Source organism: Canis lupus, chromosome 1, assembly GCF_011100685.1.
Source record: "Canis lupus familiaris isolate Mischka breed German Shepherd chromosome 1, alternate assembly UU_Cfam_GSD_1.0, whole genome shotgun sequence".
NCBI lineage: Eukaryota > Metazoa > Chordata > Mammalia > Carnivora > Canidae > Canis > Canis lupus.
Window position 1 is genome coordinate 99,284,684 of NC_049222.1, and position 101,196 is coordinate 99,385,879.

General features: G+C 59.6%; 4 protein-coding genes, 2 long non-coding RNA genes and 1 other non-coding gene across 11 annotated transcripts; 3 read left to right on the forward strand and 4 right to left on the reverse strand.

Moving 5' to 3' along the window:
- Positions 1-3,324: 3,324 nt before the first annotated feature.
- On the forward strand, positions 3,325-13,131 carry NINJ1 (ninjurin 1). Of its 4 annotated transcripts, none has more exons than XM_038527383.1 (4): positions 3,348-3,656; positions 10,629-10,854; positions 11,422-11,584; positions 12,595-13,131. In XM_038527383.1, the coding sequence occupies exons 1-3, from the start codon at positions 3,363-3,365 to the stop codon at positions 11,574-11,576; spliced, it is 675 nt and encodes a 224-aa protein (XP_038383311.1). In that variant the 5' UTR covers positions 3,348-3,362; the 3' UTR covers positions 11,577-11,584; positions 12,595-13,131. The 4 variants fall into 4 exon arrangements, with proteins under 4 accessions (XP_038383312.1, XP_038383313.1, XP_038383311.1 ...); XM_038527386.1 differs by lacking the exon at positions 3,348-3,656 and adding an exon at positions 4,124-4,270; XM_038527384.1 differs by lacking the exons at positions 11,422-11,584; positions 12,595-13,131 and adding an exon at positions 10,964-11,415 and having other exon boundaries at positions 3,325-3,656; positions 10,629-10,856.
- Positions 13,132-18,815: 5,684 nt separating this feature from the next.
- CARD19 (caspase recruitment domain family member 19) lies at positions 18,816-31,544 on the reverse strand. Its single transcript, XM_038527387.1, has 6 exons — positions 31,411-31,544; positions 21,655-21,797; positions 20,218-20,371; positions 19,576-19,635; positions 19,351-19,422; positions 18,816-19,073 (listed from the first exon to the last, which is right to left on the reverse strand). The coding sequence occupies exons 1-6, from the start codon at positions 31,415-31,417 to the stop codon at positions 18,958-18,960; spliced, it is 552 nt and encodes a 183-aa protein (XP_038383315.1). The 5' UTR covers positions 31,418-31,544; the 3' UTR covers positions 18,816-18,957.
- A 4,812-nt stretch (positions 31,545-36,356) lies between these two features.
- Positions 36,357-50,726, reverse strand: SUSD3 (sushi domain containing 3). 2 transcript variants are annotated; one of them, XM_038527388.1, is made up of 5 exons: positions 50,622-50,726; positions 41,513-41,701; positions 40,066-40,210; positions 39,615-39,773; positions 36,357-36,967 (listed from the first exon to the last, which is right to left on the reverse strand). In XM_038527388.1, the coding sequence occupies exons 1-5, from the start codon at positions 50,707-50,709 to the stop codon at positions 36,772-36,774; spliced, it is 777 nt and encodes a 258-aa protein (XP_038383316.1). In that variant the 5' UTR covers positions 50,710-50,726; the 3' UTR covers positions 36,357-36,771. The 2 variants fall into 2 exon arrangements, with proteins under 2 accessions (XP_038383316.1, XP_038383318.1); XM_038527390.1 differs by lacking the exon at positions 50,622-50,726 and adding an exon at positions 49,708-49,791.
- On the forward strand, positions 40,384-40,500 carry MIR8893 (microRNA mir-8893). The gene is given in 1 exon segment (NR_128859.1): positions 40,384-40,500. It is a non-coding gene; the product is annotated as a microRNA mir-8893 (primary transcript).
- A 461-nt stretch (positions 50,727-51,187) lies between the features above and the next one.
- LOC111090795 lies at positions 51,188-52,720 on the reverse strand. Its single transcript, XR_005354388.1, has 3 exons — positions 52,474-52,720; positions 52,017-52,185; positions 51,188-51,450 (listed from the first exon to the last, which is right to left on the reverse strand). It is a non-coding gene; the product is annotated as an uncharacterized LOC111090795 (long non-coding RNA).
- A 68-nt stretch (positions 52,721-52,788) lies between these two features.
- Positions 52,789-53,749, forward strand: LOC111097157. The gene is made up of 2 exons (XR_005354389.1): positions 52,789-53,175; positions 53,605-53,749. It is a non-coding gene; the product is annotated as an uncharacterized LOC111097157 (long non-coding RNA).
- Positions 53,750-60,895: 7,146 nt separating this feature from the next.
- Positions 60,896-91,306, reverse strand: FGD3 (FYVE, RhoGEF and PH domain containing 3). The gene is made up of 18 exons (XM_038527391.1): positions 91,168-91,306; positions 85,040-85,191; positions 83,845-84,382; positions 79,706-79,795; positions 79,072-79,208; positions 77,407-77,563; positions 75,389-75,527; positions 74,843-74,901; positions 72,897-73,043; positions 72,650-72,742; positions 71,267-71,346; positions 70,088-70,118; positions 69,133-69,240; positions 68,253-68,315; positions 63,857-63,979; positions 62,575-62,718; positions 61,956-62,102; positions 60,896-61,714 (listed from the first exon to the last, which is right to left on the reverse strand). Exons 3-18 carry the CDS (start codon positions 84,322-84,324, stop codon positions 61,505-61,507), a joined length of 2,208 nt encoding a protein of 735 aa, XP_038383319.1. The 5' UTR covers positions 84,325-84,382; positions 85,040-85,191; positions 91,168-91,306; the 3' UTR covers positions 60,896-61,504.
- Between the last annotated feature and the right edge of the window lie 9,890 nt (positions 91,307-101,196).

Here is a 101,196-nt window from a genome sequence, read left to right on the forward strand (position 1 = left end):
AGTCAGTGAGTGACGTCAGGGCCCGGACCGCAGAGCCCACCACCCGTCATTAGTGGTCTGCGGAGCACCTGCAGGATGAGACGCAGCCAGTGGGGCTGAGGGGTGCCTGGAGGCTGCACAAAGCAGACCGGGCTAGGGCATGCCCCGGCAGCACAGGGCGTAGGCTGAGGGTCAGCAGGGACGGGGTCTTGTGTTTGTGAGGGAGGGGCCCACGAGGACACACGCATATGTAAACACGGTGCTTTCAGGAGCTGCCCAGGGCGTGGGGTGGGGTGAGAGGGGCCCAGGTCCACTGCAGAAGTCTGTGATGGAAGGAGCCACCACGTGGAGGCCTGGGGGCAGGATCTTCAGATGGGGTAAGCTGGGAGTGCAAAGGCCCTGAGGTATAGAGTCCATGGAATGGGAAGGGCAGAGGGGTGGCTGAAGGGAGGGGAGGGTTCAGGGTCTCAGGTGTTCAGGGTCCAGGAGCAAGGATTTTTTTTCAGGAAGACTTCAGAGGGATTTAAACTGGCCAATGACATAATCTGATACACATTTCCAAACTAAGATGGGAGGGAGAAGTGATTCAATCTGTTACATGGTTTATGTTTAAAGAAGAAAATCCATTTATTAATGAAAAACATAACACATTAAAAAATAATAATAATCAAAATCAGCTGTATCATAGACCCCCCAAAATTATGGAATCCTCAAAACAAGATAAGATTTTTTTTTCTTATTTGCACTCAAGACTTCTTGAGCGCAGGGAAGGCCTGGGGCCAGGCACTGAGGATGCCAGCTGCTTCTGTCTTAGGTCTGCTGCGTGAGACTCCCAGGCCCAAGTTCCCCTCATGGGCCAGGGTGGCTGCTGGCGCCCCAGCTATTACATCTGTGTTCCATCCCCCAGACCATGGGGGGAGGGGGAAGTAATAAAAAACCGCACCCCCTCTGTGTTTAGGTCCCCTCCCAGACATTGCACACCCCCTCCCATTGCCAGAATAAAGCCACACGGGCCTCTCATGGCAGGAGAGCCAGGGACACGCAGCTTCTCTTCTGGGAAGCCATGTGCTAAGCTGAAAATGGACAGGGGAGAAGGGAAGAACTCACAGTGGGGTGACCGCTGACCCTGCCACCTTTGCCCTGGCTGCCCCTGCTCCAGGGAGGAAGCCACTTGTCACACTGTCTGGGCCAGCTTTGCGCCATGACTCAGTGTCTCCGCTTCTGGGGCTTGCTGCCTCTCACCGCCTGGGCCTGGCAGGTCACATCTCGCTGGTGCACCGTGGGAGATGGTGCAGACCCGTGCATGGGTGCCCACTTCACACCCCCTGACCCGGGAGCACCCTTGACCCAGCCATGCCCGTGTGACCCAGGCTCACGTCCCCTGTCTCTAAGGTGGAGGGCAGCTCCACACCTGCTCCTAGCCTGGCCTCCTTCCTCTGACCTTAGGGACATGCAGCAGAGTGTGGGGCCTGGCATGCCACCTTCCCATGGTGGCCCCTTCCTCCACCTGTTGGGGTCCACGCCGCACAGACTGAGGGCCAGAGACCCCGACACTTCCTAAGACCCTGTTCAGGAAACACGGCCTATCTGTGCACATGTGGGCCTGGGCCTGAGGTGACACGTCGTGCTCTCCCCGTGGTAACGCGGGTGGGTCGTGTCTGGGTTTATGCCCACCTAGGGCATGGTGCTGATCCCTCCCGGGGGAGTTGCCACCTCCGGGGCCTGCTCCAGGCACGGAGGCCCACAAAGCTCTGCAGCCCTCATGTGCTGGACGCGGGCCTTGTGCTAAATTCCCACAGCGTCCCCACTTGTCAGACAGGAAGGGTGTCCCTGGTCACGCAGCTCTCGGGAGACAGGTGAACTCCGTCATGCCGGTGCAGGTGTGTCTGCACGTGTGAGGCACCAACCTGTGTCTGCATTGGAGCACAGCTAGCCCTTCCCGCCCCCTCTCTGGGGACACTCCCCATCATCACTTGTCCACTGACCCTCACAGCAGCGCTGCATCCTGAACTCACCTTGGATGCCCATGTCCATCTCTGCAGAGGATTTGGAACCAGGTAGGGGCAGGCGGGGGTTGGGGGGGTTTTGGGGGGAGACAGGCAGGAGGCCTCACCCTTCTTGGCTGCACTGGGAAGTCAGGGAACACACACTTCCCGGGCAAATGAGGATGATACAAGGAGCCCAGGAGTCCCTCCCTGAGGACTTGCGGGTGGGGGTGGGGGCAGGCAGACCAGAGGGCAGCCCCTGCTGCAAGGGCTGCCTGTGACCTTGATCCCTGGAAGGTGAAAGGTGAGGGGGGGCAGTGATACTCACAAACCCAAGTGTAAAGGCTGAATCGTTATAGCAGCATCTTTCCTGCCCTCCTCCTGGATGGAGCAAGGAACGTGGGCTTTGAGGCCCAGGGCTCCCCAGCTGTCACGCCGCCGCAGCCCCACTGGCCCCCCAAGGCCTTCTCACCTGCTCTCCTCACCACCTCCCAGCCTCCAGCCTCCCCTGCCCCCTCAGAACCCTCCCTCCAGGAGCCAGCACAACCCTGGGGCAGGAGGGGGAGTGCTCTGCAGGAAAGAAAAATCTGGGTTTCCAGCTGCTCTCGGCAGTCAGGTGTGGGCTCTGAGAGAACAGAGGGGTGCCTGCCGGGCGCCACACCCACACCTGCCCAGACCCAGGGCACTACGGCTCCTGCCCACACTCCCCAGCTCTCGGGCCCCTGAAGCCGGACAGAGGCACTGACCACTTCTCTGAGTTTTTGTGCCCTCAGCCTCCAACTGGGTGGGAGCCCGCTCCAGGGACTGGCACGCCCCGGGACAGCTGCCCTGCAGCGCCGCCCCCCTGCAGTGCCAACCCCCTAGCGGGCCCTGGTGCTCCCCCCCAGAGAGGAGAAAAGAGTCAGCAGGAAGGCCCAGACCCTGTTTAGTGGAAGATCCCTTTTTCTGATAAATCCCCTGGGTGACTTGCATTTTCCAGGCTTTTGGTTTCACTTGTAATGGGGCTCTCCCAGCAGGGGTGAGGCAGGGGAGGGGGGAGTCAGGGGAGGTCTCAGCCTGGAGTGGGGCCAGGACCCTGGGCAGGGCAGGCGCTGGGCTTGTCACGGGGCTCCGGTGCAGGCCCTACAGACCCGGGGAGCATTCAGCCGGGTGCTCGGTTGGCCCTCCTGGGCCTGGCTGTGCTGAGGGGCGGAGGCCCCTTCCCCAGGGCCTCAGGCAGCCTCTCCTCCAGCTGAGGCTGCAGCCGCCCCCCACGCCCTCCACCTCCTCCCCATGTCCAGAACACCACCTGGCACACTGGATCCCATGATGCTCAGGGCCAATGAACAAGCCTCCAGCTCAGTGACCTAACTTGCTGCTTTCTGGCCCCGGGGGTGGGGGCGCCACTTACCTTCTTGGATGTCAGATCAGCCCCCAGGGCCTGAGAGGACCACCGCCCCTCACAGATGGAAGCTGACACAGAGAGGCCTGGCCGCCTGCCCCAGCCCACGCAGCTGCCGGGTCCAGGGTTACCGAGCCACAGCCGGGCCCTACCGGCGGCGGGAGGAGCCTTGGCTGCCCCGGCCGCTAGTGGCTGTGCTCCCTGCACACGAGGGGCGCTTCGGTGTGGAGGTCGGTGCACACGATGCACGCGGTGCGAGAAGCGGGAAGGCCGCGGGCTCAGGGTCAGGACCGGAGGACGCTAGCCCGGGGGTAAGGCCCTGCCCCTCCTGCCCCCGCGGCCCCTCCACAGCCGCCCGGCCCCCGCCCGGGCAAGGGGCGCCATCCGGGCACCGGGCCCCCGGGGGCCCTCTGCCTCCCAAACAGGAGGCCCGGGGACAGGGGGCGCAGGGGCGGGCCGGGCCGGGCGTGGCGGCGCCTCGCCGTCCTGGCGCGCTCAGCAGTTAGCCAAGTGGCCCCGGAAACGCTGGCTCTTGGCCTCTTGTCAGGGCTAAAAGTGTCCACGACGGGGGCAGAGCCGGACGTGCAGCCGCCCGCGCGAGGCCGAGGCCTGGGGGAACCGGGCCGTCCTCGCGGGACAGGAAGGAGCCCTCCCGGCCCCGCGGGCCCGCCAGGCCGGGGACGGAGTCGGGGCGGGACCGGGGGCGGAGTCGGGGCGGGGCGGGGGCGGAGTCGGGGCGGGGTGGGGGCGGGGTGGGGGCGGGGGCGGGGGCGGGCGCGCAGCGGGGTGCCCCCGGCCCAGGCGCGAGCGGCGCTCTGGCCCCGAGCGAGGCGGCTCCGCCGGCCGCACCATGGAGTCGCGCCCCGAGGAATACGAGCTCAACGGCGACCTGCGCCCGGGCTCGCCCGGCTCCCCGGAGGCCTCGGTAAGCGCGCGCCGCTGTGCGATCCGGGCCGGCGCCTGCCCTCTCTGGGCGCCGCGCGCTGCTCCCCGGGCACCGGGGGCGCCGGCCGACCGGGAGCGCGCCGCTTCCGCACTGCGAGGTGCCGGGGTCGCTGCTCCCCGTGCGCCCTGTGCGCCCCGCGCCGCGGGGCCCGACCGGTGGCCCCGGGGCAGCGGCCTCGGGTGCAGGGCCGAGGGGCGGGCCGGGAGGTGCCCACGCCGAGCCGCGCGGCCCAGGGGCGCTGGCGCCGCCTTCCCGCGCCTCCCGCGCGGCCTCTAACTTGGGCCCCCGCGTCTCCTCCCGCTCCTGCCCCGGCGCGCAGGATCCCAGCCTCTGGGCCCCGGGCCAGCCCCGGGCAGACGCTTACGTCACCCGCCGTGTCCACCGCCGCCGCACTATGGGGTGCGTGCCCCCAGGGCCCCCCCTGAAGCCTGTGCACAGACCCTGCTGGCCCAGGAGGGCCGTGGGCCTGAGGCGGGCCCACCCCCACCTTGGAGGGGCCTCGCCCCCTCGCCCCGGGGTCCATCGGGGCTCCCGGTGCCGTCTTCCCTGGGCCCAGCGCGGTAACTTGTTGACTTTGAACATTCTTTCACTTTCTGACCTGGGGATGGGGGCAGGGGTGGCAGTCTCCGGGGCCTGAGCAGGGGCGGGCAGCGCTGCCCTGCGGTGGCTGAGGTCCGTGGGGTGCGCCCAGCCCGGGTCAGGGGCAGGCCCTCCTCCCTGCTGCTGTCCAGCCTTGCCTGTCCCTGGCAGAAGCTTCCTGGGGCTCAGCCTCCCTGTCCACCGTTCAGTAAATCCTGATTACCCTGGGATGGCACAGGACGTTTGTCCTGGGGTTGGTGGTGGGTAAGGAAACCAAAGACGGAGGCGGCCCTGGCGCGGCGCTGCCCTGGCATGTAAGCAGTTTGGCACAGTGGGCTGTGTGTGCTTGGGGAGCCTGCCTCACCTCTCTGGGCCTCCTGCACGTGGTCTGAAAAATGAGTTTTCCGTGCCTTTGGGGAAGTCAGGCAACAAACAGGGCGGGTGGGTTGGAAGGGAGGGACCCTGCACCTTCTGCCCCAAGCTGTTCTGCTCTCCTGGGCCTTGGCAGATAGGACGGACAGCCTTGCCGCCTGCGGGGTCCCTTGCATCTGGAGCCCAGTGAAGTCAGGTAGGCATTGCTCAGGGGTTGGCTCTGGGACCAGTATGGGAAGATGTGACCCCATTATCTCTGAGCGGCTGTCTCAGAGTGGAGACCAGCCCAGATGGAGAAGCCAAGACCTAAGTGCAAAACCCCACCTATGGGCAGGTGGGAGTGGAGCCAGCTCCCTGCACAGTGGGGACAGCGGGTGGTGCTGGGTGCTGCAGGACCTGGGGGGGAGGGGGGGCATGGCCCTCTGTGGTGTGGGGAAGGACATCCCAGCAGAGAGGACAGAGAGCGAAAGGCCCAAGGCTGGCCCACCGAGCGGTCAGGGCTGGGGAGGAGGCAGGTGATGTAAGGCCAGGCCCCTCCGTAGCTCCCGAGAGCCAATGTGAGGGGAGGGGTCTCCGTTCACCGGCAGGGAGGCTTCTGGAAGGGTGGGCAGCCTCAAGGCTGGTGCTCGCCCTGCCTAGGGCCTGCACCCCAGCCCCCCGACACCACTCTCCAGCCTCCTCCTTGCCCTTCCCACCTTTAGGACCTGCCTCGTGTGTTCGTCTGTGACTCTGGGCTTCAGTTTCTCATCTGTGACATGGGAGATTAGCAGGGCCTTTCTCAGAGAGCATGATGAGGACCCAGCGGGCTACTGTGTGCTGGACACTCAGTATTCACATCCTTGCCCACCGCACAGGACCCTCTCCCGGAGGAAACCCTGAGGACAGGCACAGCCCTCCCTTCCAGCGGAACTTGGCTGCTGTTTGAATCTGAGCCCCAGCCCCAGGCATCTGTGTGAGGGTCGGGGCAGGAGGACAGTCTCACTGGGGTGAGGGGCAAGCCGCTGGGTCTTCAGATCCACCAACCAGAGTGGGAACCTTGGATGGCAGGGTGGGTGGGCTCTGTTGGGCCCCTGGCGGTGGGGGGACTGACTGGGAGGCCTGGGCCAAAAGCCCCTGTCTGCCTCAGGAGACCCATGGCAGGCCACAGTGTCCTCTTGTGGGAAGTGGGGTGGGATTGCTCACCTTCCAGAAGAGCCCTACATGTGACCCCTGAGCAGGTGAACCCTGCAGCCCCCCCGCCACACACACACCTGTGCCCTCATGACCTCGCATAGGCCAGGCTGGCCGGGTTCCCTGCGGGAGGAAGCGGGTGTCTCACTTGTGGCTGGAGGCAGGAGGACTAGTAAACATCAATTTTACTGTGGAAACAGCCCTTGGCTGTGTCATGCCCTGGTGCGTCTTGGCTTGGAGACAACTGCCTCGGCCACTGCAGGAGACAGGGGTCACAGTGGGTGGAGGGCACGGCAGGGGGCAGCAGGACCAGGTGGGCTATGGCTCTGGGGGTCACATCTGGGCCATGCAGAGCTCAGCTGCCGAAGGAAGTTTGATCTTTTCCTAACTTCTGCTTTCCTGGCAGATCTTGAGACTGGCAGGGTCTTGGCCAAGTTCTAAAAGGTGACCCTGATGTGGCCTCGGGGTCACTGCCGGCCAGTGTTGAACCCACAGGAAGCAGGCCTGCCCAGCCCCGTGGCCCAGCTGCTGCGGACACCCCCCACCCCCGCCCCAGCAGGACTTCCTGCCGGACGCTGACATGGAATGGGAGACCTCCCAGGGCTGGCCTCTGTGCCATGTCTGAGCAGTGGGCTCGTGCCCACTCTGGGGGGTCAGATGAGAGACACCCCAGGCCCTGCCAGACCCTCCTAGGTTCTCAGGTCCTTCCCCAGAGGGAAGGTCTTTGAGGCCCCCACTCCTGGTGGTACTCACTGCGCACACGCAGAGGTGCCGGGGTGGGTTAGGATCTGGAGCCGCAGGGTCCCTGGGTCTGCTTGGCTCACACGGTCATGTCCTAGGCTTGGCCTTTTTCTTTCTTCTTTCTCTTTCTTTCTTTCTTTCTTTCTTTCTTTCTTTCTTTCTTTCTTTCTTTCTTTCTTTCTTTCTTCTTCTTCTTCTTCTTCTTCTTTTTCTTCTTCTTCTTCTTCTTCTTCTTCTTCTTCTTCCTTCCTTCCTTCCTTCCTTCCTTCCTTCCTTCCTTCCTTCCTTCTTCTTTCTTTCTTTTCTTTCTTTCTTTCTTTCTTTCTTTCTTTCTTTCTTTCTTTCTTTCTTTCTTCTTTCCTTTTTTTTTTTTTTTTTTTTTTTAAAGATTCTACTTATTTGAGAGCAAGTCACCCAGGGGCCCCTGAACTTGTCCTTTCTCTTGTTACAGACTTTTTGTTGTTGTGAATCCGTGCAGCTCGATTGGGAGGCTGTGTGCCGGGTGTGCTCCGGCAGACCCAGGGGCCTCTGTGCCTGCATTCAGGCCCATGTGCCCGTTTTGCAGATGAGGGAACTGAGGCACAGACCCTGGTGTGGCATTCAGGGATGCTAGAGAGGCCAGTGGAAGTGCCACCCTAGCTCCTATCAGGGTGGCAGATGGACATCACGGATGTGGTGGGGGACTGGTCTCTCGTTCTGAAAACGGGAAGCTGCCTCTGGGCAGGGGTTCCATTCCATACTTTTATGTGGGGTTTGGGGTCAGTGGCAGGCAGGGCAGGCGGGTGAGAGGGCATCAGGAACCAAAAGCTCTGGGTCCTGCAGGGGAGCAGGGGGCTCTGGTGGGCACCCCATCTCTGCCCACCCACACCTGGCCTGGACTGGAGCATCCATTCAGCTGTGGCCAGAACCAGGTGCGTAGGTGCAGCAGAGCCGGGGCACGTTTGTCCCAACAACGTCCCCACCCAAGCTGAGGACACCCAGCCTTGTGGCCTGAGGCCCTCTGCGTGTGGGCATGGAAGGTGGGCCTCCCTGCTCTCTTCCAGCCCCTGCCCAGGCCCCTTCCTGGCTTTTAGGGGGAAACGCTGAGCTCACTGGCCACCTACCCTGCTCCTGGACCACCACTGGGCCCTGGGAACACATTAACTGGCTGTTGGTTCCCTGCACTACTCGGGTCTGGGGTCGCGGGTGGAGGCGATGTGGGCAGGTCCCAGCCCGGCTCTCCGCAGGCAGGCAATGGCACCAGGCTCCCAGGCCTTCCCCATGGGGCGGCTGCCAGGCTGTGCTGGCCCCTGACAGCTCCCCTGGGCTATGGGTTCCCTCCCCATTAGTGGGGACCCCCGTGGGTGTGGGGCTTCCCGGAGTGTGGCCTGCCACATAGATGGGGCCCCGGAGGCCCGTGGTGGGCAGTGCATTGTCAAGGCCACGTGGCGGGCCTCAGGGCTCCCACTGGTACCCCCCCTCACTGCACAGCTGGAATAGGAAGCAGATGGCCGCGTGGGCAGGAAGTGCCCTGCACCGGGAGGTGCGTGTAGCCAGGGCCCTGGCTGGTCCTTTGGGGCCAAGGCGTCCCCAGAAGCTCCTGGGCTGCTGCTCTGGCCCTGCCGCGCACACCGGGAGACTGAGGCTGGAGGGTGCTGACTCTCCTGGGGGCGCACGGCGGAAGACTGGTGCCTCCCGGCGCATAGTGCCCTCTGCAGGGGGCTCTTGATCCCAGGGCCTGAGTTCACAATACAGCCTGTGCTTGGCTTCAGACCAGGCGCTTCCTGTGCCAGCCTCAGTTTACCCATAGTGGGTGTGTGTGAGGACGCGGCTGGGGTGCACCCAGAGGAGGGCACCCAGCCAAAGGATGAGCAAGAAGGATACTGTGCCTGGGGCACAGGGAATGGGGACCCCCATTCCTGTCCCTGTCCTGTCCTGTATGTGACTGCATGGCTGCCCCACTCCCGCAGTCCAGGAGGACTCAGAAGGGGAGCGCAGTGAGCCTAGGCGTGCGTGCTTGTACTGTGCACGTACGTGTGTGCGTGCACATGCTTGTGTGCGTGCATGTGCTTGTGTGTGTGCTGTGTGTGTGCACATAATTGGGTATGTGCTGTGTGTGCACGTGCACTTGGCACCCCTGCCCCTGGAAGGTGGGAGCTCCTGCTACATGTGCACTCGGCTCTCTGGGACGTGGATGGGGGAAGCACCGTGTGGCCCCCCGGGGAAGGCACTTTGCACTTGTGGTTTGCAGCCCAGCGCCTCCGGGATGCCTGTCCCCGGGAGTGCACGTGACAGGGTGCGGCCAGCCAGGCAGCTCTGGAGAGCGAGCTGGGGCCCAGCCTGGTGCCATGGGGTGCCCGCCCCTAGGCGGTGGGAGCCCACGCCCAGACCCCAGGGCGAGCGCCTGGGCCCTGGCGGGGGTGGCCTAGCTAGCAGGGGGTGCAGCTGGAGGCGCTGCCAAGAGGTGGAGCAGAGACCTAGGGTTTGGCTGTGGGTGGAACATCCCAGAAGCCGTGCCAGGCTGGGGCCGAGGGTCTGGGAGTTTAAACCCAGTGGCTTTGCTACTTGGCCTCAGGCGGTGGGGCAGGCGGGGCGGTCCGCTGGCTGGTTGCCTCCCTCCTGGGCATGTTACTCTGGGTCACAGAGCCAGCCCCCGCCCGCCCCCGCTCCCCCTGCGTTCCGCTCTCCACGTTCCGGGGGAGATTTCCCTCAGTGGCAGGAGAGGAGGAGGCTTCTCACTTGCCGCCCCCCGCCCCCACAGCCACCTCCCTGGCCTGCATCTTTCATGATTTAGAAACATGAGCTACCAAGTGCCCCCAGAGGCCCCAGCGATGGGCTGACAACTCTGGGTCACCTGCGGACAAGGGGACAGGGCTGGGGGCTGAGGGAGGCCTTGTGAGGGAGGAGAGCATCTCCTACTTCCCTGCACTTGCGCCTCAGCAGGGAGGGCTTCCTGAAGGCCGTGACCCCCTGCATAGGGCGTGAAGGGCACAGGAGCAGCCATGCCCCTGCGGCACTGTGGGGCTGCACCTCCTGAGAAACCGGAATACTGACCGAAGCAGGAGGATGGTGTCGCGTCTGCACCTGGGCTCCCGAGGCCCCGAGTTGCTGAGTTAATTGTATAGCCTTTTCTGTGGCGATCACGGCTCCATAAAATGCTTGAAAATTGTTTTTCAAAATAAAAATTAAAGCAGCAGTTAAGCTCAGCTGTAGCCCTGCGATCGCACAGGGCTCCGGTGGCACTTCCTGCCCTGGCCAGCAGCCACTGGCCTGGAGGGGGAGGGCAGGGGGCGGCGGGGGGCGGGCGGCGCTGGCCCAACTGGAGCACGTGCAGGGACCGTGCTCTGTGTCCTCCAGGACCGGGGCTCCCAGGGCCGGTCCTGAGGGGCCACGCGGCCTCGTCAGGGCCTCTCATCTGCCCTTCACCCCGGCCCTCGTGTGCAGCCCCCCACTCCCACCCCTGCCCCCGCCCAGGCTGACTGCTCCGTCCCCACAGCCACCCCGCTGGGGCAGGAACCGGCCCATCAATGTGAACCATTACGCCAACAAGAAGAGCGCGGCCGAGAGCATGCTGGACATCGCGCTGCTGATGGCCAACGCCTCCCAGCTGAAGGCCGTCATAGAGCAGGGCCCAAGCTTCACCTTCTTCGTGCCCCTGGTGGTCCTCATCACCATCTCCCTTGCACTGCAGATTGGTGTGGGCGTGCTGCTCATCTTCCTTGGTGTGAGCCTGGGCTGGGCCTGGTGGGGGGGAGGGCCTGGGATGCTCCCACCCTTGATCTGCTGCTCCTGCTTGCATCCCCCCTGGAACAGGCTGCTCACTACCAACAGGCCCCACTCAGCCTTGCGGTCAGGGCTGGCTCCCCGATGCAGCCCTCTGAGCCCCCCCTGCCGGGTCTCTGTCCTTCCTTCTGCCCAAGCTGAGGGTATAGGAACACGTGACCATCCAGTGGTCTGCAGGGACCAGATGGTCCTGCCCCCGAGGTGAGTGAGGTCAGGGCGCCCCTCATTGCTGGCTGTGTGACCTCGGGCAGGTGCTTGACCTCCCAGGCTGCGGTTCCCTCACCTGTAGAGTGGGCGTAAGGACAGGCCCTTGGGTCAGCATGAGCACCATGGGTGTTCAGGGAGGTGCTGCCTGTGTGCACTTGGTGCTTCATGTCGGCTCTGTCCTGAGATGGCATCTGGGCTCTGGTTTGTGGGGGACACAGGGCTGCTGCTCCGCGGCCACTGCACAGTCCCCACCCTGCACACGGTGGCCCTGGTGCAGTGCCTGTTCCCTGTGCCCGCAGTCAGGTACGACCTCAACAATCCCGCCAAGCACGCCAAGCTGGACTTCCTTAACAATCTGGCCACCGGCCTGATTTTCATCATCGTCGTGGTCAACATCTTCATCACTGCCTTTGGTGTCCAGAAGCCGGTGATGGACGTGGCCCCCCGGCAGTAGGGGCTCAGGTGAGCCAGAAGGGCACACGCCACCTCTGTCCCCTGGCCAGCCCTGTCAGGCCCCTACTCCACCACCAGCAGACCCTTGTGCCCTGTGTCGGTCCTGTCCGGGCCTCACAGGGTGGGCACCCCTGGCCGTGTGCCCCCCCCACACTCACCCCCTGTCCTTGCTCAAAGAGGTGAGCACCCACCAAGGTCACCCCACTCGGAAGCAGGAGCCACAGGGAGACTGGGTGACCCCCATTACATGTTCAACAAAGAAGCCCCTATGCTGTTTGGGGCCCAAGGGGGTGCCAGACACAGGATCCCAGGTGCCTCAAGGGCAAATGTAGAAGGTCAGCAGGCCCAGCGTGTGTCACGTCCTCCATCTGAGGCCCTGGTACAGGCTGCACACCACAGGGGTGTATGGCCTCGGGCCCCCTGGTCACTCCTGGGGCCCCGTGGACACTCCTCGGGCCCCATGGTCACACCTTGAGCCCCCTGGTCACTCCTCGGGCCTGACCCAGGGAGAACATGGGCACTGGTAACAGTCGTCTGACCCCCAATACCCCCCTGGCAGAGTGGACAGGAGCTCCCTGAACACCTGCCTATTGGGAGCGGCCAGCAGACGAGGAGGTGGGACCCCAGGAGGAGGGCCGACACGAGTGCCCGTTCTGTGCCACTCACACCATGGCTGTCGGCCCCACCTGGGGTCCGGCTCTAAGCCTGGCTGGCCCTGGTTTATTCAAGCTGTCCCCAGTGGAACCCCCTGGATGCCAGCCTGCTCCCTTGGTCATGGCCTGGTGACCAAGACATTTATTAATTGCTTGCTGTGTGCCCCGGACACTGTCCTGAGCCTCTCGGAGCATTAGCCCAGCGAGGGTCACATGAGTCAGCCCACAGGCCTCTGCTCTCCCTTCAAACCCTGAGGGGAAACTGAGGCTTACCCAGGTCGGAATTAGGCCCTGATGGCTCTGGAGCTCTCATGGCCCAATGTTCGTGTCTGGAGACCCTCACCCCGTCCTCCCCCTTGTCGGCAGATGCCCCCAGATGGAACCCGGCCACAGCCACCCAGATCCTGGAGCCGCCTCGCCCTGAGGCCCACCCCCCTGTGGGAGTTGGTCCTGGAAACTGCAGGAACCCAGGCGGGCCCCGCCGGGCCGTATCCCAGGACAGGCTGCCCGTGGTGAGGCCACCCAGGCCAACACGGAGCCTGCTCCCCTTGAGATTGGCTCAGGACACACAACTGGGGCAGGGTCGTGGCCACCACGGACACACAGCAGCCCAAGGATGGTGAGGCGCCCAGTCGGCCTTGGTCTCAGGATGTTTCCAGAGGGACAAGGAGACCCCCCACCCTCTGCCAGTGCAAGGACCGTCTGGGCCTCGGGGCCCCACCCTGGTGCCCCAGGACACAGGCCTGCCAGCCCCCTGGCCACGGGCCCTGAACACACCTGCCACCAGCAGTGAGGGGGCAGCGCCCCCACCCTCCTCAGGGGCCCGAGCCCCCGCATATCTAAGCCACCAACAACCAATAAAGCTGACGCACCTCCTGCCTCGGGCCTGGGTGGTCAATGGGTTGAGCAGACGTCCAGCTCTTGATCTTGGTTCAGGTCATGGTCTCGGTCAGGCTCCTTGCGAGGTGCCTCGTTGGCTTGGGATTCTCTCCGCCCCTCCCCCCGATCAGCCACATCGTCCAGGGAAGAATGGGGAAACGGAGGAGAGGAGGTGGAGACGAACTGGGCAGCGGGGAGCTGGGGCCCCGGGCAGCCACCTGCAGAGGCGAGCATCTCTGCATCCTGCATGGAGGGGGGAAAGGTGGTGATCCACGTGTAGGCGAGGCCCGGGGGGGAAGACGAGCAGGTGGGCAGAGGGAGGGCAGGTATTCCCGCCAGTGTGGGGGCAGATAGCCCTGTGTGGGGGCGCCCGGGGCTGGTGGCAGAGGTCACAGACTGGGGAATAGCCCCAGGGTGGGGCTCAGCCTCCCCTTCACTGACGTGGCTCTCACCCTGACCTGTCCCCACAACCTGGGCCTCCTGCCAGCCCACCCGGGGCACCCCATCCTGTCTCCCTTCCCTGCTCCTGTCCTGGGTGGCCTGTTCCCTGGCCCTGTCCTGCCCAGGGCCTGGCACAGGTGGACCGGGGGATCCGCGGGGATCTGTGGCCCATGATGTGGGCTGGGTGGTCATCACCTGGGGCAGCGCCATGGACATGGCCAACAGGTCATCTAGCTCCTCCTTTGGCCAGGACAGGAAGCTTGTTAGCACCTGCCAGAGAGCTGAAGCCCAGGGGCCTGGACCATGCCCCAGTGGCCAGGCCGGCTGCCTCCACGGGCGCTGGGGACACTGGGGACATTGGGGGGCAGTGGGCGGGCCTGCATCCTGGGCCCCACTGCCCCTGCTCTCAGTGTGCCCCCCCAGCTCCCAGGCCTGAGCCTTGGTGGCCACTCTGACCCCTGACCCTCATTCCACATGTTTCCATTGAGGCCTTGATGTGCTCTCAGAGGCCAATGTTTCCATTGAGGCCTTGAGAGCTCTTGGTGGCTCTCAGGCCCCCCTGTGGGTCCTTCCCACGCTCCCAGTCACCATGGGCCATTTGGGTTTGCTTTGCTTCTGGCTCCATGGGCCAGCGTCAGCATCCACAGGGCCACTTGGCCCACGTCTGCTCCTACCTGCTCCTGCCCTGCCTGCCCCAGGACAGGGCTGCCCCCAGACAGAGCCGGTCCTACCTGCCAGTCTCTCTGAGGCCAATGCCACCACCTCTGCCCTGTGTCCGTGGCACCATGTTTGGCATACAGTTGGTGCTCAGTAAATGTCTGCTGCAGACCACATGAACTAGGCCCGGTGGGTACTTCAGAACCGGGGCCCACAGAGCCCTGGGGAACAGTAAGACCCTGCGAAGGAGGGAGGAGGGTGAGGAGCCAGGAGATGTGAGAAGGATGTGAGATAGACATGCCTTAGGGAGACCAGTGGCCTGGGTGCTGTGGGTGGGGGGCCAGGTGGGGGGCTGAGGGGGCCTGGAGGTGGTCGGGGCTGAGGGGGCCTGGGGGTGGTCAGGCCTGAGGGGGCCCAGGAGGGTCAGGCCTGAGGGGGGCTGAAGGGGCCTGGGGGGATCAGGCCTGAGGGGGCCTGGGCAGGGGACTGAGGGAGCCCAGGGGGTGTCAGGCCTGAAGGGGGCTGAAGGGGCCTGCCGCACAAGAGCCCGAGGCCACATGGACCAGGAGCAGATGTGTCCTGAGAGGATGGCGGATGGGCTAGGATGATGACTGGTAGCAGTGGACGGGTCATCGCTGCCTGGGCCTGTCCACACATGAGGAAGTAGCTCTGCGCTGTAGAAGGAAAGCCAACCCTGGCCACCCTCTCTCCCAGGTCTACTTACCACCAGTTCCCACCCCTGGCCTTCCTCCCCACTGTCCTCCCATCCAGGCCTCCATGCCCTGACCTGATAAGAGGAAGGACCCGGACATGTGTGGGGCGTGAGGAACGTGCCCCAGGGCAGCAGTACCCCCGCACCCCACAGCACCCAGCCCACACTCTCAGCAGGGGGATGGGTCCTGGCCTTCCAGATGGGTAAGAACCAGGGTCCCAGCTGCTGCCTGGCTGGTGCTGAGGGGCCCTCATCCCGTCTGTGGGACTGTAGGCCTGGGGCCCGTCCAGCAGGAGGCCACCCAGGGGCCTGGTCAGGCCTGGCGTTGAGCAGAGGTTTGGGGGGCAACAGGGAAAACGGGACTTTCTGAGCCTGCTGAAGAACACTGACCCAGGAAAACCGGAAATAACCACCCTGGATCCAGCAGTGTCAGCACCTTCACCCAGACACTCTGCACCTGCAGTCAACGCCACCCTCTCCCTAGAGGGAGCGCTGTGTTGTGCAAGATGCAGCTGCATTTCCTGCTTCACAAACACCAGGCTGTGTCCTTACCCGGCCCTAACCACATCCGCCCAAGGGAAGCGCATCTAGAGCCCAAACTCCTGCCACAGGAGACCCCTTCTTCACCAACACCCTCCATCACACCCTCCTCATACCTCCTCATATACTCCTCACACCTCCCACCACCTCCTCACACCCTCCTTACACCTCACATGCTGCTCACACCTTCCTTACACTTCCTCACACCCTTTTCAAATCCTCTTCATACCTCCACACACTTCCTCACATCCTCACACCTTCCTCATACACACCACATACCTCCTCACATCCTTTTACACCCTCCTCACACCGCCACACCCTCCTCACACCTCCATAACCTCCTCACCCATCCTCACACCTCATATCATTCTCACACCTCTTCCCACCCTCCTCATACACTCCACACACCTCCATACACCTCCTCACATCCCCCTCATACCCTCCTTACACCCTCCACACACATCCTCACACTTCCTCACACCCCCCTCACATCCTCCTCACACCTCACATCTTCCTCACACCTTCACACCTCCTCAATCTCACTTCTCACCTCCTTATACCCTCCTCACACCCCACACACACCTCCTTATACCTCCATACACCCTTCCCATACCTCCTCACACCTCATTTCACTCTCTCATTAACCCTCCTCACGCCCGTCACATATGTAATCCTGGGAACTGTTCTCTACCCCGGGCAGCCTCTCCCTGCCTCTGCACTCTTCTGAAGGTGGAAAAGGCATCCCAGGACGAGGATGAGGACCTACTCTTGTTACTGTAGTATTTGGAAGGGCTTCCTGGAGGAGGTAACATTTTACCAAAGTCTGAAGGTTAAATCCATGGAGAGAGTGTTCCAGCTGTGGGCACAGCATGTGAAATGTGCTCAGGCAAGGATCGCGGGTGTTCCAGCTATAGACGTGTGGAGGTGAGGATATAGGACAGTGAGGGCCTGAGGCTGATGGGGCAAGGGGGCAGGGGAGTTTGTGACCTATGGTGCCTTTCCTGCCCTGATGCACCACTGAACGTGGGACAGGCAGTGACTACCCCGTTTGGGAAGTAGTGGCCTCATGGGTCTCAGGTGGCAGACAGCAGTAGGACCTTCCCCGCCACAGGCCTGCTGGGCCCACCTGTCTCTGGGATGTTTCTTCAAGGGTGCTGTCTTGGTTTGGGTGCTTAGATGTACACATTTACTTCAAGAGGTTGGAAGTTAGATCAAGGCATCGGCAGATTCGGTGTCTGGTGAGAACCGCTCCTCCTTGCTGGGTCCTCACATGGCAGAGTGAGACACTTGAGAGTCTCTTTTCTGAGCTCACTAATCCCATCCTGGGCTCTACCCTCATGATCCAATTACCCCCCAAAGCCCTCACCCCTACCATCATCCCCTTGGAAGTTAGGTTTCGATATTGTGGGTTTTGGAGCGACACAAACGTTCAGAGCACAGGGTCACCAGCTGAATTTAGAATACGCTGGAAACCTCTCTTCCCCTCCTGGGGGCAGCCGTGTCTGCACCGACACGGAGCGGCCTCATTTTTCTTTCCCGGGGTGTCTTCACCTGGGAGCATCCACCACCATTACCCAGGCGTCTGTCCCCTTCACCAGGGTGTGCCCATCACCTCTTCCCAGCTGTGTCTGAGAGTGGGCCTGACATGGAGAGCACCCCAGGGTGCCTGCCCAGGAGGAAACTGACTCCAGGAATGGGCATCTTGCCCCCTCACGATGGGCGGGGGCTGCAGACCACACACAGCAGCCTGAGCCTCAGGGGTGGGCTGCGCTCGAGGCCAGGGCGAAGCAGGGAACGCCCCACTGGCAGGCAGCCTTGGTGGTGCTGGGAGCAGGGGCACAGCCCGGGGGCCTAGTTCTGGAAGGACGCACGTCCCCAGCCCTGCCTGGCCTGCGGAGGGACTCTGGGGAACCAGCAGGCTCGCAACTCCCCACCCGGCCATGCGGGCTCACCGTGGAGCACAGGCAGCCCTATCTGCGTCCCCGCAGGTGTCCCAGACACCCCGTCCCCCGCTCCCTGCCACCATCGGGCAAGCTCGAAGAGAAGCGGTGGCGAGCATGTGACCAGGCGGCGCTGTCCGGGGAGCTCCCAGGGGCTCCCAGCGCACAAGCGCACAGGCCAGCCAAGGCTGAGCTTGCAGGCACAGCAAGGCCCGTGGCATGGAGGCAGGAGGGGGTGGGGGGTGGGGGAGGTGGGCCCTGAGCTAAGGGTGGGGCACCACGCCCAGAGCAGCTCCCCCTGCTCCAGGCCGTTTGCCTCCACGGGACCTGCCCAAGTCTCCATAAACATCCTGGGGGAACCTGGGCTGACAGATGTGTTTCTGTTTCCCCAGGATGCTGTGGGGGAGGCGCTGATGGGGAAGCATTCGTTAGCGCATGTGATGTGCGGGGAGGGCGGGTGCAAGCCCCACCTTGGCGGCAGTAACAGGTGGTGACAAGACGCCGGAGGGGGTGCAATGCTATGAGGGCGGCTGGCAGGAAGGCACGGCCCAGTGCTGGGGTCTCTGGGGGCTCGCAGGGCCCTCAGGGCTAATGCCCGATGCCAAGGGACTTGCACATTTGCCTTCCCGTGTCCACAAGGGAAGTTTCCATGTTGGGATCCTGAACCTGAGGCTGACAGGTGAGACAGGGATGTAGACACCCTGGTTGAGGGGCCAGGCCTGTGTCCCCACACTGAGGATGAGGTGTCTGGTGCCATCAAACCCCAGGCTGCAGGGGTGTGGGGGTTGTGGGGGTGTTGGGGGTGTGTGTGGGGGGGTGAGGAGCCAGGGGCCAGGACCTCAGATGGCACAATGACGGTTTCATCTCTAAAGGTTCTGTGGACTGTTCTCCTCCAAGACCCTGCCTAGAATCTGGGACAGGATCTAATGCTCATTTCCAGCTTGTGGTCATAGATGGGCCCAGTGGACCCCACAAGGCCAGGTCCTCGCCTCCCGGTGGGGACGGCCTCCCCTCCCAACACAGGGCTGGCAAGGCCAGGTGTGGCCAGGACCTTGATGGGGACACACCACGGAGGGGCAGAGGGCTGCAGGAAAGCCTGGTGCCCTCACAGGCTGGGCCCCCTTCCTGTTTCCTCTTCAGGAGGTGTGGGTGCAGCCCCACCCGCGGGGACACACGAGGACACTGGTGGGGTGGAACGGTGGGAATGGAAAGGATGGGGCACCGTGGCAGCCACGGTGGCAGGGATGGGTGCACACCATGGGGGTGGGGGCTGGAAGTGGGAAGGGCGGCCTGGAGAGGACCTGTGGGGGGACAAGGAACGTGGTGGGCGGGGGGTGCCCAGGCGCCCCCAGGCTCCACCACCCTCGCCGGAGGGGCCACGGGGTCTTGGTGGGAATCATCTAGAAAACATTCCTGAGAGAAGTGACAAGGCTCCAACATTTAATGTCGAGCACCTTTGTCAGGTGAAGATAACTTTCTTTAAAAAGTATAAATAGTGAAAAACAAGCATTTAGAAAAGAAGTGGCGGCCTGCGGGGGCATCTCCCGCGTGGAGGGGGAGTCAGAGCGCCCCCGGGGTGTCCGTGAGGAAGGCCAGCAGGAAGCGGCTGACGTGCCTGTCCACGATGACGGGCGAGAAGCCCAGGACGCGCCGGGCCCCCGGCAGCACCTTGGGGTCTGGGAGGCAAGGCGGCCTCAGAAACCGGCCCAGGCCTCCCCAGGCCCAATAGCCCAGCGACGCGAGGGCCCTGCCTGGTGGCCCCCCACGCTCAGCTGAGAAAGGCCGTGCATGGGGCGGTGAGGTAGGGGCCACAGGCAGGGGTCCTGCTCCAGTCCCCCTGCGCCCGCCTCCTCCGAGGCCCGCCCCTCCCCGCCCACGGCTGCCCCCCCCCGGCCCCGCCCTGTACTGCGCAGGCAAGGAAACTGAGGCACGCAGAGGCCAGGCGGCACCCACCTGCAGGGCAGCAGTAGACGAGGAGCGCCAGCCCCGCAGCCAGGCCGAGGCAGGCCAGGAAGGCCACGGGTCCTGGGGAGACAGGCGGCTTGTGGACCTGGGGGCACCCAGCAAGCACCCCGGGGCCCATGCAGAGGGAGCGAAGGAGCAGCCCCGAGCCGGAGCAGGAGCGGGAGCTGGGGGGGGAGGGTGAGGGGGTGAGAGAGAACAGGAGGAGGCGGTTACCCCTGTCACTGAGCTCGTGGCCCATGGCGCCTGAGTCTAGGTCTGTGCAATCGGAATGCTCTGGAAACAAGACGATGGGGCAGGTTAGCGGGGCAGGGCAAGCATTCGTCCCGCCCACAGGGGGCCCATCCCCAACCGTGGGTGTGGGGGCGAGACCCGGATGTGAGCACCGGGCAGTGAGTACCCAGCCTTCCGGGCCGGGCTTCAGGGGTAGGCACCGCAGAGGGGACCTTGACTTTCGCGTCTTCTGTCCACTTCCTGAGACCCGGGGGGCCGCGGGCGGGGCCATCGTTCCCGGGGGCAGGCACCTGTCCCCCTGGGACTGCTGTCCACCCCACCCCCCGCCCCCGCCCGGGGCTGGGAGCGCCCTCTCCCCATGGCCCAGGAGGACGCCTGGGTGCGTGACCCACACCCAGCGGTGGGGCCCCTCCGTCCCTCTGGCTGCACATCAGACAACGGCGGACAGCAGCCCCTCCTGCAGGGGACCAGGGGGACCTCAGGACTAAGCCGCCACCTGGGCGCTCCGGCGGGGACAGTCCCTCCAGGCTAGCACCAGCCTGAGGCCCTGGGTGCGCCGCCGGACGGTGCGGAGCGGTGGCGGGACCCACGGAGACACAGGCACGAGGGCGGTGGTGCACGTACGCGGGGCGAGGCGGCTGGGCAGCAGGCCGTGCAGGGGCTGCGCGTGGATGTACAGGGCCCGGTAGAACTCCTGGCAGTCCCGCTCGCCGCTCCGCTGCAGATGGCCCAGGAGGTCGCAGAGCCGCACGCGCACCGACGCCTTGGGGTTCCGGAACTGAGGGCGGGAAGGATGCAGGGGAGGTCAGTGGGGGACAGGGCCTGGGGGGCCTCAGGCAGGGCTGCGGTCACAGCATAGCCAGGGTCCCGCACTCCCTCCCTGTGGAGGCCGGGACACAGCAAGGACAGTGGGGATTTATTCCAACTGTTAGGATCTAATGGCTCGCAGTGTGACTCTGGCAAGTCACTTCACCCCACGATTGTTTCCTCACCTGTAAAAAGGATATAATAAAACCCAAATGGTAGGGTCCTTATGAGGAACCAGTGAGGTGACAGCACAAGGGACGAGTGATCGCATAAGGAAATAACTTGTACAGTCTACAGGAATGTGATCCAAGCTTTTAACACCCAAGGGTTGGGCAGAAAAAACCAAGTTCTTTTGATGTGTTCCATGGAGAAACGTGTGGTTCTAAAGGTCAGCGCACCAGGCACTTGGATCCCCAGAACCTAGAAGCTGTGGCCTGGTGCTGCCACCTGGTGGCAGTGGATCATCCCCCTCGGAACCAGAGTTGAACCAGAAATCCAAGGCCACAGGAAGCACATGGCAGGAGCCATGGAAACTATGAGGAACGGAACAGCGTGGGTGTGTACACGCAAGAGTCTCCCTTTTCTTGTATAAACATCTCAAACTTTTCAATTTTTTTATACAACAAATGTATCTTAGACTTTTAAGTACAATAAAAGGCATACATTTGACCCATACTTTTAACTTACTGCCCCTCTCATAACTGAAGTTCTGAGCCGGCGCAGGGCCCATGGAAATGCTGGCTGTGCTGGGATCAAGCTCGCTGTGCCCAGGAGAGGCCCCAACCCTGCGGACAGCCCCACACACAAACCCCATCACCCTGCACCAGGGCAGGAGCTGCAGCTCCAAGAGCAGGGCTTACTCAGTCCCTCCTCTGCTGGAGGGCCCTGCACCCTAAGGCCCTGGCCCTGTGGGGAATTCAGAGAACGGGTGGCACAGGCAGCGGCACCCAGCCTCCCTCGGTGTCCCCAAAAGTCTGTCCATCCTTGAACCTCTGCAGGAGGCAGGGTGCAGACCCTGCGGCAGTGGGGTAGAGCCTGGCTGGCCCCAGGCCCGCTGGGTGCATTGGCTGCCCCATGGCCTGCAGTGCCCCTGGCATCTCTGGAGGGCCACCCGCAGGTCCCCATGACAGGAGACATAGAGGCTGGCAGAGCTGATGCTCTGGGCCCAAGGCAACCGCGAGAGCCAGGCTTCCACCTCCTGTCTTCTCCCAGCCCAGGGGGGGTGGAATGGGACGTGCCAGCCCCCACCACTACCTTCTGTGCATCCTTGTTGCTGAGGATCTGGGGGTAGTAGCGATTTAGCTGCAGGATGATCCTGTCCACCTGCTGTTCACTGAGGCGTCCCCGGCCCAGGAGGAAAGGCGTGTCCTGGACCAGGCGGTCACAGTAGGTCTGCTCTGAAACGGCAGAGGGCAGAGGGCATGACCAGCAGGGCTGGGGGGTGGGCAGCAGGCCCCCACACCACACACACTGTGGCCCCCAGAGGCACATCAGCCATAAGCAGCCTGACAACTGCTGACCTCCCGCCCGAGTGCAAGATGCACAGCCCGGAACCCCCGTCCTGCCCTTCCCGCACTAGAGATGGTGGGCGCCAGTGCACTGGAATGACCCCCTGGGCTCAGAGGCAGAGTGGAGGCTCCAGCCGCTCTCGATGCCACAGAGCTCACTGGAGAAGACAGGGCAGCCTGTGTCGGCGTGGCCATGGGACAGCGTTGCTCGCAAGGCCCTGAGAAGCCGCTGCAGCACAGCAGGGTGCCCACCTGGGGGCCGGGGGTGCTCTCCCCACTGTTCTTCTTCCAGGACCATCACTAAAGCATCACAGTGCACTTTCTTCCTTGTTAAGAATGTTCTTCAGAACAACGGGCCTTTAACAACCAGGGGTGGGTTTGTGGTGTTTGTGGCTGGTGGGGACATAGGATCCCCCAGGGGGAGTGTGAATCCACAGCATCAACTACCTTCACCCCCACCCTCACCTCCACCCCGTGGCAGCCTGGCGTACGTGTCCGCGGACAGGGGCCGGGCGCCTGTGTGTGACCGGAATTAACTCGGCATCAAGTCAATTCGATGGTTATATTGTGCGCAATACTCAGGATAACCACAAAGAAAATATCCACGGGATACAGACAAAAGGGAATCAGAATGTGCTACTAGAAAAAGTCGACTAACCACAAAAGACAAAAATGCTACAGACATCAGAAAACAAATAGCAAAAAGGCAGAAACAAGTTATTATCAGTCATTACAGTATGTATTTAGATGTAAACAGATTAAAGACACAGATCGGCAAAATGGATTTGTGATGTTGTGATTTAAAGTAGGGACTACACTCTTGATCTTCATCCCAATTCCTGGTCCAGAGCTCCCACGAGCCTGGGGATGTCCTAAGTGAGGAGATATGAAGGGGAAGGTGGCTTTTTTCTAACAAGCCCCTTTCAGCCTGTGACTTCATGGCAATGGGCGGAGACTCCCGAAGTCCCTGAAGAACCACAGGATAGGAGCTGCTATCTGGTGAAGCTAAGCACATGGTTAGAGGCCTGGAGCTTTTCTGTCCTCTGGACCCGGCCTCCAGGAGGGGAGCGGGGCTGAGACTGAATCAGTCACCAAGGGCAGTGGTTTCATCGATTGTGCCTAAAACAACCCGTGTACCAAGCCACAGGAAGGAGCCTGAAGAGCTTGGTTGCTGAGTGCATGAGGCGCTGGGAAGGTGGTCTGCCTGGCCCTGTGGAAGGAGCATGGAAGCTCTGCGCCCCTCCTATGGCCTGTGCCCTAAGCTCCTCTTCCATGTGGATGTTCACTTGTGTCCTTTGAAATACCCTCTGTCATACTGGCAATAGTATGTGGAGCCAGCTCCCAGGTTCTGTGAGCTGAATAAATGACTGCACCAGAAATGGGGTCATGGGACCCTCAATTTACAGCCACTCAGTCAGAAGCAGCAGCACTGAGCCCTCAACAGGTGGGACTTGATGCATCAGAAGTGAGTTGAACCATGAGACTCACAGTGGGTGTCAGAGAACTAACTACCCTATGGGAGGCAGAACCACATATCTGGTGAGCACAAGCATCAGGGGGCCTCGGGAGGGTGAGTGCTGGGGGCAGGAATAGAGGGAAGTAGAGCTTTTTTCCTCTGGATTAAAATAAGTATGATTCAACTATATGCTGTCCCCAAAAGACTCTAGCCCAAAGATGCCCAGGGGCTGAGAGTGAGAAGAGGGGAACAGGGGCTGGGCAAATAGCAGCCCAAGGAGCAGGGGCGGCTGCACAAATAGGACAAGAGAGACTCTGTCCCAAAGATGAGAGACAGGAAGTACATCACGTGTCAATATAAGGGTCAATTCAAGATCTAAAACAGGCGCCAGCTATCAGAGCCCCCAAATAATAGTAAAAGTTTAGTAATAATGAATAATAACAGCAGAGCCGTCAGTACCCCACTTCCAGGAACAGCCAGAACAGCAAGGGAACTGCGGGTATGGGCTGTGCTGTAAACACTCACACTCACACATGCACACATATACGCACACACATGCACGCAGACGGTCCACCTAACAGCACAAGCACATCCCATCTAACTGGGCTTCGCACACACTGTGTTCCTACAAACTGAAGGTCTGTGCCAACCCTGCGTGGAGCGAGTCCACAGGCGCCACTTTTCCAACGTCACCTGTTTGTCATGTCTTTGTGTCACATTCTGATAATTCTTACAATTCAAACTTTTCATTCTTCAAACCTTACTTCAAACCTTTTCATTATCATTATAAGTGTTAATGGTGATCTGCAATCAGTGATTATGACTCACTGGAAACTCAGATGATTGGTAGCATTTTTTAGCAATAAAATATTTTTAATTAGGGTACGTACATTGTTTGCCAGACATGCTACTGTGCCCTTGAGAGATCACAATATAGTGTAAATGCAACTTTTATACGCACTGGGAAACCAAGAAATTCACTAGACTCGCGTGATTGCAATATTTGCTTTATTATTTACTGTCTGGAACCAAACCCACAAGAACTCCAAGGTGGGCCTAAATGCCCTCTCCTCAAGCACACACAGAACACTCCAGGAAAGACCACAAAACAAGTTTGGCTACAAAAGAAGTCATATTTTAAAAGACTGAAATCATACAAAGGGTGTTTTCTGATCACATGGAATAAAGCCAGAAATCAGTAACAGAAGGAAAACTAGAAAATGCACAATTATGTGAAAATGAAACAATGAATGGATCAAAGAAGAAATCCCAAGGGAAATTAGAAAATACCCTGAGACAAATGAAAATATAAATACAAAACACCAAAACTTACAAGATGCCATGAAAGCAGTTCAGAGGAAGACATTTACGCTGTATACACTTTACAACAGAAGAGAGATCTCAGATCAACAATCTACCTGTTACACCTGAAGGAAGCAGGAAGGGAAGAGCAAACTAGACCCAAAATACCAGAAGGGAAGAAACAATAAAGATTAGAGCAAAGATAAATGCAATGGAAAATAGAAAAACAAAATCAAAAGTTGGTTCTTTGGAAAGATCAACAAACTCACAAACCGTGAGCTAGACTCAAGTTACTAATATAAGAAATAAGAGTATGGACAGGACTACCAATTTTATAGAAATAAAAAGGATTACAATAGAATACTATGAAAATTTGTAACCCAACAAATTTGACAAATGAGATGAAGTGGACAAATTCCTAAAAACACACAATGTACCAAAAGCAAAACACAAATATAGACAAATCTGAATGGACCTCTAACTAGCGAGGAAATTAAATTATTAATCAACATTATCCTAACAAATAAAAGCCCAGCAACAGATGGCTCCACTGGTGAATTCTACCAAACATTTAAATACTAATAGTTAAATTCTTCCGAAAAACAGAAAGAATACTTCCTAACTCATCCCATGAGGACAGCATCACCCTAATACAAGACAAGTATACTACAACCAATATCTCCTATAAACACTGATGTCAAAATCCTCAACAAAACACTAGTAACCTGAATTCAACAGCATACTAAAAGGATCATACCCCAGAATACCAGGATGTTTCAACATGTGATAATCCATTCATATTACGTTAATAGAATGAAGTAAAACACACACACATCACAATCATCTCAAGCTTTGCAGAAAGGGCATCTAGGGATCTCCCTAGATTTACCCTTTCTTGATTAAAGAAAAAACGTTAGGGATGCCTGGGTGGCTCAGCTGAGCGTCTGCCTCCAACTCAGGTCGTGATGCCGGGGTCCTGGGATCGAGTCCCACATCTGGCTCCCCGCATGGAGCCTGCTTCTCCCTCTGCCTGTGTCTCTGCCTCTCTCTCTGTGTCTCTCCTGAATAAATAAACAAAATCTTAAAAAAGAAAAGAAAAGAAAAAAAAAAAGAAAAGAAAAAAAAAAGAAAAGAAAAAAAAAAGAAAAGAAAAAACCTTTCAGGAAACCTAGGTGGCTCAGCCAGTTAAGCATTTGCCTTCGGCTCAGATCATGATCTTGGGGTCCCGGGGTTGAGCTCCAGGTCGGGCTCCCTGCTAAATGGGAAGTCTGCCTCTCCCTCTGCCTGTGCCCCTCCCCTTGCTTGTGTGTTCTCTGTCAAATAAATAAAAGTCTTTTAAAAAATAAAGAAAATAAAGAAAAAAAATTTTCCAAAAATTAAGACTAGAAGAAAATTTCCTCAACATGAAGAAGGTCATATATGACAAGCCCACAGCAAAGATCATACTCAGTGTGGGAAGACTGAAGGACTTCCCCTATGACCAGGGAATCCTGCCAAGCAAGATGCCCACCCTCGTCATTCCTATTCAAAGTTGCACTGGAAGTTCCAGCCAGCGCAATCAAACAAAAAAGGGAAATAAAATGTATTCAAATGAAAAGTAAGAAGTAATATTATCTCTTTTTGCAGATGACATGATTTTATATATAGAAAATCTTAAAGGTCAAAATCAATCAACAAATTCAGCAAAGCTATAAGATACAAAATCAATACATGAAAATCAGTTCTATCTCTATACGTTGACAATGAACAATCCAAAAAGAAAGGTAAGAAAACAATTCTATTTACAATGGTATCAAAAAGAACACAATACTTAGGAATAAATTTAACCAAGGAGGTTAAAGACTTGTACACTGAAAACTCAAAACATCACTGAAAGAAATTTAAAAAGATACAAAAATAAATGGAAATATACCCTCTGTTCACGGATCTGGAAGATTTAATGGTGTGAAGATGACAATACTCCCAAAGTGATCTACAGAGTCAATGTAATTCCTATCCAAACTCCAATGATGTTTCTTGGTTTTCATCCTAAAAGGAACCTTTATAGCCAAAACCATCCTGAAAAAAAAGAACAAAGTTGGAAGACTCACACTGGTTTTAAAACTTACAACAAAGCTACAACTATCAAAACACTGTGACACTGGCATAAGGACAGACATACAGACCAACAGAATAAAATAGAGTCCAGAAGGAAACCCTATTCTGAGTGGGTAGGCCTGTGTGTGGAGAACGGCAACACACAGGATGGGAGAAAATATTTGCAAAGCATACATCAGATAAGGGCAATACCCAGAATGTAAAAAGAACTCCTATCATTCCATAACAACAAAAACCCATATGTGACACAATTCAAAAATGGGCAAAGGACTTGACAAGGCACTTCTGTGAAGAAGACATACAGGACTCTGGAGAGCATGCCAAGATGCTCACAGCTACTCGTCACGAGGGAAACGCAGAGAAAACTACAATGAGAAAACACTTCACACTCGGGAGCGGATGCTCACATGTAGTCACATACAAACAGGAACGCAGAGAGTGGGACACACATGGGGACAACTTGAACCCTAAGCAAGCGCTGGGGGACTAACGGTGCCATCCCTGCAGAGAACAGGAAAGTCAAACGCGGACTTACCCCTGGACCCAGCAAGCCCCTCCTGGCACACACTCATCGCAGGACTGAGAGCAGGGACTCGCTGACCTGCCTGACATTCAGGGTGGCTTTACTCACAGCAGCCAACAAGCAGAGACAACCCCGGAGTCCTCGTACAGACGGATGCATAAACGCACCCTGTAGAACATTCCACAGGCACAGAGGGAGGAAACTTGGCACAGATGTTACAACATGGTGACCCCTGAAAACGTGCTATGTGAAACAAGGACCCAAAAGGACAAATATTACATGATTTCCACTTATATGAAATATACAGAACGTCAAATTAAAGAGAGAGCCAGAGGCTGGGGGCGGGGGAGGAAGGGAGTTGCTGGGTACAGGGACAGCTTTCCCCAGGTGATGACCAAGTTCTGGAAGCAGACAGTACTGATGGTTTCACAACGCGGTGCATGTATGTCATGCCACTGAAATGGTTAACACGGTAAACTATGTACGTTTTAGCACACACACAGGTAAATGCATAATTGTGCAGTGGCTCTGTTTAATCAGTTTTACAAGGAAATAAAATTCAGAGATAAAAGAAAAGATCTTTGGAGTCACAAAAAGGCAAGGAGGAAACTTTTTTTTTTTTAGGCAGGGAGGAAACTTGAATGCATATTATTAAGGGAAAGAAGCCAGTCTGCAAAGTTAACATACTAACTATACGATATTCCAGAAAATGTGAAACTATGGAGATCGTAGAAAGATCTGCCAGGGCTGAGGCGAGAACAGGTGATGAAGGGGCAGAGCCCAGGGGAATTTTAGGGCAGTGGAACCACTCTGTTTGACACTGTAATGGGGGGGTCTACAGGACACTATGCCCTTTTCAAAAGTCATAGAATGCACAACACAGAAGTGAACTATAATGTAAACTATGGGCTTTAGTTAGTAATAATGTATTGACAGTGGTTCATTGCCTGTAACAGATATATCACATCAATGCAAGATATTATTAATAAAGGAAAGTGGGTTTGGGGAGGAGTATGGGACCCTCTATACCAACTGCTCAATTTTCTGTATACTAAAATAACTCTAAAAATAAAACATATTAATTAAAGAGAAATCCTACTTTGAAAATCCATAGCTAAATTTTAAAGAAAAAAAAAAAAGGAAAGGACAGATAGCAAATGAATCCTTGGGTCCAGTGGCATTGCCTGGGAAGGAGCATGAAGGAACTTTCTGGAGTGATAGAAATGTTTGACTTCATTGGGTCTGGGTTGGTATTTCCATGGATGTATAAATTTGTCAAAAAATTTAAAATTATTAATTTAAAATAAGTGTACCTGTTGTCAGTAAATAATCTCAGTAAAGTTGATTTTTTAAAATAGGGTGACACCGGGGTACCCGGGTGGCTCAATGGTTGAACGCCTGCCTTTGGCTCAAGTTGTGATCCCAGGTCCCGGGATCAAGTCCCACGCTGAGCTCACCGCAAGGGGCCTGCTTCTCTCTGCCTGTGTCTCTGCCTCTCTGTGCGTGTCTCTTTTAAAATAAATAAAATTTAAAAAAATTTTTAAATGGGGTCACATCATGGGGCCGACTCATCTCTCTCTCTCTCCTACTGCCACCTCCTCCTGGCTGGTCTTTCTCCCCCCAAAATATGCATTTCGAACCTCTGAATCTTTCCAGGCCCTGAAAGTCTACCTGGAAGACAGACTCATCAGCAGCCCCACCGTGCTGAGGAAGCTACCCGCAGGGCCACCAGAAGACCCGCATGGCCACATGGGAAGGACCACCCTGGTCATCTGGCTTCACCACTTGCAGCCTCTCTGACTCAAGAGGCAAGAACAGTGGCCACAGTTCATGGCACATGCCCCAGGACCAGCCATTCTGTAGGCTCTATGCGTACAGATCATCTCCATCTTTCCAGTAGCTCTGCAACTCCTGCAAGACCACCTCCCCTGTTTGTGAATGGGGACACTAAAACAGGGCAAAGAGATACAGTACCTGCCTAAGACCTCAGCCAGTGAGGGAGTGAAGATGGATGGAGGCTGGACCCATGCACAGCTTTGTGGCAACCTCTTGACATCCAGACTCCCCACTTGTGTAATTAACATAGTAGTTAACTGTACAGTTAGCTGCATCAAGTCTGCTCCTGGCCTGGCTGCAGGTTCTTCTGCCCAGGGCTGTCTCTGCAGTGTGTGCACACGGCAGGCACACAGCAGGAGCTCACTAAAGAGTGCTGGAATGAATGGCCCAGGGCTATGGGTGGACTAAGGGGTAGATGCTGTGGCGGCTCCTCATGCTGCAGCCCGAGCAAAGAGAAGTCTATTGCGGAAAGTGTGAGTCACCTGACATGGTGGCACAGCCTGGGGCTGAAGCTTTCTGTGGTGGTTAGAAGCTGTGCGTGTGAACCACACCCGGAGGGCCACACCCAGGAACGAAAAAGCACAGGAAAATGAAATGGCTCTGGTCCCAGGCACTGATCAACAGTCCCAGACAGTGTTCAAGGATAGAGGGGAATGCTCTGGCACAAAACCCAGCAGGACTTTGCTAGCTTCTTTGGCCAAGCCCCACCTCCCCTACCTTCTTACCCAGTTGGTGCTAAGACCACAGACCCCAACCCCTTACCCCTGCCTGGCACTCAAGGTCCTGTGGGAGCTGCCTTACCCCAGGCCACTGAGCCATCCTGCAGAGCAGCCCCCATTGGCACCATCCTGCCTGGGACCCTATGCAAGGATGGGAACACCTGTCCTGTGGTTTCTCCCTGCACCATGTCATGCTCAGCTCACTGTCTTCCCCTGCAGAGCCCTTGCTGGGCTCCACTGGCTCCTGTCCCTCTCAGAATCCCCTCCTGTTTCAGGGCTGGACCTGGCCTCAGGTGTGGAGCTGAGAGGGCTCAGTCCCCAGCACCCCACAAGGCAGGGCCTGGTTCCACAGCAACAGGAACAGCTGTAGTGACAGCTGGCTAGCACTGGCCTGGGCAAACTCATCAGGTCCAAATGCTCATCCTGCAACCTGTCATGGAGGCCCCAGGACCGGCACAAGGCAGGTGCCCCGACAGTGCACAGGGTCAGTGAGCCAGGGACTTCATCCCTGCAGCCCCGCAAGCACAGTCCATCTGACTACACTGGGTCTGCACTTTCGGGGCCTCAGTTCCCCATTTCAGAAGCGACAGGCTGTGACAGGAGGGATCTCTAGAGGCTCGGCACTCAGACTTGGCTGTGAGAAAGGGGCAGGAGGGGAGTCCCCCACAGGACCTTGAGGGGCCCTGGGCAGGACACAGGTCTTGTTCTGCCTCTGCCACTGACTACCCCGGCAGCCTGGGGCTTGGCACTCATCTAACCTGAGGTTTTATTTCCTTCTCCACATAGAGGACACCCTATATGTCCCTCTACAGCAACTCTGGATGGGAGGCACTTAGCCACAAATATAAAGGATTAGGGGAGATGACAGGGGAATGGGAAGCAGCTAGGGTCTCTTCTGACCTAGGTGGGACACTGTGGTCCCAAAAAACATCAGGTCCCAGCCCATGACATCCTACTGGAGGGACTCCAGTGAGCAACCCGGGGGAGCAACCACATTCCCTGATCGCGCTGTCCAAGGTCCCTCGCCAACCCATCACCATTACGGGTGTCTCCCCCACTGAAGTTCCCCTGCTCAGCTGGGACCAGGAGGGGGGTGGGCTCTCCAATCCAAACAGGCCTGGGCGGGGTGGGGGGGCGGGGATGGCTGGGCTGGGCACCCGTCCCAGGGAAGGAAGCTGCAGTGGGGGGGCACTCTGCAGTGGGATCAGGCTGTGTGTGTTGGGGGGGGGAATGGCTGGGCCCCGGGAAGGAAGCTGCAAGGGGGGCAGGCTCTCCAGTGGGATCAGGCTCCGGGAGGATGGCTGGGCTGGGCCCCAGTCCCCGGGGAAGGAAGCTGCAGGGGTGAGGGTCCCCGGCGCAGCACAAAGCCTCGGGGGGTTGAGCCTGTATCCTCGGTTCCCCGGGGACGTCCCGGGACACAGCACCGTCCCAGCGGTACGCGCCCCTCTGGGAGCCCTGGGCTGAGGCTGGAGGGGCTGCAGGGGGACCCCGGAGAACCGCCGCCCCCGCCCTCAGGCCGCCGCGCCCGTCCCGGGAGGGCATCCCGGACCCCCGCCCGCCCGCGCTCACCTGTCATGGCGGCGGCACGGCCCGTCCCGCTGTCGCGGTCCGCGGGTCGGGTTGTCAGCCGGCCGGCCGCCCGGCTCCTCTCGGTTCCCCCGCCCCTTCCCGGCAGGCCCCGCCCCCGCCGGCAGGCCCAGTCCCGCGTCGCCGCCGCCGCAGCCCCAACCCGCCCGCACTGAGCCCGCCCTTTCCCGTTACGCTCCGCCCCCAGCGGCGGCGGCGTCAACTCGAGGACCCTAAGCCCCGCCCCCCAGTGGAGCCCCGCCTCCTCCGGCGACAGGTACGCCGCCGTCCGGAGGCCTTGGCCCCGCCCCTCACGGAGCCCCACCCTCGCTAACGTCACAGCTCCGCCCCCGCCCGCTTCGAGGCCTTCCGAAGTCTCGATCCTTGCTCGCCCGGCGTAGGGTACGGAGTACCCCGAAGCCCTTAGCTCCGCCCCTCGCTGAGTCCCGCCCGCCGTTCTTTTCCAAGACCCTAAACCCCGCCCCAACTGTAGCCCCGCCCCTTCCGGCGACGGCGAGGTCGCAGCCACAGCCCTGAGCCCCGCCCCTCATTGGAGTCCGCCCCAACCCCGGCGCACCCTCCGCCTATTGGCCCCGCCCCGCGGTGGCTCCACCCACTCCGCCCTCGCCCCTGCGTCGGCCTCTCGGGAGTAGGCGTTCAGCGCCGGGGGCCCAGTCGGCTGCCCCGCCCCGCCGTGGCTCCGCCCGCTCCGCCCCCACCCAGGCCACGCCCCACGCCGGCCCCGCCCGGGAGTAGGCGTTCAGCGCCGGGGGCACAGTCCGCTGCCGCGCCCCGCCTCGCCTGGCGCCTCGCTGCGCCCCTCGCCCGGAATGAGGAACCTGAGAGAGAGGGACTTACCTCAGGTCACACGGGTCAGGCTGTAGGAGACAGAGAGGAGAAGCCAGACCTAGCTGTGTGGCCTGAGTGGAGCCGGCCTCTCCTGAGCGCCCTGCCGGTAGCGGAGGACGCCAGCCCGGCAGCGACCCCGACGAGGAGCCTTTGCCTTGCCTGAGCCTCAGTTTCCCTCTCTGTGAGCTCGGGCAGCTCTCCCCCGGCTCAGGAAGCCGCAGCCACACAGGTGCGGCTCCCAACTACAAGGTGGAGATGGAGATGGAGTTGGAGAGCCCGCAGCAAGGAGCGAGGGGCCACTCTGGCCACTGCGGACAGGGCTTGGCCTTCCCACGTTTGCGGCCCTAAGGTGCGGCCCCGACCCGGCGTTCACCCCAAGGCCGCACTCCCCCGTGTGTGCGTCAGCTGTCCGGGTAGAGCAGGTCCGGGACTGCCCGGCACTGCTGGGTGCGCGGGGGTCTCCGGGAACAGGTGCACTTGTCTGGAAATCCCAACTCTTGAGGCTGGGCTTGGCGGTCACTGCATGGGAGCTGCCCTCTCCCCAAAAGCGGGGAGTGGATGTGCTCGGCTTCCCTGGGAGACCCAGGCCAAGGGACCGCAGGGGCAGGAGGTCAGGGCGCTGCCTGGGGTTCCTGCTGGCCAGGGCGCCTGCCACCAGCTGCCGCCGGGTGCTCCCTCCACAGGAGCATCCCCATTGCTCCGCGTTCCGCGCACGGTCACCCCCGCCTCTCGGGTGTTTCTCAGTCTAGGAGCGAGGTCAAGCGCTGTGAGGGCGGGGTCTGCATGGGACTGGGGGTTTCCCAAGTGCTCCCCTCCTGCAGCGAGCGCCACCAACATTCCACCTCCACGGCCACTCCCGTGCGTGGTGGGTGGGACACAAGCACAAAGCGTTGGAGTCCCTCACGAGGACAGGCCTCCCAGGGACAGGAGTCTCTCCAAGGGTCCCCACCCAGTGCACACGAACTGCTCCTCTGCGCCCTCCCACTGTGTCCTCTGGGGAGCTGGGGGAACTGTGCGGTGGGGCAGGGGTCTAGTAGCCCGGCCCCCACCCTGGGAGCGGCAGGTGGTCCTCCTCTCCAGCCCTAGAATGGTGTTCTCCCCACCACGGTGGCCCCGCAGGGCAGGGGTCCTGGGATCCCTCACCCCCCTGCTGAGCACTGAGGGTATCACATGGGGAGGGATCGCCCTGTAGGGCTTTGTGGGGACCCCTGAAGTTGCTACCCCTGCCCTGGACCTCCTGACTCACTGGCCCTGACCCTTACACCTCAGACTTCCCGTTCTTTTGAGTTGTCACTATAGCATGATTTATGGGAAAATAAACTATTTTAAAAGGTCATGGAAGCACACCCCAGGTGGTGTCTGCACCTGCACCTGCCCCCCCCCCTCGCCGCCCTGACCCTCCCAGGGTGCCCCTTTCTTATTCAGGCCTCTTCTTGGTCCCTGCCTCAGCCAGGTCCAAAGGTAAGACCCAGGAATGCTGGCAGCTCACCACACAAGGGGCTCATCTCCCTAATAAAGACATCCTGTAGGTCAGAAAGGGGTCAACACCCCTGTATTCAGTGAAGGGGGGGCAGGCTCATGGGCCCTCCATTCTGACCATGATGAGAATCTCATGTTTCATGGATCTGAGATCCTGGTCAAGCCCTGCATGTGCCAGCGGCGGGGAGTGCGCACCACAGGGCACCTCCCAGGCTCTGGGTCCTGCCCCTCAGCACGGCCTGCCATCTCCCCACGAGGACGTTGGCTCCCGAGGACGGGGCCACATCTGCCTTGGTCGCGGTGCAGGCATCCAGCAGGTGCTCCACAAGTGAGCCGAGGAAGGAGGGGCTGCAGGCAGTGGGGCTGTGGGGTGCCACGGGCTGGGGCTGGCCTGTGTGGCCGAGCTGACCGTGCAGAGGGCCAGTGCTGGGTGATGAGGGGCCCGCGTGGGGAGGAGGAGCCAGCATGTCCTCCTCCCACATTCTCACGCTGCCCAGGGCCCACCGTTTGATCCTTTGCTTTTTCATTCCACACATGCTTCCTCGACACCTGTCACGTGCCCAGCTCAGGGTTAATTGTCACAGGGAAAGTAGAGGGGACCCCCATCCCAACAGAGGTTCCCGTGATCCTACCAAGTGACGGGGTGTGGGCGCTGGCGACAGCAAGAGGCTAGAGGCCTGCTGAGGGGCTACCGGCCCCCAAGATGGCCCCACCACCCTCACACCCCTGGTCTCACCCTTTGGCAGTGCCCTCCAATGGCCAATCGGCCTGGCCTGTGCATCTGGTGACCTGGGGCAGAGCAAGCCAGTGCCCTCTGAGGCCAGGTCATCCAGTGCACTGGGGCTCTGCCCTTTCCCTCCCGGGCTGCCTGCTCCGGGGGCACCACGTGCTAGGGTCACTCAGGCCACTCCTGTGACCCCTGGCTGTGGCACCCCCAGCTCTCCTGGGCAATGGCTCTGCCATCCAGGCTGCACCTGCCCCAGTGGGCACCACATCCTCTCCCTCCCTCCTGCTCCCCTGCCCCTGCAGCCCCTCATGGAGCCTGGACTCCTCTCTGTAACCCTAGCTGTTGGGAACCAAGCAGAATGGGGCCACCCTCCATGCCCCTCTCCATCCCGGTCTTCCTGCCCTCACACCAGCAGCCCAGGGTCACATACCTGCCTCCCCTCACGGGTACCCCCAGACCCTGACAGCAGGCTTGCCACCGCCTCATCCTGACAAGGGCTAGGGCATGAAGAGGGCCAGGTGACCCAGGACTTGAGACAGAAGAGCTCAGAGCCTCGGCAGGATGTGCAGAAACCCCATAAGGAGCAGAGCCGCTTCTGACAGCATCCTCATCACCCTGGAGGGGATCAAGGGCACAGGGCAGCCTGTTGGCCCAGCTTGGGCCCCTGCAGCTGAGTCTGCAGCACCATCAGAGGTGTGTATGTGGCCAGGAACCCCCATTGTGTGGACACTGCACTGCTCTGGTTGAGGGCTGGGTAGGACCCTGCCCACCCAATGTCCCCCATGTCCCCCACAGGAGCCTGATGTGGAAACTGCCACGTGTCCAAGCGAGTGCTGCATATACTGTCTGCCCTCAGGACCCCACTCTGAGACCCACCCTATGGAACAGCACCCCAGAACAGGAAGGATGTTGGTACCAAACGTAACAGCTGAAAACCACCCAAGGGTCCCTCAGCAGGTGGCTTCCCACAAGAACCAAGGGACAGACGGCCCCCTCCACATAGCCCACATCAGGATGTATTTGTAAGTGATGGGAAACGACAAACATGGCTTCAGAGGCAGCACGGACTCCTTAGGACCATCTGCGGAACTCCTCATGGCCCTAGCGTGGCTGTAGGAGCTCTAGGTAGGATGCAGGGAAGGTTATAGGACAAACTAGGGACTTTTCCCAATGGCCACACTGGTCCTACCCAAAGTGCAGGAGACTAGAGTTGGATCTTAACTGGCCCAGGACAGACGTAAGCTCCACAGCACTACTGGTGAGGGAGACACAGAGGGCGGGACCAAGGGGTCGCCAGGAGCCCGGCAGAGGCATGGCCAAGCCGTCATGGAGGTCATCTTGGATGGAGCAGACAAGATGCACGCCACAGGTGCACCATCTAGGGCTATGCGTGGTGGGTGTGGACACACTGGGACTGTACGTCCATTACCTCGGGGACAGGGCTGGGGCAAGACATGGAAAGCTGCTCACTACACTGCCAACAAGTTGGGGGCTGCGGGCTGGGGGTCCTGCCCGGTCCTCTGACCCCCAGCGTGGAGTCCAGCTGCCCTCTGCCTCAGGTAGAATGCAGCAGCCACAGCCTGGAATGATGTCCCAGGCCTCCGAAAGGGGAGGCTTGCCCTCAGGACTCTTGTCATGGACTCGGGCCACCAGGGTGCAGGGAGACCCAGGCCACCTGACGTGGCCACTGCCGGCGAGGTCTGTTCCCACAGCTGCAGCGGCCGGATGCCTGAGCCGCTGGCCTCCTCATGGCCCAGCCAGCCACCAGCTGACCCACTGCCCAGTGGAGGTGCCACAAGCCCGGTGCCTGGAGCGGGAACGACAGCAGCTCTTCTGCACCTCGAGTCAACCTGCTCGATGTTTTGTTACAGAGATTGAAAGTTCAGACAGTGAGTCTTACCTTCCCTTTTCCAGGATCAGAACTGTTTATTACACACCCCCGTCCCCTCGTGACTACTTGGCCGAGAGCAGAGGCGGCACCCAGCTGGGTCCCTGTTCACAGGCCAGGCGCCGAGACAAGGTAGCCCACAGAGCTGTGCCAGCACTCCCTGCTCCTGGCGCAAAACACCCCCACTGTCTTCAAAGGAGTCAGGTCTTAGGGCTCACCTGGGGGTACCTCTATGGAAGCTGCCCAGCTGGGCTCCCCTGCACAGGACACCCTGCCGGAGCCCCTAGCTCGGCTCCCTGAGGGCTCCCAAAACCTGGAGGCTGACCAATCTCAAGCTGGACACGCAGGTCGAGGTGGGTGGCTGGGCAGTGGGGTTGGCGGGTCCCCCCGCATGGCAGGCAGGCTCTGGACTCTGCCCCAGTCACCCCGGGACGTAGGCCATGTGCTGTCGGGACGTTCCTGCGGGGGCCCAGGAGGCCGGCGGTGTGCGCCCCAGGTCTGCTGTGTGTACCATCGCCTGGGCCCAGGGGCAGCCGGCAGGACAACCAGAGGTCCAGGGGTCCTTGTCCACGCCATGGGCCGTACCAGCCAGCTCTTGGGTACCCTCACCCAGGTCTCTGCAGGAAGAAGATGGCAAGACTTGGGGGCGGAGCAGGGACCCCATGTAACTGCGGTGCATTCCATGCTGACCTTCAGTGGGCTCAGGGCAGCTCGGACCTGGCACCCCTGCCTGGCCTCCGACCCCTCCCCTGTCCAGGCAGGGGGCCCAAGAAGCAGTGTGGAAGGGGCTCATTCAGGGTGTGCATAAACCCCAGGGGCCAGACTTTCTCATGGCCAGAGGGCCCCAGGCAGAGAAGGGACCAAGGGGTTGCAGGCACATCCAGGGGGACCCTGCTCCTGTCACGCTGTCCTGAGGTCATCTGCATCTTCCGTTCCCTTATGCACTTCACCCTCAACCCACAACACAGGCTCTCCCCCTCTGTGCACCTCAGGTGGCCCCTCCAGAAAGCTCCCCCTAGATCTCTGCTCCCACCCACATCTAATTCTCAGAAGAGCTTTAGGAAATAGTAGGAATTGAGAAGCTATCTGTTAGTTCGGTAAATGAATGAATCAATTACTTAGCGGAGAGAAAAGGCTGCTTAGCAGGCGAGTCTATGGACCTCGGAGCCAGATAGGCTTCACTCAAACCGGCCTCATGCTCAGTAGTTGCGTGTGATGCTGGACATGCCTCTCAAAGGGGGATGAAAAGTGCCCCCACCTCCAGTTAGAACAGTGTCTGGCACAGGGGGCGGGAGCGGGAGCCAGGAAGCACCCGGGAGGCAGAGTCAAGGGCAAGGGCGCACCTCGCCTCCCAGAGACGGGCTGGCTGCTGTGGTGCGGCTGCTGGGTGACTGGGCCCTGCTGAGGAGGGCACGTCCCAGCTAGACACGAGACAGTCTGTCACAGGTCAGTAACGGGGTAGACGCTGCTGGGTGGGGTGACCCCAAACCTCTGCACCTGTCTAGGATCTGCTGTCTGAGGTGGGGCTACATTGGCAAGACCCTGCCCACGGCTGGAGCCGGAGGAAGGTATCTGAGCGGGCCCGTAGGGTCGTGCTCCGTAGGCACGCTGCACCCAGAACTGACCCGTCACTGCCGTGGCTCAGCACACAAACCCACTAAAGCCAGCGATGTGGGCAGCACCGAAGGCGTGGGAGACGCGTGTCCTCAGTGTGCATGGGGGAGGCACCCATGCGTGGGACACTGACACCTGCTGCGTTAGCAAGCAGACAACAACTCACAACCCAAGGTGATTGGGCAGCGGCCGGGGGATGGCCGGACTTGTGCTCCCAGGGACAGAATGGGGAACGAAAACATCCAGACCACTTGGCCCAACGGTCCAGCGCTTGGGGCACACCACCAGGGTGGCGGGAGGCAGGAGGCGGTGGTGGAAAGGGCACAGGGCAGCATCTCTGCCACTGCACCACCACAGATGCTGGTGCCTGTGGGGTCCAGGGAGGGAGATGGGACATGGGTTCCTTTCTGCTGGCCCAGCCTGGGGCACCAGACAGCCACCCCATGTCCACGCGGACGCTACCCCCTGAGCCTCAGGGACAAGAGCAGGATGAGCGGTGATGGTCACACTCACTGATCTGGCCCCGGCCTGACCGAGACCCTGGCTGCTCCAGGGAGGACACAGGGGCGAGCGGCCACCACGTGGCATGGCCATCGGGTTGGGGACAGGTGGAGGGAGGGGGCAGCTGGCCCAATTCTGAGTGCTGCCCTCTCCCCACCTCCTCAAAGGGCAGGGGGCTCCAGGCCATGGCAGGAGGGGCACAGGGTGGCCCAGAGCACCTCGTGGGAGTGGAAGTGGGTGCGGTTCCCACCAGGGAAGGACTGGGGTCGGCAGACAGAGACCGTGAGCCTGGACCCATCACACTGGTCCCTCTGCTTCTGGGTATTCATGACATTTCTCCAAAACAAAGTTTTAGGAAGGAGTTCCGAGTGACGTGCAAACAACACAAACAGAAAAGGAGTAAAATCCGCAGAGCCCACCCTTGCTCCTCATGGGGGGCAGTGACTGACCTGCACGCAGCACAACCTGACATCAGGTTCTGTGACCCACAGGGCATGGCGGGGTGACCCCCAGACCCTGAGGCCTGGGTGGTGGGGCAGCAGAGTGTTCCCTCCCTCACAGGATCCCTTTTTCGTCACCTGACCTGGACCTGCCTCACGGAGACCCTACCCCCACCCCAGTCTGTGACCTACACCCACGTCCCCACAGGCACCTCATGGGGACAGTCTCTGTGGGTCCACAGGCCCAGACCAACAGGCCCTGCTGCCAGATTACAGCACTTGGAGACCCAGCGGCTGCTGCCATTCGTCATCAGGGTCAGAGGGCACATGCTCAAAGCTGGTGACACCAAGCCACGCGCCGCCCGGACCAGACTCCTTGAGTCAGAGGAACATACGAGGACGTCCTTGTAACAGTTTGGGAAGCTTGTGCGTGCGGGAATCATGCGAGGACAGGAGGCAGCGACAGGGAGCGTGCTGTGTCCTGGAGAAGGGAGCTCGCTTCCCCTCGGGTCTGACTTCCCCAGATAAACGCATGCGGTGGCAGTGGCCCGGCGCTCAGCTGCAGGGTCTGGACCCTGGACCCAAGGACCGCCCGCCACCAGCCCAGAGAGTGGGAGTTGAGGCCCAGGTGAGCCTGGGGTGGTGGTGTTCTGACCGATCTGGGCCCCCTGCCCCTGCCCGACACCCCCCATGCCGCGCCCATGCCCACGTGGTAAAACTGTAGTTGTCGTGCGCCTGGCCAGGCCAGCCCCTGGGCTCCCCGCCACTGCCGCTGCCGCCGCCGCTGTTCAGACCCCTGAGGTCGAGGTAGGCAGCGGGCACTGTCTCCAGGTCCCCGGCCCTCAGCTGGAGCCACAGCTGGGTTGCCCTGGGGAGAGACGGGGAAGGACGCTCAGGATGCCAACATGTCTGCGAGGCGGGAAGCTGTAGGATGGGTCGGGTTAGCAGGGCAGCTCGGACACTGTGAATGTTCTGCAGTGAAAACACGCAGGAAAAGCTACGTTTATGGTGAAGACGGTGAAAGCGCAGCACCGCTGGGCAGTCCGGCTCACCCGGCATGGCAGGGCGCAGGCCGAGTCCTGGGCTCCTGAGGGGCCAGGGCAGCCCCCGACCCCATACGCCCGGAGGAGGCCCCAGCTCGGACAGTGGGACCAGCGTACCTGTCAGGCGGTGACTCATTCCTCTTCATGCATCGCAGGAGGCAGCAGGTGAGGAAGGCCATGGACATGAGCAGGATGATGGCGCAGCTGACAATGGAGGCGATCACGGCCACCTTGAAGCCGAAGGTCTCGTAGGGCGGCACGGCTGCAAGGGACACCAGGCCATCTCCTGCGTGGGGTTTGTCTGGGCCCTGGGCGAGCCCGTTCCCTCAGGGAGGGTGGGGAGGGCAACATTCTGTGCTAACTGCTGTGTGGGGGTGCTATCAGGGATCCCTGCCTGTAAGATCAGGGTGCCAGGCAGGGTTCTGGAGGGTATGTAGGAGCTTGCAGCGGCACACTGGGAACGGCTCTAATGGAGAGGGGAGTGCGGTGCTCTGGTCCCCACACTGCAGCCTGGGCTCTGGTGCTGGCACACAGCCCCCGCCAACGCTTCAGGGCCCCGGGCGCTTTCTCAGGTCATTCAACAAGAAAAACACCTGTGTTTGGGGTCAAAGGACCTTTGCCACTTCCTGGGTCCTAAGGGCGTTCTGGGAAGACTAGGCCTAGGTACGCTCGCAACACTGCACACCGTGCCCATGGGGGACACCACTCGCACCCAGCCTGGTCCTGCCTGAACACGGCCACCCAGGCCGGGGGCCTCCCTGGGCTCCCTGCAGCTGCACGTCCATGTTCTGGCCAGAGGAGGGCGTGGACACCTCTGAGGGCTGTCCTTGCCAGGCCTGGCCCAACCAGGTGCCGTCATCCAGGGCCGTGCCCCAGAGCCATCATGGGGGTACCCTACGAGATGCCCTTGCTGAGGGCCATGGGCACGAGAACATGCCATCTCAGTGAACCCCAATATCCTGTCTCCTAGAGCCTGGTCCTAACCGGTACCCTTCTTCTGAGGTTCCCCCGGCCCACGATCACGTTAAAGGCTCTGAGAAGTACCACAGCCTGTCAGCCCAGCATGATCGCGGCTGTGTTGGCTATGGAGCCTCTTCTGGGCACACGTGTCAACACAACACTGACTGCCTGTGGAGGATCTGTACTGCATGTTATCCTCTAATGCCCCATGTGACACACAACTGGAAGCCAGAAAGCCATCTCTTCCCCCCGATGGGGAGCATCCTGGCCCTCAGCAGCCCCAGGTCTAGGATGGGTGGCACATGCTGGGCCCTATCTGGGGCTGCCACGTGCATGCATGAGAGAATGACCAAATGAACAAATGCAGCTGCCTGCTTCGAGGGTGACACAGTGCTAGTCCAGAGGACCCAGGTAACCAAGCTGCAGGTGCTGGGCCTGGGGGGCACATGCACACACGGCAGGAGGCTGTCCAACTGCCAGCACCAGGGTGGGGACCCTGCATGAGGCCCAACGGTCACCACACCCACTGTACCCTCTCCATGGATCAGTCCCCCCCAACCCCACAGGTGCTGAGCCAGGGGTGGTTCGGGGGACCGGACCTCACATTTGCACACGGGGGTCACTGAAGACCACTCGGCGATGCTTCCCTTCCAGGCACAGGTGAGGAGGCCAGACCCGACCATCTGGTGGCCTGAGGGGCAGTGGAACACGATCACAGTCCCCACAGAGGTGCCGTTGCCACGGACGACCTGGAGGGTGCCCCGCGGGGGTGGCTGCATGTGCGTGCATGTTCCTGTGGAAGAAGAGGGCAGAGGTGGCGTGGCATGAGGACCCCACCCCGGAGGCCGGATGGTTGGCAGGGCCCTGCCTAGAATAGGCACCGCTGCCCCAGCAGCCACAGGACTCTGGACAAGTTGCTAGCCCATCAGGCGTGACAGTCATCCAGCCAGGCCCAGGGTGAACATGGAGTGGATGGCCAGTTGAGCCTGGGGGTGAACACAGAGTGGATGCCCCCGTGGGCGTGGGCCCGGGGGTGAACACAGAGGGGATGGTCAGGTAAGCCCGGGGTGAACATGAAGCGGACGGTCCTGTGAGCAAACTCCGCAGTTTCGGAGAACAACAGGAGATTCAGGTGACCCTGAGCAAAATGGGTTTGAACGGCTCAGGTGCGCATACCCTGGACCTTTCACAGGACGACTGCCGGCGTGTTTTCTCTTACTCGCGACGTTCTCAATGACACTTGCTTTCCTCTGGGTCCGCCTGCCCACTGACCGTCCATGTGGTAAAGCCTCAGGGGAGTCTAGGTGACACCTGAATGCCAGCTGCAGAGGTCCACACCCAGTGCCTTTGAGGCTCGAGGGCCCGCTGTACATAACGAGCATCCAAGTATAGCTCCAAAGAAAAAATCGAGGGTAAAAGAAGGGACACGTGAAGCGTGAACTGGAGAACTTCCCTTGTTCTCAGTAACGGAGATGCAATTAGGAAAAGGTGCTTGGAGAACACGGGACGAAGGTTCAGTCCCATCACCTCTCGAGACCCAACACATCATCCTATGGGAAGGAGCCGATGGGGATCCAGCGCTTCGCAGATGAAATGCAACGAGCCGAGAGGCAGGAAAGGACACCTGTCCTGACAGCGTTGGGGGAGCTGGTCCTTAGGCCTCACGCACCAAAAGTAAGAGGAAAGGACCCCGAGTGAAGGTCACGAGGCTGTGAACGCCGCCCGGCAAATCTGCTGGAGGCACGCGTATCCCAACCTCTCCCAGATCACCCGGAAATTTAGGCAAAGGAAATGATTGGGCATCTGAAGTTGGGATTCGTACAGCAGGATGTGCTCCCGAGTGCATGGAAGGGCACAGGCTGGAACTGGCGAGCATGCCCAGCTGTGGAGGTAGGGGCATCAGGCACATCCCGACAACCAAGCTCAGCTGTGCCATCTTGACATGAGGGTGCAAAGAGACAGCCTGAGCAAAGTGGCAATGCATAATGACACGGCTGGCACTCGCATGGAACTTGCTGCGCGCCGGATGCAGAATGCATGTCGTACACGCATTAACCTGCACAGTGCCTGCCTGGGGGCCGCCGTTCTCGCCCCCACAGGTCAGCACCCTGAGGTGCAGGGAGGCCGACCCACATCCCGAAATCATGGAGCAGGGATATGGCCCCAGGCAGGGCGGCCCTGGCCTGCTTCTCAACACATGCGTGTGCACACAGACACACACACGGCCATGTGCCCCCGAGGGCAGCTTCTCTGTTCAGGATAAGGCCCGGGAGCCGCTAGGCATGCGGTTCTGCTGCCCCCATGGCCGACGGGACCCGGCCACGTGCCCCCACGCCCCGCTTGCAGTTCTGGCCTTCCTCGTGGGCGTATGGACATCCATACTAGGCCTCCCTCCGCCACCTGCTCCAGCCCCAAAACTGGAGCTCCCCCAACTTTCTCAACCCACGGCCAATTCACCAGCAAACCCCATGGGCTCTGCTTCTAAAATCTACCCCCAGGCCATATGCACGCACGTGGCACTGGGCTTCCCACATCCGCGCATGGCCAGCCCGGGCTTCCCACATCCCTAGCCTTGCCATGCCCGTGTAGCCGTCAGAGTGAGCTTGTGGAGGGGCCAGGGCCCTGAAGTTGGCCCTGAGGGGCACAGCCAGGCCCGCACCAGGAAGCAGCGGGAGCCGTGGACCTGACACCCACCATGCACAGTGACTGCCTACACCTACCCCATCCCTGGCTCTGCCCCACGAGAGCCCGGATAGGGCCTCACAGGCTGAAATGTGGGGAGAGCGTGAGCCGGGCGCCCTCAGGCTCTGTGCACTTAACTGGGGGCTGACCCTGGGTCACCTCGGGTGATGCTGGGCACCTTCCGGTGCTTTGCTGGGGGACCACCCCCTGAGCAGGTGTCTGCCACTTTCTCACAGGTGGAGACACGAAGGCACAGCAGGGCCAATGCCACACCGCAGGTACCAGTGAGGGTGGACAGTGCTAGGCTTCCCTGTGAGCAGGCATCCATCACCAGTGTCACCACCACCAACAGCACGGCAGCTCCGATAGAAGGTTCTGGTCAAGAAGGACCCTCAGTCCTAGCCTCAGGCCATGCTCACAAGCACCCCAGGGATGGCCCAGAGGAAAGTAAGGTAGTAGACGAGCAGAGGCATCTCCCCTGTAGACGGCACTCACATATTAACAAGATGGTGTCAGAATCACAACAGAAAAGTTACAAGTAAATCAGAAAAAAAAAAAACACAAATATCTCAGAATCCAGGGGCAGGGCAACCAGTTAAGAAAATGAAAAGGTGGGATGCCTGGGTGGCTTAGCGGTTGGGCATCTGTCTTTGGCTCAGGGCGTGATCCCGGGGTTCCAGGATCGAGTCCCACATCGGGCTCCCTGTGAAGAGCCTGCTTCTCCCTCTGCCTGTGTCTCTGCTTCTCTCTCTCTGTCTCCCATGAGTGAATAAATAAAATCTTTATTAAAAAAAAAAAGAAAGAAAGAAAATGAAAAGGTGTTGAAGTCATCAAGGAAGAAGACTTCTCCATCCAATGACCTGAGCTCGGATCTAGAAAATACCCAGGAATTCAGAAAAAACCTGCGGAAACTAATAAGAAGTCCAGCCAGGCCGCCAGAGGCAGGATAGACACACAGAAATCCGTCCTGTTTCAGCAGGGCAGCCGCCAGTACTCCGGAGGCGAAGTGATCACAAACCCCGGCCGGGGGCATCCAGGGGACACTTACAGAGGAGAAATGGAATGAAAGGCCGGGCAAAAGTTAAACCCTGAGAACACTAAGACACTGGCAGCAGAGGTCAAAGTCCTGAATTGAGGCACAGCCGTGGCGCCCCCAGCACCACAGCGCATGTGAAGAAGCCACAGGCCTGGAGCAAAATCCACCAAAGTCCTGGAAGAAAGCAGAGTGGAGGCCTCTTTCACCCTCGGATTAGACAACGGTGTCTCAGATGTGACCCCAGAAGACGCACAAGGAAAGGAAAACATAGGTAAACGGGACTTGGTTAAAACTAAAAACACTTGTGTTTCAAAGGACATGATCAAGAAAGTGAAGAGGCGAGCTACAGGTGTGAGAGAACACCTGCCAGTCACACTGCCGGTCAGGGACTCGGGTTTAAAATGCATGAATTATAGACTGAATTATAGAATTTAAGAATGGGCCAAGGATCCGGAGGGATGTTTCTCTAGAGATAAACCAATGGCTGCCAATAAGCGCATGAAAAGATGCGCAATAAAAAAAAAAAAAAAAAGATGCGCAATATCTGTTGCCTTCAGGAAAACGCTACTCAGATCGTCAGGTTGGTGCAGCTTCCCATCCAGCAGCGCCGGACGTGAGACAGTCAGAAGGTGACAGGTGTCCCGGGCTGGGGTGGGGGTGGGGACCCACAGCCCCATGCTGCCCACGGGAACGCAGCTATGGGACCCGCATCCACAGCCGCGTTATTCACAGCTGCTGAAAAGTAGGAGCCACCATGCTGCCTGCTGATGGAGGGATGGGGACGTGGCCGTGTTCGGAGCCATGCACAGATCTCAGGGGACAGAAGCAGTGGAATGGCCAGCGGTGTGGCTGAGCCTGGTGAGGACCAATGCTCAAGGTCCGGAGCCCATACACAACCTCACGGTGTCTGACTGCATTTGTCTGAAATGCCCAAAGAGGCAAGTCCTCACCCACGGGGGCAAAGGGGCTGCTAAGTGCACGGCTTCTTCTGGGGGTGATGAAAATGTGCGAAGCGGCTGTGGTGGCAGCTGCACGATCCGCATGCGTTAACTGTACTCTTAAAGGCGGTGAATCGTACGGTCTATGAATCACATCTCAATAAAGCTCCTAACACATTTCAGGACAACACTCTGTCAATCAAAGAAATGCAAATTTTAAACATGAGGTGTAGTCTCTGGCTTGTTCCCTTGGTCACGTTAAAAAGACTACCCGCGGCGGGGAGAGGGGGAGGCATGAGGGGAATGGGCGCAGGGTGTTGGCGCGTGCCCCGACCTGGACGCCTCTGCTTGGGCAGCAGGCCTGGCCTTCCCCGTGGACGTGGACACTGACCCCAGGCTCTGGGCGGTAACTAAGCAGGCTCTGCTTCTGCAGGCGCCCAAGGAGTTTAATGTACATGATGGATGGAAGGGTGCCCTGGACAGACCAGAGCTGGGATCAGCGCCCCCACCAGGACCCGTCGGCCCAGACTCGTGCTGTCCTGTCAGCCAGGAGGTAGGCAGGAGACTGGAGCCAGGTAGATGGCCATGGCGGCCACAGGCTGGCCACGCGGCCCTTTCCCAGGGTCACTGGGCAGCCAACACTTCCTGGTCCTGATTTAGAGCTGCTACTTCTGCATTCTGCTGAGGCTAAGCAGCTTCTCTCAGCCCTGCCTGGGACAGGGGGTGGGGAAGGAGAGGGAGGACATGAGGGGAGGGGAGATCGCCCATGGAGAGGCTGAATCCAGGATGAGGTGTGCTCACCACACTCTCCTCAGCCCCACACCAGCCCTGGGCTGGGTCTGCACAAATAGAACCTTCTAGAACCTCCTAGGAGGCTCCAGTGCCCCAGGGATGGAGCAGGTGCTCAGAGGACAGGGAATGGGGCCAAGCTGGGAGGCCAGCGCTCAGTCCCTCTGCTCTGCGGGTTTATCCCAAGGAACTAAAGAGTCAGGGAGCGAGCCCCCTGTAGGCGCCTCGGCTGCATGGAGTGGGGGGTGTACTCTGCCCCCCCCCCCGAGCCCAGCCCAACTCCTGGTGCTCTGCCCACCGGCTCTGCAGCCCCCCCAGCTGGGGGACCATCACCCCATGGCTCTGGGCCTGAGGCCTGCCTGTGGGTGTGGCGGGGGCTGGGTGAGGGTCTACCCCAGATTGTAGCCTCGGGGGAGTTGGGGGGCACACCCCTGCCACGTCAGACAGCACTCCAGCCTGTGCCTTGGGTGGGGAGAGGCCCCGCTGTCAACAGTCACATTCTGTACGGCCACCACTTCTGGTGGCCAGGGCACCCCTCCTGGGTTTCACCACCCTGGGGGGGGAGGGCGTGCTCCTCCCCAAGTGCTCAGAGCCCTACAGTTGTGCAAGTAGGGGGCGGAGACGGGGCTGCGCTGCCCCCAGGCCCTCCTCCACAGTGCATGCACCCCCTTCACAGGACAAGGAAGAGATGTGGAGCTCACCCAGTGGACACATGGGGCGGGGGCTGCAGGGTTCCCAAGAGACTCAGCTGGGGGCAATGCAGCCCTGTAGAGGCACCTGAAGACACAGGCCTGAGGAACAAACCCCTGAAGAGGCTGGGGGCTCAGGCCCCTCCTCCCAGGGCCCATGAACTGACACGGAAGGTCATACTTGCTCTTCGGGGATAGCCCCCCAGGCCCTGCCCACTGGGTCCCCAGACACTGGTACCCCCTTTGCGCAGACTCCACGTCCCCATCTGTGAGGTGTGACTGGCCCCCAGGGTCACAAGAAGGGAGGACCACCCCATGGAGACCTGAGAGCCGTGCTTGCAGCTCAGCAGCAGCCCCTTCTGGCAGCACTTCCCAGCCTCCAGTCCAGGGCCCCCAACCCCTCCACCCGCACCTCCCACTCCGGGGCTGATAGGGTCTCCTGCACCCCTTGCCTGGGCCTGCAGGCCGGCGAACACCTCTCTGGGCTGAGCCCGTTTTCCAGATACATGTCCACCCAAGACCTTTCCACAGGATTTGAGGCACAGCCAGGACCGGGCAGGGAGGCAGTACGGTGCCAAAGGGCTGCTGGGGCAGATTCCTGAGGGGTCACCCCGAGCCCTTCCTCGGGCTGGCCCAACGCACCCCTCAGCCTTGGCTGCATCTTCCTCAGGCCCTTCATGACACCTGTCCTTGTCTCTTTCTTGCCCAAATATACCTTAGAGGAGGAAAAACAACAGGAAAAACGCAGCAAGTGGATTTGACACAAAGACGACACCAACCCCAACCCAACCCTGTGGGCTCCCTGGACGGTGATGGGCAGAGGCACTCTCCAAAGCCCATACCCTGACCCCCCATCCATGCAGGGACCCACCAGGTGCTTGCCCAGCCCAGCCCGCATGGTTCGTGGTGTGAAGATCAGGCCTCACTTGTTAATCTTTTATCTGGAACCTTGGACCACAGGCTGGCCCCTCCCACCCTCCTCCCTGAAGCCCACGCTGACCTCAATCCCTGACCTCAGCCCCAGGACCCAGGTAAATAAGTTATCTTCCCCTTCTGGCAAAGGAATTCGGGAGATGGGGGAGGCAGCCCACCTGAGCCACAGGGGACCCGCTTCTTGCTCAGGGCTTGTTTCCCCTAATGGCAAGGGAAACCAAAGAGAGAATTTAAAAGGGTAACCTGTACATGTGCAGGTGTTCCATGGAGGGTGAGACTCCAAGACCCAGCACGGGGGAGCAGCCACGTGTGGGAGGCCCACAGCCTGGCTGTGTGTCTCTAGGCAAGACACCAGCCCCCTGGCAGTGTCTCCCGTCCCTGTGGAGGGCAGGCCTGGACCTGGGTCACTGGGACGCTGCCCTGGCAGCTGGCAGGTCGGCTCCCCGCCCCCCGCTCCGTGGACCACACGGTGCCATCCAGAGCACAGCCCAGGAGAGCACGCCCCCTCCCAGGGGAGAACACTGAGGCTCTGTCCGCACCTGGCAGTAGGCCCCGCTGGCCTCGGGGGAACACAGCCACGTGGATTCCCACGGCTCGCCTGAGCCTGGTCTCCCTCCACGAAGGGCTGTAGGAGTGATGCCCGGGCCTGCCCTTGCCGGCAGCCCTCCACCCCCTGTGGCAGCCCTCTCCCCAGGCCCCTCCGTCAGGCCATCCAGAACCGCGTGGGGGGGTCACCTCCGGCTGCTGGAACCCTGTGTCCCTCCTGCAGGGCCACGTTCCCACACAATCTGCCCCATCAGGGAGTTGCTGCAGCTGCCCTGGGACGGGGGCCAGAGCCAACGGGGCCCTGTAGGCGGTGGAAGGGGGCCTCCCTGGCTGGCCGGACACCCAGCAGCCACTCAACAAACATTCAAACCCCTGCTCTGAGCCAGCCCCCCGCCCCTGCCCCTCCACCAGCCACACACAGGCAATAAGGGAGCACCGTGGGTCACAGGATGCCGTGTCCTCACAGCTGGACTGTCACACCCACTCTCAGAAGAGCAGAGCAACGTGTCCATTTTACGGCTGCAGGACATTCCCCCTCCTCCCTGCCCCTCCCCCATGTGTGAAGGAGTGCCAGGTGCCTGCACAGGACCCCACACTTCACAGCCCCACAGGGACGAGCAGGCACCCACTTCACGGCTCAAGAGATGGTGCCAGGGGAAGGGTGGAGGCTGGATGACTGTGTGACCCTGGGGCTGAACGCCATGGCAGGGTCACCGCACACGCCCCCCGGGCTCCAGCGCCTGTCCCCAAACCTGGGGGCAGGTATACATAGCCCAGCGCCCAGCATGTGGCGATACTGGGGCCAGAGACAGACACATCCCAGGTCAGGGGGCTTCCAACCCCAAGCGCTGGGGCAGAGCTTGCGGGCTGGGAAAAGGCTGAGCTGTGGCGGATCAGAAGCAGGGGTGTAACCCACGGGACTGGCCTCTGCGGCCCCTCCCCACCCCGAGGTCTCAGCAAAGTCTTGCATACAGGTACTTGAGGGCCTTTCCCCTTCCCATCCCCGGCCCTATGGTGCAAGTCCAGTCGGTCCTCTTGGTCAACACCCAGCTCCCCAGGCAGTGCTGCAACCAAGCCACAGGGTCTTCAAGAACAAAGGCCAAGCACCAAATTCGGGAGGGGTGGGTAAGGGAGGGCTGGGCTGGGGTGGGGTAGGAGGGGGTCAAAGGAAACAAGCCCACCTCACCTGGCCTGCTTCCCGGGGCTGAGTCCTCTGCTGTGCTGACAACTTACTCCTTGCCTCAGTTACTCACGGGAGAAGGAGCTGCCACCAGTAACCCCTGGGGTGGCAGCCTCAGTGAGCCTGAGCCGGGTGTGACCAGGACCAGCTGCTCCTGCAGGCCCAGCCCCCACGGTGCGGGGAGCCAGTCTTGCACCTGTCCTGGGGCACAGGTATGCAGAGACCCTGTGGCTCAGGAGGAGGGGCGGCGCCCCCAAAGGTGAGGCCCTGGAGCACCCGGTTCTACCGCTCCAGGGTTGGACCTCGCCGGCACTCAGGCAGCAAGGCCGGCCTTCAAACCCGGGTGCGGGAGGGGTTTCCTTCACCCTCCCCGCTCCCCCCCCCCCCCCCCGCCCCCAGAACACCACCGCCAGCCCTCAGAACACTCTTGAAATCAATCACCACGTCTGCTAACGCCAGCCCTCCCTCCCTGCGGGGACCTCGGACTTCACCCCGCCCCGCGACCCCGGGACCTGGGCGGTCACTCCGCTACAGGCTCAGTTTCCCCACCTGGGAAGTGGGGGTGGGAGGCCGGCTTCCCGCGGCCGCCGCACCGACCTCCCTGCACCGAGCGGGGCGGCCGGCAGAGCCGGGTGAGGGCGCGCACCTGGGCGGCTGCACGCCGCCGCCTGGTTTCGAGCCGCCTGCAGCCCGGCTTCGGCCTCGCTGGGGCGGTGGAAGGGTCGGGGAGCCTCGTCCTCAGGGGGTGTCGGGCGGTCCCGGACTTGGTCGTGCGCCCCTGCCCCCACGCCGTGCCCTCCCGGGCCACCTCCAGCCGAGCGCCCCCGCTCCCCGCCCGCGCAGGGCCGCCCGCCTCTGAGCCTCCCCGTCCGTGAAATGGGTGCAGAGCCCTGCTGGCGGCCCGCAGCCCCGGCGCTCACCTGTGCGGTTCCCTGGGGCGGGCTCGGCGTCCCCCGAGCGGTCCCCGGGCCTCGCCCTGCGGCGAGGGGTCGCGGCCGCCCCGGGCATCCCGGCGCTGGGCGGCCTCGGCGGGGACTGTGGGGCAGGAGCCCGAGGGGCGGGGCAGGAGCCCGGGGGCGGGGGCGGGGCAGCCCTGGACACGCCCTCCTGCGGCCCCGCCCCGTGGGTCTGGAGGCGGGGCCGGCCCCTCGGGAGCCCCAAGGCCGGGGGCCCAGCTGGCGGCGCGGGAAGTCTCGGTCCAGCGCCCCACACGGGCTGTGCCTCTGGCTCCCGCACCCCGACACCCTGGTTCCCGGGGCAGGTGTCCCCCGTGAGCGGCACAGGGGCGCATCTGTGTCACCTGGGCCCCCCCCAGCTGGGGGCCATGTTGTGCGTCTTCACCGAGGACCCCCGGGAGCTGGGGGCGCACGCAGACCTCTGGGCTCTGGCGGGCCCCCGCCTACGCATCCGGGGGACCTGCCCTCCCCGGCTCGCCCGTGCAGCCCAACTCCCATGGGTCGTGGCACCTGGCTGCGGTGCGCCCCTTCCTCTCGCTCCGACCCCGCTCACCCCGGCGCAGCGCCCTGCCCTGGTAACCGCCCAGGGGCTCTCCTACCATTGACACCAGAGCTGAGCCGGCTCTGGGTGGCTCAGGGCCGCTCCTGAGCAGGGAGAAGCATCCTTAGCAAGAACAGCAGATGCAAAGGTCCTGAGGTTGGACTATTTTTGGAAGGTTGAGGGACTGCCAGAAGTCGGGTGGCTCAGGAAGTCTGGGAAAGGGGCCCAGGTGGACACAACCGGCTCTGCTGCCTGGCAGGGGGCGCAAAGAGGTGAGTGTTCTGGGACCCCCGAGTGCTGTTCCAGCAGAGCAGCCCTCCCCAGTAGAACACGTGGGAGAGAGTTGCTTTCACCCCATGAGCTCTGATCCTCCTCAGCTCCACGGACCACACATGGTGGGTTTCTTGGAGCCACTGGGCCATACAGGTGTCCCCTATCAGCCGCACTGAGAGGGCCGGGTGAACCCACACCCTCCACACCATGCTGGGGGCCTGCGGCCCACTCCCCTGCAGGACTTGCACCCTGAGCTAGGAGGGGAGGGGGACTGAGGCTCAGGCCATGGGGAGCCTGCAGTGCTGGTGGGAGCCTGGCCACCTAGAGGGCCGCTGGAGGCAGGCATGACATCCGAGCATAGGTGTCTGCAGAGCCACCTTCCATTCTGCAGGGAAGGTGCCCGGGCTGTCCAATCGCCCCATTGCAGACTTCTTACCCTGCCTGTTCCCGCACACTGTCTCTGTGCCCACATTTACCCGCTTTACAAGGACACAGGTCTCACTGGGTCAGCATCAGCCTGCTGGACCTCACCATGACTAGGTTACCTCTGAAGGATGCTGTCTCCCAAAATGGTGTGTTCTAGGGGCTCCTGGGGCTCCATCGTGAAGCGTCTGCCTCAGGCTCAGATCATGATCTCAGGGTCCTGGGATCAAGTCCCACATGGAGCTCCCGCTCCTCCCTCTCCCTTTGCTTGTGCTCTCTCTCTCGCTCTCTCTGTCAAATAAATAAATAAAATCTTTACACAACCAACAACCCCCTGTGTGCCGTGAGGTATGGGGTCAGGGTGTCATGGCTTGGATTTGGGGTGGGGGCAGGGTGGGCACGGCCGGCTGGTGATGCCGTGTCAAGGTTGGCAGCATGTGCTCGCGTCTGGCCCGCGAGCTGTGGGTGTTGAGGCGCGGGGCGCTGGCCTGTCGCGACCGGGAGGCAGCAGGGCCGGCCCCAGGTCCCAGCCACATCCCGGGGGAAGCCCTGTCCCTTGTTGTGGCTCCGAAGGCCCACCTGCTGCAAAGCCCAGCCTAGGGCCGCCAGATGGGCTGGGGTCGGTTCTCAGGTGCTTCCACCTCCGCTGGGCTGCCCCGCCTGGAGTCTCTGGGCCAGCCCAGCAGCACTGCCTGGGGCAGGGGCGACACTGAGGCCCCAAGGGGGAGCCACTTGGCCCACCAGAGACCACCAACTGCCTGGACTACCCCTGCCTGACAGCTGGACCCCATCCACGGCAGGAACCATGGCCCTGACAGCCCCTGCCCCCCAGCCCAGGGCCTCAATGTTCTAATCTCTCATAGAGAAGGTTCTGGCAATCCTCCTGACATCACAGAGACTGGGACACCATCAGTGTGGATCTGACCACCGAGGAGGGCCCCACAGTCCCCATAGGCCCCAGCAGCCTGCCCTGGCTCTCCATGTCCTGGCCCAGATTGGAAGTAGTGCCCAGACTATGCCCAGCTGCTGTCTCTCTGCCCTCAGGCCTTAGCCACCTCCTCCAGGAAGCCCTCCTTGTTTACCTGCCCCTACAAAGCTGTGCTCAGCATGTGTGTGTGACCTCACAGCCCATGTGTGTCTGCCACTGAGAGGACTATGCCTCCACTTTGCAAGGGGAAGAGGCCAGGAAGGAGGCCCGGAAGGAAGTCGTGGGAGAGGCAAGGGGAGCCCAGCACGGATGTGTGAGGAACCGACTGAAGCCTTGGCCTCCCTGCATCAGAGGTCTGGCCCCTCACCTGCTCCTCGGCTCAGCCTGAGGCTGGATGCAGGTGGCATGCTGCAACGCCTGGGGGAGGAAGGAACCGGGGAGGGCGGGGGTCCAGGGCCCGAGTCTCAGTGTTCTTCTCTGGAAGATGGGCCAACGTGTCCTGCAGAGATATGGACGGGGGTGAAGGGCCACCTCAGGCGTCCCCTCCTCCCAAAGGGCTGCCCCAGGAAGCCTCCTCAGGCTGGGCAGTGACCAGTGTGTTGTTCTCGGGGGCAGGAGGTCGTGGGGGCTGGAGGGGGCTGTGCCTGGGCTGCAGCAGGAGGGCCTCATGCTGTGTTTCTCTCAGATCCAATAGTAACTGCCCAAGTATAAACTGCTTTTTGTTTTTCTTTAAATATTCCTGACTTTTTTTTTTTTTTTTTTTTTTTGCTTCTACTCAATAGAAACATGAATTTTCATCCTAAAATCCTCTCACAATGAACCAAGCCTGGGAAGTTCCATTGAACATGGTGAGAGTCAGGGAAGCCGTGTGGCCTTATGGGCTTGGCTTCTTCTTCTTTTAATTAAAAGCAATTTTCAGTAAAGTAACCTGAGCTTGTAGCTCCGTGAGCTGAGTGCGTGGGGAGAAAGGAACTGACCCCCCACGATGCTTTCTGCCAGGCCATTCAGTGCCGCCCACGCACTGGCCCCCAGCAACCCCAAGGGACGGTCACACCTGTACCCTTCTGCAGGTGAGCCCGTGCCAGGGCCCAGCTCTGACCCCGTGTTGTCCTCCCGGGCCAGCAGCCTGCACACGCGGGCTTGCCTGGGCTCTCAGGAGGGAGATGGCTGTGTCACCCCAGGTGACATCCGGCTGCCGCCCAAGGTCGCAGAGACAGTGCGAGGACATGGCCCCAGCGTCCCTGTGTCACTGCAGGGCCAGGGCAGGTGGTGGATTCCTGATGGGATCCCGCACAGGAGGGCGGGGGCCTGACCGGCTGCTCCATCCCTGCTTCTGGGTTGCAGGTCCTGGGTTCCTGCCTCCCAACCTCTCTGGGTGCTGTGTGGGGTCACTACGCTAAGCAGGGATCCATTCTCTAATCAGGAAACAGGAAACTAGGACAAGTTTCCAGGGTCGGGCACCTGTAAACCACTACACACGCTCCCAGGCCCGCCGGGATTCCACTGTGAAAAGATGTGTGAAAACCCTGGTTTATAGTGGGGAGACTGAGGCCTGGGAAGGGGCCTGTCCTGGTGCAGGCCACCAACCACATGGGTGCTCCAGGCAGGCACACAGTAACCAGGGCACTGGAGGGTCAAGGGCGATCCCGGGGCTTAGGGCTCCTGAGCCACTTAAGCTTCTTTCAGGCCTGCACCTGCCCGGGGTGTCTGCAGTCATCAGAGAAGTGTGAAAGCCTGTCCCCACCACTCCCCGCCCTGTCACCCAGTGGGTGCCCCCCCAAACCTCACAGCCTGGGGAGGCATTTCTGGGGCCCCTGTAGGGCGGCCCCTCAGGAGGCCTGGGAGCAGGTGGAGGCCATCCCCATGGACACAGCTCCACAGCCCAGGGGCGGGGGCTGACCGGCCTGCTCTCTCTGCCTTCGTTTCCCCACCCATAAGCTGGGTGTCCTTGCTCTCATCCCTCCCTGGCTGGAGGGTAGGCAGGTGCCTAGGGGGTCAGGCCCACAGTCAGGGTGGGACGAGGGGGAGGAGGGGCTCCAGTGGCCTCAGGGAGGCAGGGAAGAGGCTGCTAGAGTGCCTGGGCCGCACACCTGCCTCGTCCCCTCCTGTCCAAGCTGACAGCCGTTTTCCAGGAACCAGCTTGAGCAACGGCACCTCTAGGTTACGGCCGAGAAACTGAGGCTCAGGCCTGGGAGCCGCACAGTTTGCCAAGTGGCTGCCATAGTGGCTACAAGAGGCAGAAACACCACGTCAGCACCCAGGCGACGCTGAGTGCATTCGGGAAGGGCCCAGGGTTCTGGGTCCCAGGACGGGGTCCTGCCATTCCAGCATCGGACGCCACTGCTCACGGACGCTCTGGACCGTGGGCAACCTTGTCCTGGCACCCGAGGTGCTCGGGGGACCTGGGCTCCTGGATCCCGCTGCTCCAACATGGGTGCTGCTCCAGACCACAAAGGCGACAAGGGCCAGGCCTCCCGGGAGCCCTCCTGCCCTGCGCCCCAACCCCTCATCCTGCGCCCCGACCCCTCTCCCCAGTCTGCAGGCTCTCATCCCTCCCAGGTCCGGCAGAGGACAGCCAGCACCCCTGTGAACCTGACCTAAGGGCGTTCAGCCCTTCCTTGTCACCCACGTCCCGCTGCCAGGGCCTCAGTGATCTCTGGATCTGCAGGGTCTGGACGGAAGCTCTCCATGAAACTCCTTTCCTCCCATTCTGCCCAGCGCCGGGGCTCGGCTGGTGCTGCCATGCTCGGCGCGGGGGCTGCCACCTGCAGGCAGGCCTCCCTGCTGACCTGGGTTGGGCTGGGGAGACCAGGAGCTGACCCTGGGGCACACGTCTATCCTGCGCCCTGATCCCTGCACCGGCCGGCATAGGGCGGCCGTCACCCACCCTGTGCAGAGTCCACAGACGGTGGCTGGTCCAGGTCATGTTGGCGACACCTCAGCACCCCCCATTCTGTCCACTCACCCCGGGAGCTCAGGCCTAGGTCATCAGTGACCTTGACCTCAATGCGTGGCACCCCGGGGGTCCTCAGGGGTGTCATCTTCCCCCCATGCCCCCTCAGCCAAGCCCCTCGGCCCAAGACTTCCCCTGAGGCCCCTGAGGTTTGTGCTCCGAGGCAAAATGGTTTCGAGGGGCCACGTGGACCCGGAGGGACCACCCCTCCCCCCCCTCCGCTGCTGGGCGTGCCACTGCCTGAGACGGACACCCCGGGGCTGCCTTCACCTGCAGACCAGCCCATGCCCTCGGGCGCCCAACCTGCCCTAGGCACCCCAGGCCCCAGAACCTAGGGCCTGCTCACTGTGCTCGGCCCCTGCCGGGGGAAGCCACAGGGATGGCTCTCGCAGTCCCTGCTCCCTCTGCCTCCACCAACCCCTCCCACACCCCCAGGGGCCCCTCGGGCTGGATGGCTCCCAGGCAGCGGCCCCTCTGTGGTGGGAGCTGGCCTGCCACAGGGTCGGCCGCATGGTGCAAGCATCATATGGGGTCACCCAAGAAAGGATGGGGGTTCCCCAACCCTGCGTGCGGGGTCCCTGGGCCAGTGGAGAGGATGTTCTCCGTCCTGGGAATGAGTGACCGTGCTTAGTCCCCACCACTGCGCCTTGTCCCCGCCTCGCCGCCCCTGCCCAGAGTCCCCTCCAGCCAGCCCGGCCCCCAGACCCGCAAGCTCCCCCGCCCCCCCGCCCCTGCACATCCCCCGGGACCAGAGGAAGGTCACTCCAGGTGCCTCCAGCCACAAAGTGCGTCAGGTCTCGAGGCCCCGCCGCAAAGAGCCATAGCAGTGAAGAGCCATAGCACAGGGGCCTTGGAGCTGTGGGAGGGTCCTCGTGGCTCCTCCCTGTGAGCCCTGGCGGCAGCTGCCTCTTCTTGCAGGGACACCCGCCTCCCGTTTGGGGACCACCCAGGCGCACTGTGACCTCACCCAAACTAACGACTTTGGCAAAGATCTCGTTTACAAATTATGTCGCATTCTGAGGTTTCAGGTGGACATGGGTTTGGGGGGACACTGTTCGGCCCCACCCCTTCCAACCCACTTGAGTCTCACGTTCAGGGTACGCCCTCCGGTCCCCACAGCTCCCAGAATCCTCACCCAACCCTGAGTGACATGCAGAGAGGACAGAGCGAGGGACTTGCAGGGCCAAAGGTGGCTGCCGCCCACAGGGCCACGGGGACTTGAGGGTGGGTGAGTCACTGTTTGTGGCCGATGCTCTGACCTCCAGGGTTGGCCACCCTGCTCTCGTGGCCCCGGCACCTTGCAGGTTGTCGCCATCAGACCACAGGCCCCACAGCCCTGGCCCAGGACCCATGGGCACCTGGGTGGCTCAGTGTCACCCCGCCCTGGCGCTCTTCCAGCAGGAGCCCTCGTTGTCCCTCGTGCAGCTCTTCCGGGACATGGAGGCCAACTTCCCCTCACGCCCCGAGCTCTCCCAACCTGACTCCACTGCCACCCGCCCAGTGTGGGGTGAACTGCTGTGCAAATTGCCACAACGTCCACAATAGCACACATTACGGTCATTAAACCAGCAGAAACATCTTCTGTCTTGGTTCTGGAGGCTGGGGCCCTGAGGTCCAGTGTGGGGAGGGTGCCTGGCCTCTGCAGACATGGGGACGGTGGTCCCAGGGCCTCCCCGGCACATCCTCTCCTCTCCTGATGGAATGCGTCACTGGAGTTAGGGCCCCTCTGTCCTTGTCTGAACCAGTGACATGTGCAAAGGCCTTGTTGCAAATAATGTCATGTTTTCAGGTTCCAGGTGGACATGAGTTTGAGGGGAAACCATCCAACCCAAGATGTCTGCGTGGGCTTGTTTCCAACTATCTTGTTCTCCACCCACTGTGGCCTCCAAAGGAACTGCTTGCATCCAGCCTACATAACAGGAGCTGCTCCTGAGAGGACCTTACCTGACATGGCCCCCGCCCTGATCCCCGGGGACCCACCCAGCTCCTGGACACCTGCTCTGGGGCCCCTGGGAGACAAGCCCTCCATGCTAGCTGTCGTGTACCCCTCCATGGGTGGGCGAGGATGACAGCCCTTCCCTCCTCGGCTTTGGGAAGACACAGGCTCCAGCTGCCCTGGAGGGGGGCCCTTGGCAAGGACCCCAGTATCCTTCCTGAGGTGGATGGGACACCCAAGTGTTAGTTTCCTGGTGCTCCTTTGAGGACAGATGTAGTGTTTCCAGGTGTAACCTGCTTCTCTGGGTGTGGATAAGGCACAGGGAGGAGAGCCCTCTGCAGGGTGGAGCCACGTGTCATGGCAGTAAAGGGAACCACTTGTTCTTTTTGGGGACACTGCCAGCCGCACCCAGGAGGAAGACAGGGCCAAGGTGGGACCACAGACAGCGGCCATGGGTACAAAGGCAGCGGGGAGAGCAGGAACAGGAGCCCCGCGGCGGGGGGAGGGCTGGTGTGGGGTGCTCCCAGCAGGCCCCCCCAGCAGGCCCTGCACCCACAAGCAGCACCGAGCCCAGGAAGCCCCAGAGCCAGTGGGGTGGAGGCTAGTTTTCCAGGACAGAGTGTGCAGAATGTGGGGAGGGCACCTGGCTCCGCACCCTGGGCCCTCATCTTCCCTCATAAATCGGGAGCAGAGGTGGACCTGAGGCTGTCAGACCAGGGTGGCGGCCCAGGCTCTGATCATGCTGGCTGCTTCGGGGACATGCACAGCCCTGGGGTGACCTGGAGCCCCTGGGACAATCTGGAGCCCTTTGGGGATGCCCTGGAGCCCCTGGGATGACCCACAGCCCCTTGGGGACACCCTGGAGCCCCTTAGGTTCTCTGGGGGACCATGTGGGGTCCCTTGGGATCATGGCTGCATCATCTGGGGAAAGATGGACATGCTGATGGGAGAGGAGGACAGGCCAGGACTGAATGTCCCCCCAGCACCAGGCGCTGCCCACATGCACCTGCACCTGGACACAGACCTTCGCTACACACCCAGTGGGATCCTGGAGGCAAGGCTGGGATCCCATGGGGGGAGGCCTGGGGGTCTGGGTGCAGGTCTGGAAGGCTTCATGGTGCTTTCCTCCATGTCTGATACCTGAGGGGAGCACTGGCTGCCCTGCCCACCAGAAGCCCTGTGAGGGTGGGGGCATCCAGAGGGTTGGGGCTTGGGGGTCCCCAATATGGCCACCCCCAGTTGCCAGCTGGGCCCTGGGATGGATCTGCCATAGGGAGCTCACCTGCAGACACCCGGAGATGCTGTGCAGCTGCAGCTGGAGCTCCCCCAGTCCTGAGCCCTGGGGCCTGACCCTGCCACCCCCGTGTGCCCACTGCCATGTTCTGGGCATGGCAGTCCCTAGGTCTCCGTCCCAGGAGGAACAGGCTCCGTTCCCAAGACCCAGAGACCAGAGGGGCTGGGCCCTAACTGCTAGGCAGCCCCCCATCTCTCTGATCCTCCATTTCCCCTTCTGTAAAACGAAGACTCCCAACCCACAGTGCTCAGGGGTTGCATGCCAACAGCGTCCTCGACGTCGCCAAGGCTGCTGGCAGATACCGAGCTCCTGCTGAGCCAGGTGCTGTGGTGGGTGCTGCGTCCTGCCCTGGGGGAGGCTCAACAATAGAGACCCCCATGCAGGCTGTGGGGGCAAAATGAGGCTGGATGTGTGCAAGGACCAGAGTCCAACCCTTGGCCCCAGCAATCTAAGCGGCGGCACCCCAGAGGCACACCAGCAATGCCCGCTGCACCAATAGGTGAACTGAATGACTGAATGACCCCACTGTGTGACCTGGGGCAAGTGTATGTCCCTCTCTGGACTCATTTCACTACAGCCAGGATGCCTCTGAGCGTCCTCCTTCTCAGCAAGTGGCTGGCTCCTTTCACCTTCCAGTACCCGCTAGGGCCTAGTGAGGACACGTGTTGAGGTGCTGCGGTGTAGCACGGGCCCCAAGCAACATGCAGAACCTCCGTGGAGAGGGCCCTAGGCCGGGGACACCACTCGGTAGACCCCTCGCTCCACACTCGGCCCCTGGGCCTGGCATCAGGCTGGGTAGGTGAGCTCTGTAGACCACCCCCTGCCCCCCATACGGTAAGTTCAGGATGGCAGGGACCTCTTCCTGCTCCCAGGGCAGTAACTACTCATAGGGGGTGTGGGGATGCAGGTGGAGAGGCTGAGAGCCTCCGCCCTCCATGGGTGGGCAGAGGCGTGCCTGCTGGCCCCTAGACATCGCACTCCACGGCAGTGACTTCCCAGGAACACTTGAATTTCCTCTCTTGAACAGCTAGAGGCTGCAGCCCCGAACTGACCATCACGGGGCTCTTCCTGGAGGCCCTCTGGGGCCCCAGGGCCCTATCCCTACATGCACCCACAGACCCCCCTGCAGCCAGCCCACTCCGTGGCCCCCACCTCTTAGACCACTGCCGAGGGAGACCCTGCCCCAGGCCTGGACACTCTTCCTGTGATACCTGCCCTGGGTGTCCTCAGGAAGGCAGTGGCCCTGGGACCCCGTCCAACTGCTTCCCCCTCCCCACAGAAGGGACTTCTTCCCCGCAGCCTCAGGCCAGGTCCACAAGGGCAGGGGGTTGTGCCTCCAGCCCTGCTGCAGCTACACAGCCTGTGGACCCGCGGCTGCCCGACGCTCTCCCAAGGATGGCAGGGGACTCTGCTGGGGGCAGCAGTTCACCATGGAAACCTGTGTGCAGGGACGCCAGGCTGCAGGGCCCAGAGAACTCCTGAGGGCCAGCTGGGAAGATCAAGTGGGCACCTGCTGGAGGGCCTAGTTTCACCCCCTGCTCCACCAGAGCACCACCACACACCAGCCAGTCAGTCCCAGCTGTTCCCTCAGTCTGGAGTTATGGGACCCGAGGGACCTCCTGTGACTCAGTTTCCTTAGCTATCAAGTAGGAACATCCCAGACAGGGTGCCCTGAGAAGAGTCCCCTAGGCCTGCGGAGGCAGTGGGTGCTCAGTGAGCGCAGAAGGAGCAGAGGTCGTCGGAGAAGCAACTGGACCAGGGGGTGGGGGGTCTGGGTGCTTCACAGCCTGCCCACCCTTGGGCAGGGACCTGCTCCCCGCAGGCCTCGCTGTGCCTTCGCCGTCTCCCCCAGACCACCCTAACCCCAACCCCGAGGCTGTGCCCAGCTGCTGGCTGCCAGCATTTATTTCCACAGACAAGCACTGCCTCCCGCCAGCGGGGGGAGACAGACACAGATGTCGGGCCCCACGTGAGGCAGGGGCAGGCCCAAGGGCCTCCCCTGGGCTTCTCAGGTACACCCCACAGGGATGCCCCATGTGACCAATGGCCCCCCCAAATGGGGAGGCGGGTTTCAGGGCCAGGAGTGGGCAGGAGGGAGGTGGAGTCCGGGGTCAGTCAGTCCAGCTCGCACAGTACAGATGGTATGGGGGGGCAGGCATGACCGCAGACCTCTACCTCAAAGGGGGTCCCCAGGCACCCCCAGGATGCTCCTTCTGCCTCTGGAGCTGGGTGCCCCACACCTGACAGGCCATACCCTGGCCAGGCCACACTGCTGGGGCTTGGGGCAGAGCCGGACACATGCTGGGTGGCTGGGCCCATTTCCTCCTCTTCAGAGAGGTCCCTCCAGGGTCAAGTGCCCTGTGGCCTGTCCGCCCCCAGGGGGCCGGGAGCCCCCCACACCTGCACAAAGCCTGTACGTAGTCTTGGACACCACCTCCCAGGTGAGCACAGGCCCTGCTGGGGTGGCTTCAGAATTGGGACACCTGCCGGAGGCTCAGCTCACAGGGCCGCCAGGCCTGGGTCCCCGCGGGCAGCTGCACTCAGGGCCTCCAGCCACCGCTTCTGCAGGTCCACTGACGGGGTGCTCAGGTACAAGGACTGCTGGCCCCGCTGCAGCCGCCACACATGCCTGGAGTCTGGCATCTCCGCGGGGTCCAACACACTCACTGTACAGCCAGAGAGGGGGACGGTGCGTGGTGGCCAGCCATCCTGAAGCAAAGGAGAGCTAGGTGAGCACCCTGGCCTCGGCACTCCTGGCACCACAGAACTCTTCCCCATGGGGGGCAGCAGAGGGGTGACCTTGAGCAACCAGGGAAACTGAGGCCCGACGATCACAGGAGCCTGAGCAGCATTGGTCCCAGGCCCCTCTGGGCACTGTGGACCTGGGGCACTGGGCTACAAGAATCAGGGTGTCCGCCCAGCACCACTGGAGGGCAGGTGGGGGACATACCTGGCTGTCTTCCTGCAGGTGCAGCACCAGCTCCAGGGGGTCTGAGGCTGGGATGGTGGCCCACACCTCGCTCCAGGCTGCACCACTGTCCGACACCTGCAGGTGGCCGCAGAGCAGGCTGGGCTGGGGGTCAACAGCCGCTGGCCCCTGGAGACACAAAGGATGGGGTCATGTACAGCCTCGCAGTAGGTGTCATTCTCATGGGGGCGGAGGCCAGGCCTGGCCTCCTGGGAAACAGGCTGCACCAGGGCCCAGGCCAGCCTGACCCACCCCGGGGTCACCACGAGGCCTCCTGGTACAGTCTGGACCCCAAAGGACTGAGAGCATGGGCAGCACCAAACCAGAAACAGAGATAAAACAGGGCAAGATGGAATCGCAGGAGGCAGGGCATGGCTCACAGGGAAGGGCTGCACACGCGCGCCACACACACACACCATACGCATGTATCACAAACATGTACACCACGTGCACATGAACACATACACTGCACACACGCGCACACGTACACGCACTATCTCTCTTGGCACAGGGGACACCAAAAGCCCTGGGGGCACAGTCCACAGAGGCTGCCAGGGGCAGGGCTCCCATCCAGGACAGTCACAGGACCTGGCCTGCCTACCTCTGTGCTGTGCTTGGGCTCCTCAGGTGCCACCTCGGGGCTGGGGCTCTCAGGTACCGCCCGCTGCGTCAGGAAACACCCTCGGCAGACCCGGCTCTGCCTGCCATTCTCAGCCTTGAACTCAGAGCACTTCCCACAGATGACCTGTAAGGCAGAGGGCACCTGTGACCCCGGCCCCTGGGGACAGGAGGGACAGAGCACGTGCAGGGGAGCCTCATCAGAGGGCAGGGATCCCAATGCTGGCCCTCGCTGGCCATCCGGGACTTGTTTCCTTTCTTGGAGGGTCCCAGCATCTGTGCGCATGGTAGGAGACTGGGAAGGGGCACCAGGTACATGGAAGGATCACTAACCACCAGGGAAACGCAAATCAAAGGGACGAGGAGGAACCAGATATGTCATGCCTGTCAGGATGGCTAGGACCCAAAACAGTGTTGGTGAGGATGCTGGTGAGGGCGTGGAGAAACCTACCCCTTGTGTGTTGTTTGTGGGAATGCAAGATGGCAGAGCTTCTGGGGAAAACAGAGATCCACCTCCAAAAAACTGAACATAGAGTTACCCTATATTAAGCAATTTCCATGAATTCTACTGGATTTGTTTCTATTTCTCTGGATGGTTGGATTAGTGAGTGGATAGACAGATGATGACACATGAATCCATCCATCTTTCCATCTATCCATCCATCCATCCATCCATCCATCCATCCATCCATCCACCTTTCCATCCTTTCACCCATCCACCCATCCATCCATCCATCCCCCCACAACTCACACATCCATCACTCATCTGTCCTTCATGTGAGGATTCATACATTTCTCTCTCCTTTCCCCAGGGTTTCAAGGTTTCACACGAAGGCATGACAATAAATACCATGCCCAGCACAGTCTGCGGGGCCCTGTGGAAAACCAGTTCTAACACAGCTCTGTGCTAAGACCCACTTGCTAACACGTGTGCCATTTTAATAACTTAGCCTGGAAGTACTTGAATCAACAATCCTTTTACCAGGAAAAACCCTCCCTTTCAACACCAAGTTCAGAAGCCCATCCTCAGGAAAAAGGGCTCTGGCCTCTGTGAGGAGAACAGGGGAGATGATCACTGCGGGCGGGGTTGGGGGGGCGGTGCAGTGGGAGGCCACCCAGCTCCAAGCTGTGCTTCCAAATCTGGCACTTTTTCACCCACAAGACTGTCGGTCTGACACCAGAGCTGAACAGGCCGCAGGTGGGGTCTCCCTGTCTGCTGCAGGGTGCTGTCCCTGGTCGTGGCAGAACCGCCGGCCTGGACTCACCACCCCACACAGCTTGCACCGGTGCTTCCTCTTGGTGATGGAGTTGAAGGCCTCGCCGCAGCTCCTGCAGCCCAGCTTCTCTTTGTCGCGCCCGGTCTTAGCAGACCCTCTCCTGGACTCGAGCTACAGGAGGCAAGTGTGCAGGGAAGCCCGGTGAATGTGGGCAGTGCATGTGCGGGGCAAAATGCAGAAGGGAAAGAAGCCAAGGAATCGTGGCCTTAGCCCCTGCCCAGCCCTGCCCCCAGGCTGCCCTGGGGTCACCGTCGCACATCAGGAGGGTCTCAGGGGCCTGGAACTCGGCCTACACAGAGGCCAGTGACAACCTGGTGGGTCTGAAAGGATGGTGCCCAGTATCCACACTGGGGAGGGGGCGCATGTGCCCAGCGTGGCCTGAGGCTCTGGGGATGCACCCCCCCCCCCCCCACATCTCCACCAAGCTGTCTGATCCTCCCACCCAGCAGCTGACAGGGGCAACAACAGGAAGTCAGGAAACTCAATGTGGTTTGTGTTCAGAGAGCTTAAAAAAGCCTTAGACAAGTCACGAAAACACCATAACATGCATTTCAACAAGTTGTGCCACGTCTGCAGGGACATCCAACCCCACAGAGGGTGGGGAGGGAAGAGGGGGTCTCACTTCGTTCCACCTCCTCCGTCTCTACAAACAACCCTGTATCTTCTTCATTGTCAAACATGTATTTTTTTAACCCTGTTGTTGTCCAAAAGTAAGGAAGCAGTGCCCTGCCCATGAGGGGGTCCAGGCCACAGAGGGACGCAGATCACAGTTGCCGGCATGGCACGGCTCAGAAGACCACCCCCCCCCCCCACCCAGAGGGGCACACCTAGAGAACCTGGTGCCTACCAGAAGGGGTACTACCGAGTGAGCAAGTGTGGAGGCCTCCGGGGCAGGGGGGCACACCCAGACACTCCCAGGGCCGCATGGGGCCCAGACCTTCCTAGCCTCGTTGACTGTGCCCTCTCAGTTGTTTCCCGGGAACATCCCGTAGAAGAGGAAGAAACACAGTAAACAAGCAGAAAGCAAAGCAGCCCGCATCCAACCAGCCCCTGCCCCCTCGCCGCCCAGGCACGGGGCTCCCCCTGCACTGCGGGCAGCCATGTGGGACGGGACGCAGGGCTCTCACGGCAGCAGGTGCAGCATGAGGCTTTCGTGGGGGCTCTGCGGGGTCGCCTGGCTGAGCCTCAGTTTCTCCATCTGGGTAGGACCTGTACAAGGTGGGGGATGGGCCCCAGTCCCTGCCCTGACCCCCAGTAGCCACAAGACCATGGACAAGTCTCCTCCTCTCTGAGCCTCAGTGTCTCCATCTGTACAGCAGAGTTGGCAACCGATCCTGAAGCCCATCACAGCGCCGGGACCCTGACTGACCACCTGTTTCCCCTCATATTCCCACATCTCCCTACCCCACTTGCAGCTCCTTTCCTGAGACCATCTGGGGACTGCTCAGGGCCAGACACAGGAGGGGTGCTACCTGGGGGCCAGGGCACAGGGCAGGGGAGACAAGGGTCCTCCACCATCCCTCAGGGTGGCTCCAGTGTCCCTGTTTGCCAGGTGAGGACGCCAAGGGCCCGGGAGGCAGGTGTGGTCAGAGGTCAGCTGGACCCAAGGGCATGGCCTTGGGGGCTTCCAGGGCATCCTGAGGGCAAAGGGGCCAGAGGGGAGGGCTAGCCCGAGGGATGGAGGCAGTGAGGGTGCTGGGGCTGGGGGGAGGCCAGAGCCCCGAGGCTGGCGGACAGAAGGCAGTCTGCTGCAAGGCGGCTCTGAGTGTGGGTGGGGGAAGCAACCACAAATGAGGGGCCGTAGCCCAGCCCGCCCACTGTGCCACCTCTGCCACACGGTCTCCCAACACAGGGGACAGGTGCCAACCTGCACGCGGGTCAGGTGCCCACCTGCACAGCCCAGGGCGGGTCTTCCCAGCACCTGGCTGGGTTATTGTTCTCGTGGATGCTGGGGCATTGAAAGGCCTAGGCTGTGTCTTCCATGGGTACAGAACGGCATCTGCTAGTGTCCACCCAAAGCACCCAACATGCCAACATGGGCACAGGAGGTGCCCAGGGCAGAGGGTCTGGTTCACTCGAGCATTTTCGGACCCACAACCCAGAAGTAGGAGGCACACTCAGGTAAGAACTGGGCCCCACAAGAGGCTGGACGATGGGCCTCTGATGCCCTCCTGGTGGTCCCTGGTCTTGCAGGCTGGACACAGGCCCCACCTGGCCCCCTGGCTCCTGGTGAGCAGCTCTGTCCAAAGCTCCGGAGCTGGGCTCGGGGTAGAAGGGCAGCACTAGCTCTGTGAATCCCCAGGTCCCAGCCGGGTGGTGGGGGCGGGGCCTGGCTCTGCCGTGGAGGGGTGCAAACGTCACCCTGGGTCTGAGCCCTGGGGCACTGATCTGTGAAGCACAATGTGACTTCTGCAGGACACAGGGCTGTAGCTACCTTGCGAAACTTCTGGGCTCTGGGCTGAGCTCCTCCTAGGAAGGCGCTTGCCGAACCACGCGTCTGAGGACACCAGCGCTGGGGAATGGGGCCAGCCGCCACGTGGGCTTCACCTTCCTCTCTAAGTGTGTTGGGAAAAGGCCTAAATCTGTGGCAAGGATCACACTTTTGGCGTCAGAATGAAACCTCATTTTTGAGCCCCGTCCATAAACGTACCCTGAACAGGTCCAGGTCAGGCCCTATACGGCCCAACCCTCACCTCCGATGACCTGTCCCACACCCACCAACACCTCTGCTCACAGGACACACCAGTGAGGAAAGCATGGGGACAATTACTCTGTTCATCTGCTGAGGGTCCTGGGCAGGTGCAAAGGCCCTGGGGCAGGGTGGAGTAAGAGCAGGGAGGGCAAGAGGGTGAGGAAGTCCCTCAGGGGGCTCATGGGCTGTGATAAGACCACAATCCCCCACTGCCCATGCCACTTTCATGCTACCTGACTCAGTGATGCTACTTACTTGAGACCTCATTCTGCTCTCCAGCACCCATGGCACCAGGGCCCCACTTGAATAAGGGGCTTCCTCCTGTCATTGGCCCCTACCCCCATATTGTCCCCCAACGCTCCATCCTTCTGTGAGGCCCACACTTCTCAAGGTTCTGGAAGCCCCCAGGAGCCGGAGGGACATGGTGGGGGCCCGAGCTCTGCTCTCATAAGGAATGCGGGCTGCCCCGGGCCCAGCCTCCCAGCATAAGCCAAGATGGGAGACACGTTCTTACCAACATTCAGCTCCTGAGAGGAACCTCACTCCTTGTGGCCACAGAGACCACTGCCGCCCCCAGGATGCTGCGTCCAGCATCCCCTTCCCCTGGCGGGCTCTGTCTACCAGGGCCCCTGCGGTGGGGCTGCCCAGAACAACGCCCACACTGCATAACCAGACTGGACAAGCTCTGGGCCTCCACTGGATTCGGGGGACTCTCCAGCAGCTCTGGGCTGCCCAAGGGGCAGCACCCGTGGAGCCTGGAGGCCTGGAGGGCAGAGCATGGGAGGGGGAGGGAGAGGCTGGCAGGTGGGAGACTAGGGGGCCTCAGACCCAGGGGTCAGGCTGGGGCTTGGGCGGACAGCCTCAGGGTGGGACCCAGCCCTGCTCCGCCTGCCTACCCAGGAGCGCCCTTCAGCAGCCTGCAGGTGCCACACCCCCCTGGTGTCTTGGGGCATGACTGTCACTGGGGTCCATGACCAGTAGGCCAGGGATCAGTAACCATGCTCCCCTGCCCTGGATGCTCACGATGGGCCAGGCACACACCCTCACCCTTCTACCTAATCCCCCAAACCACTGGCAGGGGGTGGTCAGCATGTCCACCAGGGAGGACATGGCACAGGCTGCCCAGCCCCTTCCCCACCTGTGCTGCCCCAGGTGGACAGGTGAGCAGATATGGAGTGGGGTCCTGGGCACCCCTGCCTTCCTGGGCCAGAGGTGCGGGTGGGACATTCCCCCTGAGAAGTCTTCCCTGGGAGTGCCAACCCCTTGCCCAGTGTCCTGCCAAACCCCACAGCCAGGGGCTGACCTTTCCCTGGGGACAGCCAAGCTGCCTAAGGAGGAGGCGCCACTGAGTCACATTTCATCCACATACTTTTCACACATGGTATAGAGCACGGCTGTGTGAGCACCACCCAACTGATGCAACGACGCGTGGGCCCCTCCCTGAGCCTCTCCCAGCAGGGCCAGAGCCTGTCCCAGGGGGACTCAGGACACATGGGGGTGGCTTACCCCTGGACCTCAGTCCGGAGGGCTACCCAACCCTCGTGCCGGAGGGCATCCCTATCCAATTGCACCCCAGAGGGCACCCCGACCCTCACCCCAGAGGGCACCCCCATCCAACAGTGCCCCAGAGGGCACTCCGGCCCAACCTCATCCTCTACCTCCTGCCCCTGCTGAAGCCGGAGTGTCACTCACCCCTGCAACACCCCCTCCACCACTGGCTGCCAGGGCAGGCTCCTCAGGGCTGGCACTCACCACCTGGAAGGAACAGAGACAGCCAGCATGAGCAGGGGTTCCCCAGCCACAGACTGAGACCCAGTGCAGCATGAACCACAGAGAGCACCCCAGCCCTCCCGTTTGACCACAAGGGCCCAGTGTGGGACACTCCCGGAGGCCTGCCCAGACCACCCGGCTATAACACCCCCTCCTCTTCATCCTCAGGCCTGCTAGGCCAGAGGGCAGCTTGGCTCCTCCTGTATCACTTTAACCACAGGGATATTGCTGAATCCACGATGCCTCTATTCAAGGCAGCTGGGGAGGAATGCAAACTTTTCTTCTAAAATATGCCCAGAAAGCAAAAAAAATATAAGAGATTTGACGTGAATATTAAGTGGCCTGACATGCAGCCTGGAAAGGCCGTGGGGAGGGCCAGCTAGGCCTGGTGCTGGGGACTTGGGACAGTTGGGCATCCTTGGTTTCACGACTGCCTCTGGCAGGAGATGGGAGTGAGGGACCTTTCCTCTGAAGGTGGCTGTGCCCTCAGGAGGTGGCTGCGACCCAGAGTGCCCCCAATGAGCAGCTGCAGCTGTCGTCCCCTACCTGGCCCTGGGCGGGTACCCTGCCTCCTGGTCCCCCTTGGCCCCAGGGTGCTCCATATGGGGACAAGCGAGCTGCCCCCACTGATAAGATCACAGCCCCACCTCATGAGGCCTGGCTGCCCCCGTGGGCACTCCGTGAAGGACAGGCGGTGAGCATAGTCAGGGAGAATGCAGGGACCAGCGTCCCTCCGAGATGCCGCCCTTCCACATGGGGCCTCATCCCAACCCTCCCCCAGCCCTGGGGCACTGGTGCTCACAGAGGGATTTGGAGGGAGGGATGGGTCCTCATCCTGGCCGAAGGAGCTACTGAAGGCCTTGAAGGTCTGGCTGTTCTGCTTGTGCCTCTCTATGGTGTCCTCGATGACCTGAGACAGACCCCCAGAGAACAAGGGCCCTCAGTGAGCACATCAAGGAGGGCAAGACCAGCATACCCGTCCCCACAGACAGGTCACCTGTGGCCGACCCAGACCCCACTTCCCATGCACAGGTCCCAGGCCTGCCCTGCATGTGGTCGGGTGCCCTCCCAGCATTCCAGGCTGCTGCGGACACTTCCCGGACATTCTGTGTGGATTTTTGGATATATTTCCATGTCCTATGTCAGTATGTCCCCCTCATTTCTGTTTGAATTTCCTTTTTCTCTTCCCACCTAAATTTCTATGAACTCTGGAAGCCACAAGGCCTTCCCAGTTAGCACTCCACCGGGCTCCCTGCTCAGCCTCTGCTTTGACCTTTGCCTTCAGGGGCTTTGGTCTCTGTCCAGAGTACCCACTGTGGCTGGTCCCAAGGCAAGTGTGCTCTCGCTGCCCCAGGACACTTACCGGTTGCCTCTGGAAGCACAGCGCCCCCCACCCCCCCACCCCGCCCAAGGTCAGCTGCTCGTCCCACTAACCCACTGTTCCTGCAGACTGGCTGTGGGGACCCCTCGGGCCCCCCAGCAGCACAGACTCAGCCCCAGGGTGAGGGCCCCTCCCTGCTTGCCCGCCTCTAGCCCTTCATTTTTGCTTAACTACTGTGGTGCTAAACAAGTGAAAGGGCTGAAAGGCTGGTGGTGTCTGAAGGTACTTAAAGAGAGCACTTTGTCATTTCGAGGAGGATGGACAGGTGGGCAACGTGGGGAGTCAGGGGGCCGCTCCATCACTCGCTCCAACGTGAAATGGCCACACTGCACAAGAATTTGGTCATCTTATTACTTTAAAATTTTAGGAGCTTCACCTGAATCCATTCTTTTTTCTCCTCTTCTGTCCTATAAATACAAACACAGCATCTTATTAACCCTGTCTTAGACGCTGCTAACCCCCATTCCTCTCAGTCTTGTGGCACACCCCCGAGCTGCTCACAGCCTCACAATGCAGCTCAGGGCCTTGGAAGACCGTCCTTGAGTGCCCTGTACACTGTGGGCAAGTGGGGCCAGATGCAACCAGGTAGACAAGGTGTGCCCAGGTGGACTCAGGTGCAATCACGAGACCAGGTGTAATCAAGTGTAGCCAGGTGGGATCAGGTGTAGTCAAGTGTGTCCAGGTGAGGTTAAGTGTGGCCAGGTGGACTCAGGTGCAGTCACACGAGATTTGGTAGGATCAGGTGCAGCCAGGTGGGGCAAGTGGGGTCAGATGCAGAGTCAAGTATGGCCACATATTGTCAGGTATGTTCAGGTATATCCAGGCAGAGTCAGATGCACCTACATAGGGTCAGGTGTGGTCTGCAGACTCCTCTGCACTGGATATATACCAACACATCCCTGGACCAGAACAGGTCATTACAAAGACCTCACATTGCTGGCAGAAACGAGATGGGATCTCCCGCACACGCCCCCAAAGCAGAGCATAAGCCTGCACCAATCCCAGGAGAGTGTGGCAGTAGCCACCACAACTTAAAGCAGATGTGCTACCCTCAGACCAATAGTTCTCCTTCAGGAACCTCTCTGATGGAATGAAGACAAGCATGCACAAATCTAGTGCAAGGATGCTGCTTGCAGCACCTGCCACAGTGAGACCTGGACTGAGCACAGGTGATCATGATGGAAAATTATGCTGCTTCTGGAAACGGGGCTCAGATCTGGGATGGTGCCTGGTAAACTAAATGAACAAAGCAAGAAGCAGAACGGGCCGTATGGTAAACAGCTGTGTGTGATTTGAAAACCTGGGACACCTTCATGCCCAGTTCGGGAAGATCAGCTCAGAGGTGATTAAGAATGTCTGCTGGTGGGGGAAGAGGAAGCCAGGGGCTCAATTCTCATCAACTTCCCTTTAGACCTGTTACATTTTAAGTCACTAGTGAATAAAATGAACGAAAAGAACGGGTTGCAAAGTTATTCCGTTTAGAAAAGGAAGCCGTCTGCTAAAATCTCAGGTCATAGACATTTACAGCAGCAGCTGCTGGGATGGCTACCCGTACCGGGTCTGCAGCTCCAGGGACCGTTTCCTTCCCTTTATGATGAACGTGTGCGCTGCATTTGACTTGACGATATCCTGCACCTGGAGGCACAAGGGTCAAAGGACAAAATAAAACCGCTGATGGCTTAGCAGGCCCCGAGCGACAGCCTCAAGCTGTTCTGCAGGAGGGGCACAGGTGACCTGGCAGATGGGACACCAGGGGAGCTGGTCCATGGAGGAGGCCTAGGGCCTCTCATCCTCTGCACTGACAGCTGTGCCGGCCAAACCCTCCCGCCTGCAGGGCTTCTCAGCAAGTAGGGACCAGCCCCCAGACATGGAAGCTTTCCCACCAACGCACCTGAAGGCACGGCCCCTGAGAGAGGAAGGGAAATCTTCAAAGGGCCAGGAGGCTCTGTCCCCCTGTGCTGGGTCTGTGCTCCACCAGCCCCTGTGATGGGAAGCCACCCCTCATCCCCAATTCCCCACCCCGAAGATACTAGGCTGGATGTAGTCCACTGTCAGCCCAGCTGGGGGGAGATGCGGGCCCACCCAGGAGCTGGGATCGAGTCTCATAGCAGGAATTCCCAGACGCCTCAAAGGTGAGAGTGTCTGCCTTCGCATGTCTAGTTAACCACCCACCACTGATTTCTCACACAGAAACACCTACAAAAATGATTTCTTCTAACGATGAGAAAAAAAATTTTTTCTGTAGCTTTTACTTTTGATGGTGTTTCTTAGACTTGGGTTCAAAGAATTTCAAAGTAAGTATTTTTTCTTGTATCACTAAGGCAAACCTTCATATTTTAAAACGGATTTAGCGCTCAGTATTTTTGGAGAAATTCACAGCCCTCCCAGGTTGGGGAAGGCCCAGCTCCTGTGCCCCCTATGCCAGGAGACATGGAGAGGTGGAGAGGCTCAGGAGACAGGGAAGGCAGACAACATGTTGTCTGGATCCCGGGCCTGCAGAACCTCATGTGGACTCCAAGACAGTGCAGCAGGAGAGAAGCACACACAGGACCAGGGGACCAGGGTTGGGCAGGGAGGGCAGCCCGTCCACATTCACTCAGGCTTTGCCTTTGGGTCTGTAAATGGGGCTCTGAGCACCAAGCCCGCAGGGACAGAGGCTCGCCCAGACTGGTGCTGTCCTTCGTCCTGCAAGCACAGGGCAGCAATCCCTGGAAGGCAGGCCAGTGGAGGGACGGATCCTGCTCACACCACCCACGGTGCCAGGCTGAGTGGGACTCAGAAACACCTAGGCCACATGTGGGCACAGAGCCGAAGCTCGAAAAGTGGGTGGGAGGCCAGGTGCAGCGGTGACCCTCCAGCAGCCGGGGCTCAGTGACCCTCCCTGTCCTGAGCCCTGCCAGGGAAGCAGGGAAGAGGGAAGAGGGAGGGCCTCACCCACCTGGAGGCCCGAAATGTCCATCTTCTCCCGGACACTGAACTTCTGGCCCATGAGACGCAGTTTGGGCACACAGTAAAGGATCATGCTGTTGAACTGCAACAGGGACAGGCACGGGGTGAGAGGTGCCTGCACCTCCACAATGGAAGGGCGACAGAGGAGGGAGGCAGGGCTCTGCAGCTGGGCTGGGCAAGGCGGTGCTCAGGGTGAGGGGGTGTGACAGTCAGGGCAGGGCGGGGCAGGGCCTGACCAGGAAGAGGTGGCGGTCCTGTGCTGAGCCACTCTTGGCCGACAACTTCTGGATGGGGCCCTCCTTGATCAGCTCGTTGGCGGGATTGACGATGTCCTCCTCCCCACCCAGTCGCTCGTACACCTCCAGGAGCTTGTGCATTTTCTCCTGTGAGAGACACAGGGCTCAGGCCCGCTGGGGTGGGGGATGGGCCCAGAGGTGAGAGGAACCCCACCCTGTAAGCCGGGCCAGGAACCAGGTCACCAGGTCAGGGCAGGGAGCCCACACGCAAGGCGCAAGGTGGGTATCAGCTCCTGTAATTCCAGCACTCACCCGGGAGGTATGGGCCATTTTATCCCTAATTTACAGACCAGGAAACTAGGGCATGGACAGATCACATGAGCTGCTGGGGTTGTTCCTGCAAAGAACCGGGTGGGCCCTTCTATGTCAGAGAAGAGATTTAGCCCCCATCACTGCCTGTGACGACCCGGCCTGGTTTCCTGTTCCACACTCAGACCACATGGCCAGGGCCCTCATGACACCAGACCAGTCTGCAGGTCCTTTCCCTCTGGCCTCAAGACTGGCTTGGTGGTCAGTGGCCAACCAGTGTCCCTGGGGTGTGACAGGAAAGGGGCAGCAGCCTGTGACCCCAGCTCTGAGCCCACAGGCTATGGGCCCTCACTTGTCACTGCCAGCACCCAGGGCAGGAGTTGGGACCCAGGAATGAACACAGCTGAAGGCACAGCTGAGCCCACAGTAACATCAGCTCAGTGACACAGAACCTGAGCCTGCCATGTCCCAGAAGCAGGCTGGTTTGGCTAGCCCTTCTGTTTCTGGTCCAGACACAGGCAGTCAATGAGCATGGGGTGGGGGTGGGGGGCAGAAGGGACAGCTGTGGACAGTGAGAATAAGCAGGCAGGGAGACCTCAGGTTGTGTCCATACCCCTCAGAGATGGAAACCCATAGGGGCTCCCTGTGAGCTCACGACCACAGACTCTGAGAAGCACCTCTTCTGCCTCCGTCAGATTTAGTTGTCGGGAGGTAGAAAGGGAAGTTAGAAAGGACCAGAGCAAGATCTAACCTGTTTGGGTTGCAGTGGAACCCCAGGGGGCCTGATCTCAGGCTGGCCTGTCCCAGGGGCTCCAGAACAAACCCACGACAGGCAGTTGCAGAGGACACTGCACCGGACTGCACACAGCAACAGCCATGAGGAAATAAGTGGCTGTCTCTTGTATCTCACATTTGAGAGACGTGGGGTCAAACAAATATTTCGCTTTTCTTCCTCTTAAAAAACAGCAGTGCCCATGTGAAAAGAAACAGGTCTCAAGATTGGGACTGTGGTGACCTGGAGAACTGCCTGTGAGGGCACAGGCTGGGGCGGGGCTTATGGGGCTTCCCAGCAAAGCCAGAAGTTTGGATTCTCCTGTGAACCCCCTCATCTGGAATTCTGGGCAAGGACTTAGAAATTCTGTGCCGGCACTGTGCAGACCAAACAAGGGACAAGGCCACCTGGGTCACAATAGGGTGTGGGCATGGGCTCCAGGAGAGCCTCCGAATCAGACCCCAGGCCTCAGAGGTGTGACATCAACAAGGGGATGCCTTCCCCTCCACCTCTGGACTGTGTCTGGAGGTGGGGCCCTTGGGAGGTGGAAGTATAGGGGAGGTCATAGTCTTGGGGATGGGGGCTCCACGATGGGGTCAAGCCCTGACACGAGACACCAGAGCATGCTCTGCTTTTCCCACACAGACATGGGAGGAGACCACCACCCACCAGCCAGGGACAGGGACAAGGGGGCTGGGACCCAGAGCTTGAGATACTCACTGTGGTGTGAGCCTGTCTGGGATTTTGTCATAGCAGCCGTACTGGCTGAGACTGAGCTATGAGCCAGTAAGGGGCAGGCTTGTCTAGCACAGGAGGCGTGCACGCTGTGGGGCCCTCACGCATCCTCCAGGAGCACCACACTCACCATTTTCCGAATGGCGGCATTGGAGTGGTTGGCAGCGGTAGAGATGAGCTCCAAGGACCCTGTAGCAGGAGGAAGACGCCGAGTCAGGCTGCAGGGTACCCGCGGGCATCACCAGGGGCTGCCCTGCTCCCATCCTTCCCTGTGGGTGTCGGGAGCTGCCCCAAGCCTGGGCCAGGCAGGGGTGGGGCCCTGCAGACATACTGTGTTTGGTGGCGGGGGGGCTCTGCTGGGGCTGGCACCCCACTCCCCAGGAGCTGCCCCCCTGGCCCCACAAGGCTCTTCCTGCGGCCTGAGCTCTGCCAGATGTAGCAGCCCCCTCCCCAGAACCACTGTCTGCCCATCACACAGCAATGGGGGCAGGGCGGTTTTCCTCTGCCCTCAAAGGTTCGCAGTTACTTCCTGAGATGAGCTTGGGGGACACTTGGCCATCTGCCCTGCTCTGTGCTTGTGTCTGTTTCTCTCTCTCTCCTCTGTCTGCGGTTTTCCAGCAGAGCCCCCGGCTCCCACTGCCCAGGAGCCCTGTGGCCTGGCAGCTGGGGGGCTTACTTTCTGCATCCTTCCAGTCAGGGGCGTCTCTCGGGAGCCTCTTCAGATAGTCCTTGAGCAGCAGCTCGTAGCGTGGGACCCTCTGCACGGGCTCCAGCATGTGGTGCTGCAGCGTCAGGTTCCCACACACGTCCTGCTTCTGTGGGGCAGACAGGCAGCACGTGGCACCTGCAGACACCGTGTGGGCCTCCCCTGCCCCTGCCCACTTCTGGCTGCCATTCTGCTGACTGCAGAACACATTTACAGTGAGCTGAACGAGGCTGGGAGAGACTGAACCCAAGGACCCAGACCCCCAGCACTGGTTGTTATGCGCATCCTCGCAGGAGAAAAACAAGTCCTTGCAATGCCACCTTCCCTCAGGGTACCTCCCACCCTATGTTCCCTTGCTTGCTCCCTTGCTCGGGTGCTTGAGGCTGGGCCTCTTCCCTCCCTGGACATGTGTTCTCCCGACAGGGGGACCCGCGGTCCTGCCTAGAGGCTCCAAGAGCTGCTGGGTGCTCTGATATCAATGCAACCCTGAGTGCAGGGGTGGGCGCTCAGGCCTCACATCCTGCCCCATGCTGCTCCCAGCACTGCCACCGTGCCACCTCTGTACTGTCCCACTTGGGCGCCCTGTCCTTGCTGCTGCTCCTCCTGCAGATGCCCTGGCACGTGCTCCTTGGCTGAGAACCTGCCTGCCTCTTCCAGAGTCCCTCTTCCCCCCTGCGCCTGCTCAAGGAGGTGCGCCCTCCTCCTGCTTCTCCTCTGCTTCTTCCCACCTGCCACGGCCCCTCAGTGCCCACAGCAGAGCGGCTTCCAGCTCAAAGGAGCTCCAAGTGCCTTAGACCCTCCAGGGCTAGAGCAGCACAGTCTGCAACTATCACAAAAACAGTCCTTCCTGGGGGAGAACTATCAGGAGTGATGAGGAAGCAGATGGCCACAGAATTTCAAAGTATCTCCCTGCAAGAAACTTCTGCAAGAAACTTCCTGCGACCATGGGGGGAACACATGCTTCCTGGGAGAGGAAACCATGGTGCAACTTGCCCTAGTGGAGTGCACAACCATCACACCTACGCCTGCCTGCACCTCCCGCCTCCCGACGCTCCTGCCAATGGTGCTGGCCCACCACCTGGCCGCAGACCCCGCAGACCGAGCAGTACGAGCTCCCAGTTCCTGTTGGTCACTCAGGGCTGCGGGGACGGCTGCGGGCACAGCCTGGGAGGCTAGAGAGGCCCAGACTAGGGGTGAGGGTGCTCCAGGGAGGAAGGGCTCAGTGTCAGAACTGTCCTCTCTGGGTAGGGATGGGGTGCTGAGGAATGCAGGGGGCATCTAGGACTCTACACTAGGAAGTCACAGTGACCCAATGGCCACAGGATCTGGGGAAAACACAGACAGTCATGGAGGAACATGCGTGAACGTGTGCACAGAGGCACTGTGTGATGTTCACACGCCATGCTCAGGGTAAACAGGATTCCTACCTCATCCCACAACCCACCTGGAGACTGTTCTGGAACACCAATTCTAATCTTTTAACATGAAGCCTTAACATTAAAAAAATGCATTTATAAGCATTATTTTGAAGATTTTTTAAAGCACTATTTTACAAAAAAACTGGCAAATGTTTCTACTTAAAAACCAAAAACTCTGGCCAATATCATAAATAAAATTAAAAAAAATAAAAGACTGATAAGGAAGATAACTCATAAGGTACAGGACAGGTGACAGAAGGCATTCCTAACACACAAGAACCTGGCAAACGGATAAGAAAGAGTGACGCTGAAGGGACGAGAAGGGGCTGTTTGCAGGAAGAGAGAAAGAAGGGGGGTGAGGCCAGCTCGGCCTCCCGGGGTCCCTGGCACTGGAGGGAGGAGAGAGGCAGGGCGTTGGAATCCAGACGCCACCCGACAACAGTGTGGCACAGACCACATACCCTCCTGTGCAACGACCCTGAGGGACTCAGCAGAGCCTCTGGGCACAAGCCACCATGTTGCTAGGACACGACCCAAACGCATCCCGTGCAGCCAGTGGGGCTGCCCTACCTGGATGCTCTGCACAATGTCCTTAAACAGTGGTGAGCGCTGGGTCCAGGTGCTCACCAGCTCCACGGCCCGGTCAAAGTTCTTGACATACTCGCCATACATCTTGAGGAATGGGGCCAGCTTCTGCAGGATGTCCCCGAGCCGGGGGTTTGTGTCCCTTCGGGGGAGGAGAGGACATCAGAGAAATGGCTTGGGCCAGTGGCCTCAAAGTCCGGGCTTTGTGTGGGACAGGGACTTCACCCTGAGTCCGTGGGGCAAGTGCACAAGTCCCAGCGCTGTGTGATGGTGGGCACACTGGTCACCCTCTCTGAGCCTTCCTTTCCTCCCCTCTACTGTGCAGGGTGGGACACTGCATGTGACATGGGGATAAACCAGAAGATCACGTGGCCCTCCAACCACACAGGCATAGGACTGCTGCTCCAGACCAGGGGTGCCAGTGGGGAGGGGATGCTCAAATGACAGGCCACTCATCAGAGAGAGTCCATGAGACCCCATGTGCCCTTAGATGAGCAAATTTCAGGAAGAATGGGACGAGTGGACACTGGCAACGTCATGGGAAAGCAGCTGTGCGGTACCAAAAACAGTGCAGAAAGGAATTTGAAAATAAATGTCAAGAAGCATAAAAATGGTAAACCAATAGTTTCTGACTTTAAGCACAGTTCAAAGGGGAAGTGACCCTAGAGAAATCATCAAAAAGCAAGCAAGTGCACAAAGCTATTGCGCTGGTGGATATCCCTGGAAGATGGGTGGGCATCCCTCCCTGGCTCCTTCCCTGGGGGACGGGAGCAGCCCCACGGGCGTCTGTGCACCAGGAGCCTCTCTTAGGCCTTGAGGACAAAACTCGTTTTCAGCAAGTGTGGACAGTGGTCTGTCTGGCTGTGGCTTTACTCCAACGGCCTTTAGGACACTGGGTAACTGGCTCTGCGGGTGGAGTGTGCTCCTCACTAAGATCCACAACCTGACAGGGATGCCTGTGGAGCCTCGCAAGCCCCTGGCCTCTGTGCTCTACTGGCCTGGCTGCAGCTGGAGACCCCAGTGGGCTGAGTTCCCAATGCTCCCAACACCCCAGCTCAAGCCAGGCTGGAGATGAGAGGTTCCAGCAGAGACCCCGAAGCAAAGCCGCAGCACCAGCAATTACGGGAGAAGTGCATGGGCTGAACAGCAGGGCAAGGGCCATGTCCATGAGGTCTTACTATCCTCAGTCAAGTTGGCCCTCTGCTAAGAATAAATGACCATGGCAGAGGGACAGAAGGACAGCCCCCTGGGGGCAGCCCAAGGAGCCAAGGTGCCCTGAGAAGGGGAGCATCTCATTTTTTAAAGCAAAAGAGGAGAATACACAAGGAGAGAAGAGGAGCCTGCCAGCACAGTTTCCCTGCTGTTTGGAGTTCACAGATCCCATAGAGCCTGAGGGGGTATTGAAGTCACTTTGAAGTGCAGGTGGAAGAAGCGAAGGCACGGGGACGGGAGAAACGGGTCAGGGCTGGCCCAGAACTGCACAGGGAAGGCCGGGGCATGGCGAGACCGGCCTCACACGCCCGCCTGTCTCTCAGGCACACAAAGCCCAGACTTCGAGGCCGCTGGCCCTGAGAATCCCACACGGTTGCTGGGCCAAGGTCACCGGGACCCTCGGCCCGTTCGTTCCTGGGGACCAGGAGCCACACTCACCACTCCTGTGTTATCCGCGTCTGCAGCTCAGGCAGGAGGAAGTGCCCATGGAAGCGATAGATGGAGGAGATGTTGGAGAAGATGCCTGTGGTGACCTCCGATGGAATGCCTGCTTCCACCAGCTGGGCGCAGAAAACCTGGGTATGCAGAGGCCCGCAGAGAGGCGCTAAGACGGGAGCCGCCACAGCTGCCGTCGCTGGGGTGAGGGGCTCGGCAGAGGCTGCTGCGGCCTCCCGTTTTCTTAACGAACCTCTGCTTCATCAAACTGGCTCACAGCTACGGTTTTACAGCGAGCGCACTTATGTCTATACACGCGGTCCTCGCTGACCTGACTGGGACAGCCCAGCTGCCTCCACCCACCGCTCACAGGAACCGGAGGGTCCTGATTTCCTTTCTTCCATTCTGTGAGCTACAGACAGAAGCAACGCCTTGCAGAACTCGGCTCATGAACCCCAGACTGCTAGGGGACAGGGAGACTCTAGCCCAAGACCTTTGCCCCCAGCCCCAGGCTCAGACAGCAAAGGGGGGTGGTTTGGAAGAGACGCATGGCTGCATGACAAGTCATCCATCCTCCAGCTGTAAGGCCCAGGCAGTGCTACACGTGCACAAAGGTGAGAACCCCCATGCGGGCTACCTGGTCCAGCAGGTGCAGCCGCTTCACGTACGTCTCCTCGGTGTGCAGGAGCTCCTGGGCAATGTGGAGCAGCTTCTGGGACTTGGGACACTGCAGAGACAGGAACCACAGGTCCCCGGGGAGGTGGGGTTGGTACCAGGGCGACCAGGGGGCCTGCAGGGCAGAGCAGGCCACACGCCCTGGAGCAGGGACTCAGTTCCCACAGCTCCCACTAATCCCCCCAAAGCCTCTGCATTCCAGAGACAACCCTGCCCTCCTGAGACCTTGACCACAGAGCAGCTGCAGCAGCCACATCAAAAAAAAAAAGTGGTTTGTGGCCTGTCAGCAAGACAGCCACTCAGAAAGCTACAGGCCCTCCTTCCCTAGAGACGTGGCGCTAACAACATATGGACCAGAGCGTCCCAGTGAGAACTCCAGAGACAGCTGAGAAGCCACTGATCCATGTCACTGTAAAATGGGAAAACCAACAGCAACGGGTACGTCTCTGTGTTCCCCCCACCCCGGGCAGCACCGCATGGCACATGCTGAAGTCCTCGCGCGGGAGGTCCCATTCTGGATGGACATGAGGCTGTGAGCCATGCATCCTGCACCCCGGCACATCGAGGGACCGCCCAAGGGGCCATCAGCTTCTATGTGGCCTGTGGCCCAACTGGGAGCACCTGACCTGAGCCCGAGTTTGAAAGCCATGGAAACAGGCCTGCTGCGAGTGAGAGCAGACATTATGCAGGTACAGTTTAGAGTAGGATGCTCCACCTTTAAGGTGTTTTAAGTAATTTCAATGGTAACCATTAGGAAAATATCTATAGGATATACACAACAGGCAACGAGAAGGGAATCAAAATGTAGCTTCACAAAAACAGTGATAACTAAGGGAGACACTAAGAAACAGCCAAAAAAAAAAAAAAACAAACAAACCCACGAGACATGCAGAAAACAATGATCAAAATGGCAATGGTCTCCCCAACAGTCGTTACTTTAAATGTAAATGGATCAAACTCTCTCATCAAGAGGTAAGGACTGGCTGGATGGATTGAAAGAACAGCAGCCAACGGTGTGCTGTCCACAAGACACTCACTTTAGACTTAGGGACACACAGGCTGGAAGTGGGAGGGTGGGAAGACCCACCATGCGAAGGGAGGCCAGGAGAGAGGCACCAGGCAGCACAGACTACCAGAAGCAAGGAGCATCACACAATGATAAAAAGGACCAGCTCTCTGAGAAGGTAGAACAGTTACAAATACAAACACACCAGGGCCGCCTGCTGGCTCTGTCAGAAGAGTGCAGGACTCTTGATCTCAGGGTGGTGAGTTTGAGCCCCATGTTGGGTGTAGAGATGACTTAAATTAATAAAAAGCTTTTTTAAAAGTTTAAACCAATATTCTATGCACCAAAGCTCACAGTTCCTAAATATGTGAAGTGAATTTTGATAGAGTTGAAGGGAGTCCCAGGAGACCTCAGTCCTGTACTTCCAAGCCTGGACAGGTCCTGCAGACAGAATCCTAAGGAAACAGGGTGTAGGTGGCACCATCCACCACACAGACCAACACCCTCTGCCCAACCACAGAATGCACACAGGGGATATTCTCCATGACCCTCTTCATATAAGGCTACAAAACAAACACCAATGAACCTAAGACCGAAATCATATAAAATATCTTTTCCAATCACTGAGAATGGAATTAGAAATTAACAGCCCAAGAAAAAGCAGGAAAGCCACGCAGAGGTAGAAATCAAACAACACGGTCTTAAATAAGTGGCAAAGAAGTCACAAAGGAAAACAGAAAACAGCCTGAAGTGAAAATGAAAACACAAACACCACAACTTGTGGAATACAGCAAAGGCTGGAGGAGGAGGGACATTTGTTTGTTTGTAGCTGTAAATGTGTGTGTGAAAAAGGAAGAGAGATCTCAAACCAACACCCTAATTTTACACATCAAGAGAACACACCAGACCCAAAGCAGGCAGAAGGAAGGAAACAACAGAGATCAGATCACAGATAAATGAAACAGAGAACAGAAAAACAATGGAAAAAATAATCAAAACTAAGGGTCATTTCTCGAAAAGACCAACAAAATTCACAAACCCTTAGCTAAATTAACTAAGAAATAGAAAAGCCTCAAATAAGTAGTGTTAGAAATAAAAAATGAAACATTACAAGCGACACCACAGAAATAAAAAGGGTCATGAGAGACCAACGTGAACAATTACACTCCAACAAATCAGACGGTCCAAACGGATAAATTCCTAGAAAGGCACCAAGATGAAGAAGTGAAGAAACAGGAAATCTGAAGGAGCAAAAATAAGTGGATTGAATAAGCAATAAAAAACTTTCCAACACAGAAAAGCCCAGGACCACGTGGCTTCACGGGAAAATACCAGTCTTTCTCTAATGTTCCAAAGCATCAAGGAGGAGAGACATGTCTGAGCTCGGTGAGGCCAGTGGGCAGATGGCTCACAGGGAAACTGGGGACAGGCGACCCTGACACTCACTGACGTGGATGTCCTGACACGATGGGACCCCACGCCGCAGGGAGGTTTATTCCAGGACTCGACACACAGTAAGAAACCCTCATGACAACCTGAATCTATGCCGAAGCAGCATCTGACAAGACTCAGTGTCCTTCTGCAACAGAAACAGCAGTGGCCGGGACCTCCTCGCATGACGAGGGCTAACTTCCCACAGGAGCACGATCTCACACCACTGGGTGGGGGACGGCAGGCACAGGATCCCCGAGGACGAGGACGGGCCGGCATGTGATGGGGAAGACAGACGAACCCACAAGTGCAGGCATTTCCGTGTCTCAGACGTGGAGACCGGGCCTTCCGCAGAGCCCATGTGGGCAGGATGGGAGGTGGGCCTGGGTGTGCACCGGCCCCCACCACCTGGAGATCAGGGTGGCCCGCGGAGCCCCCAGGGCCACACCTTGAGCGTCACAAGTGGTGTGGCCCATAGAAGCCACATCAACTGGCTTCCGTGTTGCAGGATGTCTGCACATCTTGGGACTTCGCTGACGCTGGAGGGAGGGTGCCCCCAGGGTCGGCTGAGTCCTAGAGATGTAAAGGACCACATACTGTGCCTCTTATGCTACCAGCCCCAAAGAGCATGGCGGGCACCTCCATGGGCTCGCCCAGGTCCCCTGCCTTGGTCACCCAGCCCCAGGCATCACACCTGGGACGGCTCCCTGCAGCTCAAGTCATTCAAGCCGATCCTAAACCTGCTCACCCTGCTTTGCCTGCTCCTTCCCCCAGAAACCATGAGACAGACTCTCGCTAACAATTCCCACCCCCTCTACCCCCTGACCCACTGGTCCTCCCCGTGTGGCCCTGGGTCCAGGCCCACCTCTCTTCCTGCGGGCTGTAAGTCAGAAACTACCCCTTCGCTGGCCTTCATCTCATCTGTTGGTGTTACTGCACCCGGATATAACAAAGCCACGGCTTTAGGACATGGCTCCCACCTGCCCCCCAACGGTGTGTCCTCCAGGCCTGTCTTCTGCCCCGTGCACTTTAGCAAGGACCATCTCATCAGGGCCAGCAGGTCTGGTGTCTCATGTGCCTCTCATGGGAGCTGGTCACTTACCCATGCTCCCTGTGCACAGGGGGTGTCTGGGCCGCAGCCCTCTGCCTCGTTTCCATCCCCACGTGTCCCAGGGCAGAGCCCAGATGCTGCTGGGATGCACACGGGCTCTCCCACAACAGACCTGCCATGCCGTGGATACACCTGCTTCCTGGGCCCTCTGCTCAGGGCTCACCCCTGCCCGGGCTCCCTTCCTGCCCGTCACGCCCCCTAGCGACCCTGTGGATCCGTGTCCCTGACACAGGTGACACTCATGCTGCCTTCCTCACAGGGGCTCTGTGAGGTGGGTGGCCAGCACCGTGGAGCGCGTGGTGGTAGTTCTGTGAGCACTGACCTCTACCCCCACGGCCGCCAGGGCTGGGGCACCGTGGGGACGGTCACCCAGGCTTGGGAGTGAGGTCATTGCCTGAGGGGCCAAGGCCCTGCCCTCTCTGCCACCCAGCTGCCAGGCCTCTCCAGTGTGCTGATGTACACCTGTTACTGAAACCAGGTGCAGCTGATGCAACCACAACATCACAACCCCTGAGAGGAGCCCAGGCCACCCCAGGACAGGAGGGCGGCCTACCTTGACTGGGTCCACAGGGGCCCTCAGGGGGCTGCTCTTGGGGTCGGGCTCCTCACCGTTACCTTCGCCCACATTGCTATCGGCCGCCTCCCGCACGGCCTCGCCTTCTGGGGCTGCCTCCAGGTGGCCCAGGACTGCAGGGCCCCGGCTGGCCTCGCCACCCTCCTCACAGGGGAACTGCTCACTGACCACACTGCACGATGGGCTGTCAATCCCGCTGTCCCGGTTAGGGAGCTTAGCACCACCGTTGGGCCCCCCCGAGGGCCCTAGGTCCAGGGGGCCGTCCCCTGAGGTGGTTGGGGTGCCAGGGCTCCCAAGGTCAGGGTCCTTGCCATGGGCTCTCGGCCCGAGTGGCAGTCCTTGGAGCTTCCCTGGGTCGGCCCTCGGGAGCTCCAGGGATGCACAGCCAGGCCCAGCATCTGGCTCCCCCAGGACAGCACCGGGAGCATGGGTTGTTGAGGACGTCCCTTCTGACTCCATCCTCAGAGCTGAACTCCTAGGGCCCCGTGGGGAGCTGGCAGGGCGGGGGGCAGGCTTCCTGTGGGGAGGAATGAGCAGAGTCAGGGCTGGCCAGGCTGGGACCAGTCCCCCAAAATGTGCCCCCCAGGGAAAGGTGGGAGTGGGAGGGGCTGTGCATGGAGGGAACAGCCCACAGGGCTCCAGGGAGTCCTGCCCAGACAGGCTCTTGGGGAAGGACAATGAAAAGCATCTTATTTGAAAAATAAATTTCTTCCATGTTAAATTAAAAACAAAAAAAAGAAAAAAAGTCAAGAGACAAAAAGAAAGGAACGAGCAAGGGAAGGAATCCCATAATGTGAAGCCACCTGCTGCTCAACACATTTAAACTACATGCACAACAACTGCTGTGAGCACAGTGGGTCAGGTCACTGGGGGCTCCGCACCCCAGGAGGTGGTCCTGAGGGGCCCTCCTCACCATCACTGTGACCTGCCACTGTCCACAGACCTGGACCAGGGAGGCCAGGGCTGTGCCCCAGATTACTACCCCCTCCGAAGAGCCCTGGAGCCCCTCGTTGCTTCCACTGCCCACCCCCTCCCCCGGCCCTGCCCAAGGAGAGGAGAGGGGAGGAGAAGGGAGGGGAGGGGAGAGGAGTCTAGTCAGGAGTCAGGGTGGGGGGAGGGGGCACCCGGCCAGGAGAGATGGACATTCCCTGGAATCTCCCTTTGGCCCCCTCACCTGATGCCCAGATCTCCAGGGAGGGCTCTGCGCCTGGCTCCCCACTGGCTGTGTCCGGGGTGTGGGTTGGCCGCCTCGGGCCGTGAGCGTCAGCCGGGCTGGGAGGTTGGCTGAAAATCTCCTTCCTGCCCAGCAGGTCTGCAACAGGGGTCCTGAAACAACACGGCAGGAGCTCGAAAGCTGCCTCCACCGCAGTGCCAGGCGCCAGGCCAGCTCTCAAGGCGGGGGTGGAAGGCAGCTCCGCGGCCCCGCCCCGCCCGGCCAGCCCCGCGCAGGCCACCGTGAGGGCAGCAGGGCAGCAGGGCAGCGGGGCAGCAGCCATGCCCGAACCTCCGGGCCACCACCGACCGCCCCACCCGAGGCACCCACACTGGGAGGCCAGGTCTCACCAGGGTGCAGAGAGCCAGGGGTCACCACCCAGCCACGCCAAGCACCCACCTGACACCTCCCAACATGGGTGCCCAGGGCTCACATCCACAATCGCCCCGCAGCCAGCAGCCTCGCCACACACACCCCTCCGCCCTCGAGAAACAGGCTAAAGCAGCAGTGATGGGGACACAGCCCCTCACGCCCCCACACAAAACTGTAAAGGTGTCATGGGCAGGACACTCTGGGCCCCTGCTCCGCCCATGACACCTGCCACACCACTCGCATCTCATGTGGCCAAGCTGCTCTGGGCCAACCTGGCAGGGGGATGTTCCCCAGGTGCCACATTTACAAAAGGGACGGGTCCAGGCAGAGCCCAGGTGGCAGGCACACAGCCTGGGGAGGTCTAGCAGCGCGGGTGCCCCCTGGGTATTCCCATCCCGAGCGGGTGCAGCCTGCCCCTGGAGACTGTGCACCATGACCACTGTCCTTCCCAGGACAGCAGAACCTACTCAGCCAGAAGGGAAAGCCCAAGGCCCCACATGAAGACGTCCCCGGGGAGCGGAGTGTGGGGGCAGCAGCAGAGACCACTGCCCTGGCCTGATTCAGGAAGCCACAGGATGCAGCCCGAGGCCTTTTCTCCCCACTGCCCTTCAAAGCCAAGGTCAGCAGCAGGGAAGGCCAGCCCCATTCCTGCTCGCCCTCCACATGGCTCAGAGGAGCAGGGGGCTTCTGGGAGGCAACGCACATATGCACACGCACCCACACATGTGCTTCTATAACACAGGGACGCACGCATGTGCACACATACACCCCACATGCCAGGAGCTGTGCTCAACACACTGTATGCTCGCTTACAGGTACCAAGGTGGGTGATGTGTTTCAGAGAAGTGAGCCAAGGCTGCCCCGAACCGCACGGGCCTGCAGAATGCCAGCACCTGTGAGCCAGATCCGCCAGACACTGCAGGCTCATTCTGACACGTCCAGATCCTGGGGTTGGGAGTGTGTGTGACCATGGAGCCACAGAGCTGCCCTCAGTCACCTCTACTGGCCCTGGCTCCTGCCTTACAAGCGCTGAGTTGCCCCAGATGAGTGAAGCTGGCTCCTGCCACCCCCTGGTGAGTGGCAACCGTGGTACAACCTGGGCCCCTGACACCAAGGCTGCTGCCACCCAGCATCAGCAGCCCCAACACTGAGGCTGGGAGAGTCAAATTCACCCCCGACACAGGGTGCCATGGACCATCTAAGGGGCTCCATGTGCAGCAGCCCCCAGATGGGACAGCAGGAATGCTTGGTCCCCGACCTGGAGCCCAGCCCCGCCTGGTGGCTGCCAAAGACAGAAAGGGATGGTCCTGCAGATGGACCCCGAGGCTGGCCAGCGCCCAACTCCACCTATTGCCAGCTGTGCCCTCCTCAGGAACAACACAGAAACCCCTGCTGGAACCACCACCATCCCCGTCTCTTGCCGCCTGGCGCCCAGCACCCTGTGTGTGGTCCCTGCAGACTGAGGCCACCAGAGGCGTGAGCCTGAGCAAAGACACCTTGGACACCATGACCCTCTGACCGGCAACAGCCCCGGAGAAACCTGCCAGCCCCTGTATTGTGCTAGACGACGACACTCGGCAGGCTTGCTGGTCTGCCCCACTAAGTGCAGTGGCTGATTACGCACAGCCAGCCATCTGAACAAGCCTAAAGACACACAGGGCGACATCAGGGAGCGTCCCAGCTGGGGGCCTAGGCTGCAGCAACCCGGAAGCTGCAGCACTGTGAGAAAGGCCTGCATCCCAGGGCTGCTTGGCCCCAGGGTCAGGCTCCAGAAGCACAGCTCTCACCCTGAGGCCTCAGCCTGGGGTCTCCGTCCTGTCTGCTGAGTTCATGGGAGCACACAGAGATGGCGAGGTGGGGCGCAGGGCTAGCTGAGCACAGGAAAGCTGAGTGTCCGCTTACGGGGACGCCCCATTGGCTCATACCAGCGCCCAAAGTTACGTGCTCTCAAAAGCTGCATGAGTGACATGTCCCTTTCAGAAAGCTTAGAAATTACGGAAAAACAAAAAGGAAAGAAAGCGATCATCACCATGGCATGGGATGCCTATGCGGCAGCAGCCTGCAGGCTGGGTTGCCCCGGGGGCTCCTAGGTGAGCCACAGCTTTCCTTAGAGACGCTGCTTTCATTCCATGACTGAATTCTGACACTTGGTCCTCAAGAACACCTTCTTCCCAGGAGAACTGAAAGCAGAGAGCTGAACAGGTACCTGTGCCCCCGTGGTCCCAGCACCACTATTCACGGCAGCAGGCAGCAGGCAGCAGGCATGGCCCATGGCCATGGCGGGCACATGGACACGGCCCTCAGGAGGATGGACACCCTGACAGCAGCCACAGCATGGTCGGCCTTGAGGACGTGATGCTGCGTGCCTGTTGCAGACACACATGCCACGAGGGGTGCCTGAGTCGTCCAATCACAGAGACAGGAAGTGGATGGGGGGTCGGGGGGTTAGTGCTTCATGAGGATGCAGCCTTAGTTGTGAAGATGGAATATTCTGGACATGGATGGTGAGGATGGCTGCACCATCACGCAAACACACTTCATGCCAACAAACTGGATGCTTCTAAGTGGCTTAGACAACAAATTTTATGTCCTGTGTGTTTTACCACAAAAAAAGCAGCTTAAAAGAATGGGTTTTACAAAATTCTCTTCAGAAGTTGTGTGAATGACACCCAAGACAACAGTGACTCAAAAACGCCCAGAACTCACCTCCTTGGGGACCCTGCCTTTCCCCACACACCCCCAGAAGCGCCTGGGCCCTGCCAGAAACACGCTCTGTGGCTGAGGCTTGGCCCACACCCAGCGCTGCCTGGAAACCTCCAGACCTGCTGCTCTATACATGCCCCCCACCCCGCTGCCTGCCCCTCCAGAAATCTGGCCCTGACACAGACCTGGGGGGTCCTGATGCAGACCTGGAGGAGGGGGGGGTTCTGACACAGACCTGGGGGGTGTAGGGACCTGACACAGACCTGGGGGGGTTCCTGACACAGACCGCAAGAGGACAGATCGCAGCCCACACCCATGTGCCCCGCTTTGTGTCCCCCCCGTGCGCCCTGACACCCCCACCACCTCCAACCCCCAACCCCACCCCACCCCCAGGCAGTGAACGACACCACGGTGGGTCCTCCCGTGCGGATCTGGGGAGGTGGTTGTGCCGCTGGGCTGAGCGGCCAGCACTTACAAGGTGGACCACCACAGGCCAGTTGCACTGGCAGACCCTCAGTTTCCTCCTCTGTAAAATGGACACACCTTCCTGAAGCCCGAGGTGGAGCACAGCCTGCAGACCCGCTGGCCACGTCCTGCGTGTCCCACAGCCCAGCACACAGACACAGCCAGGCTGATGGGCATCGGCCACGGGCGGGCCTCGAGCTCCCAGGCCCCTGTCACCAGCTCCATCGTGAAGGCCTCGGGGAGCCACGCCAGGGCACAGTGGGATGATGTGTGCCCCGAGCTGCCCAGCAGAAACTCCCGGACCACCAGCCCAGAAACGTACCCGCTCCAGCGCGAGGAGTCATGACGGCGGAGCCGGCTCAGGCACACGGGCCGCACGGCGCACAAGTGCACGGCACACAGGGTGCAGTGTATGAAGGCCGCAGAGTACAAAGGCTGCATGGCACCGAGGCCACATGCGCACAGGCCTGGGGGGCCTGCAAAACCGAGCACGTGCACTGCTTCGCCTTTACCGTCTCCCACAGAGGTGTGCTCCCCGCTTCCCCCCCCCAATCTGTTTTATCACCGTAAACTAGCACACTCCTGAGCATCATTGTACCTCACTCTGGGGCAGGAATATACCTACAGGCACCGCAGTCACCAGCACAGTGGCCAACCAAGACAGGGGACCTGATGTCCGGCCCAAGTGCATGGGGGAGGGTTGCTCGGGAGCCAGGGTTCGAGGCTGACCGCTGGCTCCCCAGGGACTCCCCCTGTGCTTACCGTCCACTATAATACCTAGAGAAGCGAGTGGACCAGAGCCCAACAACAGCTCCCAGCGGAGATGCTGCGAGCACAGGTGGCGCTGCCCAGGGTTCTGGGTGTGTAGCCTGGCCCCCACTCCCGGGGTCAGTGCTGCAGCCGTGCAGGGGAGGGGGGTCTGCTCTCACTGCCCCCAGGGGAGGACCCACACACACACGGACCCTGCCCGGGGTCACTCTCACTCTATGCAGCCTCACCTGACTGCACAGTGACCTTCCAGGTTATTGCGGGACAGGAACACCAGGCAGCAGGTTCACCCTCCCAAAGCCACACACTGGCAGGGGGCTAGTGTTCTATGTCCTGGGCAAGCTGGGCTTCATGGAGGCCCATGAGAGCCCCCAGGGACCACCTCTGAGATGACCAATCATTACCACCATACATGGGACCCCAGACAGATGGATGTGTCCCAGTTGGAGGGAACAGTGTCCCAGGAAGAGGGAACAGACAGGGAGCAGGGCCAATGAGAATCAGCCAGGCCATGTGGGAAGCGGCTGTGTGCCCAGGGATGAAGGCGGTAGAACACTGGGGTTGGTGGCAGGGGGTCTCCCAGCCATGGGCAGCTGGGGGACCATGTAGGTGAGTGATGCCTCACTTAGGGCTGGGCTTCACATGTGTCCTAGGGTCTGACCTCCACACTCACCCCCATTTCTCAGGTGCCTAACTCTCCTCATGGGTCACTGGGGGTCATGAGAGCCCACCTAGGACAGGTGTGGAGGATGGGGGGGCACTCCCAGTTGGTGCATTACAGTCACTGTTCTGAGTCCAGGGACATCTCCACCCCTGGGCTCTTGAGGGGCTCAAGGCAGCAAGGGCCCAGGTGTCCTCAAGGCCTCTGTCAGCACCCCCATCTGAGCTGTGGCCACTGAGACCAACTGAGAGTCAGAGCACATGGTCCCATACAGCTTCAGGGGCCCCTGGTCGTTGTGGGGAGACAGACAATAAGCCGGAGGAGCGGAACCAGGGCCTCTGGCCTCCTGCAAACCCCCAGCTGGAAACAAACCACTTCCTCCCTGTGCACCGCCCTGCCCGGCCCCAGTAAGCTGTCAGGCTCTGGAGGTTGGCATTGGGTGCAGTGGGGCAGCTGATAGGTCAAGACCCAGGGCTCCTGGGTCTCGTCTTCTTCAGGCCTGGCCCAGGAGTTGGCCGGGCAACTGCAGGCCCCGAGGGTCCAGGGAACCGGGTGCTCCGGGGCCCAGAACACAGCCCTGCTCTGCACAAGCACAGCGGCATCCGGCTCCCCACACTGCCACCCGTGGCGTCCCCCCATCCCCTGCCCGGAGTCGCGGCACCGGGATCCCACTCCCCAGTAGCACCACCAAATCCCAGCTCTGCCAGTGTCCAAACTGCAGATTTTGGGGGAACCTTCCAGAGCCACATTCTGTGGGAAGGCCTGGCCCCCCAGGAACTGTGCAGACCAGTCACCCTTCCTCCCCAGGACAACACCCAGGGATTCGGTGGCAGGTGCATAGGCTGGGCCTCTCCCAACCTCAATTCACTTTAGCAGGAGTCTCAGGTGCCCTAGACAACACCCAGCGCTGTCCCGGCAGATGGCATGCCTGCCGCTGGATGTGGCCCACCAGGTGCTGGCAGGGGCACCTGAGAGGCAAAGGACAGACCCACTGCCATGCAGCAGCACATGCTTCCCACCATGGAGCAGCCACCCGCAAGCTGCACCTGCTCTGAATGCCCCCCACCCGAGCGGGGACCCTGGCAGGGCCGGCAGAGACCCCGGGGCCAGCTCCACTCACCTGCCCTCTGAGGGCGTGCTTCTGCTCTGTGCGGACTTCAGGCAGCAGCAAAACACAACTTCCTTTTGCTGGTTTTGCAAGACGGGCCACCAAGGACTGTGCCTTCGCATTTCCGCAGCGTCACACGCCCCAGCTCACTGGTTCCCCAAGCTGCCTCCTTTGCGAAAACACAGCCCAGAGCAGCCGGAGAGCCGTCTGGGCCCCGCTGGGCCTCTGCGTCACAGCCTGTGCTGTCGGACCCAGGCAGTGAGCCGTCAGGGGTGTAGGCGATGGAGGCCACGGCCTTCCTGCCTCCCCTTGCCTTGTGGGCTCCTCCACACAGACCTGCAACCCCACGACCCCGGAAACCTCCAGAGGTCCCGCGGGCCTGAGCCCCAGGGGCCACTCACTGCAAGGAGGCCCGTGGGCCATCAGAGGAGCAGGGACAGGGCCAACCCTGGTCACAGGGCAGCTTGTGACCTCCGGAGAAAGTAAGTGCACAGATGAGCAATCTTCCGAGCCCAGGCCCGGTCCCACTGGTGGCTTCTTCCCGCCTTGCATGCTGCTTAGAAACAAAGTGATTTCTCTGAGTCCTAGTGTCCTTGTTGCTGGCAGGGTCACTAGGGAGCCCCCCAAGGCAGCGCCTCATGCACAGGAACTCATGAGTGTGAGGACATCACCCGGGTCCGTGAGCCAAGGCATCCCTGCAGCTCCTGTGGGCCTGCCTTACATGTCTCAAGAGTGCACCTTGGGGGCGCTGGTCCACGCACTTCCACGTGGTGTCCGCACCGTGAACCCACTCCCTGGGGCGGTCAGGCTGCAGGAGGATGCTTGCCCTCCTGGTGGCCCAGGTTTTGAGGGTCTGAGGACCAGCCACAGGACGAGGATGTGATGACCTGGGCGAGCACGCAGGCTGCAGAGGACTCAGAGGTGCCCAGGCTCACGTCCCGGCTTGTGCGCTGAGAGCTCTGAGCCCCAGGCCCCCAGCCGTGGGATGGGGAGGATTCGGAGTGCACAGAGCTTTTAGGAGGACCAGGGTCCCCGGGCGCCTTCCCACAGCACCACCCTTGCCCACTGATGTCCCTGAGGCAGGAGACCCACAGTGAGACCCCCATGGGGCCTGAGGACCCAGGCCCAGAGCCTGCTGCATGCAAATGGCCCAAGGATGTGGGACTGCATGAGGGCAGTTGCCCAGGTGTAACACCCAAGAGGCGATGGACAAAATGCCAAGTGGGGTGTGGCCTGGGAGGTGGCACCGTCTCCTAAGGAACCCCTGCGGCAGCCAGCTCCCTAGATAACCCAGGGCCAGTCACAGCCAGGTGTGTCCTGGGCATGGGGCTGACCCACCAACATGGCCCCTGGGTCACCAGAAACATGGAGGTGACCTCCAAGGTCCCTCCCAGGCCACCTGCTCCGGGGGCGCCATGGAGACCCCCATGTGGGCAGGCATGGACGCCCCCGGCCAACAGCCAGCACCAGTGAGGGAGGGAATCTTCTGGAAGCGGGTGCCCACCCTGCTGAGCCTCCAAGTGAGACCCCGAGCCAGAGCCAAGCTGCACCCAAATTCCTGAACCACCCAAACCAACAGAATCGGTATGTTTATGGTCATTTTAAGCCACCAAGTTTCGGTTATTTGTTAAGCAGTAATAATTGACAAAATGTGCTCATGGGGAACAGGGGCAAGGGGTGACCTGAGATCAGGGGTGCCAGCTATGCTAGAGAGACGTCTGAAGGGAGTTAAGGCACCATTTTCCTCTCTAGTTATTTAATTAATGATCCAACAGACCAAACTGGGTCCTCAGCACCGAAGGGAGAAGTGGGGGAGATCCCATGTGCGCTGCTCAGTCTCGTGACTCTGAGGACTTCCCAGGGCCAAGGCTCCTGGGGGAAGGCCGCAGGCCCCCTCCCATCGTCCCACAGCCGCCCTCCCTGCAGGCTGCCCACGCCTCCCTCGGCAGCTCCCAGGACAGGGCTCTAACTTGCTTTCACACCATCAGCTCAAGTCAAGTGAGGCACATCCTGGACGCCTTAGCCGCATGTCCAGGTTCTGGAAATGTCTGTCGTGTACTCATGACTGGGGCTGTGAGAGGCTCCAACCTCAAACAGTGTCACCATGTCTGGTGTCCTTTTAGCAAATGCTGCTGTGCTTTCTTGAGCCCAGCTCGCCGGGTGCCCACGGACCCCAGGGCCTCAGACAGAGGCAAGAGGTGAAGGCAGGTGTGGACAGGTGCCTTGGAAACACATCAGGACAATGTATGTTATAACCCACAATGATGGTTTGAACACACTCTGCCAAAAACAGGTGTTTGGGGGATGCCTGGGGGGCTCAGCAGTTGAGCGTCTACCTTAGGCTCAGGTCATGGTCCCTGGGTCCTGGGATTGGGCCCCACATTGGGCTCCCTGCATGGAGCCTGCTTCTCCCTCTGCCTGTGTCTCTGCCTCTCTGTGTCTCTCATGAATAAATAAATAAAATCTTTAAAAAAAAAAACGTGTGTTTTTATAGTATAAAATATCAGGCAGCATATCATGGCCTCTTGGGATTTTTGTTTTTGAGATGTTATTTATTTGAGAGACAGAGAAAGAGAGAGCATGAACAGAGGGAGGGGCAGGCTTCCTGCTGAGCAGGGAGCCTGATGGGGCACTGGATCTCAAGACCCTGGGATCATGACCTGAGCCCAAGGCAGAACTCAACCACTGAGCCACCCAGGTGCCCCCCTGGTTGTTTTTCATCTGCATTTCTTTGAATGCAAGAGCGAGAGGCAGTGTTGCTGCTCCCACTTTCTTCTTTCTGGGGAGTGTGGTGACCATGTGGCAGTGGCTGAGGCCACAGGACCCAGCCCAGGACAACGGGAGCCACGTGTCCCCTCCATGCTGAGAATTAAAGTGTTTATTTCTTTATAAAAAAAAAAAGATGGGGCAGCTCCGGTGGCTCAGCGGTTTAGCGCCACCTTCAGCCCCGGGTGTGATCCTGGAGACCCGGGATCGAGTCCCACGTCAGGCTCCCTGCATGGAGCCTGCTTCTCCCTCTGCCTGTGTCTCTGCCTCTCTCTCCTTCTGTATCCTTCACGAAGAAATAAATAAATAAAATTAAAAAAAAATGTATCCAGATAACGAAATTCTCTCTCCTGTCTTTAACAGAATCCTGGGCACAAACGACATTAACATTTGGTGTTTACCGAGCCCCATGGTTTCCGATTGGGCAAGGGGTGCAGTGAGTGGGGGTCTGGCAGGTGTGGGGATGTGGAGGAACCGGCTGTACTGTCTCCACGACGTGTCTGCTTGGCCAGGGTTATCCCAGGGTCAACGGCTTCTCAGTTCCACGTCTCATGCCCCCGAGGCTGGAGCCGTCGTGCAGGGACCACAGGCCCCAGAGCTGCGCACAGAATCTCATTTCTTCTAGCATTCACATCCTCCAAGCTCCCTGGCTCCTTGTCACCCAGTGAGGTGGCACAAGGGCAGAGGACGGCGGTCACCAGACGCAAAACAGTTGGTCTGATGTTTACATGTATGGAGCTGCCTCCACTTAGCCCACAGTTGGTTTTGTTGCAAAACGGCCCAGTTTTGTGTTTTTACGATTCAGACGTTGGCCCCCATCGGGTGAGTCATCTCCATCATTGAGTCTGGGCGAGGGGGCTGTGGAATGATCCGGAAATGGGCCAAGGTCAGGAGCTGGTAGCTCACGCAGATGTGCTGAGGCTGCCACAGCCAACGCCCGGTGGAGCACCCACCGGATCAGGACAGACCCCGCCACAGGATGGGGGATGGAGGGGCCTTTGCCCTTGGAGCCAGCGCCCACCCGCCAAAGCCATGCAAGGCATACCTGCACAGGTGCCCAGGCCAGTCAGTGCAGGGCCGGAAACAACCAAGGCCCTGCTCGAGGGCACCAGCCAGTTGGCTGTTTGGCGGCTGCTCAGAAACACCTGCCTGACAGGAGGAGCGGCAACACCTCTGGGGGCAGACCCCGGCACCAGATATCCTGGTTGGGAGCTCTGCAAACTCTTAAATATGGTTCTGGGGAAACACGCCCACCTCTGCATGTGGGCGACACAAACGATGAAACACTCGTGCTTGATATGTGAATTCCTGCATCTTTTAGGCAAGTTTGAAAAACTTAAAAACTGCTCAAACTGTTTAAAAAGTATCCAATGCCTGTCTTATGAATGGAGCCAGGTGAGAGTGAAAGCTCTCTGGGGTCTTTTTATAATTACATAACCATGTTGTCTATTTCTCAATTTAATAATTTTTATACAAGGATGAGAACAAACACAAATTTTTTAATTCTCCTTCTTCTCGTGCCTCTTCCTCATGGCAGAGCACTGGATGATGCTGCACAAGCACAACACAGGGGTGGCACGCGGGGTTTGGGGCAGTGGGGCACGGGATCCCCCCACAGGGGACCGGGGGGAGGGTGAGGAGAGGACGGAGCAGGAGGGAGCCCAGGAGCCTAAGGTGGAGCACTGCCACTCCAGAGGAGAAGGGAGGCCTGAAAAGGAGCCAACAGTGCTTGAGAAGCATGTTCTCCCGCACCTGACAGGAGGCTGTCTGGAGTCGAGGTAACAGAGAAACCCTCCAGCTCACAGCCCTGCCCCCGCCACAGCCTCTCACACTGCAATCCTTCATCCCACAGATGAGCAAGGACATGCAATACAGCGTATTTGTAATGAGGAGAACTGGAGGTGTGAGTGTCCGACTACGGGGAGCTGCTCCAGTACATTAGCCCGGGACAGGGGCCCAGGGGTTCTGATGGGGAAGTGTCTGCCTTCGGCTCAGGGTGTGATCCTGGGGTCCTGGGATCGAGTCCTGCATCGGGCTCTCTGGAGGGAGCCTGCTTCTCCCTCTGCCTGTTTCTCTGCCTCTCTCTGTGTCTCTCATGAATAAATAAACAAAATCTTAAAAAAACAAATCCATAGAAGCAACAGAGGAAATGCATTCTGTCCTGTCCCGGAGGTGGGAAGTCTGAGGTCCCGGTGTGGGCAGGGCTGGTTCCCCCGAGACCTGTCCTGGACTGGGAGATGGCCACTTCCTCCCCGTGTCCTCACGCGGCCGTGCTTCTGTGTCTGTCTGTGTCCTCACCTCCGCTTCTTACACGGACACCAGTCACACTGGATGAGGGCCACACGTATGACCTCCTTGAGGGCTTGGTCCCTAAATGAGGTTGTGTCCTGAGGCACCTGGGTTTTCAGCATATGAACTCTGGGGACATGGTTGGTCCCATGACATTGGTTAAGGGTGGGGCCACGCAAGGGCATCCCCGTTCTTGCTCAGAGTGGCCAGTGTTCCAGCCACGCAGGGAGGCGAGGCCAAGGATGAAAACACATGCAGAAGAGGCGGAAGGAATAACAGTGTCCCTGTGTGAGAGGACATGAAATCCTGAGAATCCACACACACACTGCTAGAGCGACCAGGTGAGTTTAGAGGGTCACAGATGCAAGATCAATCCACAGATTCACTTGAATGTCTGCGCTGGTGGCGAACAACACACAGACACCAAAACCTGAAAAGTGCGATGCCATTCACACTAAAAGAAGAAAACACCTCAAATGCAAATACCACAAAACATTTACTGAGCCTGCATGCTGAAAACTATAGCATGCTGATGAAAGAAAGGAAAGTCTAGAAAAAAGAGGCATGTTGTGTTCATGGACCGACGACGTGGCATAGAAAGATGTTGTTTCTCCATGGATAGCATGCAAGTTTCATTCAGTTTCTTTAAAGTCCCAGAAAGGTTTTTTGTGGGTCTGAGATAAGCTCATTCTGGAACCTCCATGGATGGGCCTCCTGGCAACCATGACCAGGAGGGACCCTCTCCCGACAGTAAGGTCCCTCTGTCCCCACAGCAAAGGGAATGAGGTGGTGCCAGGGGGACAGACACAGGACACAGGGATCCACAGGACACACAGGGTGACCCCACAGGAGCCCCACAAGGGTGCGGGTCACTGCCCAAGGCACAAAGCGAGGACAGACAGCCTTCCCACGAGCACCACTGCAGGAACGGGAGGTCTTCAGCAAACCAGGAGCCTTGACCCAAACTGCATGCCCACTAAGATCTCCAGCTCAAGATGGATCGTAGATCCAAACATAAAATGGAAACTACGAAACTTCAAGAAAAAAAAATATAGGAAACAACTTTTGGGACATGGGGCCAGGTGGAGTTTCTAGAATGGACACGAAGAGCATGAGCCCCTGGTGGTGGGGACGTAGCCCTCACACCTTCCCTCTTGGCCCAGGAAAGGCAGGACTGCGCCACCGGTGCAGTCAGGGCCGGGCCAGTCGTCCACGCCCGCAGACGGTAGGGCCACCTGGGAACAGCTGGGCAGGATCGCAGGAGGACCTGCCGGGACACCCCGGACACTGCTAGGGCCCCGGCGTCCCATAGAAGTGCCCCCTGTGCTCCCAAGGGATCTCACCCGTGGGCCCCACGCCACCCAACATGGCCACACCCGGCGTGGAGCAGCCACAGCTCCCGACAATCCGGGTGAGCCTCCGACATGAGCACCACCTGAAAAGTCCCAGATTCCACTTCAGAGCCTTTCCCAAACGCCAGCCATGTGCTGCTGGCACAGGTGAGCAGGATGGGGCAGGGGATCGTGGGGATGTGCGGGGTGTCACCGCAGGGAGGGGCAGGGCTCCTCGGCCTCCATACAGCTGCATGCAACCCCCAGCACTCACAGCAACAGTAAAAGCTCAATGTTTAACAAAGGGCCGATGGGGTCCCTAGACTCTGAAGAGCAATGAGTCATCCAGGGAAACGCAGCAGTTCCAGGGACCCTCGGCATAACCAGGAGGGCAGGTGGGGGCCCCAGGCCTTGAGGCTCCTGCCCAAGGCCTGGCACAGGTCGCTGGAGGCAGCAGAGGCTGAAGGAGCCCTGTCCCAACGCCACCCCAGGGTTCAACCGACTCAGTTGATCGAGGCCTTGCTGGGGGCAGCTCCCAGGAGGGGAGACCCTGGGCTGCCCGTCCTCCTCCCTGCCCGGGGCTCCTTCCCCTCACGGGTCTCCCAGGGCTCCCGTGCACAGGGGTGGTGGGGTGGGGGGCAGGACCCCACGGGCTTCAGATGGGGCCCCCGACACCCTGCCACAGACCAGACCCCAGACTCAGGAAAGGGGTGCCCCCCAACACCCACCCCCAGGCTGCTGACCTTCCAGCTCTGGGCACGGAACCTCTGGGGCCTTGCAGTTTTCTCTCCACGCTTCTCAGTAATACATTTTTGCAAAGAACATTGATTACATTTGCAACTGGGAGAAAATGTAAGACGGTCACATCTCCTCTGCTGCTCATTTGAGACTCCAAACCTCCAGCATCTGCCCTCAGAGCCAGCTGTCTCCGTGTCTGTTTATATGTGGAAAACTTAATTTCTACTTAGCTGTCCTAAATTTCTCTGAGGAAAAATGTGGTTAAGAAACCCAAAAGGAAGGGAGGCAGAGTCTAATCTTGCTTTCTGAAAACACTTTTTTTGCAAAAAGTTCTCTGGTTCCTTTAAACCAACACTGCATTTTGTTCAAAGACAGAAAATGCTCTGTCAGTTGGGTCAGGCAGCTCCAAGGACAGCCAGGTGGGCCGGGTGACCCAGGGGACGGCCCGCGGACAGCCATCCATGCCACACCTGGCTCGGGGAGCCTCGGAGGCCAGCATGAGAGCAGTGAGGGTCTGACTGGGGAGCGCTCACTTTACCTCCTTATTTAAACAAAAGAGAAGGAGAATTGCTCTAAAAATACCTGACGGGGGCAGCCCCGGTGGCGCAGCAGTTTGGCGCCGCCTGTGGCCCAGGGCGCGATCCTGGACCCTGGATGAGTCCCATGTCAGGCTCTCTGCATGGAGCCTGCTTCTCCCTCTGCCTGTGTCTCTGCCTCTCATTCTCTCTCTGTGTCTCTATGAATGAATGGATAAAATCTTAAAATAAATAAATAAATAAATAAATAAATAAATAAATAAATAAATAAATAATAAATAAAATAAAAAATAAAAATACCTGACGGTGTAGACATCTCAGCCCAAAGGAGCCTTTGTGGTTGCTTTGGAGGAGCACTGCAGGCCTCTAGCCCTCAGACGGGGTAGTGTTTGAGGGCTTTGCACACCACACAGGACAGGAAGTGGCTCCTGACCTGTAACAAGGTGCCAAAGGGGGTGCTGTGTCTGCAGTGCTTTTTTTTTTAAATCCTGTAAGAAAAAAAAAATCACTGTGTATATACACTCCGCACCCCCTGTTTTACTCAACTCTGCAGACGCTGCATTTTTTTTTTTTTTACACAAATTGAAGGTTTATGGCAACCCTGCTTGGAATCAGTCTACTGGCACCATTTTTCCAACAGCATTTGCTCACGTCATGCCTCTGTGTCACACTTTGAGAACTCTCAAAATATTTCAACCTTGTCCATTATTATTATATTTGTTATGGTGATCTGTGATCTTTGATGTCAACACCGTAATGTTGGGGTACCATGAGCCGTGCCCATAGAAGACAGGCAACGTGACTGATAAATGTTGTGTGTGTTCTGACTGCTCCAGGGACCGGCCAGCCCCCCCCCATCTCTCTCCTCCTCTTGGAGCCCCTCTAGGCCCTGAGACATGACCCTATTGACATTAAGACAATGGATAACCCTACTGTGGCCTCCAAGCATTCAAGTGAAAGGGAGAGTTGCACATCTCTCACTTTCCATCAAAAGCTAGAAACGATGAAGCTTCCCCAGGAACACCTGTTGAAACCCAAGACAGGCCAGAACCAAGGCCTCTTGTGCAAAATGAGGAGCCCAGGTCTGAAGGCAAAGGAAATGTTCTTGAAGGACATTCCAAGGGCTACTCCCTTGAACTCCCTTGAATGATGAGAAAGTGAAACAGCCTCACTGCTGACATGGAGAGTCTGGTCTGGATGGAAGCTCAAACCAGTAACAACATTCCCTTCCGCCAAAGCCTCACCCAGAGCCAGGCCCTGACTCTTCAGTTGTGCACAGGCTGAGCAGCTGTGAGGAAGCTGCAGAAGGAAAGCTGGAAGCTGGCAGAAGGTGACGGGGGTAAGGACAGAAGCTGTCTCCATCATGTAAACGTGCAAGGTGAAGCAGCGAGTGCTGAGAAAAGCTGCAGCCAGTGATCCCGAAGATCCAGTGAAGAGAGTGCACGGAGGTGCTCACACTCAACTACAGATTTTCCATACAGATGAAACAGTCTTCTGTGGGAAGATGCCATCTAGGACTTTCACAGCTAGAAAGAAGGCAATGTCTGCTGCAAAGCTTCAAAGGACAGGTAGACTTTGTTAGGGGCTAATGCAGCCAGTGACTTTAAGTGGAAGCCAATGCTCATTGACCCTTCTGAAAAGCAGCCCTTGGCAATCATGCCAAATCTCCTCCACTGACGTGCTTTACATGGAACAACAAAGCCGGGGACAGCACATCTGTTTAAACATGGTTGATGGAATATTTTAAGCCCATGGTGGAGATTTACTGCTCAGGAAAAAACGTTTCTTGCAAAACATTACTGCTGGATGGCACTGTACCTGGTTACCCATGAGCTCTGAGGCAGATGGAGAAGATTCACATCACTTTTGTGCCTGCTAACGCAACGTCTATCCTAGCCCATGGAGCAACAGGAAATTTTTTTTTAAGATTTTATTTATTTATTCATGAGAGACACAGAGAGAGGCAGAGACACAGGCAGAGGGAGAAGCAGGCTCCCTGTGGGGAGCCTGATGTGGGACTCGATCCCAGGATCCTAGGATCATGACCTGAGCTGAAGGCAGATGCTCAACCACTGAGCCACCCAGATGCTCCTAAATCTGACTTTCAACTCTCATGATTGAAGAAAGACTTTTAGTAAAACAACAGCTGCCATAGATACTGATTTCCTCTGATGGATCTGGGCAGAGTCCATCAAAAACATCCTGGAGGGCAGCCCCAGTGGCGCAGCGGTTCAGTGCCGCCTGTGAACCTGGAGACCCGGGATCAAGTCCCACATCAGGCTCCCTGCATGGAGCCTGCTTCTCCCTCTGCCTGTGTCTCTGCCTTCCACCCCCTCCCTCTGTCGCTCATGAATAAATAAAATCTTAAAAAAAAAGAAAAC

Bases quoted from the DNA above. Each gene is read 5' to 3' on its own strand.
- NINJ1 (XM_038527383.1), top strand. From the start codon at position 3,363: ATGTCAGATCAGCCCCCAGGGCCTGAGAGGACCACCGCCCCTCACAGA. The intron at 3,657-10,628 runs GTAAGGCCCTGC...CCGTCCCCACAG, and splicing joins CGGAGGACGCTAGCCCGGGG to CCACCCCGCTGGGGCAGGAA. The intron at 10,855-11,421 runs GTGTGAGCCTGG...CTGTGCCCGCAG, and splicing joins CGTGCTGCTCATCTTCCTTG to TCAGGTACGACCTCAACAAT.
- CARD19 (XM_038527387.1), bottom strand. The intron at 19,636-20,217 runs GTACGTGCACCA...TCTTGTTTCCAG, and splicing joins GCCCAGCCGCCTCGCCCCGC to AGCATTCCGATTGCACAGAC. The intron at 19,074-19,350 runs GTGGGTGCCGCC...CTTGCCTCCCAG, and splicing joins CGTCTACTGCTGCCCTGCAG to ACCCCAAGGTGCTGCCGGGG.
- SUSD3 (XM_038527388.1), bottom strand. From the start codon at position 50,709: ATGCCCGGGGCGGCCGCGACCCCTCGCCGCAGGGCGAGGCCCGGGGAC. The intron at 41,702-50,621 runs GTGAGCGCCGGG...CTTCTTCCACAG, and splicing joins CGCCCCAGGGAACCGCACAG to GAACATGCACGCACATGCAG. The intron at 40,211-41,512 runs GTGAGGTCCGGT...TGTCCCTTGCAG, and splicing joins AGTGACCCCCGTGTGCAAAT to CCGTGCCGCCCTACGAGACC.
- FGD3 (XM_038527391.1), bottom strand. From the start codon at position 84,324: ATGGAGTCAGAAGGGACGTCCTCAACAACCCATGCTCCCGGTGCTGTC. The intron at 74,902-75,388 runs GTAAGCCCCCCA...CTCCTGCTACAG, and splicing joins TGACTGGAAGGATGCAGAAA to GGTCCTTGGAGCTCATCTCT. The intron at 69,241-70,087 runs GTGAAGCTCCTA...GGTCTGTCTCAG, and splicing joins AGAAAAAAGAATGGATTCAG to GTCATCGAGGACACCATAGA.